Below are 127,099 nucleotides of genomic sequence, written 5' to 3'. Positions count from 1 at the left end.
CACAGACACAGGTCACGCACACACGGACACAGACGCGCGGATCACACGGGGATCTCTCGCACACATAATCACTCACAGACACGGATCACACACGCACACACGGATCACACGCGGGCGGATCACATGCAAATGCGTGTACACATACCCACATGGATCACACGGACACACCCACACACACGGATCGCACACACACACACACACACACACACACACACACACACACGACGCTGATTACGCACCACACACGGATCACACGGGGAGGATCACACACACAGAGCCACGCACACGGATCACTCACAGACACGGCTCACACACGCACGCACACGCGGATCACACAGACACACTCAGGCACACGTGTCACACGCGCGGCCGCATGGCACCGTGTGCGCCGGTCAGAGCCCTGCCCCACGCCCCGGCTCGCACCCACACGGGTGCAGGCGCCCGCCCGGCTCGCTCCCGCACATCCCCGGATCACACAGCCACGCGGGCAATCAGCACCCCCGCCACGCGCGGGACATGTCTTTCCCCAAGATCCGGCAACATTTCTCCGAGCTTTTCTCCCCCTCCGCGCACTGACTCTCTGCGCACCCTGCCCTGCTCTCCCCGCTCCGCCACTTTCTGCCTCGCTCCTTGTCCAGCCCAGCCCGGCCCGCCCGTGGGCTGCTGCTCCTGGCACGGAAACCCAGCCGGGCTGCAGCTTTTCCTGCCGCCTCTTGTGGGGGGTTTCAGCCCCCTTGTAGCCCTGGTAAGAAGCAGCCCGGAAACTTGCACGTGAGGAAATAAATCCTTTATTTCCCTGACTTCCCCCAACCCCTGGCTGAGACCCCTGGCAGCATTTTCTCTTTGTTCAGTGCCCACATTTCCCTGCCTCAAGGGTGAGATGTGTTTGACATGTGCTTTGAGAAAAAGTGGTGGGACTGCTTTGGGAAAGTTCAGGTTCTTCCCTGTGGGCTGGTTTGCAAAAGACTTAAAAAATCAAATCAAATCAAATCAAATCAGAGCTGCAGAAAGTCAGGGCTCTAGCATCTCCCTGACAAAGTTGTGGACTGCCTTCAAATGACATTTCTAGCTCTTTTTAAATCCTTCAGTACAGAGTACAATTGTTTGACTGGCATGTCTGTATCTCCTCTTGACATCCCTGGGAATAATGAAGTGATCATTAAGCTAGGACATTCATCCCTCCAGCCAGGCAAGACTAGCCATCATGAAAGAGGATTGAATTAATACTGGAAATAGGCCATGGAGGTTGTCTGCCATCAACTCCTTGCTTCAGAGTCCTGTTGAGAGATGCATGTGAAAGGGGGGAGGGATGAGCTTCCAGCAGCTGGTAGCTTATCCTGCACATTTGTACTACTGCTTTTTCATCTAAATGACGTTGGTGAGTCTGTGAGAAAAGATGGGACCAAATCAGTGTAAGCAGGTTAGAGCACTGACCCATGCCTCAAGCTCTGGGGGAGTTTGGACCAGATTCAGTTTGAATTCCCCCAGTCTGGCATAACTCCAAAAATGCACTAACTTGGAACATGACATTTGACCAGCTTGAGCTCTGTCAGAGTTTGAGCCCAAATCCATATTTCACAGTTTGGTATCACCCAGGACACACACATCTTTCACAGTACAGCAGTTGGATACCACATACATTATATTCATGCTTCCCTGGTCTTGGGCAGATAAGAGCAAATTAAATTTCATACTAATCTACCGGAGATTGTGGGCATTCCATTAAATGTTATTGAATTGAGATAAATAGGGCTAAAATATGTTAGTGCTAGGGCTGCTTGATAGGCATTAGCAGTGTTTGGTTTTGAAGCCAACTGGGACTGAATTACTTCTCCTGATCCTTGCAGGTTGCAGGGATGCAAAGATGAGGCTGGAGTTATCTTGACTGACTGTTCGGACAGATCTGTCCATTGACTGACTGACACAGGACCTAGGTTTTCTCATAGCTCCTACTGGTTCATCTCTTCCGAAAGTAGCAGCAAGGGAATGCTAGAGTAGGCAAAGTACCGGTGGCCAATAGTGTTAAAAAAAACTATTTTTTTTATCCCTCAGTATGTAAAAGCCAGGTACCTAAGTTACCATGAGACCAACAGAACAGAGGGAGCCAAAACCCTCTACAGTGGCTTTCTGTGTCTAAAAATGCTCATATCTATGAACTTTCCAGAACTCAATAGTCCACTGGGAAGCAAGGAATCTCTCCTTTCCAACAGGCAAGAGGGAGCCCTTGTTCCTGTCCTACAAGGTTGTGAGAAAAATATCTTAAATTGCATGTGGTGTGCCCTGGGCTCTGTGCAAGGTTAACAATAAGTGAAAGATCCACCTTAGTGGGGAAACACTTCTCAGGGTAGTTGATTTTTTTTTAAATGGCAACTGTGTGAAGCTTCTGGGAGGCTTGAAATGTTAGGTAATCTCTGGGATTGGCAGGCACTACAGGAAGAAGAAGAAGAAGAACCTAGGTATGGCAAGGTCATCCAAGGTGTATGATAAGTTTATATATCGCATAGTTCTGCAATTTATCATGTGAATCACATCTTCACATGTGTTTGGGGTCTAGCTCGCTACCTAGCTAAATAGAGAAATACTCCTATACATAAATAACCTCAATAAAGGCACCCAAGGGCATTGTAATCAATGGGAATTACACAAGTGCTTAAGCAGATATTTACAGTAAATGTTTTTCCTGAATCAGGGACATCATTTGACAGTGTTGATCTACATACTTTTAAAGAGATCTTCACTATTGCCTATTACTTTTATATGCAATATGTTTAGCTACTACAGTGACGTGGTGGCAGGATAAAACCCCAAGGTAGGCAGACAGAATATACTTCAAGTGAAGTATTTTTTTTTCTTTGCTTTAGGCAACCCTTTTATCCATGGGAGTCGTTTTTGCCGATTGCAAACTTTTAGTTGTGAGAGGGAGCATACAGCTATACCAAACATGTTCAGCAAGATAGGAAAGACATCATTTCTGTCTCAGTCAGTCCTTAAGATTGACTTAGCCAGATCTGAGTCCATTTGTTCCTAAGGACTGACAGAGAAATTAGAAGGTAGTATCAGAGCTAGATACCGATCTGCTTAGGTCAGTTCAGTTCTCTCTCTCTCTCTCTCTCTCTCTCTCTTGCAATGCTGGAGAACAGAAATCCTTTCACAAACCCAGAAATGTGGAAACCAGGCTGTATGCATGAAGATACCCATGGGAAACCTCCCAGAGTCAAGACAAAAGGAGGCAAAAGACTTGTCACACCATTTCTATTTCTACATTTTATTAATTTTCTCTGAACCTCTGCCAATTGAAACTCAACTCATGGCTTACTGTATGGAAACTCAGATAAAATGAGTACTGTCAGTTCGAAAAGAAGCCAGAGGTGTGAAATACTAGAAGAAAATGGGGTCAAATAGTAAATATTAGACTATCAGAAAAAAGTTCATAACCTGGCAGAATTATAGCACCGTGGCTGTGGTATTACACTTACTCTCATGGAGGCATTTTCATCCTAAAATTCTTATTTTCAGGCACACACAACTTGTCTCCCTTAAAAAAATATTCTTTTGGCGCTGACATTTTTTAATTCTTGTTTTTTGCCCCTAAACAAAGTTTTTAGGGCACATTTAGTAAACTTCTGTTTGGATAATTTGAAGAGACCTGAGTATGAAAAAAAGAGGATTTTCCCACAAGTTAGAAAATGTTTCAACACTTTATATTCTTGCACTCTGACAAAAATTAAATCTACAAGAGAGTTCTAGGAACTGGACTGCCATCCGTGGCCTGATGTCTATAGAAATGAGTGTCAAACCAGTTAAAACAAAGGATGTGCTTTAAAATAATCACTATATGGGGGTTATTTAAAATAACTTACTACATTTTTGTTGATTCAACCTCCATTTCTATGGATACCAGAATAAAAACAGTAATCAGCACCAGAGAACTCTCTCCTTTATATGTCAGCTGTAGATCCGTTTCCTGAATGCCACAAGTTCTATTTATCATGTGGTGCTATCACTTTCAGGACCAAACAGTCTCTTCAGGGATTTGGTAGTTTGACTTTGCAGACAATAGGCCAAATCCTGCATGCTCTGCTCAGGAAACATTCTCATTGAGTTCAGTGGGAGTTTTGAATGAGTAGGGAATGCAGAACTTGGCACAGCATGTTTAAAGAGGGGAAATTTCGTCTTACTATTCTTTTCTTCTCTCCTCCCCCGCATTGATTTGACTTGTGATTGAGGACAAAGTTAGCAAACAAGTTCTCAGCTCTGTGGTTAAAGCAGCTTCCTGATCAGTCAGCTTCTTGCCCATCATAACTTCATAATGACCATGCCCATTGCACAGGGGAGCAATAAAACATGACAAGGTGTGCTTTCATCAGTTACTAAAATCACCTTATGCTTGGTTCCCTCTAGAGTTCAACTTCACTTCTTCCTTGCAAGCAGCAGAAAATTCACTCCCTTCCCATTGCTTGTGATGCTGCCAATATTATTGGCAGCTCTCCTGTAATCAGATTATTTTTTCTAGTAGTGCCCACAGCACAGTAAGTACTGTACAACACAAAGAAAGGCACATTCCCTGGCCCCAAGAGCTTATATTTGAAAAGGACAAAACAAAACATAAGGATGAGGGAACAGAATATAACACACAAATGAAGAGGTGTCTGCTTTCTTTGTCTGTGTCCTCACCATGCAGTTTTGGTAGTATTTATTATCTCCAATTGCTGCTTTGTCTAGGTGTTGCTAGTCAATTTATATAATGCCTCTCATTAGAATTGGGTCTTCAGGAGGGATCAGAATTTAGACCAGCTCAAGAAGCTGATGGGTGCCTAGCATGCTTAAAAATCAGTCTTCTTACTTATTAAGGTGCTTAACTGTGGACTTAGGAGCTTAGCTTTTCGCTGGTATTACTCCCCTCCCCCTATCTATATCTATATATCTATATCTGTGTGTGTGTGTGTGTGTGTATGTATGTATGGAGAGAGAGAGAGAGAGAGACTAATTTTTTTTCAGAGAGTTTTGGGTGCCCAATTCAAGATGTGTTTTGCAGGAACCTAATTTTCAGAAAGTGGCTGATACTATAAATGGATTATGGAGCAGAAGACATAATCAAGAGTTTGTGGACTTTCACAAAAGGTCTTGAGCAAAAAGAGCACATAGAGAATTACATGTGTGGGACATATCCCAAGTATCAATGAGAAAAGACATGTGACACAGATTTTGGAAGCTGAGGTAGAGGGTATTGGACCTTGAAGTAGACCAGTGCAATGATGGGATGATAATATAAAAACAGATCTGGAAGGGACAGGCAAAGATGTGACAAGGTGTGGAAGGAGATTGCACACAATAAGAGGAGATGGAAGTTTGACATTTGCCATCTTTCAAACTTTTTATAAAAGTTTAAATAAACACATTTTATTTAAAAACATTCTAAAAGGTCTCATATAAGCAAAAGCAAAACTGCATAATGTAATGTCATGCTCTTTCATGTTTGATTTTGCTGATGCTAACATTTAAGCTAGATATCAGGAGGCACTACTTCACAGGGTCTGGAACCAACTTCCAAGGGAAGTGGTGCTTGCTCCTACCCTAGGGGTCTTCAAAAGGAAGCTAGATAGACACCTTGCCAGGGTCGTTTGACCGCAGCATTCTTTCCTGCCTATGGCAGGGGGTTGGACTTGATGATCTGCTCAGGTCCCTTCCAACCCTACCAACTATGAAACTATGAAACTATCCCCATGGAAGTCAGTTGCAAAAATCAGACTGGCTTCACTATTGCAGGAACAAAATTGGAGTGCTAAGCAACCATTGGCTGAAATAGAAGTTACTTCAAGGGATTTCTAGGGGGGCCTCCAAATCTTGAGTTATGGAGAATAACTAATCATTGTTGAAAATCTTAGCTTTTGTTGAACTGGTCGGAAATGGGTGCTCATCACTTCTGAGTGCCGGACCCAAATCATCACTAACTAGGTATCCAAGTATCTAAAACTATCTCAAATAAATTAGCATTTTTTAAATCAATGAGCCTATTTTATTGCTATTGCTTGGGCAGACATTGATCCTGTTTTCCTGTGGATGCAAAGTTTTTAGGAGATATTCAGTTTATACGATTAAGCTTGCTAAGACAGAATGGTAATTAAGTATTATTCCACTAACAGAAAGTACGAAGGATTGTAGTTATTATGTAAACTGTTGTCTCTCCTGTTCAGTAACTGAACCATGCTGCTGAAGGTGAAACTCTGCTTAGTGGAAAGAGGGGTTCATTCAGATACCCTATTTACCCAAATCCAAGACAACTTTGAATTCAAGATGACCCCCTAATAATTACATTCTGTACATGGAAAATGTATGTTTGTTATAATTGTCCATATATAGAATCTAAGTATTGGAGTGTCCTCATACACGTGACCCTCCACTGGTATAACAAGACAAGCAGTGGCAGGGTAGGGTCGGCAGAGAGTGAGGCTGACCATGTGGTGGGGAAGTCAAGTGGCCTGACCCGCACCTAAGAGGAAACAAATCCCTCATTTTGGATTCAAGCAAATACAGTAATTATGAGTGATTACAATGGATTATAGCTTGTGCTCCTCAAGTTCATCCTGGTCTGCTCATTTTGCTCCCTGCTGTTCTGTCATCTTCCTCTCCTCTACTGTCCTGATTTTTCCAAGTCTGTGCTTTCTGGGCAAGCAGCCCAACTTCCAAACCACTCTGAGTCCTGGCTTGAAACCCTAGTGTTAATGCATGTCTGCTGCTGCTGACACCACAGCCAAGTTGGGTCCTTTGATATTGATATGGCTCAAGTGTAGCAGTAAACAAGATAAACCACCATTAGTCATATTTTAAAATGGCAGTTCTTAAGCTATTTAGAAAAGTGCTCCTCCATTTGAAACAGCTCAAAACTTCTTTTGCTTGTTTGTTTGCTTTTTTAAGGACAAAACAAGAGGTAGTTTCTCTTAGTTGCAGTAGCTGCTATTTCTCATTGATAGCAGAGGGCCCAGCCTGGCTGCACTGGTGCAGCAATGCACACCCACTTAGACTGCAGTCTTAGTCTTCCACACCCAAAAGATGACATTTCACTACAGTTGCAAGACCTGCACAAGATCTTATGCACCACTTACGTCTCAACTCAAGGCCAACATTTTCAAAAGTGGCTTCTAATTTGAGGCTGCAGAGAGCAGCTTCATTCATGGAAATCCTCACTGAGACACTTTGAATTATGATTTGCAGAAGTACTGCATACCCACAGTTCTTCATGGAACCATTGTAAATTGTCAATGCTCAGTACTAGTATCCAGTAACTCACTGATGCTGAATGTCCAAATGTTTAGTTTTTGGACACTTGAAAATTTGATCTTTCTATGGGGCTTACATATGCCCATATGTGGGGCGTCTTCAGATGAGGATTTTCACCTACCTTTTTTTAGGATCTGGAGGGCTGTAGAAAAATGTGAGTGGGAAAATGAATAAAGGGTGTGACTGGGGGAAGAAGACCAGGACAGAGGAACAAAAGAATAGTAAAACAGGAGGAGATAGGAGCTAAAAACAAGATTTACTATGAACAGGACCTGCCTTGTTACCCTTTGTCAATACCTGTAGGTGTAGTGTCTGCTCAGGTACTTAGGGAAAAGATGAGTTGATATAGGTTATTTATGTGAAGAACTGTCTGTAGTATTATATGATTGACATTTTTAGTAGTAGCCGTTACATGGAATGTTGCACTAATAGTGCTGGGAGGTGAGTAGGCTTTCTAGGCCTGTCAAAGCTGAGAGATGCTATAATTACTCCAGTTTTCTGCCCTTCTAACAGTTACATTATAGTTTTTCAACTTTATCATCCCATCCAAAAAAGTTTGAGAGAACGTTGTTTTTTCCTCTATATCACATACTTCTAAATCTTTTTTTTTAGTTATTTTTTTAAATATATACTTTAAATTCATATACAAGAAATATTTTAAAGTTTTACTGAAAGAATAGATCATCTACTTTTGAGTAAATATCTGCTTAGCTGTTATGAATCCTGAATAAAACTTGTGTTTCATACAACAGAATATTATAGAAAAACAGGCCGGTAGGCACCCAGAGCTGTAATCTGGAGGTTTCTGGTAACATTATAAAGGATTATTAGAGTTAAAATGGAGAATTAAGTAACTAGAAGCCAAAGAATTCCATTTTAGCCTTGTTTTTGTTAATTCCTTTTTTAATAATGAATGGAGTGAACAATTTTACATGTTTATTCCTTTGACATTTCCCTTACTTTTACCTTCCCAACCCTTTCTTTTTCTCCTCCACTTTCTCTCGTTTTCTTTTCTCATTCCACTTTGTTCCTTCATATTTTTCTTCACCAATCATTCTTTAAAATGCTGCTGGAATTCTTTCTTATTGAAATTACTCTATGTCAGTCTCTGAGAGTCACATTTTACTAAGATAGATGTTAATATTGCCCTCTTCTGGACTAAATATTTATTTTTTACAGAAGTAGCAAAGGTTGATAAAACTCATTCAAATATTAAATACTATCATTGGGTTTGCATTTAGTTACTTTTACATATGAGAAAAAAATCTATCTTGGACCAAAAACTTGATTTTATTTTCTGTTACAATGTGAATATAATCTCATATCATCCATCCTACCCCATTTCAGCACTCAGTGTTTTACATATACAATATACAGAAATAGGACTTTCTGTAAGATGGGAGAATAATAACAAATGCTCTCTTAGCAGAAGCAACAGCAGCTGAGAGAGTATGATAAATAGAAATGTGTCCCTACATGCGTTATGCTGAAAAATTATACATGGCAATATTAACAAGAAAGTTAAAAATTATCTAAGAATAGATCTATTTCAGTAAAAAGACCAGAGATGCAGTTACCTGCATGCACAAGCAGATACCCCCTACTTCCACACACAGGTCTCAACTACACGTGCAGCAGATTGTGCAGTTGGTACTGCGCAGTCATTTAGTACTTGCATAAGCTGGCATTACTGTGCAGTACCACCGTCACACAGTTTTTGCTGGACACTACTGCACATTAGAAACAAACTCCCGTGCAACAGCTCATTACTGCTGCGCAGTACCATCGCCACATGGTTAATGCTACAGAGCTCATTGCTACTGCACTGTAGTGCCTTGTGTAGACGCACCCACAGTGTACTACACTTCATTTGAAAGCAGTTTTAATCCCTGCTCACTTCATTTACTCAGGCTATCCCCCTAAAAGTTCATGCTACCTCTTGACTAGACAGGACAAATAGGATTTAGTGCTATCTCTATTAAATATTATGTTACTCTGGCATTTACTAAGGAGATCATCATGAATTATATCATTTTTCCTACATGGCAAACTCTTATGGTTTCCACCTTAAGAACGATTAAATAAGAAGCAATTTCCCACAGTTATTTTAAGTTGGTTTAATGAAAGGATCGGGGGCTATTCTACTTTGTTCCCTTCTTCTGAACTCCAGGATCAGTAATAAATCTTTGGGGCCTGCTGGGTAAGTCATAACTCCTATTGACTACAGCACTGAGCTTCCACAGAAACATGTGCTTTCCTTCAAGTACTTGAAATTAACTGGACTAGCCACATGAGTGAAGTTATGAATTAGTGTTCACAAGGCAGGGCCTTTAGTGGGAGTTTTGATTGGCTAAAATACCGCAGAATCAGCACTCCAGAGGACCAAGGGACTAGACTTTACAATTATGTTAGTCATAATCACGGTCCCTTTAACAGTCATGTAGAGACAGCATTCTTCATCTGGTGTAAATTGTCATAGTTTCACTGAAGCCCAGTTGAGTTACAACCAGTTGGGTATCTGCCCTACATTCACTGAGGTCAGTGGGACTTCAGTGGATCTAAGGGGGAGCAAGTTTGGCTCTAGCTGGCAAAGAGAAATAAAGGGAAGTTGTTAGCCATGTTAGTTGGAAGTCAAGCAGATTGTAGGGTAGATTTGCACCTTATAGACTAGCTAAATCAGAAATGCATAAGCTTTTGTAAAAAGCAGCTTACTTCATCAGATGCTATGAGGGGACTGTAAAACACTGTCATTTGGGTAAAAACATTTATCTGCTGGAGGATGGGAAAGATGAGTGGAAGCAAAGAGTGAACAAATATTTTACATATAAACCCATGGATAGCTTTTACATTGTAACCTATGGCATAGAAAACATAAACAAAGCCTCCCTTTGAAGTGGATCTAATAATGTATCATCCTTAAGACAGTTAAGGTATAGAGGTAGCCATTTGGTCTGAAGTTCAGCAGAAGGCATGGCAGTGTGGCACTTTATAGATTAACTTGTTTAGGGAGGCATGAGCTTTCATAGGCTACAGTTTACATCATCAGAAGCTATAAATGGACTTGCCGAGAGCAGGGGTACTAAATAGAGAGGAATAAAGTTACCTAAATACAAATCAGAGGGAAAGGAGGAAGCATTGCTAAGAGAGAAGGTGAGTCAAAGGGATTAACAAAGCAGTTGACCAATTTGGGGACATAATAGAGATTATAAAACCTAGTCCAGGTAACAGGATAAGAATCCATAGTCTCTTGAGACTATACTTAACACAATCCAGTCCGTGGATGAAAGTAAATGTTATTGCTATTAGAGAGATCAAAAAGCTATCTTTGATGTAATCCTTGGAGTCATTGGTTTAATTGGGTTTTGGTCTGGTTGACATACTATGGAAGGATTTATAAAAGGTCTGCCCTGAAGATCGGGGCATCCTCAACTGTCCTTTCCATAACAACATATCCATAAAGTACTTTGAAAAAAAAAAAGATAGCAGAGATCTGATGTGCTTCCATGACATTATGAGCCTAACATGCATTGTGTAGATGAGAATACAATCTTTACATAATTTAATAATAATGTATTAGAAGCATCTCTACCAAGTACAGCCTGCCCATTTTCATGATTAGCTATAGAAGAAAAATAATGAAAGGGATGTTCCTATTTCATTCACATTGGGTGTGTCTATAAATTCATTAATGTTCCTTTGCTTTACTTTAAGTTTAGTAACTCTAATATGAGGTACTACATAAAGGTACATTGACCTGTGGTAATGTGCAGTAGCAAAGGTGAACATTTTTTTGATGCTTAATGCACAGTAGATGAATTCTACTGTGCATTAGCTCATTACCATTTTTTTTCCATGATGTGTTAATGCAAGTAGAATAGGCTACTGTACATTATGGAGTTTCGTGTAGATGTGTCCACAGTGAATCGATCAAATAGTCCTTCACAAACTTTTCAGGGTTATAAAATAATAAATAAAATAACTTTTAGCAAAAGTTTCCACAAGTGGGTGCAGTAGGTTTTAGTGTGGTATAGTGGCTATTGTTTAAGCAATAAGGCTGATTGCAAATGTTAAAAAAAATAAGTGCTTTTCCGGAAGAAGCAGTGCGTTACTTTAACCCAGCTCTGCAGCAGCTGTAAAGATCAAGTGCTTCAGCATGGCCTTTTGATGCTTTTAGCTAAAGCTGATTCAATCAGCACTTAGATAAAAGCGCCGAAAAAGCCCCACTAAAGTGCCTGATCTTTACAGACGTCGAGCAAGTTGGGTTGAAGTAATGCACTGTCTCTCCTGGGAGTGCGAGGAGCTTGGTGTGGGAACATGCCAAGTTTAGAGCAAAGCACCATTATTTTTTATGTCTGTAAGCATCCTAAGTTCTTATGGCAGTGTGGTGGGAAGTGTGTAGTTCTCCCAGTGGTAGTGCTTTTATAAAATATTTAGAACACATTTGGTAAAAATGTTTCTTTTTTAGTCTGGCTCTGAATTATTAAAAATAGATCATGAAATTCTAGAACAGTTCCTGCAAATTCCAACAAGATTTTCCTTCACAAGGCACTAGTATATCTTTACAGTCATAACTTTTAAATTTCTTGATTCTGGACATATGAGGCTCCTATACACGTGGAGGATGTTTAATTGAATCTGCTGGAGCATGGTAATTACTGTGCTCCAGCAGACTTCACAGCACCATGGGAAAAACAGATAGTAAAGATCTGATGTGCATTCATGAAATTATGAACCTTAATGTTTGTAAATTTAAAGTTACAAAGTTCAATTATTTTTGTCAACAGCACTTACTCTGTGGGAGCATCTATATGACACGCTATATTGCCACAGTGATGAGCTATGGCAATGTAGCTCATTGCTATGGTGACATAGTGCTGGCGGGCACAAACCATGATGCCACCGCTGCTGTGCAGTAAGGTTGGAAATGACTGGTGTGGTGCTGGGACTGCGCAGTACCAGCGGTTACTGTGCAGTGAACTGTGCAGTCAGGCACACGTGTAGATACACCCTGCATGTATGAACCTGACAGGAAAGTATTTTTGGAGAAACTGAATCTGTATACTGTTAACTTCACTTATCCTTAACTTAACCTTGTGATTTTTGTTTTACTGAACTGTTGTGACACTTGTTGGATAAACTTTTGAGCACAAAGTGTCCTTCCTCAGGTCACCCTGGTTTCCTATAAAGAAAAGAAGTGCAAGTATCTTATATTTTTCTTGAAAAAATATTATTCAAGGGCCTCAGCTATAAATTAATTCCTCCAGACTATATTGCTTCCTCTTTGGATAAACAGAGGTCCTATTATACAAATGAAAGCCAGACAAAACCCTGTTTTTCACATAGTTATAGGAAATTGAGAACACGGGCCTGAATAAAGTGTTTTACAGTTCACAGGTTCTAAGATAATGCATTATAACATTTTACATTGTAGTAATTAGCATTTATGTTGACACCCAGACAGGTCTGTTTGTGCTTTACAAACACTAATAAATTGATATGCATATTACACAAAAAGATCATTGCTACTAGCACTGAAAAATGCTACTTGTACTGAATGTGATGGCTGACTGACAGAAAGCAGTAACTCTATGTGCAACAATTCAGAACAAAAAGATATATTACTGTACTGCAAGAATGGTTAGTAATAGGACAAACTGGACAGTAATGTCACCAAAGGGAATATCTGCCAGGGAACTGGGAGAGAACTCTATCATGGGGGAATTCCAGAGGTGGGTAAATTCAAGAGTCAAGGAAAAGGGAGCTGCATGAATTGAAGAAGAGATAGGGTAAAGGATGTAGGGCAGTGGATGTTAAGAGATCCCAGGAAGAGGCAGAACTCACTGGAAACCACAAAGTAAGGGAAGGAAATCCAAGGCAGGAGAGAGACTAGTAAAAATGTAAGCTAAGCAGAGAGCAATTTTTTTTTAGTAAGGAACATGTTTCGTGTCCAAAGCCAAATGAATTCCAAATCTGTGAGTCATTTAAGAGCCATATGCGGCCCTGCCACTGGCAAGCATCCTCTACCTCTGCCTCAGGCTTCAGATGCTTCCAAATCCTTTGGTGGGCATCCTACATGCAGGCCCAAGCCCAGGGGCTTGGGGTTTGGATACCCCTGAGTTTTGCTTGCCCTTAGCCATATGGCTTCAGGAGCAAGCTAGGGAGAAGTCTCCCATTTCCATAAAGTCAGCGTATAGGTGAGAAGTGGAAGTGGGAGGCTATCTCTACATTACCTGCCAAGAAAATGGTTTTCCCCTGCAAGTAGGAAAACCTCCTTTGTGGTTGTGGTATTTCCCTTGCCAGGTAAGCAGAGAGCAATTGCTTTGGGATAAACAGCTCAAGTATGGAACTGCCTTAAAACGCTTTCTACCGTGCACTAGGGTGCACAGGCTACACCCTAGGGTTTAGGGTGGCTGATTGGTGCTATAGTGTTTGCCTAATACCTAGTGTGTGTCTTTGGGGTTTTGTTTTCATTTTCCCCCGTGGTATGTGTTTGCTTCTCTTCTCTTCTATTCTCCCACCTTCTAGAGTGAGTGACAGAGCTTGCTCTGTTTGGGGCTGGTTTAGGTAATTGAGGGGTGGAGCTAGGCTAGGCAGCTTTATAAAAAGGCAGCCCCCAGCAAACTGTGGAAGCAGTAAATAGAGGGCAGCAATCAGAGATGAGTTTGCTTAGGGAATTTGCCTAAGGTGGGAGCCAGGAAAAAGGAGATCCTATGTGTGTGTGTGAGTGTGCATGTGTGCGTGTGTGCACATGCTCACACACACAAAGGTCCTAGTTTGTGGTATGTTTTTTTTTCCCCTCTCCTTACAGCATAGGTTGTCTCCAGAGAGCAAAAGTGTCACAAACGGAGTCAGCTGCTGTGACCTGCATGGGATGTGCCATGTTCATGTTCCTCGGAGAGGATCAGGAGCACATCATCTACACCAAATGTAAGCCAGTGTCTGCCCTGGAGAAGATTCAAAGATTGGAAGCACAGATATCTATGCCACATTGCATCCGTGACCAGGAACATTACTTGGACAAGAGTTACAAGAGGCTGGTACCACAGAGGCCAAAGGGTAATGAGAAGTGGCATATATGGCGAATCGAAGAAGGAGGGCCCCCACAATTGAAGAGCAGCAGATTGAAGTCAGCAACCAGATTCAAATTGATTTGGACTTGAATTGGCTAATTTGACCTGGGGGACAAAAAAATTTCCTTAAAAAAATGAAAATAACCAAAATTAAAAGGATGTAGAGAAGTTAGGGTCCAGAGGTAGGCAACAAAGATGATCAAGGGCTTGGAAGTTAAGCAATATGAGGGGAGGATGAAGGAGCTAGGTGTGTTCAGCTTGTGGAAAAAATGCTTGAGGGGACAGCAGTCTTCAAATACTTGAAGGGCTGCCATAAAGAAGAGGGAAAACACTTTTTCTTTCTCACTGCAGAGAGGAGGACACAGACAAATGCCTTGAAGTTGCAGCAAAGTAAGATTAGGTTGGATATCCAGAGGAAATTCTTCACTGTTAAAATAGCGAGACAGTGGAATAGACTGCCTAGCAACACGGGAGACTGGTGCCACCTTAGTCAGGTGGGCATGTGCTCCCCCAGTGACCAATCAGTGATGGGGGTAGGTCCCCCCAAAGCCAATCTCATCAACTGGGAGGGTCCCCCCGCAGCCAATCTCACTGATGGGGGGGAGGAGGAGGAGGAGGTCCGCCACAGCTGATCACAAAGGGGCTATGGCACTCCTGGAAGTAGTCGCAATGCTCCTGGAAGTGGCCACAACGCTCCCACTCCCAGGCCAGCGCCTGCAGGGGGAGCACTAGTGCTCCTGCCTGCCCCCCCTGCTCATCACCTAAGCGGTGAGCGCAGCCTGTCAGGGAGTACACTGGAGCTCTTAGGGGGTACACATGCACCCGCATGTACCCCCATGAGTTGACTCGCCGTCACTGGAGGTGTCCAAGAAGAGGTTGGCTGGGGGTGATCTAGGCATAGTTATGTTTGTGTTCTGCTCTAAGTATTTCCTGTGCTTCTGGGCTTTGCTGGTTGCCCCTGCCCCTGCCACCCTATCCTGCCCCCCTTTTTCTGCTACGTGTGTCAGGGTGTTTTTAAGCCTTTCCAGAGGCTTTAGGTGTTAGCTACAGCTAAACCTGGGGACTTTGCCTGGGGTGTGCCAATGCTCCTGCTGAAACCAAAGCCAGAGGTTCCAAGGTTAGAAGGTCTTGCCCCTCTGCTCAGGGTCAACTGATCACCAAATTTGGAGGAAAGAAGAAATTTTACTCCATGATCCGAGTGGTACAGAATGTGGGGGTTTTTGCCTTCCCCTGTTTTTGCCAACCCAAAATCTCTTGAGCATATATTGACATTTCATAGAAGCAGGACATCAACTGCTATGGTTCCCCTGCTTTACCTGTGGCAGGCTAGGGTGCTAGGTCTGTGTTGTATCATATTTAGGTTATGGTTTGTATGGGATGGTTTGGATAGGGATGATCCTGCCTCAGGCAGGGGGTTGGACTAGATGACCTCTGCAGCCCTCCCTTCCAGCCCTACTTCTCTATGATTCTGTGAAAAATGCAACTACAACTAATAATTGAGAAGATGGGGAATGAAAGTGGCAGAGTCCTGTAGGTCTCTTTAGAGACTTGCATGCTACAGTCATCATCAGCAGCAATCCCTTGCAGTTGAGGACGATTGTCTTTCATAATTGTCTTATCTGTGGGTCTGAAGATGGTTGACAAAGCCAATTTGCCGAATGAGCTTCTGATGAAGTGAGCATCTGTACAGGAAAGCCTAGGTGTATCTGTATATCTTATAAGTTATACAATATATATCAAATAAGATATAATATATAGCGTGTGTGTGTGTATGTGTGAGAGAGATATAAGCTTAGAGGGGATGTAGAGACATAGTCAGCTGCCAGGTTAGTCTGAAGTCACATAGAAAGCAGGCTACATTGCTGGATTGGCACCTTAGAAACCAAAGTAGATAGATACATAGATGGCTAGAAATAGATGCTTAGACACATAGATAAATACAGACATTCTTCTATGTAGATAAGCTTTTATATAGAAGCTGTATCTATCTATGTAGCTTATCTTTTATATATCAAGTATCTATATCTATATAGACAAAGATACATAAAAGCTATATCTGTTATACATATATAGATGTGTGTGTATATATATATATATATAGAGAGAGAGAGAGAGAGAGAGAGGTATCTATATGTATCTTTTATAGATATCTATATATGTAGATATATAAAAAGTATATCTACTATAAAACATAGAAAATGAGGTTTGAAAGGGACCTTAGGAGATCATCTATTCTAATCCCCTGATCAAAAGTGGTCCATCCCCAACTAGATCATCCCAACCAAGGCTTTGTCTACCTAAGTCTTAAAAACCTCTAAGGATGGAGAGGTGTCTATGTATCTTATCTAGCTTTTCTATAGAAAAGCTATGCATCTATAGCTCGCTCTCTCTCTCTCTCTCTCTAGATATATGTAGCGCTCTCTCTCTATATGTACATATGTATATAAAGCTAGATCACCCCCAGCCAGTGGCTGAACAACTTCTTCTTGGACACCTCCAGTGACGGCGAGTCGACTCATAGGGGGTACATGCAGGTGCATGTGCACCCCCTGAGAGCGCCAGTGTACCCCCTGACAGGCTGTGCTCACCGCTTAGGCGATGAGCAGGGAGCCTCAGCCTCCCCAGCTCTCCTGTAATTCAAACCCTGGTCCCAGCCCCAGGTCCGCCCGGACCCCAAGACCAGCCCCAGCCTCAGGCTCACCCCTGGGTGCGGCCTGTGGGTCCTGCAGCGCGGCCTTGAACTATGTATCTTATCTAGCTTTTCCATAGAAAAAGCTATGCATATATAGCTAGCTAGATATATGTATATAAAGCTCTAGCTATGTATCATATCTAGCTTTTATATCTAAAAGCTGTGCATAGGTATGTACATCTAGATATAAATATATAAAAGCTATATATTTGATATAGCTTTATGTAAAAGCTAGGGCTTTTACATAAAGCTATAGAAGATAGGTGTGTGTATATAGATACAGATCCAGAGACATGAAGGCTATATTGGCGTGTCTTATTTAGCTCTTCTATATAGCAGCTGTGTGTGCATACCCCTATACACACAGATCCAGAGACATAAGCGCTACATCTATGTCCACGCATCTCTCCGTAGCCCCCACTGCATCCACGCCCCGCGGGCAGGACGGTGCGGATCCCCGCTACAGGACTGCGGGCTCCCCTGACAGGGCTGACTGCGTCCCTGGCCGCTCTGAGCCGGGGCAGAGCCCCCCTCGCTGGCGGCACAGGGCAGCGGCGGGGCCGGTGCCAGGAGGCAGATGCCGGGCGTGCGGGACCCGCGGGGCTGGCCTTGCCCCGGGCTTCGCTGGGGAGCCACAGTTTCCCGCCGGGCCTGTCGGCGCCGGACCGCTTCCGGGGGCTGGGCTGCCACGTGCGTCTGCTCGCTGCACCGCGCCGCACAGCGCCGCGCCTCACCCATGGGCGCCAAGCGGGGCAGCCCCGCGCCCGGGCCTGGGCCTGGGCCGGGGCCGGCGGCGGCGCCTCGAGCCAAGCGAGCGCGGGGCGCCGAGCCCGAGTTCACGGGCGCCCAGCTCAAGGCCGCGCTGCGGGACCCGCACGCCGCACCCAGGGGTGAGCCTGAGGCTGGGGCTGGTCTTGGGGTCGGGGCTGGGACCAGGGTTTGAATTACAGGGGAGCTGGGGAGGCTGAGACCCCCCTCCAAGAGATGAGAACCCAAGGTTTGAAAATCGTAACCTGAGGAGGGGGTCTCCGATGGGATTGCTCCCTCCAGTGACCCGGTTTAATTTTTTTTGCAGACACCCCCAAGAGTCAAAGTGTCATTCAGATCCCAGTTTGGGGCTGGGCTGACAAGCACTCCTTGGGGTCCGGTGTCGGGCACAGACCCACATCCTCATACCCCTGTGCAGCTCTGCCCACTGCATTCCCCCTGGCTGGCCCAGGCTGTCAAGTGCTTCTGCCTTCTCTGCTAGCGCCTGGAGCAGGCCAGGACTCCTTTTTCCTGGTGGCATCTTTAGGAGAGGCTAAGATCAAGTGTGAGGGCATCTGAGTCCCAAGACTTCTGGGCTTGGGCTTGCACGTAGGTTGCCTACCGATAGATTTGGGAGCATCTGAAGTCCCAGGGTGACCAGTCTGGGATGGAGGATACTCACCGGTTGTAGCGCCACACCTGGTGTTTGGAACAATTGAGTTCTGCCTGCTCAACTGATACAAATTTTTGGAATGATTAAGTTCTGCTCAATTAATATGACTTGGAACTGATTTGACCTGGAACACGAAATATATTTAATATAAAAAATCTGCAGGAGATGCTGCAGACAGGCACCCATTACTGTTGCTTTTGCACAGAGCACAAATGCTTGGCGGCCCCTCTTTACAGCATCAGGGTTGCCCTGGGTTTGGGGTGCAGTGGTGTAGTTGGATTAGGCTGGCAGCATTTGTTTGGCTCATGCCAAAGGAAAGGGGTGAAAACCTTTGCATGTCATGCAGGTGGATGAGCTGAAAATGATATGAAGTAAAAGCGTGTGGGGAGTAGATGTACTTGCAGGCAGCTTCTGTCCTCTGTCCAGATGTCTTCTGTAGAGAACAAGTTGTTTGTATTGTCTGTTTGTAGCTTTCCTTATTTTATTATTGTAGACTAGAAATCCTGTGCATAACATGAGAGATGAATTTAAAGCAAGAAAGAAAAAAATTTTAATAGTTCTAGGATATAAGTCTAAGGTGCTTTGGATGTTGAGTTTCCCATGCTGCATTAAAAAGGCTTCTCCTATGGGCTGTGACCTATAATATTGAAACTGTGATAAGAGTAGCATCTAATTTATGGAGAGTATATTTCTGATAAAGCTTTCTGTTTCAGGTCTGGAAACTTTCATTTCCATAGCTAAAACGCTACCTTCTGCTGATGTATATGATGTTGTGGAGGGATACATAAAAATTTCTGTGGAGTGTGCTGAAATTTTCAAACTTCTAGATGGCGAAAGAAAGCCTGAAAGCGAAGTAAGTTGTCAATGTGGATCATAGTTGTAATGGATAGTAAAGTGTGCAGGGATGCTTAATTTATAAATAAATTAATACAAGTGTAAATAGAGACTAAAAAAGTCCTTTTGAAATCTGATTAGCTGACAAGTTAGTTTACTGGGCAGTGTCCTTTTAACTTTGCTGCAAAATTAAAGGTATCTGGCAAAAGCTTATGTGTGGTTAACTTCATGTACTATGAATAGTTATAGTGAAGTCCCACTCTTCAGGATCTTTATGTCAAAATAAGTATTTATAAAACGGGCCAGTTAAAGTGTTTGCTTAAATAAAAAACATCCAATGTAAAGTGAATTTTTTAGATACTGTTAAGTATTCAGTATGTGCACCTTGTAGTGCTAAGACCCAGAAATTAAAATCTAACATTAGTTTTACACTGAGCTGAGAGGTAAATAAACAGTGACCCACGGATTAATTTTTAAAATTCTCCTGCTGCTAATTATTTAACATACTAATTTAAGTAAAGTTTGCTTTAAGTTGAAAGTTCTTTTTAGTTTCAGGTATACATTGTCTTAACTATACAGTAGCAAAACTGTTTCTACAATGGTTCTTGACCTAGCAAAGGCATGCTGAGTGGATATTCTCCTACTTTTTGATGTTACTGAGATTGGCATGTGTATACCACCCCCTTAATGCAGTACGGTTGTTTGCGGGCACAGAGTTTAATCTGTGCAGAACTCTGTGCAGGATGGGAAGTGTGCAACTAACTCAGATGGCTGCTTCCCTTTTACTTCACTGTGGACTTAGCAGCACTGAATTGCTTAATTTTAGCATCTAGGAGTAAGTAGAGGTGTTGCCCTTATGTGACATGCAGAGAGGTGATGGCTGGTTGCTAGTTACCTCTACAGTGTTGAATAGGGTCCTTCCTTTTAGCACGTTATATCAGTGTTAAGAACCTGGCGGAGAAACTTTTATTTTCATGTTTGGAAGCTTTTCCTCTTGTTGCACAGCTTGTCTTTTATGATACCACATGTTTTAATCTTCTCTGCTGTATTTGCCTGTACAGGGATACCTGGGAAAGTAATTAAAACAATGTTTCAAAATATTTCTGAACTTTGCAGATGCTGTTAATCTTTCAAGCATTGGAAGCCATCTTATTGAGAACAGCAAGCGACCTCTCCCATTTTTCTGTCGTGGGGGTGAACATAGTAAAGAAGTTGATTAATAGCTATATGAGATTAATCTATGATGCTTTATATTCTGAAAGTCACAGGTGAGTCTGCTGCATATTGGAGAAATAATCTTGGGTGATGGAAAGACCGTTATACATACATACTCAGTTTGATCTGCTTTGAGAAGTCCTCCTGATTTTAAAGGGGTTACTTAGATCGTGTAATTTTAAGCACAAGGGGAATAGTCTTTTCAGGGTGTAATGTTGCACTTGATTTTAGCCAAGGTTGTAATTTTCCTTTCCTTGGTTTTATGTGCTGTGGGGATCCCAGCTACATGATTTGTGATCTGAAGCCCAGTTTAGGTGCCAGGGATAGGCAGAGATCTTTTTATTACTCCCAGAAGCTGAGTAGAATGGTATGGTAATGACAAAAAATGTTGTGTTTGATTGCTCCTTTCCCTCTTCTTTTCAGGAAATATTTCACATTTATAATAGAATTTTCCACCAGCCCAACTTTTCTTCAGCACTATTTCCTGCCTCTTAAAAGTGGAGATTTGTTTGATTGGGTTTATTTCTAACCCGGGCCCTGTTTCTCATGCTTTCTCCCTGCCCAGTTGTTGAGGTTGGGCGGGTGGTTATTGCTCTACATCCCGGATGCCATTCAGATTTAGAACTTGCCGGTTCAGGGACCCTGTTGGTGGCAGTCAGGCCCTGAGGATGTCTGTGAGAGTCCACATTTATAACAAGTCCTTGAAGTAATTTCATTATCTATTTTGTCCTTTCACTTTCTTCCACCATTTTTTTATTATCTGTAAATTCACAATTCCAAATATCATCTGATTAGGGATTACGCTAGGTGTTGCCCAAATCCAATAGTGAAACCCTGACTATGTATGTCTCTGAGCCTATAGCTAAGTAGAGGAGAGAGAGAGAAAGGTAGGAAGGAAAGCAAAGCACAGAAAGGACAAGCAATTTGCTTCAGGCTATTGAACTGCTGCAGAATTAGTTAGAGTGCAAGTCGTGGTGATGCTCAGGCCTGTGGACCATGCTGTCTTTTTGCCTTCATTTGCACCATTGGGTTAGCATTATTTGTTATTTACTTTGCATAAGCAATCTAGATAACCCATGATAGGTAGGTTAAATAAAATCAAATGAGTAAACCTTTTGATTTCACAGAGTTGTCTACTTAAAAATGACACCAAAGTGTAGTTCTTGGGGTAATCTTTCCAGATTGTGTAGAGGAAGCTGCCTTATTAATTTCAAGGAGGGTATTTTTACTTTCAGGAGCAAAATTGGACACATTGCTAATACATGTTTCATGATTGCCACATCCTTGGACCTTTCCTATGGCCTTTTCAGTAGAGGGATATGGAATGTAATGATTACAGAATAATTTGCTGCTGAATATCATGATTACAGAATAATTTGCTGCTGGGTATTTAGGATGTCTGTCTCAAGCTTAAAGGGCTCATTGTATCATTGGAGTATTCGGTCAGGATCTCTGCCATGGCTGCATCGTCTCCTGAGGTGTATTTTATGAATGATAGCATCCTAATGTTGCAGCTTCAGAGCTTGATCCTGCAGCCCATAAATACAGCATTGCTCACTTGAGGATTGGGATTGGGCCCCCATGGTCCTTATCTTGCTCCCACTGGAATATGTGGTTGTAGGACTGGGATCTTCATTCTTAGCACACAATCTTTTGATCTCATTCTGGAAAACTGGTGACTGGCCCCTTGGTATGTTTGTGCATAAGGACTGTGCTCAGTGTGTAAGGCTTGAGAATAAAACATGAATGAAAACTAAGCAAGGGCCTAAGGACTTGATTCAGGGACAAGAACACAACTCTCTTCCTGCAGTCAGATACAATAGCAATAAGATGAAAAGCTCGTATTAAATAGGAACAAATTAAGGCCTGAATCCTGCAGACATTTATATATGTACTTGACCTTCTCATCCCCAATGTTGTTAACTCTTAAAGTGATGATAACAACATTAAATGGGTGCAAGTGTTTGCGAAACTGAGACCCTAAATGAGAGAGAGCTTATTTGAAAGTAAAACTGGCTACAGTTCTATATGAATAGTGAAGTCATGTGCTTTTCACTTAAGCTAGTGTCAGGAGGGTTTAGTTTTTAAAGATGCTAGATCCTACATTTGTTCAGCCAAAGATGCAGTAGGACTGGAGTTCGGGTTTGATGTGGTTGTAGCTTTCCTGACTTTGCCTGCTTGTTTACGTTGGAATTGACCCTTTTGGAGTTGGTGGAGTTTGTAGGTGGATCAGATTAACATCTGTTAGTGACATGTTAGTTCTCCTCTTACAGTTTTTGCAAAGGTCATTGTTCACAGAGTAACAATTTTTTCCAACTTATTTATGTAGGTTGACTCGAGTATGCTTCACCTTATTATCAGCGATGGTGGCCCAAGGCCCAGATTCAGCAAGGGACGTCTATAGTCATTTTGATTTTAATAATAAATTCTTGCCTGGATTAGTGAAAAAAAGAGACAAGAAGGTAAAGTAAGCAAAGTATCTGTCAGAGTCAAGTGAGCTGCCATGGAATGCCTTTTATTTTACCTTCAGTTCGCTTTTTGTGAGTTTTAAACTAAGCTGTTGGTAAAATCCTTCTGGTGTGTTTTCATCCAGTTACTTGTCCCTGTCTCTTTCTTTCTTTAAACTTATAGTCTCAAACTAAAGCATCTGTGATTCTTTGTAATTGGCACACATGCTGATCTATGTTATTAGGTTTTCCCATTTTTGCTTGAAGGGGAAGCATCAGAGGATCTTTCAAAGTGAATGTTTCTACAGTGGAAATAACAATTTACTCAATATTTCTGAAGGGTTTACGTTACTGCCTTGTAAAACAGAATCAATGGTTTAAAGCACCTTGTTGGAAGAGCTTCTTAGGGTCAGAGGGAGGGAGGGCCAAGAGTGGAAACAGTGTTTTCTTTTCTCCGGAGTGGAATTTTACTCTGTTTTCCCCCTGAACATAAGCAAGGGCAAATAGAGCCAGTATTGAAAAAGAAGAGCATATATTATGCTAAATATAACAGTGCACATTATCTATACTGTTGTTTTATGTACTGGTGCATTTTATTTCTTAGCCTCATTATGAATAAGTTAGGTGTCAGTTGTGTTCCAGGTTCAATAACACGAGAGAGAAGAGTTAATAAACTCAGTTATTTAAAAGTGCCCTGCAAATAGACTTTTTCCTTAAAAATGGGTTTGTGCTATTTATGGTGTTAAGGGAAAGTGGTTTCAGAAGAAAACATTCTTATATCTCTCTTCTGTCTTGCCACTTGTTTTGTATGTTAAATATGTTAGGAATGTCAAGTCTGGTGTTCCTTGGTTTTGTTTCAGGCCCAACCTTTGTTAACTTTTATACTTTAATTGAAGGGCTTGGGTGTTACTCAAAAGATTCTTTTGACCATGTGATGTGAGAGTAGAGAGTATTATTAACAAAATGAGTTTGAAACAATGACTGAAGTTTCTTCCCCTTCTCAGTTGTTTATCACTTGTGATGATGTTCTTTCATTAACCAACTTTAGGTTTTAGTGTAAAAATCATGTGAGAAACAAACTGGTGTTTTCTGATACAAGCTTTCAGTCTCTGCCTACCATTTATTTCTTCTCCCTCCCTTTTTTGTGCGTCACCTTTCACAAGGAAAGCTGTTTCACAATTCTCCATAGGGAACACTTTATTTTAGAGATTTTGAAATACATCTTTCTGTTCTGGGTGGAATTAAGCAATTGAGTTTCAGAATCACAATTCAGATTGGTCCGATTCTGTGGTTGGTCAAGGGGTTTGGCTCTTCCCATTTTGACCAGCAGCATCTTTCTAATTTCAGTCATTAGTTCATTTCATGGAGCAGGGAGGTGTCTCAAGTACCACTTTGGTAGTTCAGTGATATACAGCGAACAGAACAGGATGAGACCACCAAAGAGGTTATCTCTAGCTTAGTCCACTCATTCATAATCAATAAATTAGCAAACCAGCCAATCTTCCATGGCATAGTCAAGCTTAAAAGCCTGTGTTCTGGCTACCTTGTGAAGTTTTTCAAACAATGGCTTTGTTAATAGAAAAACTAATATATATGTTTATATATAGAAATGTGTCTCTACAATTTCTTTACTGCATATTTTATAAAGATAACTTGTTTCTGCTTTACTTACTTTGCATTTCTGTGGAATATTTATGCTAAATATGTTTTTTAATTTTCTTTAAGGGGAGATATGATGTCCGAATGGCCTATATTCAATTTGCTCTCTCCTTTTTAATTACTGGTGACAACACGATTCTAGTACAAGTGCTTGAGTTAAAAGGTACTTCACAGTTATTGTCTTTCTTAACAAAACTGCTTTTAAAGATGATGATTAAAAATGTGATCCAGTTAAGCTGCATTAACAAGCAGACAGGACATTTAAAAAAAATAATTTTGATTACAAAAGTGGATTTTCCAAACATCGTAACACTTTTGGCTGTTCTGGCTAAAAATAATGTTGATCATATTGGTTATGCTGACTTCAAAGAGATTAAAGAATTAATAGGAAGCACTGGATGGCTCAGGGTAAATAAGCATATAGTATCTTCAAAGTCACAAAAATCAGAGGATGTAGGAGATTGCATGGTTTTAAAACTTGTTCTTAATAGAGCAATATTGGATGTTCTGCCTATTTTTTAAGTAATATATTTAAAAATTTGTAAGATCCAGTCTTGGGATGTAGTGAAGTTTATCTCTCTGCAGAAGGTGTGTGCGCCCTTTGACTGCAGTTTCCCTAGTTCAGAGGGCTGTTGGAAGTTCTTTGCATCTTGTCAAGCTTTTACTGAGGTGCTGTAGAGAGAAAAGGGTGTCCACACTGCCCCGGCATACAATAATTGATAGAGGAGAATCCAGGACTTCCAGATCATGAAAAACTTATGCATACGCTTGACATTACACACTATAGTCTTGATCCAGTGTCCATTGAAATTAAGGGGAAGACTCTCTTGACTTTCAGTGGGTTTTGGATCAGGTCCCATAATAGTCTCATGAAATTCATCATTTGGAAATCCTTCAGGAGTGGCATTGTTATTTACTACAGTGACAGTGCCCAGCACAGTAGGACCTCAGCTTAGTAGAAGTCTCTCAGTGCTAATGTCAATATTAAATAAAAACAGAGTCAAATAATCAGCTTATTAGTCTCATAGTAGGTATTGCACATTAGCTGCATCTACATTACCTGTTCATCACTGAAGCAATACATTTATTGTTCAAGCTATTACTGACGTTGTTGTTTACCTTGAAATCCAGGAAAGATGAGTAGCATAACATTGAAGACAGGCAAATGGAAATTTCCAGAAATTACTGTCAGATTAAAATGCTGCGTATCTTCAGGAAATTACTTTTAACATTTGAAATATGTTCTTAGATTTCATTCCAGATATTTTTCGTACTGGACTGAAGGAAGATAAAGTTTCTACAATCAGTCTTTTAGTTTCCACATTGAGAACCAAGGTATGGCATACCTTCGCAATGGCTTTGACCCTTACTGTCTACTTCTTTGCAGTGCCTTCTTAAAAATGAAAATACACCTATTTATTGCTTTGGCATTGAGCTCTGGTTAAAGGTTTGCCAGCAGTTGTATTAGTGCAGGGGTTTTCAACCTTTTTAAAGGTTTTCAACCTTTTGAGGGTGTGGGGGGGTGGCGGTAGCCAGACATGATGAGGGGGAGGGGGCTTGCACGGGGTGGTGGATGGCGGCAGCAGCAGCTGCATGCAAGCTTCTCCTGCCCCCCCATGTCTGGCCAGCTAGGTGGTGCCTGTGTAGCCCACAGAGGGGAGCTGCTGCCTTCACCACCCCCAGCCCTGCTCCTGGGAGGCGATGGAGCGGGGTGGTGGGTGGCGCTGCTTCATCCCTGCCGGCACATACCCCCTAGCCCCTTTCTAAGTACCCCTGGGGTATGCGTATTCTCGGTTGGCAACCCCTGTACTAGTGAATGGTTTATCATATCTTTATACTTTAACTCCAGAGGTATCTCAAGCTTGTCATGTTGTATCTTTTTATGTAGAATTCTGAAAGAAATGAGAAGAGTTGTGGAGTTTTTAAAGCTATTTACTGATCTTTTATAACAACCATTGTGTATACTGCGTATCTCATTTACCTCTTGGATAGGTTGGAGCTGTCTTGGTGTCCAGTCCTCATTAGTTTTGGACTAATCTTGTTTCGTTGGAGGTGAACTGGACTTTTGCCATTGTTCCCAGTGGGAGTAGTGTTTTAATTTGTATATAGCACACTGCACTGAGGTGCTCTGCCCTCAGTAAATCTGATGAATTATTACTCATACATTTGAAAATCTAGCTAAAGAACACACTGTTGCATTTTGGAGCAGCAGTTTAGCAAAGCTTAGGGGCTCTGGGGAAAAACCAGGGTCCAGGTAGCTGTTTTTCTGCTCAGCGTTATGTCATTGCAATAAGTCCCCAAGTAAAGACAGAGGCTTGGTAGGGTTCCATAAGATCCCACATTGTTTCCTGGTTAGAGCAAACTTTTGTGGGACTGACCTGCTTATATTTGGGACTGTGGCATGGTCTTCTGCTTTTGGGCATCTCTAAGATGAAACTAGTTCATGCGGGACAGGACTTGTAGTGTACACCCACTCGGTGTTTCTAGCACCACTTTATCTTCAGAATGTATCACTAGTGAACTCCATCAGCTGCTTTAACAGAACTGTTAGTTTCTATTTCACAATAATTTACAAATAATAAATAAAATTACTAAGTTTCACAATAATTTACAATAAACTCTTTTCCATTTTTTTTCAGGTGGTTCAAAATAGAGTTATCACTAAGACTCAGAAGGTGCGTTTTTTTACTGCTGAAGTGTTGAATCACATCGCTACTCTTTATCGCTGGAATGGGATAACCGATGTCAGCACTGAGGATGTACAGGTTTGGTAACTTCTCTCACAGGCTCTTCTTCATAACACCCTAATCCTTTACCAGTGGCAACGGGTAGGGGGGTTGCGTGTACACCCCCTGATGGGCTGCGCTTCCCGCTCAGGTAACAGGCAGGGGGGCAGGTGGGAGCTCTTGTGCCCCCACTGCAGGCGCCGGCCAGGGAGTGGGAAGTGCCACAGCCACTTCTGGGCTGCAGCGGCTGCTTCCTGGCCAGTGCAATAGGCTGCAAGGGACACCCCCCACCCCCCCCCAGTTGCTGACTAGTTGCTGGGAGGGGTATGTGTCCTCTCTGACTAAGGTGGCACCAGTCGCCCATGTCCTTTACCTTTTCCCACAGTCACAAACTGCTAGTATAGCCTCCTGGGACTATAGCCTCATGCTAGTCCTCAAGAGGAGGAAGGGCTCTCTGCCTGAGACTTCTTCCCAGAAAGCAAACTATAAGCCAGGAAACCTCCAAACTGCCAGAAACTTCCAGGGCTTCAATTCTGGAAGAAGTGGTAGCAGGGTAGCCGCTCCTTTATATTTGGCTGAAAGGTGTGGATGGGGACCTACTTCCCTGTTGCTTGCTGGGCACTCTTTTCTGCACCCGAGTTGTGGAAATTCCAGAGCAGATCTATTGCTCACAGAGAAGCAACATTCAACAAGGGCAAGTGCAAAGTCTTGCACTTAAGACAGATCAGTCCCATACACCAGTACAGGCTGGGGACTGACTGGCTGGGCAGCAGCTGTGCAGAAATGGGCCTGGGGGTTACAGTGGACGATCAGCTGAATATGAACCAGCAGTGTGTCCTTGTTGCCAAAAAGACTAATGGTGTACTGGGCTGCATTGGTAGGTGTGTTGCCAGTAGGTCAAGGGAAGTGATTATTCCCCTCTCTTCAGCACTGGTGAGGCCACATCTGGAGTACTGGGTTCAGTTTTAGGCCCCCCACTACAAAAAAGATGTGGACAACTTGGAGGGAGTCTATTAGAGGGTGACAAAAGGGCCATGACTTATGAGAAGAGGTTGAGGGAACTGGATTTATTTAGTCTAGAGAAGAGGAGACTGAGAGGAGACTTAATAGCAGTCTTCAACTACTTGAAGTGGGGTTTGAAAAAATATGGAGCTAGGCTATTCTCAGTGGTGGCAGATGACAGAACAAAGAGCAGCCATCTGAAGTTGTAGCAAGGGAAGTTTAGGTTAGATATCGGGAAGAATTTTCTCACTAGGAGGGTAATAAAACACTGGAACAGGTTACCCAGAGAGGTGGTGGAACCTCCATCCTTGGGGGTTTTCAAAATCTGGCTAGACAAAGCTTTGGCTGGGATGATTTAGTTGGGGCTGGTCCTGCTTTTAGTGGGGGGTAGATGACCTTCTTCCGGCTCTGGCTGACACGTGAAGCTGCCCCAGTTCCCAGGCAAATTGAACCGGGGGCTGGGGAATTGAACCAGTTTGATTCTCCAGCCCCTGGTTCAATTCACCTGGGAGTTGGAGCAGCTTGACATGTCACCTGGAGCCTGGCAGTGCTCAGCCTCAGTGGTCCCAGCTCCCAGACAGCGCACAGCGCCCTGCTGAGCCACACTGCACCTGTGCCATGGGGCAGCTGCCACGTGGGTGCCAGGAGGGGGTGAGTGGGCGATCCCCGTTGCCCTGCGCTGCACGGAGAGGCTCTACCACCAGCGCCCAGAGGCCCTGATCACTGCTTCTGCAGCTGGGGAGTGCGGGGCTTTTTTTAAAGTGCTGGGTGGCTGGGACTGGGCAGGGGATGGGGCTAAGCAGGGCAGGCATGGGGGCTTCTTCCACGGCTCCCCTCTCCCCAGAGGATCCAAGTCACTGAGTCTCTCCGAATCAGCACTGAATCTTCCAAAGCTTATTCGGCCAAATTGATTTGGAACAGTGATCCGAATCTCTGAATCGAATCGCTGTTCTCCGAATCGGTCAAATCCAAATCGAATACTTCCCTATTCACACAGGCCTAGTTCCCAGTCTTTTTAGATCACGGACTGGAAGTGACTGGACCGGCATGCTGCAGAGCAGCAGCAGCCAAACTTTTTTTATACTTAGTCACTTCCAGGCTGCTGGCTGCTACTGGACTTCTGGTCCGGCAGCCAACCCTCCTGCGGACCGGCAGCCAACCCTTCCTGGGCTCTCTTTCCGTTTCAGATCCCCAGCCCCTGGCTCAGGTAGTGCCGGGCTGTCTTTCCATTTTTTTGCTGCATCTGTAATGGAAATCATACATTTTTTCCTCCCTGCAGAGGTGTTATGTTTAGCACAATGCTAACTATTTGTCTTTCATGTGCTGTATTGAAAATGGTCTATATTCTTGCCAGTGTTTTGCTCAAGAAACCTTCTATCTTTGTTTCCTCTTGATAGGTCCTCTGATTCCTTGTTACTTTTCCTGCAGTGAATCTTAGCTATTAGGCTGAAAAGTGGACATTTCAGATTCATTTTTATGTCTTCATTTTTAATTAAGGATGATATTTGCCAGTATAATCCCTTTGAAGATATCCAGCTTTATAAATTACAGATAACAATGAATTAAGCTGACAATTAAAATAATCAATTTTTACAATCCTATGTACTTTATAGGGTACACAAGATCCTGAAGAGGCTGGAAAGGTCATGATAAGAGAACTGGTTCATAATTTCTTAATGGACCTCTGCTGTTCTCTGAAATATGGCATAAATTTCTATGATCCAAGCCTTGGTACATCTGGCAGGTAAGGGATCAAGATGATGTATTTTTTATAATTCTTTTATTTATAATTATAATTATAATTTTAATTATAATTTTATAATTCTTTTTTACTGCTCTGCTGAGTTTCCAGCCTTGATGTGAGATTTCAAGTAGAGATTGTAGCACATCCTTAGGAGTCCCTTCCTATAAATAATTACTTTCATTGATTAAAAGGGCCTCTTATTTCCTCTTATTTTTTGAACCTTTACAGAGTCAACTTTCAGCCATTCAATCTCATTTTGTCTTGGTCTAATAGCTTATAGAGCCTTCCTAGCAATGAGTATTTTTTCTGTCCAAGGTGATGTTAACTTTTGTAGATGGTGATTTTTGTGTGTGTATGTATGTGTACACACTTGTATGCATATAAGTGTGTGTGTAGACATATACAGTATTTCAAATTATTTCTCTATTGGTTATAAACTGGTCATACATTTTAACACATGCACATTTTAATATACATGAACATGTATGTGTGTACACACATGCACCACCATATACCTGTGCGCACGCATGCATGCACGCACACAACTTATGTACCTGGTTTATGACCAATAGGGAATAATTTTAGTTCTTTTGTTTCCATGGAAAGGAGGAAGACTAAGGGCCAGTTTATGATTATGAAATTAGCTCAAACTGTCGTCATGCTTTGGCAGTAATTTTTTTTTGTTTGCATCTACAGTTTTTCACTTTGCTTAGGCACTTTAGTATAAGCCATTTGCAACTGCATTACAGAATAGATTTTAAAATTAAAACCAGATTTATAAAGAGGTTGTCTTTACATTGGAAAAATATTTTTCTGTGGTCTGCTTAGAATATGATGCTATAATTCTACGTTTTCATGTTTTAGACGGTGATTTGGAATATTTTTTGAACATCTCTGTGGTATTACATTGAGGGTTGCTTCTGTTTTGACTACTGTCTGTCACGCAGAAAACCGTGGGCTATATTGCATTATTAGTTATACCAGCAAAATTCAAGTAATACTGTTATGTCAATGGAGTCATCTTGGGTTTACACCAATAAAAGTTAAACTAGAAGATAGCTTGATCCCTTGTGTTACAATGTTGTTAATATTTGTGGTATAAAACTAGTGGTATACTTGGAATACTAAAGCATTCCCCCCCCCCAAATGTTTTCAACAGAGGAGGAAATTTGGTTCTTCTGCGCTTCCTGCTGGGTTTAAAAACTGCAACAGAGGATGAGATGGTTGCTGATCTTGTGGTGAACATTCTTAAAGTGTGCCCAGATTTACTGAACAGATACTTTAAGGAAACCCACTATTCTTTTGTTCCCAGGCAAAAGTCAGCTTGGTTAGAAAATATCAAATTACTAAGAAAGGTAAGGTGAACTGGAAAAACATGTAAATGACAGCACCATTGAATGCTTGTGACCCTACTAAAGGCCACCAAGAAATTCCATGCTGTGGTAGAAAGTTTACCTGTGGTAGAAAGTCTACCTGTACATACCGGGGGATGTTATGACAATTTCTAATGCTGTCACGTGTGTAAAATATTCTGCTTTTGGAATGTCATGCAGTACACAGACCCACTAGGTTGAATAAGATGCATTTTAGAATAACTTTGAATTGTAAATCTTAGTCCAGATCCTCAGCTGGCATACACTGACATTGATTTTTGGTAGATTTTGATTGATTTGTACCAGCTGAGGATATGAGAAATATGCACTCTTGTTTCTTGAAAGAAGCAATAGCTTCATTTCAGAAAAGAGAATGGTATAGTTGAAGCTTGTACAGATGTGATCTGTGTGTATAATGTCTGTTTACAGAGTTTATGGATGTCTCCACCAAAAGACAGCTAGGCACTGCATTTCAAGCAGTACTTTAACATAACAATCAAACTGGATCCAGAGACCCCGCCACAGGGAAATTAGATGGTCGTGATTTAAATGATCTAATCAGGAAGGACTTAATGGTTTTGAAATAACATCATTTACCATAGGTATGTTAGGAAAGAAGAGCCAGGATATTGTAAAATAAATGTTAAGGACACTAACGAGGAAAAAAAATAGCATCCTGTTTTTTGTGGATGCTGAGGAAAATTAGCTATGGCTCAGAGCCATGGCTGTTTGGAGAAGCATAGATGTAAAGGAAGAAGGTCATTTGGTAAAAGGCCACTGTTTGAGGAGGAGGCAGTATAAATATTTAGCTAAATTGGGAAAGATGGAATTGGCATTATAATCCGTGGGAAACATCCAAGCGAAGCTTTGGTTTTTAAGACCGAGCAACACGTGGTTAGGGAATCCTTTTGTCCTTTCTGTATACACCTCTGTCTTTGCTTTAGCATGAAATAGCCGAGTAGCTTATACTAACTATGCCATATAATGAATAGAAAAGGAATAATAGGCAACTTGTCTGCAGGTTTCCAGTGTCATGGAATAAAAAGCTGGTGCAGAACTCTGTAGGATTTACTACTATGCCTTTTTACAATGGGGATGAATAATGACTATGTTTTAAGCAGGTATCTTTTGTGTTAGGCCTTTTAAGTGCCCTTCCTTGTGTGTGCAGCCTGACTTTTAGTACTATCAGTATTGACCTCTGACAAACAATAGCTCCTGTGTAAGGTGATCTTAGAATTGGCCCCAGCCCCCATGACTATTTCAGTTTGGGATAATTTGTTATTTTCATTTCAGATCTACGAGGATCAACCTGAAATTTCCAACTCTTTCAAAACCACAGAGTTTATTCCACTTTCTAAATTGCTTTCAATGGTGATGGTAACAACTCTTCCTGTTGTGTGCAATAAAGCCATGTTCACCCAAGGATTAAATGTAAGAGCATTTAATTATCACAATGATTTCCCCCTCCCCCCCTGCCCCCGATAAACCTTGTTAGTGCCAAGTGTTTGCAACGTGACTGTCCAAGCAGCTTTTGAAACTGATTTATTGTAAGATTTATTGCTGAATGCCCTAATAGTGACCTTAATTCAGCTTGCTCTTAAACCTCACTCTCAGTTTCTTCTACGAACCCCTCAGAAATTTGAGGCCTGCAAAAGCTGGAGGGCTGGAATGTCTTTCTTCTAGATTCAGTGACACTGCACTTCCTTCTTAATATGCTGTTTTTTAACAAGTATCTTGATACTGATTTTAACTGCACTCTAAACTAGTTTTTGAATGTAATTGGTAGGGAAAGAAGTGTGGTAAGTTTATTGTGACTTTTTATTTAACTTCTCTTTCTTTTTAGTTACCCAACAAAATAGTGAAGCACACTGTCTTGTCCCTTATGTCAACTATTTTGAAAAGAGCTCTGAAAAACATTGAGCACTGTTTGAATGAGGACACATGGCAGAAGTCAGAAATCTACACCCCGTCAGTGATGCAGGAATTTGTACAGCTATACAGAGAAGCCCTCAGCAAGGTACAAAGTGAAATAAAATAGGTAGGGGATAGGATAACACATTATGCAGCAGACAACATCACCTTTCCTGGGAGCCAAGCAGATAAAAATTCTGAAGCATTTTTTAGGCACATTTATGAACAGTTAATAACCTGTGCAGTGTTAGAGCACATTATCTAATAAAACTGGTCAGTGGAAATGCTAATGAAATTTTGTCCTGAGAAGGATTCATATAATTGGTAGTTGGTGTGCTGGAAATGAAACTTAAAATTTCAGAGCAGCTTTGTAATGTTTTTCTGATCACAGTTTAAGTTAATTGTAAACAGTGGAGTTCAGCCTGATTTAAATTAAGGTAACTTTCTGTACAAAGTGCTCCTTGATTTAAAAATATGCATTCTTTTTACTACGCAGACAAAAAGCCAAGCCAAAGCCAAAACACTCAGCACTTGGTAACTTCTCATATCGGTTCTTTATGCAGTTTTTTCTTTCATATGTTTATGCTCTACAGAGCTGAGAATAACAGCTGATTTCAGTTTTTATTTAAATAGGCTTAATATGAACAATTACAAAACCTTTGCAGAACAGTGATTCTCTTTGTCAGTGGGTTAAGAATACTTTCAGCATTGTCTGGTAGAGAGGAGCTGTGATATCTTATTGTGGGGTTTTTTTTTTTCCTTTTAGCTTTTACCAGACATGACTAGTGTAGTGGCAGTCTGGCAGTCACTACTTAAGCAAGAGAAAGAACATCACGTTGGACAAGGAAAGGCAGGGGCAGACACTGTCTCCACCTCAGAGGAAATGACCGAGATCACAGAAACTGATGAGCAACATGGTAGGAAAATATGTTTAGACATCACATCCTATATGAATGTAAACAGCTGTGACATCCTGGTCCCAGGGAACTCATTGGGAGTTTTGCCACTGAAATCAGTAGGGCCCAGATCTTTGTCTTTGCATGTTGTCTCTGTATGCAAAGAACAATTATATAAATCTGCCCTAGATCACTGTCTTAGGAGGATTTTGCAAACCTTTTTTAAACAGAATCACCCGTTAGGAAAACTGGCTGCATGCTGTGCTGTTGACTGTGTTGTTAATGGCATATATGTCTTCATTTGTACGTTTCACCCTTTCCACAGCTATTGCTTTGCACTTTCCCAAAGCGATGTGCTCCATACTCTGGGGATCCCTGGGGTAAATCTTTCTGATACTGTATGGCATCTTTGTTTCTACATGAAATTAGTTAACTATTAGTTAACATTTTAATTAGAAAGTAGTTAACAATATTGGAATTTCTAGCATCATCATTTATGTCTCCTTGAGTAGCAACTGGAAAAAAAAACGAGGCAGCTTACATCTAAAGAGCTGCTGTTTCAGCTTAGTTTTAAGGGTTTTTTTACAACCATAAAGGGTGGGCAGCCCCGTGTGGGCTCATGCTCTCACTCCTACTGCTGCTTTGGCACCAGCCTCACTTGGCTGCAGAGAGTTTGTGTTTTTGTGTGTGTGCGCATGTGTATGTGTGGCCCTCAATAGCTCACCAAAACTCGTTAAGTGGCCCTCCAGTCCAAATAATTGCCCACAGTTGGCCTAGCTGATGGGGAAATACCAAATACCAAATGCTAAGTAAGGCCTTTGATACGGTATCCCACCCTATACTGGTGAACAAGTTAAGAGGCTGTGACTTGGATGACTACACAGTCCGGTGGGTGGCGAATTGGCTGGAGGGTCGCACCCAGAGAGTCGTGGTAGATGGGTCGATTTCGACCTGGAAGGGTGTGGGCAGTGGGGTCCCGCAGGGCTTGGTCCTTGGACCGATACTCTTTAATGTATTCATCAGTGACTTGGACAAGGGAGTGAAATGTACTCTGTCCAAGTTTGCAGATGACACAAAGCTATGGGGAGATGTGGACACGCCGGAGGGCAGGGAACAGCTGCAAGCAGACCTGGATAGGCTGGACAAGTGGGCAGAAAACAACAGGATGCAGTTCAACAAGGAGAAATGCAAAGTGCTGCACCTAGGGAGGAAAAATGTCCAGCACACCTACAGCCTAGGGAATGACCTGCTGGGTGGCACAGAGGTGGAAAGGGATCTTGGAGTCCTAGTGGACTCCAAGTTGAACATGAGCCGGCAGTGTGACGAAGCCATCAGAAAAGCCAATGGCACTTTATCGTGCATCAGCAGATGCATGACGAATAGGTCCAAGGAGGTGATACTTCCCCTCTATTGGGCGCTGGTCAGACCGCAGTTGGAGTACTGCGTGCAATTCTGGGCTCCACACTTCAAGAAGGATGCGGATAACCTGGAGAGGGGTCCAGAGAAGGGCCACTCGTATGGTTAAAGGCCTGCAGACCAAGCCCTACGAGGAGAGACTAGAGAAACTGGACCTTTTCAGCCTCCGCAAGAGAAGGTTGAGAGGCGACCTTGTGGCTGCCTATAAGTTAATCACGGGGGCACAGAAGGGAATTGGTGAGTATTTATTCACCAAGGCGCCCCGGGGGTTACAAGAAACAATGGCCACAAGCTAGCAGAGAGCAGATTTAGACTGGACATTAGGAAGAACTTCTTCACAGTTCGAGTGGCCAAGGTCTGGAACGGGCTCCCAAGGGAGGTGGTGCTCCCCCCTACCCTGGGGGTCTTCAAGAGGAGGTTAGATGAGTATCTAGTTGGGGTCATCTAGACCCAGCACTCTTTCCTGCTTATGCAGGGGGTCAGACTCAATGATCTATTGAGGTCCCTTCCGACCCTAACATCTATGAATCTATGAATTCACAATTGGGGTTAGGCAGGTGATAGGTTACAAGCTTCCTTTGTCTGAAAAAAAGAAACTGATTATGGGTCTTTGTTCTAAAATAAACTGATATTGGTTCTTTGTTTTGGCTCAGGTTCAGATGATGCAGAAACCACACTCCTGAAAGCTGTGTTACTTCAGGTCATCTGCCTTTATCAGAAGGTTGTTCCCCATACCGTAACGCAGAGCAACTTTGATTTCAGCAAACTGCTGAAAGGTACGTTGAGTGTATTTAAATTGTCTTCAAGTGACTAATGAAATCACTGACAAATCTCCAGCAGGAGTGGAGGTTTGCTTCTCTGTTTAGATGAAGGAAAAAACTATTCTCTAAAGCAGTGTTTCTTAACCTTTTTGTAGGGCTGTGTGAAATTTCACTGAGTGTTTCGTTTCAGTTGCTTTGACGCGTTTTGAGCTCGAAACAGTGAAATCAAAATGAAACTAAAAGCATCGAAACAGCTTCAAAATGAAATGAGGGCACTTGAAACGTTTCGAGTTTCGAAGCAGCCTGGTGGTGCAAGGCAGGGGGCCAGGGCTGCGCTCTGAGCAGCTCCGCAGCCCCATGTAGCTCAGCCCGGTGGGGAGTGCAGCCCTGGTTCTTCCGGCCTTCTGTTGCTGGGCTGCACTCTGTGGGGCTGGCGGAGCCGATCAGAACATAGCGCCGGCTCGCTGCGCTCTGATTAGCTCCACTAGCCCCACGGAGCGCAGCACTGGCTCTGCCTGCCTCCCGCCACCAGGCTGCGGAACCACTTGGAGCTCAGCCTGGTGGCGGGAGGCGGGCAGAACTGGTGCTGCACTCTGCCTTCCACCACTGGGCTGAGCTCCATGGGGCCCAAGTGGCATTGGCAGCCCCTCATCATCCGGCGCAGATCCGGGGGTCTGCATCCTCGGGAGGAATCTGGCACAGCTCCGCAGCCCTTCTGGGGGTGTGGGCCCCTGGATCTGCGCCCAGATGACAGGAGGCTGCCGCCGCTGCCTGGGACTAGCGGCAGCATCTGTCTTCCCTGGTGTTGGGTGCGGGCTGTGCCCAGCGCTGGTCCCAGGCAGCAGTGGCAGCCTCCTATCATCTGGCATTCATGGGGGGTTCTGAAGCCTGAGTTTTCAAATGTTCCTGAGGGAATTAGTGTCTAACTTCCATATGACTTTCAGTGGATAGAATTTGGGCCTACAACTCCCTTAGAACACTCTGACAATCCCAGCCTCATTTTTTTTTAAACTCTGTATATCTAAAATGATATTACCAGTCTTAACAGGAGAGAAGAATTCGAGGAAGGGTTTTTAAAAAAAATCTCTTAATAACATGGTTTATCTTCTCGAAAGTCTCAAATTAAAGTAGCTTTTCTTTCTGCCAATTTAAAAAAAACATATTTTAAATTATGCTGTCTATAGTACAAGGGAAGAGAATGGAATTGCCCATGGCATTACTTCTAATGGAATATCATAAGAGGAGAACTATTAGAAGTAACAGGAGATGGTGGTGTCAAAGTTTATCTCCTAATTAAGTTGGCCAGGGTGCATCTCTGTTCAGTGAGGCCAGAGAAGCGTGTAAAATTTCTGTACCACATGTAACTAGAATAATTGGCTGTATTTTGTGCTGTTCCTTAGTAAGATGCAGAGTTATAAAACTACATTAGATAAAAGTTTGTCAAGGCAAAAGGAGATCAAAAACTTCAAACAAACGGACTTTTTTTTCTTTTTTTGTCACAACCACTGCTCTTAGTTTGTTTATTCTGTGACCCTCCAGTTATATAACCCGTTTATCTCACTATTTCTTGCAACATAGTGGATTGACTCCCCTCCCCCCAACTCCCCCCAGAAAACACAAAAGGGGGACACACATCTCATTAGAACTGTTCATCTTCAGTGATGTGTTTAGTTACTGTATAACACAAACAGAATGTAGTGGAGAATAAAAACTAATGTCACAAGACTAATAAAAAGAGCCCGGATATTCATTTTTGACTAGAGAAGATATTATAAACATTGATGGTAGCAAAGTGCATTTGTCAATTAGTCACAAACTTTCCACTCTTCAGCAGTGTTGAAAGATCTTCCCCTCAGACCATAGACAAGCTATCTAAATGTAGTACATCTCTTTTTTCCAACCTCCCTCCTCGCCTTCTCTGCTGAACAGCTGGTACTGTTTTATTCTTTAGTCTTGCTATTGGTGGAACTCTTCCGTTTTGTTAGGTGTGATAGCTTTTTCAGCGTGCTATCTCCTATAAAAGTGTACTGTATAGACATTACATATTACTGGAAAAGAAAATGCTGAGATCATCCAATAAGAAATGTAATTTATAAAGTAAACACCAGAGTGGATATAAAATATAAAGTCTGTTCCATAGCACAGAGTACACTGTAACTATATATATATACTCAGAGAGTCAGGGGCAACAGGACTAATTCTGTGAATTATAGGTGTGTATTAATATAAAATGTCCCTCCTCAATCTATATTTTGTTTTACATAAAAAATAGTAGTTATTGCAAACCAGTGATAAAAAGAGACTTTGAGGATGATGCTTACTTTTAGTTCTCGTTAGCAAATCTTGCATTTCATAATACTTACAGACATTAGCTATCCTACTGTCTTTGATCTACCTAAATCAAGAAAGAAAAAAAACCTGTTTATTTGAAATTTTTGATCTCTTTTTACCCTGACAAAATTTTAACTTGGTCTTAAATGGTTAACATTTCTGATGCTCCTAGGTCAGGCGTGGCCAACCCACAGGGCACATGCCATGAGTGACATGGACAGTAACTGTGCGTGGCATGTGGCAGACTGGGGATGGAGATGGGAACACAGTGACAGATAGGAGCAGAAAGCAGAGCAACAGATCCAGCATGGAGCACAGGGCAGGGTGTGGGAAGCAGAGTAATGGACTGGGCAGGGGGTATTAAGCAAAGCAGGAGAGTAGGCAGGGAAGGGGTTTGGATTGGCCCTCAGGGAAAGCAAGGATTACCTTGTGATACACCTGCCAAAAAGGTTGGCCCATGCTGTCCTAGGTTTTTGATGGAAGTTCCTCTAGAGATAACTAAATAATGTTATTACTGCTTTATTTTCAAACTCCAGGTATTGTCACCGAAAAAGGCCTCCGAGAGGAGATTCCTCCTGTTCTACAGCACCACATACTGAAAGTGGCCCTGGAACTGCCTGCAAACAAATTTGCCTGGTTTAAAGTACAGGTAGGAGAGTGAAAGATGTCTTTATCCTTTTTCTTTTGCCAGTTTCCCTCCTGTCTTTGTGTTTGAGGCTGCACATCTTTGCAGTAGATCCAGTCCTTTTAATTTTAGCAAAACCCCCTCTTCACTGCCAGTAAGGATCATTGTCTTAACAACAGCTAAGAAGAATCACAACCAAAAGATGTTGTCTTTTGGAATAGAAACTTTACCCTGTCCTGGGAGTGATTGGGAAGCCTGCAAGTCCCAAGACAAGAGTAAGAACCTGCTGGGTATGGTAGGGGCATGTCTACATGAGACGTGTACTGCAGAGTTGATTTAATTAGCTCTAGTAAATGCCTTGCATCTACATGTGCGGCCCTATTAGGTTGCAGGAAACTAATTAACTTTGCACCCGAGTAGTTTTTCTACATACAAGTACTGTCCTGCTTCGGAGTTTTTTACTTCGCAGCGCTTCACGTGTAGATGCTGACGTGGCTAGCTGGGGAAGAGGATGCTTCAGTGCAGAGGCTGCCTGCCAGCTAGCCCCACACTGGAGCATCCTTGTGCCCCAGCCAGCACCTCTGCAGTATGTTGAGCTGTGTTGGAGCAGCCCCTGGCTGGCAGGCTCCCCCTCCACCCCTAGATCCTTTGCCAGCTGGGGCTATTCCACCCTGGCTCAGTGTGCTGTGGTCCCAGGCCCACGTGTAAACTTGGCACCTGGGAGCAATAAACTATGGTGCAATATACACCAGAATGTATTTCTTTGCCTTAATGGCATGTATAGATGTGCCCTGGGGGAGGAAAATTCTCCACTTGTCTATGTGCACACCCTAACTCTGCTTTCATTGAGAAGCACATTAACCCACATGTACTGTGGGTAGGAGAATGCACAGAAGCAGGTAACGTGGAGTAACTGCACTGAAAGTTTGCAACCTAGATCACTATGCACTAACTTGTTTGCTTAGTCTGAGGCTTTGAACCAAGAAAATGAGCTAATGGTGGTTCTTCTAACCACCGAATGGGGAAGACTTTATCTATTTGTTACCCTTAGTGTATCCCACAGCAACTGAAGGCTTGCATAAGATTCCCTTCTCTTCTCCTTTACCATAGGCCCATATAGGAACAGAACTGGTAAGAACCTCCTTCACCTGGCCTACCTTGTGAGACCTGGCGTGGGGGGCAAAAAAATTTAACGGCTACCTTAGTTGGGGACTTTCCACAATAGTACGTTCTCTTTCACATTCAGATTAACCTAAAGGACAGAGGAAGGAATTAAAAGGAAGCAGGGAAGATCTTTGAAGCTGGCAGAATTTGTACTGTTAGCCTGTTTCACCAGCTCTGTGGATTTATTTATTAATTTTTCATTTTTTGAAAATTCTAGTGTTCTCAAGCCTCGAGGGAGAAGAGTGAAGGCAGATGATGTAATACATTTGTTTAATACATTTGCTGCTGTTAAAAAAAAAAAAAAAATAAATAAATAAAAAAATGGGATAAGCAGTGCAGTAGTGTAGTTTAGAGTTATCTGGCATTCAGTGGATGGCTTGCACCAGTATTGTGTTCCTAAGCAAGTAACTTCAGCCCTTATATAGCTGGACATATCTCCCATTGAGATCAGCACTAGTAGTATGAAGTCAATATTCGGAGGGAGGGTAGTGTGAGTGTAAGTTAAAATGTGGGGTGAGAGAGTCCACTTTATCTTAGAACTTTCTATTATTTGGCATTGCTATAATGCATACCTCTTCCACTCTTTGGAGGTTATTATTCTTATCTTGCTTTCCCAGGAAACACAAAGTATGTGCAAATCACCCTAATCCCCATCAGTCTTAGTATTTCTGGGCAGATCTGCAAAACAGTTTTTGCTACCCAAATAATTCAGTGTAATTAATTTCTCTCTAGTGTTATCACACAAGGATGATTTGAACCTGTTGTTCTTTTTAGGATGTCTCGGAAGCAGAGAAAGTGTGTGGTGAAAGATCGGTGTTCTATTTACTGATGAAAATGTTTGTAACAAGTAATCATTCACAACTGAAAATATCAATGAAAAAATTAATCATCAAGGTAAGCTTCTTCATTGGTCTGAAATACCAGGGTTTTAAAATCTCAGCTCATCTAATCTTTTTCTGAATGCATTGGAAAGGAGTCTGGGTGGCTGGCAGTGGTTTTACTTCCACTTTCTATTATCGTTCTTGTGAACAAAATGAGTTATATGATAATCTTTGAAAATAAATTATGCTGAATAAATTCATTGACATATTCATGAGAGAACTTATTTTCAATATTTTACCCATCTCCTTCACTGGACTCATGCTTTGGGTCTTGAATACCATAGGAAGATATATTAGATGAATGATAACAAATTGACATAGTTTGCCCCTTCACTAGCCTATTCACATGGATCAGTTAAAATTATTATTTGTTACTTTTTATTTTTTAAGAGTCTCTAATTCAATTTGCCTTGTACTTTTTGCTCCCTTCCTTTCTGAAGCAGCATTCACAACCAGCCTGCTCTGCTCATATGAAATATTCCCATTGGCCATAATTTTATCTGGGAAATGATGTGGATTTTGTACTTTTTAAATCTACTTTTAACTGCCTTAACGGAAGAGGTCTGATTCTCAGGATTGCTGAGCACAAGCACAGATCCTCCTGCAGGAAACTGGCCCTTATGGAAATTAGGCCACTTTTAGTTTAATTTAGAAGCCTAAATTTAAAAATTCTGTCCTGTGTGTTCCTAAGCCCTGATCTCTGCAATCAGGTTGACGTGGGTGGATTGCTATATCTGTGCAGGCAGAGGCATTTGTCTGCAAAGGTCCAGTTGTAATATGGTTTTGAAACCAAAATTATGTGAATTAAAAAAAACACCTAAATCTGGCATGCGATTGCTGTTATTGGGTCCAGTTGCATGTTTCCAGCTTCCAAAATGCAATTGCTTTTACCGTGGAAATTGCCTCATGAGCTTGTTTTACATATAGGTCACACCAGTTAGTGAGATGCTGGTGATCTTGCCTGCAAGTATATTTCCCTTTCTACAAGTAAGTAACATCATTGTGGTCTTGCTATTGGATGCCATTGTCAGGAAGAGTGTGCCAGATTGCGGATGAATTTCCAAAGCGCTTAAGGCATGGTCCAGCAGCACCTGTTGAATACAATGGTAGTCCTTGTACTAAGTTCATTGGGCTTCTGGATCAGTGGTAAAGCCCAGGTCAGTGGGATTCAGTATAAAATGTTATGAAGGCTTAAAGACAGTGAACCTGAACGTTCTTTCACCAAGCTCCACATTTGAAATTTTCAGCCCTTGGTAGTGGCAGGGGCACTCCTCTTGTGTTTGTGGTAAAAAAGCATGTCTAAATTGCAAGAGCATATTTTTCCAGAATATCTTGATTCCACTGTGGAGTAGAGATTCGGTCTGCTTGACAGATTCCTGTTTCTTCTTCCTTTCAGTCTGTTCCATTTTCACTGAGGTGGAGACATTAGCAGCAAAGTCAGGATAGTAGACTTCTAATGAAGTCCAGCTTGTTAATAATTGTGTTTTTGCTTATTTTTCCAACATAAAGTATATTTTGAAGACTTGTTTTCAAATTTTACATTCTGTACCAGTCTGTTTTCATGGGGTCTACAAGTATATCCCTATTTTAGAATTTGGCAAAGACACCTAATTATTTAAAAGTGAATCATGTTTTTTGATGAATTGTTATGTCAGATTCATGGAAGCAGATACTTTTCTTTTTATGTCTGCTGGGGTCTTGCTTGGAGTGAACAATGAAGTCATGGAAAAGAGTATATTTCAATATAGTTTTCTAAAAGCCGTAGCTCTTTAAACAATTTGAGTTTTTACATGATTTTGTCGTCTTCCCGCCCCCCTTAGTTATTTTTATTTTATTTCTTTGTTTCTTGCCCACCTGTTGCATAAACAGTATGGTTTTGATTTTACTTAACACTGTTTTAACTTTTCTGTTTTTGGGGTTTTTTTTGATAGAGATAAAGCTTTTCTCTGCACAATTTATTGGCATGAGATTGGGAACAGGTTGTAGATTTGACAGTTCTATGAATCCTGGGTCTTACTAATGCTTTGGGACTTCAGTCACTTTAAATGTGAATAACTTTGCATATATAAATAATCATTTGTTCACCAGTATTATTTATGTGCATAAGATTAATCAGCTGTGTGGGACTGGGGTCTGAAATGCAGGACTGGGGTCTGAAATGGATAGATTTAACACAGCATGTGGGAGATTTGGGAACAAACTGGACGTGCCTTTGATTGGTGCTAATTAGTATGTATTTTAGGGAAGGTTTTGGAGGAGAAAAGGGCTGTTCTTGGCACAGTGGTAGCATGAATAGACACTGAGTCTGATTTTTACTTATCCCAAGGTTACCTTTCATAGTTCTGGAAGTGTCAAAGGACCTTAAAATCCTTGTAAATACTTACTTCCACTTTGAGGCCCTCTTTTTGCATGACCTTCTCTGAAGGGGAATCGGGCCCCTGGAGTTAAGTATGCAAGGATGTTTTCCTTGAACAAACTGTTCCTTCTCCTTTCTCGCAAAGAACAAAAATGAAAACTGCTGTGAAAAAAGTGTTTATTTTTATTTTTAACATACATTTGCTCTGGACAGGTTTTGTATGACAGTGGGGTATTTGAATACACATGGAAGGAACTTGTACTTTGGCTGGAACATTTGGATAATACAATAGAAGACAAGAAGGAAGCAGTGATTCAGTTTTTGGAAAGGGTAATGACTGTTTAAATAAGTTAGATAAACAACGCCAAGAATAGCATTAATGGAAACTTAATTGCTTTGTTGCTGTTGAGAAAAACCTTTCAAAGAATTGTGAATGAATTCTGTGTAAGGAATCACTGTCATTCTCAGAACTCACATCTGTTGTCTTTGAGGGAGAGGAGGAGGAGGAGAGAATGTATTCAGAAGTTTCGGGGAAAACTGAATTGCAGTAGGATATGTTCCTAGGGTCTGGTTGATATGAGGGGAGAAGACTGGTAATAAGGACTGAGATTTTCTAAAGAGTCTAAGTGTTAGACACTTCACCCTTTTAGGCTGAAAATCCTAGGGAAAAAAATTAACAAAATCTAGTCAAATGTGGTCTTTCAGAAAGCCCATTACCTTACCTACCTACCTTTTCCAGATGCTAAATATTACAACATTTCCCTTTGTTTCCATCAGCATTCCTCTTACAGCATTTTATGCACTGAATTTCAGTGAGCCATCTCCTCTATGGTACTATGACTGACTGACTTTTACCTTTTACCTTGGTTTGCAGATTTTACTGAAATTGGTGACAAATCCTTATCCATACACAGATAAAGCAGCAGACCTTGTCCAGGAAGCCGGTATGCTCCAAGTCAGCTTGTTTAAGCAAGACTCTGATAATGTCAGCATACCCATTTCCCACATTGATGGTAAGTGATGATTCTAAGGAGGTATTTATGTTAATGTATATTAAAAATATTTTGGACTTGGGACCAAATTTTGTAGTCCTTAATCAGGCAGACTTCCTACTGGCAACCACTGAAATCTTGCCCACATACAGACCTTCAGGATTGGGCTTTCTAATTGTACAGGCAGTCCTTGACTTAGTGTTTTGCACAACGTTTTGTACAATGTTTTGCACTTACAACGTTTATAAATTGACACCCAGTTTCAACTTTCTGACGTCAGTTTCGATTTACAACGCTTGATCTGATGCGATGCCACACCAGCAAACAAGTTCACTGCGTCGCTCATCTTCTTGGAGAACATCTGTCCAAACTTCCTTGGACACTTTGTTTAAGAAAGCAGACAAGAGTCCAGAAAAACCTGCAGCCAGGACTCCTGAGAAAACTCCAGCCAAGAACCCTTCAAAAAGTCCAGCCAAGAGCCTTTCAAAAAGTCCAGCAAAGTCACCTCAAAGAAGTCCTTCCAAATCAATAGGATTGCTATTTACAATCTGAATACATTAATGTAGCTATATTACTCATCTATAATTGATCGAATACAAAATTCTGGAGTATTTTTGGTGAAAATAGGGTATTGGGCCTTGGGTCAAGAACCAATCCCCCATTTACAACATTGTTTCTTATGAGAAAATTGGTTCCGAGTTACGACCTTTCGACTTAAGACACGGTTTTCAGGAACTAAGTGTTTCGTAAGTCCAAGGACTGCCTGTATTCATCCCTATATGTAGAGTCTAAATCAGCAAATTGGCTGCCCAAACCAGAATGTATTTTCTGACACAGCTGTAGAGTTTGAAAATTATATTTTATCTGAAGTTTTAAATCTTCTTTCCCTGGCCTGCAGTCTTGTTTTTTGATCAAAGTGAAACCCATTTACAGCTGTGCCCCTTCTTAAACTGCAGGGCCAGACCTGACTCCCTTTGCACTAATAAGCTAGAGGCTGGTATGGCACAATGATCCTTTGCCACTTCTGTGTACATACTGGGAGGGCATCTGTAGCCTGGGTGCTTCTGCTCCTCGGGAGAGGTTCTAATCCCAAGAAAATTTCAAAATTCTCATTTTTGTCTTAGCAGGACCAGGATCTGGTTGTGTGAACCTGAAGGTCTGGGTTCTTGACTCCCCTTTGGGAACTTGGGGCTCTGGAATGCTTGTGGTGTTGTATTGTTTTTAAAGGATGTGGCATCTGCTTGCATTGGTTCATGTTCCCCTTTCACCTCCAAAGGTGCTCGGAGTCCATAAATTCTGGTGTAATCATACCTTCATCTCTGCAGCTGGTACCACTTCCCCTTTCTCCACACTTAATTTGGCAACAGATTTGAAAGCTTCACACCACTGTGTACATGCTGAGGGCTGCTTATTTTACTATTACGTTTAGGAGACACTCATCCTTGATTCTCATCTTTTTTCTGATTTGTATTGATTCTGATTTGTATTGTTGATGTATATTCAGAAATACCCTTGTGTTTCCGGGATTGTTGTGCCCCAAACCTGTATTAAACCGTTCCCTTTCCCTTTCATATAGCATGGATATTTGATGTTTCCTTTGTTTTCTCCTCAAACTGCCCTGCCTGTCCAATATTTTCTTATTTCTAGTTTTAAACTGATGTTTCTATTTAAACTGCTTATGTTTTCCCTTCGTTAATAGATGTCTTGGATATGGTTGATGTCCTTGTGGAAGGCAGTGATGGCTTGGATGAAGAAATTGGATTTGCTTTGAATGAAGACATGATACTACACACGTTTCCATTCAGTGCTGTTGTCCCTGCTGCGTTAGAAGTCAGGAACAAGTTACTGCTTCAGGCTGAAAATGAAATGGGTACCAATTGTGTTTATATTTCAGTTCCCTTGAGTAGCTGAGAGATTCACAGTGTACATGGAAGGGGAAAGTTTTGTCATTCCTATGCAGTTTGTCATTCTTATCTCGGGGCCTTGTATATTAAAATCAGTGAACCATGTTGTACCATCTACTTTTGCAAGTGGAAGAAGCACAGATCAAAATGCTGAAGTGAGTGAAGGTACCTCTGTGCTCTTTCTGCACCTTAGGGAAACCCCTCCAGAGTGCTGTATGGGTTCACAATTGGAGTAAAGTGATCAATAAGTTAGCAATGACTGCTACTTGTGGCATTGTCCCTCCAGCTGTGGGGAACTTCCGTGGAAAAACTAAATTGGCTTTTTTCAGAATTCAGGAGCCCACTATTTTTCTTGATGTTATGAGACCCTGAGCTCTGGATGGGGAGAGATGTTACAGAGCCAAAGAGGGAGCCTGTATAAGCATAGCTCTGCTAGCAAAGGCTTGAGTACCAATGTAGAGACCCACTGCCTCAATAGAGAGAGCCTGGGCTTTGTGAAGCCCCCAGATTCTTTCAGAATAACTATTTTAGCCCTTGTTTCTCTTTCACGGTCTTATATGAAATAAAGCAGGATGGCTTACATGACTGGTTTAATGAATAGGGTGTTATCTTCCTGCTGAAGCCAGTGAGTAGGCCCTGAAGGAACCAAATGTTGGTTTTACCTCTCAAACACATTTCCCAAAGAAAGTTTTGACTTGAATCCTTGACCTCCATGGTGTTATCTTTTTGAGGTTACTTGGAGCACAAATGACAAAGCGGGCCAACCTCTGTTTACACTTGAGTGCAGTAGAGTTGCTCTGGGTATAACTTTAAGACAGAACTCCAGCCAGTATAGAGAGATTCTTTTGTTTGTTGAAACTTCAGAAAGAAGTGTTAGAGATGCCTTGCCACATACTTGAAAAAAGAAGTAGCCAGAATAAGGAGCTATAGGGCACAGTTGTTTTGCATAAATCTGGACGTTGTTCCTGCTGCCAACTTATAAATTTGCATATCTTCAAGTACATACTGCACAAGAGAAACCTTTGAGTAGCATCCGGACTAGGGCTTTTACAATTTGTGGGGCAAGGTCTATATATGACTCCTCTGATCTGCTTACTGCCCTTAAATGCTGTCCTCCATACAGGTTGTCTGCTTCCACAAGCAGCTGTGCTGGAGCCCATAGCCAGTCAATATAAATACAAATCAATCTTAGTTTAGTCTATTTTGGTGGTGTGGGTGGAGGGGAGTGGGAGATAGGGCAATGTGAGCTAGAAGCAGGTGGCTAGACCCCTGGCCCCCTGTGTACCCTTCCCACTGCCTGCTGTCCCCCCTACCTACTCTCCAGCTGCTGCTTACCCTGTGCAGTGGCTCCAGCCCCATCCCAGCCAGGTAGCAGCAGCAGTGGCAGCTCCACAGTCTGCCCTGCACTTCCTCCTGTTGCCGTGAGCTGGAGCTGTCACTGCAGCTGCTGCCTAGCTGGTCTGGGATACTTCATATGGCAGGGGAAAGTGTGTGGCAGCAGGGAGAGCACAGGGGAGACTGTGTAACCCAGCACCACCCCCACCGCCTGCTGTGCACCTCTCCCCTGCTGCACAAGTTCCCCCAGCCGGGTTGGCATTAGTGTGAGTGACAGATTGGCCTGGAGCCAGAGCTGCAGCTGCCGCCTGACTTGGGCCGGTATTTGATCCAAGATGAGGCTTTTTTCCCCTCATGTTGAATGGGGAAAATACATCTCGGATTCAAGTAAATATGGTATTTGCTGGAATGAACCTGCCTCCTAAACCTACATTTTTGTTTTGTAGGAGAGAGTATACTGGAGTATCTTGTTGCTGTTTTCACTGACCTCCTCCATTCGCAGAGAGATCCCTTGGCCCTTTGTCTGATGTTTCAGCTCTTTGATAAAGAGCTCCAGCCACCGTATACATCTCAGTATCCTCAGCTCTGTCAATTTAATCAGTACTATAATCTTTGGATACCACAGCAAGCTAAAGAAACCTTGGTAAGGCATGCACAGAATCATCTAGTCAAGGTCAAAGGTCCTCCCAAGTCTGGTGGCCTGTTGAGTTGGTGTGGTTAAGTCATTGTAGTTTCTGTAGAAAGCAGTACACAAGGGAATGTGGCTATTGTGTATAGATGCCTAGCCCCCTCCCCCTACTTCTGGCCAACCCAGCCTGAATAGACAAGTTCCCATTTGCAGCTGAGTGAACTGGAGGCCCCATTCAGTATAAGTCCTGAGCTGGGCTCAAACTCACAACTCGGAAGGCACTGTGAGATGCCTTAATCTTTTGCCACTGCACACCTGAACATCTTTTCACTAGCATTACTGAAAGGCCCCGTGTATTGTAGAGAGTTTTTTATTTCAATGGTAAAATACTTCCCGATTTCTCTCTCTTGCCTCTGTCTTCTGAACCTGAATGTTTGTCTGCCCTTAGTGCAATATAATATTACATACATGAACTAGTTTTAAACAAGCTAGCTTGGATACCAGAAGGATATAGAACCATGGAGCTCAGCACAGGATAAATTACCCTGTTGCTCGTCACTTCTTGATTGCAGCAGGATTGGCAGCAGAAACCGTTCTTTTTCCTGGCAGAGCTATGTTGCCTCTCCAACTGAAAGAAAGCTTCTGCTGCCATCTGCACATGCCTTCTTCCAGCTTCAGTGGGTCCATTTGCAGCTGGTGAATTCCTAGCATGCGCTGTGCACATGGTAGAGCTATGCAAAGCTTTCAGAACAATCTTCAGAACCAGAATGTGCTCTGGATATATGGTGGTGGCAGCTGTTGGTTGCCTACAGAAGTTATGTAGGCAGAGCTGTTTAAGCACAGGCAAAAGCCTCTGGTGAGAGGAGAGAGTCTGCAGTCCTCATAGCTATGTAGTGCTAGCCAGGAGTGCTGGGATCCTGCTAAAAGCATGTGTTTTGTACTTTTGAAGTAAGTTTTATTATTCACTTTTAAAATGTAAAGGAAATTTGAGTGGGCAGTAGTGGGTGTGTATACCCCTTTCCCAAGTGAAGAAGCAGGTGGATGAGAAGTGTCCCCACAAGGCCAAGGTGAAGAGGATCATAAATGGTGTTCCCCCTCCTCTCAGCTGGAGAAACTGATATGAGGAGGTAAAGTTTTGCAGGGCTGGGTATGAGTGGGTAAGGAGCACAGGCCATCCCTTGTAGGAGCTGCAGTGTTGATCTTTTTGCCAGCTGTTGACACAAGGTTCTCTGAAAAGGACTGTACAACAGGAAGGCAGAGATGGGGGGGTGTCAGAGTAGGATTGGGCCCAGATAGCATGACCTACTGCTGGGTTTTCTACATGAATGCACTCTTCCTTAATGCCATTGTAAATTACCTTCCCTTTGAAATGAATATTTTGATGTTTCTCACCTTAATGTTTTGTGTTGCTTCTGTTTTAAAAAGTTTAAAGAATCATTTAAGGAGCATGTCCTGCAGCCAGGTTCTTCATTTGCTTCCCTGCTAAAGCACGCTTATGAGAGAGGTGATGCCCTCCTCTTAGAAGACAGTGTTCAGACAAAGCTGAGAGACATGGCATCCCAGCTCCACGGTCCACAGCTTTTGCTAGAAGTCAAACATGTGCTGTTGTACCTAAAGTCTACAGTGGAGAACTTTGGCAGTGTAAGGAACATGGTCTGTTATCTTTGGTTCTTTAAATACAGTAAACTTAAATGACTTTGGAGTGCTGTTTGGCACATGCAGTCAACATTGAAGCTGTGGATCAGCTGTAGAACTGTTGTGTGTGTCTCTTGTTGCTGAAGTGGCTGGCTGACTTTGCAACAGACCCCTTCCCCCCCCCCCCCCCCCCCCCCCCCCCCAGTATACCTCAAGAGATTTGCCACTTCTATTCCCCCTCTTGAGGACTGGTAGGAAGAACAGCTACTTTTCTGAAAGAAGTACATTCAGCCTTGATGAAATTCTGTGGCTTGTCTCATTATGAAAGTTAGACTAGATGATCCGATGCTCCCTATGTTTTTAAAAATCCTGTGAAACATATCATCCTCAGAGATCCTTGCCTCTTTCTTAAAAATCTAAATACTTGGTAAGCTCCCACAGGCCATTCCTAGGATCAGGCTGCCCTTGGAGGAGGAGTTATGCATGGTCTCTGCCCCCAAAGAGTTTAATAGGTCAAGAGGCTCTTTGTTTATAGTCGGTGCTGTTTTCTTCCAAGTTCCTCCTTCTTCTCTCATTTTTCAATGTATTTGCTCTTCTTACAGTTCAGTAGGAGCTCTGGTCCTCTTCTTCTCAGTCTCTACGTAGACCTCCTAGGCAGTCTACTGTGGTGCTGTGACCAGGTGGAGCAGTGTAATCAACAGAATCAAGAAGGGTCCCAAGCTGAGTCAGATCTCTTTATGGATATGGAAGATGTGGTTGTGGTAGAGTCTGCAGATGACAAGGTAGAAATCACTCATCATGTTCCTATTATAGAGAATGAAGTACCTACCTCAGTTAAGATGTCCACCAGGAAATCTCACATCAGTTTTGCTGAACTGTTTAACAAGGCAAACAATATACATTAAGGGACATAGTTTTTAGGCATAGATTACATTGACTCATTATTGTTATTACTGATGATTGAAATACACAGTCAACGCGGAGCACAAAGTGATAGAGAACATAGGAAGAAATGGGTTTCTGTTGATGCTGCCCTTTGAGAAGAAACATGAAGGTCTCTGGTATTTAAGTATTAAGTCTAATATTAAGTCTTGCCACTCACCTTTTGAAGGCCTGTGCAAGATCCTTACACTGTAGCAGCATTGCTGGATTTTTTTTCTGGAGGGTGTTAGAAGGTAGGTCACCGCATGGGGAGGGAGTTTTGTGTGGCCTGTACCACACAGGGATCAGTACATCTGAGACAGACATGTCAATGCAGAGGGGTGTGGCGGTAGGACCTTTGGATCCATAAGTACACACATCCAAAAGCTGTCTAGGTTATTGCATATGAGGTGTGCCCAGGCAGCAGCCTCCAATCTCCTGGCCCAGGGCTGGAATAGTGGCCCTGGAAGGGCTGCACTGTAAGGGAATTGCAGACTGTAGTGCAATGCAGAGATACCCAACCTAGATGTAAATGGGCAAGCTTTGGTACCAGAACATAGTCTAGCTACAGCAGCCCAGAGCTTTGTGCATGCTAGTTAAGCCTCTGTATCTACACCAAAGGGGCACTGTCTTGATAGAGCATGCAAGAGAATTTTCTTCAGATCTTCATTCCTGAAAACAGTCTCTACCTCTTTCTTGTACTTTCAAGATACCAAAAACTCCTTTTAGGAGGGTGTCTGGTAGAAGGTGCAGAGAAGCAGAGTAAATTAGTCTGGCATAGCTACATTACTTCTGGTTCCAAACTCACTCATTTAAAGCTCTTTTGGGTCTCTCCACGCTGCCCTGCAGTCTTCAGCACAGTCATGCCCCAAGTACACAGCCTGCCTGTATATTGGAAGGGTGAATCGTATTTACCCAGTTGCTGAGAAAAACTTGGTTGTCCAAATTATGTGTTTGGGAGGTATGGATTTTGCCTAGAATATTAGTTTTATCTGATTCTTGCGCTCGCAGAGTTTTAAAATGCACCATTTTTCAGTTGATACACCCTAGGATATACTGGACTTATTGTCTGGAAATGTGTAGAGTAAAGTTATAAGTGTAAATAAGTGCAGTTGTGTCTTCCGTCTGACATGAATAATTCTGCCTTAACACTGTTAGTCTTAGAGATGCCTGGTAAAATTCTCTCAGATTTTTCAAGGTTTGGTTGCATTTGTATAAGTCAGTGGTGCTCAACCTTTTTCCCTAGTAAGCCAAATGGGCAGTGCCTGATCCAGCTGGTAGTCCCAGTTCCAAACCTGGTACAGCCATGATGGGCACCATCCTGTTTGCGCTGAGGGAGTTAGGGAGCAGCTTGACCCCAACCTGGCTGCACAGAGGGAGGGGGTAAGGCCTGGCCCCAACTGAACCCCATGGGTGGAGAGGGGCATGGGCTAGCCTCAACCTGACCCTCGGGTAGGGGGGGTGGGGGGGGACAGGCAGGGAGAGGATGCATGACTTGGCCCAGCCCAGCCCCATAGGGGGAAAGGGTACGTGGCTTGGCCTAAAACCAGTCCCGTGGGGCAGGGGGTGGGAAAGAAGGGGGTGTGGCTCAGCCCCAGCTAGCAGCATGGGGCACGGGGTTTGAGAATTTGGTAGCCACTGGTCACCTGCCACCGAATTTCCCGACTTGTGAGGAGCCCCATGGGCTAGTTGGAGTGTCTCCATGGGCCGTGTTTGGCCTGTGGGCTAGGGGTTGAGAACCTCTGATATAAGTGAACAAATGAAGAAAGTGATTTCCTTCTACTCCAGGAGGCTAGTGTTTTTTTTACACAGAGTAAAGGCTTTCCATAAACACTGAAAACATGTAATTGCTTTATGAAATATGTAATCTGTTTAATTTTTGTTGTTTTTTGGCCAGCTAATGGCTTATTATGTCCAGCAACTACATAAAACTGGGCATTGAAGGAGAAGCAAGCAAATGATTTCTCTAGACTGTAATTGCATATTTGGTACTGTCTTTATAACTGCGTACATTTGCAGGTGCTAGAAGAGGTGCTTACATTGATCTTCAAACATCCTACCATGGAGACCTGGTTCCTGGCTTTAGAACAGCAAGCTCTTCCCCAACACAGATTGAACCCTGTGACTGTGAAACTTCTGGCAGCTCAGCTAAATAATGGCATCCTTCGTTTGTTGAAAACAAGTGCCCCAATGTTGCAAAACATGAAACGCCTTGATGTGCTGTCTAACTATTTTGAAGCCATTGTAAAAAGCATCTTGACAGAGTTGCAAGCTGTGAGGAAAGAAAGAAACAAGGCATCTTTAAAAAAGTCACGGCAGTTGGAGGCTCTGCAGGATTTGCACATGTACATGGATGCAGCTCAGTTAAAAGAAGTCGTGCTAATCATGCTTCAGCTCCCTGAAGTGATCTTGACCACTCAGACACCTGAAAATTCTCCCAAGAAAAAGAAATGTTTGAGCTTGTATGGTCAGATGCTTGTGCAGCTCCTCACAGAAGGCTACAAAAGACAACCCCTAAAAGAAGAGCTGCTGTTATCCACAGAGCATATTAAGGGAATGGGGACCCTGCTGCCAGCGTCAGCCAATGAAGAGCTAGGGAAAGTTCTCCTACAAGCTCTGCAAAGAGAGCCTCTCTTGGCAGGAGCTGTTGGGGTAGATGTATCGATTTATTGCCTGAACCATGTGACTGAAACTTCTCTTGCCATTGTGGCTTTGTTGATCAAACACTGTCACACTCATCTGCTGCAGTTTGAGCTGTGGTGTCTGAATTGTGCAACTGCAAAGTTCCTGAGGAAAAATATGGATATCTTTCTTCCGCTCATTAATGTCTATTTACAGTGTAAGGAGCAGTGCAACTTTACACGGCTGTCAAGAGGTAGGATTAGCAACTGACCAGTATTAATAGTTAAATATTTTTTCTAGGGGATTTTTGCCATAGTGCTTCCCATGAAAATGATTGATCTATTCTGTACATTGTAATGATCAGTGGCAGGAAAACCGTATTGGGTTAATGATCTCAGCAGGTGCTGTTTCACTTGAGGGCTGGTGACATTTTAAAAATTCAGTACTTTCTGAATCCTTGCTGCTAAAAGCAGTCCTCTTTAATTGATGGAAGGCTGCAATTGAAACAGTAATAAAATCTTCCTTACCTCTGAGTATAGGTCAACACTTGTAAAAATTGCTATCTAATGTGAATTCTACTACTATGTTTTGCCTGTCATGTAAACACAACTATAAAATAATTTGACAATAAGCAGCCTTTGCCAGACTGTCATTACTTTGAGGGTGTATTAATATAAAGTTAATGGACCAGGTATTGTTTGACCATTATAATTGCTGTGCCCAGGTTCCTGCACTGAAGCAGCAGGTGGCTTTTCACTGCACTGCTGCCATTGAATCCAGAGGTTTGATTGGTGTGTCTGAACTCATGCAGAGCAAATAAAGCACTGATCAACAAGAGCAGCTCCCACCCTGGTCACAGTTAAGAGACATACTCAGATCTCATCCTGTGTAATTGGCTTAAATGACAACAGAGATTTAGGTTGCATATTAAGAACTTTCTAACTATGAAGGTAATTAAGCACTGGGACAGCTTACTTAGACTGGCTACAGAATCTCTATCATTGGAAATGTTTAAGTTCAGGATAGACAAATACTTAGTTGGGTGAGATGATCTAGCCTATGCAGGGGCTTAGACTAGATGACCTCCTAAGTTCCCCTATGGCTCTCTTTTTCTATGATCACCTATAGGGCATGGCAACATTTTTGTATAGAGTCATGCCATTTCATCATCATGTTTGCTTTGTTAATGCTATTTCTGTATGTAAGAAATGGAGTGCTCACTATAAGTGAGGAAATACAGTAGCAGCAGGTTCTGCCATTTTAAACGTCTGCTGAACAAAAGCAAAAGTAACTGCATGAGATCCAAGAAGGGTGAGCAGGCTCAACTTCCTAGCTGCTGATACTCAGTTATTACAAGGGAAGATTTTTTTTCTTCGTTCTGTCAGAAACAAGGTGTGTGTGTTATTCCAGGGTGTGTTCTACACAAGAAAATAAGGTATTTTTGTGTACCTGGTAATTTGAAATCTTTGATTTAGTAGACAGCTGATATATATTTCAAAAGCTTTTTAGAGTTGCTGCTGCACCATGTTGAATAATGCTTCCTTTTACTGAATTAGAAGGCCCTAGTATTTTATTCTCTTTAACATGTGAAGTAGTTTTGAGTTCTCAAAGCACTACTAGAAAGCTGACAATGACAACATGCGTGTTTGCTGTCTTTCTTCCAACAGTTTCCTCATCTGTTGTGTCTGTCTTGAGAGAAGCTTTTTGGAAACAACTCTCAAATGTAGTTCTAGATATGGAAGCATTACCAAGAACCACAGTGAAGTTGCAAGTGTTTTCTAAGCTGATACAAGCTTCAGAAATTGAAGCACTAAGTAATTTAATTGACAAGCTACCCACAACTCTTGAGAAAGCAGGAAATCATGAGAGGTAGGCAGGTCTTACTGCCAGGCTTTGCATTTTAATTTACTGGTATTAAATACACGGAATTACCATTTTGTTATTTATGTAAAACATTGTTCTAAGACAGTGGTTTTCAACTTGGGGTACACAGACCCCTGGGGGTCTGCAGACTATGTCTAAGGAGTCCACGAAAGATGACTGTGATTGATCAAAAGCATGGTGAATACTTACAGTTGAGAAGGGTCCACACCTCTGTTCGAAATTTTCAAAGGGGTCCGCACATGAAACAAGGTTGAAAACCACTGTTCCAGGTACATGCATGTGAACGGGGTTGGGAAATCGTTCCATAGGACTTTAAATAAAGCATCCCTCTTTTCATGAATATGTAAAGTGACTTGACAAAATTGAGGGCAAAGGACAAAGGGAGGGGAGGAACAGAGAAAGAGAAATCAGGCATACAAAGCCTCGCATTTTTTCCATTTGTTTTCACTGAAGTGAGGAGAGACTTGAAGTAGATGGGAAGTCTACAACAACCTCTTGGAACTTTCTGGGAGAAGGAACTACATCGCAGATATATGCATTAAGTTTAAATAAAACTTTGTGGAAGTTAGCACTCCACATTCAATAGTCTGTTGTACTAGGGTACAGTATTGTACTCGATTAAAATAAGTGTACAAAAAAATATTGTAATGACTTAAACTTCAAGAAACCAGTTGGATAGGACTGGTAAAAATATTTTCCAGACCATTGTGCTTTTGCAAGCTCTGTTTTTGGGCAAAGAACTAACACTTTCAGCCTATGTGTTAGACTAATGGGATCTGTATTTATAGTAGACTTTTAGTCTTCACTGTCCATGGGAGAATAAAATGGAAAGGCTGGCCGACTTTTGAAGTGACTAACCTTAAGCACAATTGTCAGGTGCTTAGAAGATGCTCTTTATTTTTTGGATCAGCAGGAATAGAAATGTTTCTGTCTGTGAAATCAAATAGCTAAAAATATGCAAGTAAAATGGTAAAATTAGACAATAAAACCATTATTTTAACATTCAAACTTTTCTGCAGTTGGATTGTGGCAGATTCCATCTCTAGAGTGCTTGAGAGCTCTGATAAGGACATGACCTCCTGGAGGAAAAGCCTCTTGTCAGCCTGTGAACAGTGGTTAATTGCAGCATACAACAATAATAAGGAAGAAGAAATCAACCATGAAGCAGAGACTTCAATGCTGCTGAGGCTAGAAGAGCTATTGGTAAGATTTTTTTTCATTTGCTTTACACGGTGCAAACTCAGCTCATTTGGATTGTAATTATTGTGTTAGAACATTTATTTTGTGCTTTCTCTATAATTCTGTATTAGGTAAGCATAGTTGGATTTTGTTTTGTTTAGTTTGGTAGCTTCTATATAACATTTAGCTCTGCAAGAGGCTACTACAAAGCAATCAGGGTCACCCCTTGAAAGTTGCTGGACACTTGCAAATCCCTTTGAAGTTGGGTTTCTGGGGGGAAGTTGTTTTTTTTTTTTTAGAGTCATACTCAGTAGCTTAAGCTCAGACCTTAGTAGAGTATGGGGGGCAAGGGGTTGGGGGTAAGGCTGCAGTCCCCCTCTGCATCCCCCCTACTACTATCTCCACCACCAAACGAGCCATTCTGGCTGGGGTAGGCAGTACTTGAATCCAAGGTGAAGCTTTTTTCCTGCCCCATGCTAACTGGGAGGCGGGAACCTTATAGTGCATTTGAGTAAATATGGTATATTTCCATCTGAGGCATTCATCCATCTGAGCTTTCTACAGACATCTCCAGATCTCTTGGGACTGGGCGGCAGACTTTTCCTTTTTTTAAACAAGCTGTTGAAGTCCTTTTACCTCACCAACCTTGTCTTGAAATCCTGCTCAGTCTTTTGAATACCTCTCTCCCTTGAACTGCTTATAGCCTCTTCTGTCTCATGGTTCTCAGCATAAGCAAAACAGAACTTGCAGCTTCATTAGAGACAAGTTGTAGCTTTCCCCATTGTCTTTTCTGTGTGTGTTGGGAAGTTTTATAAACTGGAAAGAATTGTCTTTGTTCTGGTGAAAGCCCTCCTTGAAATAGAGCAGTGTAGCCATAATATAAGCTTCCATGAACTGAATGTAGCTATAGAGTCCATTCCAGCGCCATATGCATCACAGGCACCACCTCAAGCTTTCTTCAGCTGAAGCAAACTCAAACACACTTAATATTTTTGTGGAATGAAACAGTTTGTTTAAATTAACTAAAGTTACCTCCTGCCTGATGCAAAATGAAGTTGGTGCTCTGCTTCAGTGTGCTACGCTTCCTTAGGCTCTCTTAAGAAGGAAGACTTACCACTATTTCATGTTAGCTATTGTGTTTTCAACTTAATGCTCCTTGTTTTTAGGGTTGACTGTCTCTGGGTGCAATCCTGGCAAGTGGATGCATTCAGATCCCACTGAAATTGTTGGGAAATGAGGATTTTTATCATCTCAGAGGGTTGGCCGTTTATTTTGAGTTTTGGTGAGAGGGAACTAATGTAAGGCTACAGTACTTGTGTGTTAATGAAGTAAGGAAATGCATAGTGTAATAGAGAAGGTGCAGTTAGTAGTTGAAAAACTTCGGACTGAAATTTCTTTGCAGCTTGAAATCTAAAATCCTATCATCTCTCCCTACACAGAAAATAGCATTGGTTTCCAAAAGAAACTGGCTGTCCCACTTTCATAGTTGAATTTGTGTATCAGCGCTCCAAACTGAAAGTGTAGGTCTTAATGTACAGAAGTTTTGCTGTACTTAATATTGAATATGAAACTTAATTTTTCATTTTTATTTACTCTTTGCACAGCACGTAGTTAATGAAGTGGGTCCAGCTGACTGGCACAGTCTTGTGAAAATGGGACTCAAGTAAGTAAACTTGTACTGCTCTTGGGTGATGGGAAAGATGTGGTATACACTACTGTAATGTCCATTGCATCTAATCCTGTTACTGATCAGAAACTAGTTACACACTGTCCTGCTTAGCTGAGTGTCTTCAGCTTCTACTGAAATTATTGGGATCTGCGGATGTTCATCATTTCTCAGAATTAGCTTTGTACACAGGCACAGTCCCCAGTGAATTCAGTGGTGGTTGCCCTGAATTAGTGTCTTCAATTAGTGTAATGAAGTATAGCAAATTACTGGAACTACTCCCACTTTTCTTTTTAAAGCAATTTTACACAAATGCAACTCCAGTAATTGTTGATTAAGGTATTACAAATTTACTCTGTTGTGAAATCAAAATCAGGTACTTGACCTTCACGTGAGTACTACTGAAAAAGAGAGATCACAGGAAATGAGTAGCTTGGAGAGGTTTAGCTTGCATGGAAACAGAAATGTTATTCTTGCAATCATCAAATATAGGATTTAACGTGTGAAAAAACTTATTATGTCTGTAAAGCCCAAATGCTGTTATGACTGAATATTCTTTTCCTCAGTAGTTTAAGATATGACTAGTTTCACAAACTGAATAAAATATTGGAATATGTTTTTGGGAGTAGGAGGGGATTTGTTTTATTTGCTTTCCATATACAATTTTGCTATTTAAACAACAAATTTGCCTGGGGTTGAAATCCAAGTGTCCTTTTATCCTTGTTTTTGAAGGTACCGCTATCGAGAACAAGTGTTTCTGGAAACTCTTAATTCTGCTATTCAGTCGTTGTACAGGGAAGACAGCTCACTTAGTAAGAGATTAGTCAAGCTTTCCACTCTTTACATGATGATCACACAGCACTCTTTATTTTTGTCAACCATGCTGAGCTCAAGAGAAGACGATGACACAAATGTCCAAACCAGAGGTATCTTTTTTTCCCCTTTCTTCAGTTTCTATATAGTACTCATGTCCTTTCAGTGCTCCTGTCAATCCATTCAATAACCTATTCAAGCTATTTGCAAAGCTACTGAAGTGCTCCCAGATATTAGCATTCCTTTAAATTTAAATTTAAGCATAGAGTTCTTTTTCTTTTAACCTGCAAATTTGCAAGTTTAGTAAAATCCTGTATTCACTAAAGCCACTGGGATTTTTAAGTGGGACTGGGATTTCACTCTTTGTGTAGGTGAAAAAAGTAGAAATATGACTCAGCTAAGTATTTATTTGCATAGATAGAGGTCCTGATCTTAAAACAGGTGTTTAGGCTAGGATTGCTCAATCCGTAGCCCACAAGGTTCCCCAAGGGTTATTATTGGCAGGGGGAGCAGTGGCAATTAATGCTACCACTTCTCTCCATGCATGAGGTTAGGGCCAAGCCTGGGGCTGTGAGCCCAACCCAGCACACTGTATGGCTGGGTGTAGGGTGGCAGGCTTGGCACACCTAGGGCTGGGGACTGGGCTGTGGGTGTGATAAGGCACTTGTGGCTCAGCCCTGCACCGCTCACCTGGCCCGTGGGACCAAAAGGTTGGGCAACAATGTTGTAGGCTGATGCAGATGGTGTATTATATTACTTTTTATTAGTTTTATTAAAAATATTAGGTTTTTTGGTGGAGGGAGGTGTGAGAGAGAACAGGCTCTTGCTATGAATCTAGTACAGGATTGAGTTGGGAAGTTTTGACTCTGCCACTGAGGTCCATGACCTTGGATAAATTACCAGCTCTGTACTTAAATCTCTCTCTGCAAAGCGCATTGAGATCTCGTGATACAAAGAGCAGTACTGGAGATAATAAAACTGTAATAAGTTGATACATTTTCTATTTGGTAACAAATGATAATGAGCAAGACTAGAGTAACTTGAAGATTTTTAAATCCCCTGACAAGACAAGAGATCCACTGAAAAGTAGGAGGATAGTTTGTTCTATTTTCCTTATAGAATATACACTCTTCAGTCCATGCATGTGTCAGTTGGATGGTATATCCATGGAGCAATGAGGCAAACTCTGTTAAAGAAGCTTACTTCAGTCATTCAGAAGTTTGCTGTCGAGAGTCCATTCATCCTTACCTGTGTCTTTCTACAGTGCTCAAAAATACTGTTGTCTCTTTTGCTTTGATGTAGCATATGGCAAGATGGCATTATGGTTCAGGTACACGACTGTGACAGAGTTTAATTCTCAGGAAATACTTTTTTACCACCTAGAAAAGTTTGTTCCAGTTGAAGTTTTACTTCATCAGATCTGTTCATAGCACCATTGAAGAAATGTTTTGCTGCTTTACAAATACAAATACTTGTCTTTTTATACAAATTACAGATTTGTTTTACAAATGCAAGCATTAATGCTAAATGTACTCTGTGTTTAGTTTTTGTATCTGTGTTGAATAATAAAAGTAAGTCTTTGAATTTGAATTTATTTCAGAGGCATTAGTGGATATATTGTACACTATAGTGAAACTGAGTCCTTCAGTCTGTGAGAGCAGTCACTTTGCTGTGTTGCTTGGAGCGTATGGTGCAACGCTGAGTGTCATTGGTAGGTATTGATCTATTAAAAATATACTTTTCAGTGGGCATATTTTTAAAATTTCTAAATAATGTTTTATATTTTTTAAGATCAGAAAATATTGCTGCTGCTTCAGTTGTATGAGAAAAATGATCTAAGCCTCATAAACTTTAGGTAAGTTGTTGTCTTCTTGATGTTGGGTAGTTATGTATTGTATAAAGAGTCTCAAAGATGACGTACACCTGACCATTTATTTTTGAGTTGACCAAAGTACCAAACAAGAATGTTGATGCTAGTCCTGAGTACTTGATAAATGGTACTGTTTACTTAGTACTATTTACAGCGCAGGTATAGGCCAGGCAGCAGAATTTTTAGCTCTGCCACTGAACACCTAGGAAGGACTACATCTGATATGAAAAGTTTGCTTGGTCCCCTGCTCCTCCACTCTCTGCTCTCTGTCTTCAGGCAGCCTGCGGGGGACACTTACTGATTGGTACTTATGACTCACCTGTGTCCTTCATTTTGCTATCTATTAGTTACATATTTTGCAAAATCACTTTTCTGTCCTTTATTATGCATATATGTATTGTTAACAGAGGGCTTTCAAAGTACAAATGAATCCAAAGTCCAACCCTTTTTCTAACTCATTTTTCTCACCCATTCTGACTCCCCTATCGGGGGAAATTCAGTGAGCTTTTTGCAGCTTGTGTAAAATGAAGTAAATTCAAACTGGGAAATCAGCATTAGAAGTTAATTCTAGATAAAGGACCATGTTGTAAGACCAGTCTTGCCTAAAATCTCATAGCTGTGATAGCTTAAGTGTTCTAGCTAATCTCATGTATTGGAGTATCTCTTGAGGTGAGATTGTCCTCTGAAGTAACTAAGACTCTAAGCTATTAGGTCTTTATAGATGTGTTAATAGAAGGCATTTGCTTAGCTGGACTTAAACCCAGCACTGAAAAACTTAAGATTCATAGATTTCATAGACATTAGGGCTGGAAGAGACCTTGTAAGATCATCAGGTCCAGACTCCTGTCCAAGGGGCAGGAAGGCAGCTAGGGTCAAAGGATCCCAGCAAGATAAGCGTCCAAATGTTTCTTGAAAGTGTCCAGAGTAGGTGCTTACACCACCTCTGGGGGAAGTCTGTTCCATGCCTTTGGGGCTCAGACAGTGAAGAAGTTTTTCCTTATGTCCAGCCTAAAATGGTCTTGCAGGAGTTTGTGACCGTTGGACCTTGTCATCCCCTGAGGTGCGCTGGTGAACAGGTGTTTCCCCCAGATCCTGATCCACACCCCTTACGTACTTATAGGCTGCCACCAAGTCACCCCTGAGCCTGCGCTTCTCCAGGCTGAAGAGTCCCATAGCTCACAGCCTGTCTTCATAAGGCCTGTTCTCTTCCCCTCTGATCATGCGCGTGGCTCTCCTCTGGATTCTTTCAAGCTTCTCCACGTCCTTCCTAAGGTGAATGAATATAGAACAAATCAAGGAAAATACTGGAGAATGTAAGCAGGCAACCATAGTAATTCATTGCAGGGAGCCTAGTTAGGTTGTAAACAATAAGTGTCATAGTCCTTCTGTTTTTGCTCCTTCATCAGGCACCCTACTCTTTGCTAGTACCATCCTAATGAAAAAGAGCAGTAATAACCCTAAGAAAAATAAGTGGTTTTTTAGGAGCAATTTAAAGAGGGAGATGGGGATTTTTTATGGGATGATGGGACTATTTTGACAGTGGCTTAAAATTTAATAAACTCCAAGGCATTCTTGGTTTTGCATAGTTTGATCAAGTTTCAGGTGCTGGTAACTAGCACATTCATTCTTGATCCTTCTGGTTTGAGTAAAAATAAGTAAATGAAAAACTGCACAGAATTAGCTTTGTAGGATAGGAAATGGCTAAAGGAACACCATCAGCCTGAATTAGAAAAGTTTTAGGATGAATGAGAAAGATGTTTCTGAGGGAAACAGCTTCTAGTGTAAGGTTTCTGGGATAATGAGCACAAGTGAAAGGAAAATTTAAATACTAATTTGTATCCTTTATAAATTGATCCAGCTTCTATAGTTGTTTTTGTTGCCATACTAGTGATCTGTTAACTAATGCCTTTACTTTTAATGGTATTTCAGGATCCTTTTATGGGGTCCAGCAGCTGTGGAACACCACAAGACTTGTAAGAGTCTAGGAAAGTCACTGTGGCAGCAGCCAAGCATGGAGGAAATTTTGTGTCTATTAGATCGAGAGATGATGATGAAGACTATTCTGCACTTCCCTCAGCATCGCCGTCTTCTGCCACCACAGGTACTTTGAACCAACTGTTAATTTATTCTTTTATGATGTGGAAACAGCCCTTTGGACCTCTTTATTACTGTCTTTACTCAAATCCAAGACAAGGTATTTTTTCCCTGTGCCCTCCCTCCCTCCTGCCTGCCCGTATGGGTGTAAAAAAAACACTTGTCTTGGATTCGAATACAAGGCAGGATAAGGGTGCCTGTTGGGGAGAGGTGCAGGTGGCCGCAGCAGTTCTGACTTCGACCCTAAATCTGGGGCTGGAGTTAGTCACAGCAGCTGCCTTCACCCTTCTGCCTCCCCCATGCCTGCTTCTGATGCTTCATGCCCTGCTGCTTACCCTCAGCTGCATATCAGGGTGGGAGCCTAAACTGTTGGTGTATGGCAAGGAAGGATGGGGGTGGGGGCTGGGTGTGTAGCTGCTTGCTTTTCTCCTAGTGTTTGCCCCGCTGTAGCGGGGGTGGGGATTTTAGAAAACCCTCCAATATTTAGATTCAGTACATAAAAGATTATAACAAATGCATAGATTTTCTACATATAGAATATGTTTATTGGGAGAGTTGTCTTGAATTCAAAGTTGTCTTCAATTTGGGTAAATGAGGTAATAGTTTTCTGAATGTAATATTTTTATATGTAGTTTGCTTTGAGAGAGACTTAACCAGACAGCTGGATTATTGAGCTGGCATCATTTCACAGATTATGGTTTTCCTATTCTATTCTGAGCAAAACATATTTTTTTAATTAATTGCAGTGTACATCACATTTCTCTTTCGATTTTCCTGTGCAGCACCACTGAATTCATTGAGGTTGCCATGGTATAACAGGGATCAAAATGTGACATCTAGATGACGATGTAAATTCACCTATAATTTGGTTCATTTGCACTGGATTTCCTAGACTAGTTTCCCTCTACCTTAGTTTGCTCATGCTATATGTGTTGGTCAAGGTAAACAATACTGGAAATCTGGCAGCAAAAGCCATATTTAAATACATTTTGGCTGGCAGCATTTTTTTTCTAATGTTGACAGGGTTTTAATATTGTGGTGGGGTTGTTGCGCTAGTTTGAACTTTAGCAGTCTTTATATTTTAGGTTTTGTTTCAGGAAGGACAAGTGCTGTTGTATAGGGATGAAAGTGTGAAGGATCTTAATGAGATCTACGATCCCTGTTTTTTGCTTCAGCTCTTCAGCGAATTGACCAGACCAGGTAGAGTAAATGTTCATTTCACATTTTAAGCCAGTCTCCCGGGAACTGTATCGTCATAACTAAGGCAAGAATCAGTATTACTGCAAAGAAAGAGTTTCCCTAGTATTTGAATTTGTTTTTTTAAAACTAGTCTGCAGTGTTATTTACTAACTTTTAGAGTAATTACAAATAACATTAAAAATCCCTCTTGCCAGTTAACAAATATTCTAAATAGTCAGTAGCTCCTATAGTGACTTGGGTTGGAATTTAGGTAGTTGGAGACAGTCATAGGAGCCATACACAAAACCTGTACTCAGTTCTAGTTTCTGGCTCTGACTCTGCCAGTTCCACCATGTGGTTTTAGACAGTTTATCAAAGGAGAAAAAGGGAATGAGGAAAATCATCACATCTAAGACGAAAATGGGAGGGGAGGGGAATTAATACCTGGCTGAGGGCTTGTTTGGGGAGGTTTTAAATTGCAAGCAGAAATAGCTTGGCAAAGAGATATAAGTCAGAGCAGACTTTATGTTTACTGATCACAGGGCCAGCTTCTCTGGCTTTCTCTGTTTAAAATAGTAAATTCTCTGATTTTTAAGAAAATTGTAAATTCTTTGATTTAAAAACTCCAACATTTGCGATTACAATGAAACACCATTACATATACACGTGTGTGTGTGTGTGTGTGTGTGTGTGTGTGTGTGTGTGTGTGTATGGATATGTATCAATTGAACACAATGTTTTATTGATATATTCACACTTTTAAAGAAATTTGGAACCCTACCAGTGCCTCAATCACTATAATAAAATACGTTCTAAATACCTATACATTTTGGTATTTGATTTGGGTTTTTTTATCATGGAAAATCAAAGCTCCCTCTGCCCCCTTCGCTCACCAGGTCACAGATCAAGGCCCCTCACTTCAAAGCCTCAGCCCCCCAGCCCTGCTGGTGCCCCTCATTCCCCACCTGCAGCCCCCTAGCCCTGCTGGAGGGGGTCCTTAGCTGCCAGGGCTACAGGGCCAGGGATCTGGGTCTGCAACCCCCTGCCCTCCACAGCTGCACCCAAGCCCTGGCTGCCTCCTACAGGAGGCGGTAGCTGCTGCAGTGGAGCAGAGTGCAGAGTCCAGCTCCCCCTCTCCCTGGGCAGCACAGCTAGAACAGAGCCTGGGGCAGGGGCAGGTGTGGGCTGCCTGCTGAGGGTTTGGGGCTCCCTGCCCTGCTGCCCTCTCCTCAGGACCTCTACAGCCCAGTGGGTGGGATCTGGCGCAGCAAGGGAGAGTGGGGCCGGGTGGGGAAGCTCCTTGCCACTGTGAGCTCCGCGTTGCCCTGGTGAAGCGTCCTCTGCCTGCCTGGCAGCAGCGAGAGCCGCAACCTGCTGGGCAGGCAGGGGGCATTTTGCCAGTGCGGTGTGGGGCTTGCAGCAGCAAGGAGCTCCCTTGTCCAGCCCTGCTCTGTCCTGCCGTGCCAGGTTCTGTGTGCTAGGCCATGGAGGCCCTGGGGAGAAGGCAGCTGAGCCGGGGAGCCTGAGCCTGCAGCGGGAAGCCTGCCCCCACCCTGCACACAAATCTGCAGGCATGTGCCCCCCTTCTCCACCAGCTCCTGCCCCCCAGACAAGCTGCCTGCAGCCTTTTCCTGCTCCCTGCTTGGGCTCTATGGCCATGCATTCCAGCCCTGGGCCCAGTGCCGGATTTAGGTTTAAGCTACTTAAGCTACATTTTAGGGCCTTACAATATGAGGGGCCTTTAAATAAGAAAAAAAAACTAGACATTTTCATCCTACTATGACAAAAATATACATATATATGGCTCCACAGTTATTATTCATATTGAATTCATAAACCTGTGCAAAGATAACAATAATTCACTTGAAAATGTCACGAAAATCCATTTTCGTGGATAATTTTTATCATATGGGGCCTCTTAAACTGGACATAATTTAGGGCCTCAGCATGTCATAATCTGACATTGTCTAGGCCCCATGCACTGCCCCAAGCTGGGGAGCAGGCCCATCCCCAGCCCTGCACAACTTCCTCTCTCCCTATGGGGGCCTCGTTCCTGCCCCCTCCCCTCCCCCCAACTTACCTGCGAAAGCTGCTCTCCAGGCTACTTGGCTGCCATGTGCATGTGTACATGCGCACATAGACATAGTGTCCCCTGCCTGAACACCCTTCCCTCGCTTCCCCCAGCCCCATGCAGGCTGGAACTCTTTCAGCCTGCAGAGAGCTCTTTGCAAAAGTGGGAAATCTGTGTGTTTCTCTGTTAAAATGAGAAATCCATGTTTTTCTCAGTTAAAAGAGACAATGCACATTTTTTTCCATTTTTCCTTGGGAAACGGTAAACCCAGATCCTTGCTGATAATGTAAGTGTCTGGGGTCCCAAGAGCCCAACGTTGGGGAAAAAGTGTCAGGCTGATGGCGCACTCCCCAGTGCAGCTAGGAATGGGGGAGGCCCTCTATCCCCCACTGCACACACTGGCTATAAAAGAGTGTCTAGCCATGAACAGCAGGGCATGGGAAAGCTCCCCCATCCCCAGCTGCACACTGTGCATTTTCTAGGGATAGAGAAGGAGGCAGCTGGGTTCAGGACTTGGAATTGCTTCCAGTCTGATTCTGCCAATTGAGCAAATGAAGGCTTTGTCCCAGGCCCCAGGGCTGCCTAGCACCAGACCTCAATACTCAGCTGAGCATCAGGATTTGACAATAGTCAGCCCAAGTCCTGGTCTGGAGCTGAGATGTCCTCTGTCCAGTCTTCAAGATCAGTTGGGAGAGCTGTGTCTCAGACCCCAGAGCTACCCCGTGCCCTGAGGCTGATCAGGGCCCACCACCTTAAAGATCAGGGGCTGCAGGGCAAAGTTCTTTGAAGTGCCAGGCCATATCCTTATGCTGACAGTCAGCTTATTGTCCACATCAAGATGATGGGGCATGGCACATGTTCAGTTTACAGCATGCTGTTACACAGCTACAAACATGTTACACATTTTTCTGAGTAATATTTTTGTGGCTGGTTTGCCATTTCATGGCACCATAATTTTGATGAATGCATGGCATATTGCTGTTTATGTCATAATTAGCATGTTAATCACACCTGAAATATAATGTGTGCCAGGGACCCCAGATTATTAAAAAAGTGGAGCTATTTAAACTCATGATGCTTCTTTGTGTTACAATTGGAAAAGTGTTAGATGGCTTGCTTATGGGTGGTAGTTTTGCCTGTTGTTGACTAGGGTGCCAAAGTGATTTAGGAGCCCAAGTTGTAGCGTGCATGAGTTGTTTTTTGAAAATCCATTCTTTGGTCTGTAAGTGCTGTTCAGCATCATGTGCACAGGGATTTTAAACTAATAAATATATATTTATAAATATATGTGTGGTTAAAGCATTCTGGATAGAGGCCATGACCTATGTGAGTAGCTAGCTCTGTCCAACTTTAGATCTGATAATCATCTCTAAAAAGTTTCTTTTTTTAAAACTGTGGCTTCCAAGGTTCTTTAAACTATGTTGAGCATAAATTTATTTTTTTCCTCAAATAGCTTGGTATTTCATGAGAGTAATTGATTGCATTTTTCAAGGTCAGAGTGAGAATGTTTCCATGATGTGCATTCAGTAAAAGAGGGCTCTCCAGATGTGACCTCCTATGACCTTCCCTGGTCTTTCACCCTGAAAATAAGGAAATAAGATTTTGTTCTCTGCTGCAGACAAAGTAAATGATTTCTTTCTTACTGTATGATAGTTGTGTTACAGAGACCTCAAGGGTCATTTAGTCCCATCCCCCATGCAAATGCAGGAACATTGCTCCTAAATCATCCCTAACCAAGGCATATCCAGTTTTCTCTTGAAAATCTCCAGTAAAGTAGATTCCTTAACTTCCCTAGGTGCACTGCTTACTGTTCTAACAGTAAAAAAAGCTTCTTCCTGGGCTGTCTCCAAAATCAGTTTTGCTTTAGTTTTAAACCATTGCTGCTTATCCTGCCCTCTGTGCCATGGGAGAACAGATATCCATCCTCTTCTTCCTGGTAGCCTTTCAGATATTTGAAAACTACTATCGTGTCTGTCCACTCCCTCCTCCTCCCCACCGCTGTCCCCTGCCTCTGTCCCTCAGTCTTCTTTTCTTCATTGCAAATGAGGGCCCTATTGGGAAGGTCTCAGGAGCTTGGATTGTCACCTAGTCTCTCCTCCTTTTTTGGTTCAGAGGGGAAGGAAGTGGTTTCAGCCCTTTTCTGCTAGTCCCATTTGCACTGGTATTTCTGCCTTGCACAGTGCCCTGAAGGAGAGGGAGCCATTGCAAAGACTTGACCAACTCCCTGTACATCTGTGCAACAGTGACTTAGCAGCAGCTGTTGTTTCTGCCCTGCACAGGCTCTTGGGATGTGGGTGTCCCGTGTGAAGGAGTTAGGGGCTCTTCTGCACCCAGGGGGGGCACGAGGAGGGAGAAGAGCATTCAGACTCATTAGGAGAAAGATGGAAGTGTTTTATGTCAAGTTCAAAGGCCTGCCCATCTTACCAGCTGATCAGTCTTATATGTTATGGCCCACCAGTTTCTGTAGCCAGTGGCACATCAGGGGAGAGGTGGCTAGCAGGTTCAGCTCTCTTTGACTTCCCATTCCAAACAAGACACCCATTTCTAGCTGGGCTGACTTGGAGTGCCTTCAGTGAAAGTCCAAAGCAAGGCTCAGACTCATGTTTCTGGAGCTCTAGCAAGACTCCTCAACATTTCTTTGCACATCTTTGTTGTTTGAGGCACATTGCATCATATTTAACTGAGGCACTACTCAACACTCATGCCCCAGCCCTTGAGTAGTGCCAGTTAAATATGATGTGATGAACCTCAGCCAACAAGCTAATGGGGGAAATGTGCAGTAATTGTTAGTGCTGAAAAGAGCTGTCAAATCTCTTCAGCAGACGGAAGTCTACCTTGAGGATGCACAAGAGGCAAAGGGTTCTTTGACTCTAACTCCTATTGCACAGGACAAGATTGTGATTTTTAAATGCTGTTTCAGTGCGGCTTTCTCATAGTGGTCATTTTGTCATGTGAGATTGGCCAGGTTAGAGTGCGGCATGGGGAAGTAAAGGTACTGTCTAGTATCCCACCTCTAGCAGAGCCATGTCTGAAGCTACCAGGCAAAAGGCCAAAATAGGTGTTCTTTTGGTATCTGAGTCGGGAATGGAAATGGTACAGCTGTGGGAGAGGACTCATCAATCTGTCATTTTGATGAGGGAGAAACACTGAGCCACGTGTACATATAAGGGAATCTTGGCTTAGGAGGAACAGAACTTACAAACTTTCACTGGACCATTAATAGATGTTTAAAACACATGTAGATCCAGGGGGTGCAGTGGTGCTGTCAACGTTGCCTCCCTTAATTTCTGCTCCACCCAAAGTTTAAAACCAAGTGCCTGACAGTGACAGCAGCATTTCTGTTCAGGTAGCAGTGAGGGAGTCCATTGATTACATGGCTCGTTATTATTTGTCGGATTCCTTCTAAACTCTTCATTCCCCAGATGTTAACAGCCCTCTCTGCCATTTAATGGTGTTAAAGTTTCTTCTGCAGTTCTGCTACCTTTTAGCTGCTTCTGGTAATGCAGCTCCTATTTCACAGCCCTGTAAATTGGCCTAAAACATTAAATCAGATGTGGAAACATTAACTCAGGTGTAGAAATAACTTTCAGTGAAATATTGGATGCCCTATCAAGACACTCAAGAAGGCTAGATTTTAGAATCATAGGGCTGGAAGGGACCCCGAAGGATCATTGGGTCCAGCCCCCTGCATGAGCAGGAAAGACATCTGGGGTCAGATGACCCCAGCCAGGTGACCGTCCAGTCTTCTCTTGAAGACCTCTAGGGTAGATGATTGCACCACCTCTGGGGGGAGCTTGTTCCATAGTCTGGATACCCTAGTTGTAAAGAAGTTTTTCCTAATGTTCAGCCTGAAACTATCTTCTGGGAGTTTGTGGCCATTGTTTCTAGTTTTCCCCCATGGTGCCCTGGCGAACAGTTGTTCATCATGCCCCTGAGGCACGCCTCTGATATAGCGGTAAGCCACAATCAGGTCCCCTCTCAGCCTTCTTTTCTTTAGGCTGAAGAGTCTGAGATCCCTCAGCCTCTCCTCATATGGCTTGCCATGCAAGTCCCTGATCATATGGGTGGCCCTTCTCTGGACCCTCTCGAGTTTTAGCACATCCTTGTTGAAGTATGGCACCCAGAACTGGACGCAGTACTCCACCTGTGGCTGCACCAATGTTGAGTAAAGTGGAAGAATCGTTTCTTTGGATTTACTGGAGATGCATCAATTGATGTATGCCAAAGTTTTATTGGCCCTGTGTTGCATTGCTGGCTCATATTCGTGCTGGGGTCTATTGTTACCTCCAGATAGATCCCTTTCATTTGTAGTACTGGTCAGGTTAGCGGTGCCCAGCCTTTAGGTGTGCTGGGGGTTCTTCCTTCCCAGATGCAACACTTTGCATTTCTCTACGTTGAACCTCATCTGGTTCTGTTCTGCCCAACGTGCCAGCCTGTCTAGGTCTGCTTGTATCTGCAGCCTATCTGCGGGTGTGTCCACACAACCTCATATCTTGGTGTTGTCCGTGAACTTGGCCAATGGGCTTTTCACCCATTTTGTTTTATGAATCTGAAAAATACGTATATTTAATTTCTTGTGACGATAGAACTAATGAAACAACATCTTTTGATAATTTTTTGATTAGTTGGTTGTGTTGTTTATATAGATAATGTATGATATAGCAAATTAATATATAGTTCAATAAAGTTACATGTTTTTGCTTAGCTCTTAAACTGAATAATATAGTCTTGGACCCCTAGCACATTAGTAAACCTTCTAGTATCTTTTTTAACTTGAGAAAAATGCATTGTGTTTATATGTGATGATGTACCACACCATCTGCACCCCTCTTCAAAATCCTAGATCCGCTCACGTGAGTTGCCCCAAAGTTTTTAAAAAAATAGTAGTTGTGATTCAGGTGATAAAACCAATCCTATGCTTCCAGTGTTTTTTGAGAGCTAGAACAGAGAACAACCTCAGGCATTTAGCTCACCTTGGCTTTAGTTGAGAATGGATAGGAGTGCTACCGCTTCCTTAAACTCTTCATACTGCTGTGATTAAGCTCAAAATTCTTTAAAAAAAATCAACCCTGGATGAGAAAAGGACTAGGATTACATGGTTTTATGCACAACAGCTTTATTCAGTTAGAAAGAAGATGCAGATTGAACTTCAACATGCAAGGCACTTTCTACCTCAGTAAATAAAACTAATGAAGTGGGTTCTGTTATACTGGCTAACGTCTAGTAAGGCACGATCTGTTGGCCTTGGAATCTATGAATACAAAAAAATCAGAGGTGCAAAAATTCATGTGGGTACTTTTCTTGGGACCCCTTTCACCAGAAAGATTCTTATTTCTGCTGAGGTACTTTGACTTACTACTTCCTATATAAATGAGCATTAGATCCTCTTTCCTGTTGCAATCTTGCCTTGTGCAACAGGGGCCAGAGGCAAGGAGCCCTTGCTGCTTTTGCATCCTCAAAAGAAGATGTAGAGTTCATGTTGCTGGAATATAGGAACTGCTCCCTCTATATGTCCTTTCACATCTTTGATGCCCAAAATCAGGTTGAGGGCATGGCCTTCCGCAAACCAAACGCACAAATGCGACAGCTGAGGTGGGGAGGGTTCTGTTGTACTCCGATGCAGAATTCCTCTTGAAGTTCCCCCCTGGAGCAATGCAGCTCAGTGCTAACCTAAGAGAGTGGTGTCTCAAGGGCACAGCTGAACTCATAACATTTATCCAGAAGTACAGTGTCCCTAGAGTGATAAATCTGCAGACTGGATTGCAAGGAAAATCAGTGGCACAACAAAAGGTAGTAATAGACTGCCACTTTTTGTAGCAGACGTCTCGTAGCTCTGTTGCAGGAGAGTATGACCAGCTTGAGCTGCTCGTGCTCTTCAGCCACCCTGGGAAGGTGCTTTAGCAGCTAAAGGGCCCCTCAAGCCCCCTGAGCACCTTCCTGGTTTTCCCTGCTTACAGAGACGCACCCCAGGGAATTTTGGGGTGCTTCTTCATAAGTGGGGAAGTTGGAGTTCCCCACTCACCCAGACCTATCCCCAGTGATCCCAGGGGCAAATCTGGGGGAGCAGGGAAAGCAATACTTTCCTTGTTTACTCAGACCCCTCCCTGGAGGTCTCAGGAGTGAGTCTGAGATCAGGGAAACGCTCTGCTTGCAGATGCACCCTCCATGTTGCACAGCAGTTTCCTGGTGCATATTAGCAAGTGAGGAGGAGGGAACAATACCTTGGACCTAACAGTAGCAGCATTTAGAGCTATGATGCTAATATGAGAGCAGCTCCATACTGTGTCCTGGGTCCCTTTCACTCTCACTTGGAAGGGGAACGTATTACAGCATAGCTGACTGTGCTCCGCAGAAGATGTATGTTTCTAGCTTGAAACTATAATGCTTCTTGATTGGGGTGGGCAATTCTTTGGGCTCAAGGGCATGTAGAGCGTTTTGATGAACTGTTGTGGGCTGGGTCAGCTGCTTCTCTGCCCCCTTCCCGTGCAACGACTCACCAAAACTTGCTTTGGGGCTGTGGGTGGGTGGGGAGCAGTGTTCAGGAGTGGGAGGGGCATGGGGCTGGAATGTGGGGCAGTGACAGCTCCGGGACCACTCCCCACATGCCCCTGTCCTCAGGGGGAGGGGATATGTGCATGTGTTTGTGGAGGTGGGGCTGCCTGGGCGCTAGGTCTTGAGAGCCTGCTGTGGTGCGGGGCCACTTCCAGCAGAGCTCACCCAGGCGCTGCAGTCCATGCTGTCTCTGATGCATTCCCCATGGGGCCAAGCTTCTCTCACTTGTGCTGGTGCCCGTGACCACAACCCAGCTAGGTAGCGCTCTGTTCCCCCTGCCTATAGTGGGGGCTCCTGATCTTGCTCCTGATCCTGTCCCTGCCATGCTGCACTGGGTGGATGGACAGGCAGCTCCTGCTCCAGTGCACAGGGCTCTGACTTCAGCTCCCAAGAGGATAGCCTGAAGCTGGAGCCCCGTGCACTGGGGTAGGAGCTGCCCAGCTGAAGCTGCTCACCCGCTTTTCTGGAACAGCACGGCATAGCAGGGGCAGGAGCAGCTTCCAGTGGGCTGTTCCCAGTTCAGCTGCAGCCAGCTGGGTGCTGCTTTGTGCCCCCTGCCTCCAGCAGCAGCTCCTCCTCCTGCTTCTGCCCCTGCCTCAGCTCAGTGCACCACACAGTGTCACTCCCAATGAGTATGCGGGGCTCCAGCTTCAGCTCTCAGCAGCTTTCCAATGGAAGATGACTGGGAGCTGGAGCTAGAGTCCCGTGTACTGGGGCAGGAGCCACTTGGTTGAAGCTGCTCACCTGGCATGGTGTGGCAGGGTGTGGTAGGTACAGGAGCTGCTGTTGAAGGTGGGGGATGTAGAGCAACATTTGCCTGTAGCTGCACAGGGATCAGCCCACTGGAAGCTGTGCATGCTGGCTGAAGCCAGGCTGTGGGCACTGGTGGGAGCCTGGCACAGGGTGCTCCAGCGCAAGTAGGCAGGGCTTGGCCCCATGTGGAGCACTGCAGGGGCAGCTGCTGGCTGGATCCAGTCACCTGGCGGGCCAGATTTGCCCATCCCTGTTCTTGAAAGTGGAGGAGCCTCTATGAGCACCTAGGTTTTAAACATGGGAAGACTCTTTACCTGCAGGACTCTCCATATCTGGAACGCACAAAGCTTCATTTTCCCTTTACAGTGTTTCAGGTCCCAGTCCTAGACCTGCTGAGTTGCACTGAGCCCTTTTAGTTGCGTGGTTCTCACAGAAGAGAACAGGCGGCAATGGATGAGGGTGGGAGATTGCTGGACAGAAGTCAGTTTATTACTTAAATTGCACATCTTTTAATTATTCTTTTAGAGTTACTGCAATTTGTCTTGACAACAGCTGCAAGGAAGAATGTGGCTGAAGGAAACATTTATGTGCCAGCCTTGTGTCAACCCCTTAGAAGGGTTTTTTTTGTGAAGTGCATGGGTAATGAGTTATTAGTGGCTGCACTTAGCACTTGTGATGCTGTATGAGAGCAGCTGCATCCTATGTCCTGGACTCCTTTTGCTCTCACCTAGAAGGGGCTTGTTTTCTGAGAAAGCATAGCAGAAGCTGGCAAGCATTATTTTAGGGCAACTGTGAATGTGCTGTTTTAGCTCTTTTGTGGACTGCCTCTGTTAGCTGTAGTTGGAGTACTTGGCACCACTGTACTGTTTATAGGTATAGATTATCTTCTAGGAATTCATTTTCTAAACAAAAGGTAATATAAGGCCTCATATTGTCATATCTCTTCCCTAATTTGAACATTTAGAAATGTTTTTTTTTCTTTTCCACAGAGTATGTAGTGGCATGTCATAAATTTGTAGAGGTGAATGCCTTGGGCCTAACTGTAGCGGCACTTAGCAGCTATGATGCGAATATGAGAGCAGCTGCATATTATGTCCTGGGCTCCTTTCGCTCTCACCTGGAAGGGGCTCATTTTCGAGAACAGAGACAGGTAAGACTGTTCACAGCTTAATTTAGCTGCAATATAGAAGCTGCATTGGTAGGCACAGGAGGCCATATTCAAAGGTAGTTTCTTACTCATCTGCTCAAAATTTTGATTGGTAGTTGGTGTGTGGGCATGTAGGTTTTCCAAGCCCTGACTCAGGATTACTATTATTATTAGTGCATCATTAAGGTGGTGATTTTTGCTTCTCGCACACCTCCACTGATCCTCAAGTCAGCAGTTCCTGACTACAGAAACATGTACTTATGTGTTTATTGAATTTATATGTAGGTTTTCAAAAAAAGCTTTTATTCTTCTTTCCATTATTTTCTTTTTTCTTTCACTGTTATGGCTATAATCAGTGTGCTGTAAGAAACAATTACCCATTTGAAATTCTTAGAACAGTCATTCCACTGGAAGTGGTGTTTGATTTGTTGCTTGTAAAATACAATTAAGTCTTATTTCCTACATAAGTTCTGCTCTATTGTCTAATAATGAGTAATACTGACACTCTTTTTTTTCTTGTTCTTATGCTGCAGTTGCTCTATCTTATGGATGTTGTACAAAATGGAATCCGACAACCAAACCTCAGGTTCACCTTCTCCTTGACCATCTACATTGCTCGAGTGGCACAGCAAATGCTGAAGCCAGGTATTGTGGATTACCTTGCATGTTTCGTGGTTTAACTTCTGCAGTTAAAGCAAAGAAAACAATGAGGCATGGAATGATATGGGAGGATCAAAGTGCGTTGCCAGATATAGCAATCTAGCAGATGCTCCTTAAAGTAATTTGGGGAGAACCTTCATCAAAGTCTTATTGCAGGGGTAGAATGTGTCAGGCTTTGTATGAAGTTCAAAACTGTCTGATTCATTGCAGAAATGAATATTTTTAATCTGGGAACTTTATATGGGAGTATGTTGGGTGAAACTGCCTGTTTTGTTGAGCAGGTCAAACTAGATGAAGTTACAGTTTCTACTGGCCTTAGAATCTATAAACCAATGAAAATCTTGGGTGTAACAGTGTATGTAGGTTCTTAGTCAAGAAAATAATCCATAATATGCACAACCCTCTTAGGATAGTTACACATTTAAATATGAATGTGTCCAGATGAAAATGTGGCCATAATATAGAAGTGCAATAACACTGGTCCGTGGAGAGGTGGCAAATCAAGTGAAGCAGGCAAAAATATATGAAACTGCTTTCCTTATAATTTTCTGTTTCATTAGTTCCTCTTGTTGCCATTGGGGTGTTTTCTGATCCAGAGAGAGAGAAGAGGTAGTTTATAGTATTGAATGGGACTGGATGAGGTAGTCATTATTGTAGTGTGGTTCATGCAGTGGGATATACTGGAGAACCTCACCCCTAAATAATATATGTATCAAGTTATATAATGTGATAGGATTTCCTAGTATATCAGCAATGTGTTTCTTTGGTACCGATATTTTTTTCCTGAAAGTTATAAATTACCTTGAAGTTGTCCATTATTCTGCATTTGTTTTTCCTGTTACTTTGTTTATCATCCTGTTCTTTTTCATAAGATCCCTGTCCCATCTGGGAATACTACTGAGGGATTTGCTTTTAACTCTGTTGTAGATTTTTTCTTCTTGAATAAAGAAGGGTAACTTGGATATATTGAGAGGTATCCAGAGTTAAATGTTCACATAAGTGTATGCTCATTGTATTTTTTGTCTTAAGGGAAAATGAGGACTGATCAGCAATACATTTGCTCTTACAGTAAACAATGTATATGTTCCACAAAGCAAATTTCTGACACCTAGTGAAACAGTAAAAAACAGTGCAGACCTATCATTGTGATTTCTTTTTTTTTAATGTGTACACTAATTACACCTGTCAACAATAACCGATCACATTTGTTCACAGAGCAGCACATGTACCCAAAGATAAATACATTTCTTCTGTCACACCAGTATTTGGACTTGAAGAAAGTACCAGGCTTTTATCAGTTTTTCTACAGCTTTGATTTCGAGGTAATGCAAGTTCCATGGGGGTTTTTATATATACATATCTATTTTGATCTGAAATATTTGTTATTTATAACTTCTATTGCAATAGTGTTTAGGGGGCCAGCAAAGGACCAGCTCCCCATTGTGCAAGGTGCTGTATAAACAGAATGACTGAGTGGTCCTTGAGCTAAAGAAGTTTAACCTAGTTATTAAATCTGCATTCAGTTAAAATGTTAGAAACTTTCAGCATCTGATCGTATTGGCACCTTCAGGTCATTCCTGAGGAATATTCTCTGTGGATGACTATATTTTACAGTGGTGAAGAATTAAGGGCCATTCAGGAAAAAGTTCTTGTATGTTATACTGCCATGTGATCGTGCATATACATTCACCCACATGTTTTACTTTGAAATTGCCAATAATGGTAACTTTTCTTTCCAGCACAAAACAGAACGCGAGTGGATTCTTAGACTGCTTGGAGAAGGACTGCGGGATAAGCACTGCTATCAGCTGTATGACTACCAAAGGATTTTCCATGTCATACTGTCATTTTTTAACAGTCCCCTGTGTGATGAAACTTCTGAGGTAATTGGAAAAAAAAAGTTTGATTCCATACAAAGTGTAAAGCACTGTAGACCTTCTTCTTTCCCTACTTCTCTAAATCTGCCCTCATTCAACTGTATGGGAAAAAAAATCTATACTTGCATTTAGTGGAAGACAATGCAGGTACACTGACTTAATGGAGCTACATCATTTTTTACCAGCTGTGACAGTATAGCTCTCTAGGCCCGTATACAAACAGAAGCTTATGTTCAAAATTGTAATTTTTGGGTTGATTCACAAGGCAGTGTGCCAGTTTTGCCATACCCTAAGCAGCAATGAAAATAAGTTCAACGTCTTAATACTCAAAGCTTTTATTAATTATAGCTGAAATGCAGCTAATTTGTCACCTTGTTAGAAACAAAAATTGCCATCCTGTAGACTTCTGAGTGTACCCTTCCTCCCTGATGCAGAGCAACCGCTGAAAACACTCTTAAGTACCTTAATTTCCCTCATATAATTCTTGGGGCACATATAGAGAGACCAGCTGACACTGAACTAATGCACCAATTTTATAGGTCAGCAGTTTCAAAATGTAGTGTGGTCAGTCTAATTCAATAATTTTCAACCAGGGTGCTCTGGAGTATACAACACAAGGGTATCACTATTAGAGGTGCAAAACAACAATAGTATTAAAGCCATTCTGCCCTCTTGTGGTCTGAGTTCTTTGCAACAGAAGAATTGCTCTATTTTTTTTCTTTTGTAGTCAAAAAGCAAGGGACAATTAAGAGCTGGCATTTTCCTAGGGGTGCCTTGAGCCTACTGAGTGTGCATTGAGTCTAAGAAAGTTGAGAATCACTGGTCTAATTCCTTCCTTAAATGTCCTTATCTTCCCACACAGGCATTGCTTCTTAACCATGAATCTAATTTATACATATAAAAACAATAACAATTATATGTAGAGAGCACATACCCATTTGTCTATTGTATTGTGTTGTTACAACTGTTACCTACTACTTTTACCTTTTGTGATTCAATCCCGGGAACCATTTTTCTTTATATTTAAGAGAGTTTTATATACTTTTATATTGACTTATTTGTTTATGGTTAGGTATTTGAATACTTGTCTGTTTGCTAGTCCTCAGCTGTTTGTTTGTTTGGTTTTTCTTGGTAAAGTAACTCACAAAAGAGTTGAGTCAAATTGGTAATCCAAAAATTGGTAGAGGAATATCACAGTTGATAGAAATTATTTTATTTTTTTACTATTATTGCTATAACCCTTCAGTGATGAAACTACAAAACTTAAAGCATTGTGCCTCACAATTTCTGTGTGACTGAGGCAAGTATTTTTATAGACATTTCTTAGTTGAGGGAAATGCTGGACTTAAGTAGCTTGTCTGCGAGTATGTGGCAAAGTCAAACATAAACTTTAGTCTCCTGACTTTCAATCCTGTGCATCAAGTTTTAACATACTTGTTATCTAGAGCTGTCTTCAGCAAAATACAGAGTGCTGTTGACTCTTGTACCTTGGGGTAGGAATGTTTTTCTGTACATTGCTAGATTGGGGCCAGTATCTGTGCAGTGTATTATCAGAATGAAGATGCATTGAGTGGTATCCAGGGCACCTCTACACGTGCCTGGCACCTGCTCTGACACATAATTGGAGCTTGTTGGAGCAGAGTCGATTATCGAGTTGAACGAGCTTTAGTTAAAGTGCCCCCACTGCCGTTTTGAAGTTCAGGGTGCTGAATACATGAGATGCCGTGGGTGCTTAAATTAAAGTGCCACCCCCAACTCTTATTAAAGCGCCACCTCAACCCCATCCTGGAGCACATGTAAAGATGCCCCAGGTGAAGAGAGGCATGGGGCAGTTTGAACATTTCTCCCTGTTCCTGCTGTAAATCTCTGTTATGAATCATGTTTCCATTTGAATGAAAATGTAGTAACTAATTTGAAACAAGGAGCTTGCTAATTATATCATCCCTAAATGTTATAACAGCAAACTAGACTATGTTTATATTCTAATTTAGGGAAAAATAAGTTTTGTCTTTTTCTTTCAGAATCACATTCTGGAGATACTGCAGAATGCTGCTTATATCACAAAAGCTGCCTATGAACTGATAAGAGACCACAGCCTTCTCACCTGGATATTGGGTATCCTTGAGAAAAAGTATGTCAAAGAGGAATGTTGGTTTAATTAGAAGCAATTATAGTATGTATAAAAAAGGAGTATTTGTGCAATTGCAAATAATGTTAAGGTATTATTCGCCCATCACTGTGTTTATGGGTGACTTACCCAGAGATCTCCAATTAACGCTTACAACAGTTTTGCATGAGTGTTGTCCTCTTGGTGAAATAACTTGTTGACCCCTAAAATGTTTCCAAATATTATTAAAATACTTATGGGTTGTGCATTAAGCTTCCTACAGAGATAGTATGATGACATCACATTAGGCTGGTACTCTAGCTTCTCATTTCTAAAACACTTAATTCAAATTTTGCCTTAGGCCCCCAAATCTGCAGGGACCTTGGCGTCACTCTGATTTGATCCAGTATCCTGAACTGACTGTGGTATCTCTCGCATAATGCACACGCTCTTCTGCCCAGGTTATACCTACTATATGCACAGTAGGAGTTGGGATCATCATGCTTAAACCAGACTGAATACATTCCCAGCCTGTACCTCTAGAGTGAAACTACCCAGTGTAAACTTAGTAGGGTTTTCAAGAGCTCACTAAGGCACAACTTTAGCACACTTCTTTTTCTGCTAGTTTGAAAGAGGAGGCCTAGATTTGGCTTGGTGTGCCCAGCACTCATTTTGTGATTAGATTTATGCAGAACATTTCCTCTTTTTTGTGAGATGTGGCGAGTGATCATTTTTCTTTTTGTTAGGATAATGAATTATTCTTGGCTACTGGTACTATACTACTAGGCAAATGTTATAATTAAGTAAGCCTTAGCATCATCAAAAATCCTTAGTCTAAACTATAAGAGAAATTCTTATCTTAAAAAATAATTGGTCTAAAAGAAGTAGTGGCAATACTTGCAAACATTGTCTTGTTTGCAATTCTCTCAATTAGTTATTCATGTTTAATAAAAGAAGAGTAAAGAGTTTGCTAATTCCATGTGTGAGCCTTTACCAGAATACTCCCTCAGTTTCCCATAGAGATCAGGTTTATGTTAGATGGTATCCACTAGATTCTGGGCACTCTCCATATACGGGAGAAGCCTGGTCACTCAGGACTGGTAGCCTGGCACCACGTGGGTATATTCCTGTGCTGCATAAAACACAGTGAATCCAGGACCTGTTTGCCTGGATCTCACTGCAGGTTCAGAGTCCCAAATGTTAACATCTATGGCTCCTGTAGGGGATGGGTTGGTTGTATCATGACAAGCTCAGCTTCTGCCTTCCATAAAGGCATTTTTGTTTGTCTGTCTTTCAGGTTTTTGGAAAACAAGGTGCTAACCAGTGTCATCTCCTTAGTCCACACACTATGGGTAACAAATTTAGGAGACAAAGGAAGGATGATGTCAACTGAAACTCCAAACGAAAAAGAGCTACAGGCCCAGAAGATCCAAAAGTTTCTTCCTCTTCAGCTTATAAATGAATTTCTGTATGTTCTGATTGTGCTAGTTAAACACATTCGGTAAGCACCTTCTAATCAAGTTTGCAGGTCTTTGTGAAGATTACATTTCTGTTCAACCTGAAATATACCAAGGCCAGCATAAACTCTGTGTCTGATGAATTCAACTCTTTCCTCTCAGCTTTTAAGCCCAGATAAATGAGCCCTAATGGGAGATTTGGCTTTTAAATATATTAGTCATGGAGTGTTGTTGCCCCATTGTGACGAATACATTTTATTTTTCTCTTCACGCTGAGTTTTGAAGAGTCATCCAAAATAAACGTTGTTAGATAAAACACCAGAGCATTTCATATATCATCACATGCTGTCTTCCTTTTATACTTGCCTTTTAAAAGCTTCAGAGCAGAAAGTCTTGTGGATTTTTTTTGCCTGTTTCTTCAACTAATGGAGAGAAGCACCAGGATGCTGAAATTAGGCCTCCCTTGCCTCCTGAGACACTAAACTTAAAATTCAGAGACTGAATAAAATGTTAACCACCCTTTTGGCTTTTCTTTTTCTCAAGTAATAAACATTAAGAAACATTCCCTTTTTAATTTCCTTTTTTTCTTTTTCTACATAGGACCAACTTAGATTTAGCCAATCTGACTCAGTTTTTCAGTACATTCAGCTCTGTGCTTGGATACCGTGCTACCATTATTGAGGCCTTCAGAAAAATGAACAGATTTACTGTGAATGAGAGCATCCTTTCAAACAAAGATATCCTTATGCTCTTACATAAGTGGAGCATCATTGAAAAGAACCTGCAGCTCCAAGATGATGTGCAAATGGTTATTCAAAAGCATCAAGTCAAAGAGTTGCTTAGTAAGTATTAAATAATTTGTTTTATAAGTTGTTTAAACAAGGAGGACTTTGGGGAGACTTCAGGAATCCAGCTTTCCAAAGGAATCAACTTTTAAAATAAACCAATATAAATGATGTATCGAACAGGTTTTAAACAATTAATTTTTATATCTTCAAATGAAAACAGACGCATATTTTTAATCAGGATGCTTTGCCAACCACTTGCCATAGTAAAAATAAGCATTTAAAGTATTTTGTTGGCATTAAATGCACTAAATGTGATGGTCCTAGATAGCACGGATAACTTCATTGACAGCCCGTTTATTGACTGTACGCTCCATTACTGAATATAAGGCTTGCAACAGCAATATCTGATTGTGGACCCCGTCAGTTGGATTAATGAAATTCTAACCTGAACAGATTTTGGCAAGGTAGGCCAGTCATGAAAGTTGTTCCATTTCATGAGTCAACTACTTGATAGATTTATTTCAGACATCTTGGGTCTGAATCAATAATGTCACTATTAAATTATCTTTACAGTATTAGAAAGACACAAATCCCAAAACTGGAGTTTTTCGTCTGTTTGTTTTTAAAGTGGGGTATTTAGAGAATTACAAATAGTTGGGTTATGTATTTATTAAAAAAGTTATTATCACTTCATTTTTTAAGATGCACTACCAGTTAAAGATTTTCCAAAATGCATGAAATATAACAATATACTTTATCAGAAACAAAGCTAGCCCACACACTTCCATGACTGAGAACAGTACCTAAATATACATTTCCTGCCACCAAAGCCTTGAATTTTTCCGGGAGTTCATGGCACTCTAGAAATGGAATTAGGTGACAGAAATGAAATATTAGTTTTATTTCATTGATTATGAAATATTAGTCTTATTTCTTATTCATTGATGCCTCCTCTACACATTACAGGTATTGCAAAATTAACTGGTAAATTGTGCAGTTACCTAGAGACCAGCTACACATGCATAGTAGCTTTTCACACAATAAAAAGCTCCAACCAGCTATAAAGTTGGTCCTTAAAAGTGTGTACTAACCTTATAGATGTTGCTATTGAGCTTTAATTTGCATGCGTAGCAGGGTCTCCCCTGCTGCTGGGAGTCCTGTCAGCTGACAGAACTCCCAGCCGCGGGGATGCACTATGCCCAGCGAAAACCCCCTGAGGCATAGGGATTGTGGCAGCCACAGTCCCCTTGGCACAGGGGGTTTCACACACCCTTGTAGCAGGGGGATTGCCTCTGTGGTTGAGAGCCCCTCAACTGGCATGTGGTGGGAGTCCCTGCTGCGGGAGCCAGCTTCTCGCCAGTGCAGGAGGAGCCCAGAACCGGGTTCCCCTTGCACCGGCAATACGGTGTGAATGGGACCTAATACACAATACCACAATCATGCATTAGATTCCATCATGCCTTCACCCGTACAGGGGGGGCGGGGGGCACCCTGTAAGATACAAAAAGCAATCAATAGCAAAAAAGTGAAAAGCAAATTCAGACGTTTTGCAGATTTTGTTTCATTTTAATTTATCTGAATTGTTACTAACACACAAAGAATTTGCAGTGGGTTAAATTTTCCTTTTTTATTAAGATAGTGTAACATTCATGCAAAATGGTGAATATACCAAAAATGGCTGTATTATAGTTTTTACAGGTTTTGGTATATATTATCAGAGTACGTACAAAATAATAAAGCATTATCAAGTTTTAAAAGCTATATAGAGATTTCTTTTAGAACTTTTGTAAGATTTCTGAATGTTTGTCTATATCGTAACAATTTTAATGTAGTAAATCAGTGGTGCCACTTGTTACTATGTTACTATTTACCTTTTTGGTAATTAAAGAGCTGCGATTATTCCCTAGCAAATTGCATTAAATGACAGTCGCAAAAATTTGCACTCGGAGAAGAGGATTTCTCTCTCTTTTTCCACCCCATGCAATTGTTGTTATACTTCCTTTTTTTTCATTTTCCAGAACTGAAATGGGTTCAAGTCTACTTGCAGAAGTGTAACATGATTGAAACTTCTGATGATTTTCCAAAGATTTATCAAAAATAGAATGCCTCTTACTGCCCTGTTTATGTAATAAGATCGGTTATTTGGCAGTATTGCAAAGCTTCCCTGTCCTGGCAACACCCCTAACATTAAACTGTAAGAGACTTTTCTGTGAGGTCTCAAAATAATCACCAGTAACGCTGCATTTTGTGGGCCTGCTTCTCTGCCCAGTGAAATCCAGAGGGAGAACATATTTCCACTGATGAAGTTAGCTTTGGTCCAGGGCTTTGTGAAGGCTTTGTATCTGTTGAAGTTAGAGGATTCCATTCAGCAAGGTGCATTTACTCTGTCATCTTTCCTGGATCTATGATTAACACATGTTGGCATCTCCCAGCTTCATTGCTTAATAGTGTCAAAAGAGATTTGGAAGACTTGACATTTTTTTTCCCTTACAGAAAATATTAAAGAAAAGAACAAAGCCCAAGTTCCATTTCGGTCTTCATCTCGCCGTGTTCGGAAAAAGAACGAATTAGAAAGAGAGGAAGAAAGTGACTCAGAGCGGAAATTCTCCAACTTAGAGAAATGCAGAGACCATTTGACTTCCATATTAATCCAGTGGGAGCCAGTTCTTCCAACCCGGTCTACTAAACTTCCAGAGGAGCCCCTGGAGTCTTCTGCTCCTGAGAATGAAACTGCCAGCCTTACACATGAAATTGCTTATATAGTAACCAGATGGCTAGTGAAGTGTATGGTGGATCATAGCCTCAAGAAGCCAAATGTGTTTCTGATTCTCGAGTGGCTAAAAACCAGGATTTTGCCACACCCTGTAGTAGTGAAGAAGATGCTTAGGGATGCCACACTGCGTAGTGATATCTTTAGGCTTTACAGCAGAATCAGTGAAGCCAGTGAAGGGATGTCATCCCATCTTAAAGATTCTTGTTTGTTTAGCACAATCATGCTTCAGCTTCTGGATGCTCAGGGCCTGACAAACAGCAGTTTTCATGAGCCTGTGAAAATGCTGTGCCTAGGAGCAGTGAATGAGGAGGACGAGATCAAAAAAGGTAATGTCTTTTTTTTTACACTGGGTAATGAGGCAGAGGATAATGCATAATGGCTGTTATGCAGTTAAATTACTTTCATTCATCAAGGCTTGACCTTTGGATCATTGTCACTTCAGAAGGATAAACTATTCCCTAGAAAATATCAGCCCATTGACTGTTATAATAAGTATGTTCTATACCAGGGGTGCTTAGACCCTGGCCCCAGGCCAGATCCAGTCCATGGAGTTATGTCATTCAGCCTGTGGGGCTTCTTAAGGTCCGAAAACTTGGCAGTGGGAAAGTGGTAGTAGCTAATTGCTGCTCCCCTGCTGCCAAATTTCTGGATCCATGGGGAGTCCCATAGGATGGATAGCATGGCCCCAGACCCTAGATTGGGCATGTGGGGCCTGATCCAGCCACAAATTGGAGCTCTACTACACAAAGAATATTTGATACAACAGGCCCCTTCTCCTCCCCCCCCCCCCCAAAAAAAAAAACAACAACAAAACCCAACCCAAAAAACCCCCAAAACAAAAACAACTTCTTATGGGGCTAAGTTTGATTGGATAAAGAATACAAGTTGCTGTGTGTAAGTTGCACTATACATGCCTGCTCCTGTGCTGACTGTTTTGCTGTATATTAGCAAAAGCTTAGAAGCTAACTAAAAAGAGGATTCTTTTTTAGAGATGTAGAGTTGGGATGTTAGGAAGCTTTTGTTTCTAAAATACAGTTTTGGAACAACATCAGTGTTTTCATATTTTTTCATATTGCTCTGTGAAATAAAAGAACATCTATTTTTATTCTTTTTCTTTTTTTCTGTTTTCTGTAGGAGTCTGTGTATTCCTGGCTTCTGTTTACATTGGGGACATTTGGCTTGGAGCTGAGGAACCAGATACATTAATAACCCATGTCAAATTGATCTGCGGTAGTACAGATGGTAAATTAAATGCTGATGACAGGAAACACCACAAAAAAGCAGATGAATCCATTGTGTCACTTTGCAAAGAACTTAATTCAGCTGTGCTGGGACATTAATTCTCTGTAATGACTCTTAATCTTAAATGTCAGATGCTTACATCATCATTGCTGGTAACGCTGAAATCTTCTTGGAGATGCACTATGTACAAATTTAAATTATTTTTCAGTGAAAAACAAAAATTGACTATGAAGCGCAAGTTCTGAAAGAGACTTAAAAGAATTCTGTGCAAAATGAACCTTGCATTGAAAAATTCAAGCAGGATTTGTTCAGATATGGACAGTGCGGGACCCTGAAACTTCTGTGTCGGTTATATTACAGACATTATTTTACTTTCTAAAATAGAGGGGGAGAGGAGGAAAGACTGATTACTGTAGTGCCTCAGAACTCCAGTTCAATCCCTCATCTAGTTCAGGTCCGTCAAATTGTGTGCGTCCGTCAGGTGTGTCAAATTGAGGAGTGAAAAGCAATTACTGTCTCTTACCAGAATCCAAAGTTAACGCAAAGAATAAGTGTTTATATGATTAGTCATTACGATTTAGTATTCATTCCAAATGGCAGCTACTCCTTATGGAATATAAAGTCCAAGCCAGCATAAGGAAATGCAACAAACTATGGAACCATGACATTCTGCATCTTTCGAAAATGAAATTACTTTTTAAAAGCTGTATAAAGTTCTGGTTTTGTTGTTTGCCAGAGAACGCAAGTCTTGGCTGCTGTAACAAAGAGGGCAAGCCTATCTTCTCCCATAATGGAATAGGTGAACAATGACTTGTGTTCTTATCTGTGCCGTACCCTACCCTATGCTTTTCCTGCTCTGGGGTGAGTATCCTTCCATCACATCCAACTCCTACAGCAGAGTGAAAGGGAAAATGAACTTGGATCTCTTGTGTGGAGGTAACTAGCATCATGGTCTTTCTGACAGCTGTGACCCTTTCTGATAACCTGACCCTTCTGCCTGCTTTCTCAGTAAAACTACAATGGTTTGGTACTGTTCATACATGTGAAATTGAAGAGGATGCTCTCCTTTTCAGCTGAAGACCAAAAATATTAAACTGGCCTAAGGAAGGAGCAAAATAATTGTCCCTGTGTGATTACATAAGTTTTTCATTGTATATGTTCCATGAAATCTAATAAATATTTCTTGAACAAGACATCAGAGGGCAGTTTGACACACCATTTCAGATGCAGAGCCTTGCAGGTGCTGTATTTGAAATTTTACAATCTAAACCAGGATTCTTAAATTTATTCTCAAATATGTGCTCTGCATTGGCACTTTGTACAGATTTCATACTGGAAGTACATTTATAAACATGGTGTTACAGTCTATGTGAATATATTTTGGAGTAAAACTCATAGTTTTTATTTGCAGTTTCATAGATTTTATTTGAATCAGTCTATTTGAAATATGATTTAAAAAACTACAGAACAAGTTTGTAATTAAAATTATGTGATTAAACAAAGAACCCATCAATAAGCCATACTTGATATATGATTGAGACCTAAGACTTAACACCACTTAGAATATTCCCTGATATGTCATTTTAAAGTGGTCAATGCATCTTTTTTCTTAAAAAAAGAAAATTGACTGCCACCTTATTGCCCAAGGCTAGAATCTGAAAGCAGAGTGGTGTGACATAACATTAGCCATGGCTAGAAATTATGAGCAGATATAATTCCTCAGCCTTTACAGGCCACTAACATCCTGCTGTTGCTTATGCTTATGCAAAGGCGGAATGAAGAAGAAAGGCAGGCTGTCATCTCCTTCATTCAAGTGGAAAGGAAAATATTAATGACAAATAAGGGAAAGCAATAGGGTTCAACTGTCTTAAAAGGTTGTTATACACAATGGTGAATTTAGGAAAGACTTGGTTGTAGAAAAAGATGTGATTGACAGCACCAAAAAAGGTATATTTTTGAAGGATTATGTGGAGTGTTGAAGAGTACTTTTTTCATTCGGGTGTTTCAGTCCCTGTTTAGTGACTTCCCTTTTTTAGCTTACCACGTAGTTTCAAGTGACGGCAACAACAAGGCTTCTACATGGATGCATTTGAACTGGAGTCATGATGGAGAAAAAGACCTAGGGGGTCTGGTTTGTTTTAATGATCAGAAACAATTGTATACGTGGGCTTATAATGAGGCACCTACTGAATTTACGATTTCACATTTTTCATGGACACTGCGAATTGGGATGGTCCCCACGAAAAAATATGGGGATTGTGAAAAAGCACAAAATGAGCAGCAAGGTGGGGTGGGAAGAGCTTCAAAAACTGAAAAAGTGGAAAGCCCTGGCATCCTGAAGTGATGGGGGAGAGATTTTCGTGGCAAAGTGCAGTGGCTCCCTCACACCTCTGGCTGAGGGGCCCCAGAAATCCCACCCCTCCCTGGAGAGATCTTCTGGGGCTCCTCAACTAATCTGTGGTGTGGGGGGCCTGCTGCCCTCCACTACAAAAATGGCACCCAGCGCTGCACTTGGACCACAAAATTTGGGGCAGCTGATCTGAATTTGGCAGGTCCCTAGTTATAATCTTAAACTGGAAGGGCTTCCAGCCTAGAAGAATCAGTCTTGAGGAATATTGTCAGCACTGCCTCATGAGTTTCATGTGGGCATACTACAGTGACACACGCATTAAAGAGTATCCGTACACACTGATAAAATGGATTGATCACGCTTGCTGGTTACGTACATTGGTTTGAACCCTTTGATTGAAAGGTGCTATAGAGGTTCAAAGTAATAGTAGGTGACCAGTTCTGAAACTTTATTGTCCTTCCCTTTGTCTTGGAGCCTGTTTTCCTGTGTAATGTTTACAGGCTATTGGCAATACACACTGATCTGTACATTATTGGAAGGCCAGAGTAATTCCATCGAAATCAGCCCCCAAGGTGTCATCCTTACACTCTGGTTTTGCTGATTAAGTTAGGTATTCAGAAATGCCCAGCCATCCATCACTTTTTCCCCCCTGTTTTTTACTGTTTGCTGTAATTTCCAGACTTACCATTACTGAAACAGAAGGCTGGGCAGAGTTGCAATTTGCTGTCTAACTAATTTAGATTATATTAATTCAAATTGATTAATTATAAACTAATTAGCCTATAAGGAGCAACTCTTGCCCTGCCATCTGCCTAACTTCAGATTAACGTGGCTAACTACTTCTCTCTGCTCATTATTGAAACCTTCCAGGAGCAGGGAAATGTATTTGCATACATTTCTTTTATTTCTCTCTTATAAAAGCAAGAGTTTACAATAGCATTAAAGAGAAGAAGAAAACTAATTTAAGCAGATGACAAGTTAAAATTATTGGAGTGTGTCATAGGACAGGCATGCAATTGACATGGGTTGATCAGCGGGAAGTATGCAAATCTGCATTAGGGAATGTTTAAAAATAAGGATTGGTCTCTTACTGCCTCAGTGAGCTGCAATCTGTTCCATTAATGTGATAATTAGGTTCTTTTAAAAATGCAGATGAATTGGTGGAGGAGATCTTCAAAAGTTCCAATGACCTTTTGAACTAGAATGATTGTCTTTATTACTGTCAACATGGTAAACATGCTTTAAAAAAAACTAGACAGGTAGGCATTTAATTAAACATTTTGTTTTAAAAAAAATACTTTTTCTTAATAAAGACATAGCAGCAGCAGAGTCCATAGGAAAAGTGAATGCAATAAATGTGCCCAAGAAAATGAGTCTTCATTTTCAAACCAAGGAACCGCAATGTTTAGAATAAAAAAAGAAAAGTTACAAAGTTTGGTCCTGGTCCTGCAATGAGAAACATGTGCATGATCTGCCATTGAAGCCACTGGGATGCTGCCTGCGTGCAGAGGTCAGCCAGTCCATGCAGCTTGCTATCTAGAGTCTAGGCCTCTTTAATGATCTCTTTCTCACAGCTCACAAGAGGATCATTGCCGTCATTGAAAAGACTCCCTAATTTTATATGGGTTTGCAGAGGTCTCAGACGTACATGGAAGTTTCCATTGTGTATGAGTAATGCCAAAAAGCAATTGGTGTTTCTCAGGACTGGAAATGGTGGTTCCACAGCAAGGAGTGGCAACTGGCTGGATCCAATCTGGACCATTGGATCCAGTCTGCAAACTGGAAGGCGGGCCTTCAGCAATGTTCGACAACACCAGGAGCTTCATCCATGCGTAGCCAGGCAGCAGGGAGAAGTGACAGTGGCTAGGTCCTAGCGCTGGCCCACCTCAGACCCAAGCCAGGTCATTCCAACCTGCCGACACAAAAATGGTTTCCGGCTGTCCTATCACAGGGCTGGAGCACTGTAGTTACATGGAAGACCTGCTTGAAGCTTCAACAAAATAAACAATTCAGGGCTGCTTGGATAGCTGGTTCTAGGAGGATGATTTTGTCTTTTTTGGGAGGCATTTAGATGGGAGACTTCCAAAAGAACCTCGTAGGCTGCTCTTGGTCTCAGTGCTGAAGTTTGCAGTGTCTAGTGGCAGTACTATTCCCACAGCTTGTGACTCCTGGCTAATCATAGAGCAAAGGTTTAGTTATCTAGACAAAGATACTGACTGGAGGGATTGGTGACTCCAAGACACCCATAAATGGTTATGGTTGGAAATGTCATGAGAAGGCAAACAGTTATTCTTCCCCACAGTTTAGTTTTTCAAAGGGGAGGGGTGAGGTTGCATTTTTGTATGTTTTATACTACCTTTAAGTGTTTGTAGATTGGGCTTCTGTGTGATATTGGGGTTCTTTTTAAGTAGATTTTAAAACATTTTATTTCCTCTCTCTTGATTTCAATACCACAATGAACAGCTTTAAACAGAATGTGGAAAGAAGGCAAATATCTTCAGTGGATGTGCATGATATAGACAAACATTCAGAAATCTTACAAAAGTTCTAAAAGACATTTCTATATAGCTTTTAAAACCTGATAATGCTTTATTATTTTGTATGTACTCTGATAATATATACCAAAACCTGTAAAAACTATAATACAGCCATTTTTGTGAATCGTGTTGCATTTTACCTAATAAAAGAAGACCAGCAAGAGGAAGAGCAATAACACATTTCAGAAATCCCCTTGAACTGTATGGCAGGGGTGTCAAACTCTCCACTGCCCTCGGCTGGATCCAGACTTGGATGCAGCAGGAGAGCAAGCAGTGCTATCATCTACACAGCTGTCACTGACTCCCCTGCTGCTGAAAGCCATCCCCACAGGCCCTGTAGCCCTAAATTCTGTAACAGATCCCACCTTCTGCCCCCAAATTCCTGGGCCGATGAGGAGCCTTGAGGGCCGAATAAGAAAACTGATGCATTGATCTTTATTTGTCACTAACAAAAACATCAAGGATAAAATTATCATCCTGCTGAAGAAAAATGGGAGTTTTGCCACTTCCTTAAACATGGCCAGGATTCCCCCCCAAGTTTTTTTTTAATACACCATCTAGGAACACTGCCAAGACAGCACTTGTCAAATTAGCACATTTCAGAAAGAGGGGAAGACTGATGCCACCATCTCCATGGCCCACCTGAAGACTTATGTGGTTTGACAGTTCCCTGCTAACAATCTGCCTTGAATTTCCAGTCTTCTTTTTTAAACTGGGTCTGTGACTCTGTCTCACTCAAGATCCTTAAAGTCATTTCTGGGCCAACCAGTGATAACAGTCACCTTGCTTTTAAAAAAGGAAGCTGCAGCACTGTCTTTCCAGAAGTTAATCATGAGACTTGCTTTGAAAAACGTATATATTAATGGTTTTGATTTTTTTTAACTCTTCTGCCCACCCACTACTGTTGGCTTTGAATTTTTTTTTTTAACACTCCTGCCCACCCACCTGGAGTGTGTGCGTGCATGTGTGTTGCCCATAGTCTGAAAGATAATGCATAAGATTATTCTGGCCTTCATTGGAGGAGCTCTTATTAACTGTCTCATGGTGTGGAGCATCCAGCTTCCCTCGAGATCCTGACATTCCAATTACCATATTTCACAGTGTATAAATTGAGTTTTGAAGTCAAATTTTAAGCTCTTAAAATTCAACCTTGACTTATACACCATGCCCTGTGAGCAGTGCTGCCTTGGACCCCCTTGGGAGCTCCCTGGGAGCTCGGGTAGCATACAGCTCACTGGCAGCCCGCCCACCCAGCTGGTCCCAGAAGGTGCCACTGTGGCAAAGGGAAGGACTGCCCCCTCCAGCCCCTGCTCGACCTGCAGGTAGCTTACCCACTGGCCCTGTGGCAGTCAGGATGGCTCTGCAACAGGAAGGATTGGGCCCCTTGCCACTTCTGCTTGAAAGCAGGCTCTTGCAGCCAGCAGGACATCTGGTGCTGCCCAGGAAAGGGCTGGCTTGCCCCATGTGCAGTGTGGGGTATCATGCAGGGGTGGAAGGAGGCTATGTATGTCAGGCAGGGCCAGCCTTCCCCTCAGCCCATCACCCCGTGCTGCACCAGGGGCAAGCCAGCCCCTTCCTGGGCAGCGCCAGGTGTCCTGCTGGCCGCAGGAGCCTGCTGAAGTCAGAAGTGGCGAGGGGCCTGATTCTGCTTTTGGCAGGGTATCCCTGCATGCCCCGCAGCTGGGGGGTGAGTTGGGGGGCAGTCCTTCCCTCTGTGATAGTGGCACCCCCCCAGGGCCAGCCAGGTGGGCTGCCAGTTCCCAAGCTCCTAGGGGCTCAATTCAACTTCCCAGGAGCCTGCCAGCACACCACCTTTCCTACCAGCTCACCTGGGCTTCCAGCGCCGTGCACACTGAGGCAGGGTCAACTTACACAACAGAGTTACAAAAATTCTAACTTTTTTGTACAGAAATATGTGTTTGACTTACACACTGTGTCGACCTATACACAGAAAATATGGTAAAGGTGTGTTTTCACTCTCTTCCACAAAGAAATCTGCACCCCCGTATCAGTTCTGCTCTCCTCAGCCTCCTCTCTGTTTCCCCACAGTATTTAAGATCTTCATTCTGTGTCCCAGGCCTAGAAGAAGGTTTTCAACAGGGTCATCTTTCGCCTCTCAAGCCTAGTGGCAGGGGTAGCTGCTGCTCAAATGCATTTTTACCTATTTGTCTTGTTTTCATGGATGGGAGAAGGAGAAGCAGACTGACCCATGATTCACGGGAGGGTCAAAGGGAGTGATGCCACCCTGACCTTTTCCTTCCTACTGTTTTTCCCTCCTCTTCTCTATCTAGGCATGTCTCAGGCACCTGATGAAGATGGACAGCTTGGCTTACCTCTTGCAGCTGATCCAATTGGTTTCTCTTTCTCCAAAAGGTAGGAAAGTGGGGATAGCAACTGATGAGGGGAGGGTTCTCCCAAATAGTTGTGAAGTTCAGCAGAAGGCTTGAATTCCCATTGTTCTTACAAGACTGACTCCACTGCCTGCTAAAATCTTCAACTTGTGAAGAATCACAAGGGTTGCCAACATGGTGTTGACACTACCCTCTCTTTTTCACTCTGTAGTGATAGACTAAAACTCAATTTTGCTTTAATAGCCATAGCAATCAGATACAAATTCCTAGTTGCCATGCAGAATTTTATTATTTCATAGATTTTCATAGATTTCATAGACATTAGGGCTGGAAGGGACCTCGGAAGATCATCGAGTCCAGCCCCCCGCCCAAAGGGCAGGACGTCAGCTGGGGTCATAGGATCCCAGCAAGATAAGCATCCAGTTTCATCTTGAAGGTGTTCAATGTAGGCGCTTGAACCACCTCTGGTGGCAGGCTGTTCCAGACCTTGGGGGCTTGGACAGTAAAGAAATTCTCCCTTATGTCCAGCCTGAAACGATCTTGTAGCAGTATAGTATTTAGTATTTTCCTTATAATTACTTCAGAATTAAAACAGAAGTTAAATAAACTAGTAGGACACCAGGACAACATTTGAGTATAAAGATAAGCACAACCCACTGTTTTACAGGATGTGAGGTCTAATTTCATGTTTCTATATGATCTTGTGGAGGAAGTCATCATGGTCTCAGCCCTGCCACAGATTTATCTGCCATGTGACTGAAAGCAGAAGCTAGCCTTGGTATTTTTTAAAGTAATTTTACAATGGTCATTGTTCTCAAGATCTAAGGTGGCTTTAAACTTCTTAGAATCAGGCAGTTTAGCTGGGTGTCTAGCTTTATAAGTCTCATTTAGGCCTAACGCCTATTCCAGGGAAAATCCTGGAAAAATTCATTAAGGAGTCTATGTGCAATAGAGTTGCAGAAGGTAAGATTCTGAATGACAGCCAATATGGCTTCATCATGGGCAGGTCTTGTCTTACCAACCTCATCTCCTTTTATGAGCAGGTGACTTACCACCTGGATAAGAGAGAGGAGGTTCACATTATATACCTAGACTTCCAAACAGCTTTCGATCTGGTATCCCATGATATTCTCATGAGAAAATTGGAAGACTGTGGGCTTGACTGCGAGATAGTCAGGTGAGTAGGAGACTGGCTGCAGGGCAGGACCCAGAGAGTTCTAATAAATGGATCTGTCTCATCTTGGCGGGAAGTGGCCAGTGGTGTCCTGCAGGGGTTGGTGCTTGGTCCAGAGCTATTCAACATCTCCATCAATGATTTGGATGTGGGGGTGAAGAGCTCACTGGCCAAGTTCATGGATGACACCAAGTTATGGGGAAGCGTGGTCATGCTTGAAGATAGGCTGCAGATACAGGCGGACCTAGATAGGCTTGCAAGTTGGACTGACCGGAACCAGATGAAGTCCAACGTTGAGAAATATAAAGTGCTCCACCTGGGGATGAACAATCCCCTGCAAACCTACAGGCTTGTCAAAGCCAACATGACCAGCACTAGGAATGAAAGGGACCTGGGGGTAATAACTGATCATAGTATGAACATGAGCTGGCAGTGCACTGCTGTAGCCAGCAGGGCTAACAACACCCTGGCATGCATCAATCAATACATCTCTAGCAAAACCAAAGAAGTGATTCTCCCACTACTTGCCATTGGTGAGACAGCAGCTGGAGTACTGTGTCCAGTTCTGGACACCACACTTTAACAAGAATGTGGTAAAGCTTGAGAAAGTCCAGAGAAGAGCCACCTGTATGATCAGAGATGTGCACGGAAAGCCATATGAGGAAAGGCTGAAGGATCTGGGACTCTTCAGCCTGAAAAAGAGAAGGCTGAGAGGGGACTTGGTAGCAGCTTACCACTACATCAGAGGCGTACGTCAAGGACTCGGTGAACAACTGTTCACCAGGGCACCCTTGGGGAAAACTAGGAGTAATGGTCACAAACTCCTGGAAGACCGTTTCAGGCTCAACATTAGGAAAAACTAGTTCACAACTCAAGTTTCCAGACTGAAATAAGCTCCTTCCAGAGGTGGTATAATCACCTACCCTGGATATCTTCAAGAGGAAACTGGACAGTCACCTTGCTGGGGTCACCTGACCCCAGTTGTCTTTCCTGCTTGGTGCAGGGGGCTGGACCCAATGATCTTCTGAGGTCCCTTCCAGCCCCTTACAGTCTATGAATATATGTATAAGGTTTGAAAAAAAATGAAAAAACAACTGTGAACTATTTGGGGCCCTGTTTGGTGATGTTTGGCAGACATTTAAGGCTGGTGAAGAAACAGGAATTGTTGGAAATGGGAAAGAAAGGTGCAGCTCACCTGTGAGAGTGAAGAGGAAGTCAAAATGTATTCAGTACTATTCAATGTAATGGCTCGCCATGAACGAAAAGAGTCAGCGCTGAGGGGGAACTGTGCTTAATAGGCACTAAGGTATATTCTATTCAGATGGGTTGCTAGTAGGGGAGGTACCATGATGATGGTTTTGTCCCAGGTGGTTTTACTGATCTGGCATGGGAGTTACCCTTGTTGGCCTTGAATGACTCCGTGCAGTTGAGGGCGAATGTCTGTCCCTTGCACTGAGGGCAGGCTGACCCCTGTTAGAGTCTACTAACACCTACCAATGGGAGGATCTTGGGTATACAATTTATGGTGATAGGATATTGCTCTCAGGCTTCTAGCTTGTTCCTTGAGCCTTTTACCTAGGGGGTATTTGAACTCCGAGGCCTCCGGGCTTGGGGTTTGAACATAGGATGCCTACCATGGATTTGGGAATATCTGAAACCCCAGGATGAAGAATCTGGGAAGTAGGATACTTGCCAGTGGTAACACCACACAAACTTGAACGATTGAGCTCTGCTCAGTTGATCGAATTTGGAACTGATTTGGCTGATTCACCTCAAGGCATGAAATTTAAAAAATAATTGATAGGCATCTCAGCTTTTTTGGCTAAGATCTTATGCTAAGATGCAGCATTTTTGGCACCAGAGGGAGGGTGTTGTGGGGCTGGCTCTGGCCCTCCCAGTGCCAGTCTAGTATTGCAGTACCCCCAGGCCTGATGCCAGTTCCCTGTGGCAGCAGCACCAACCCATTTTTTTTAAGGACCAAAATAAAATAAAAGGTTCTCATTAGTATGGTTGCCCAATATGGGTCCTAGGTTTTATAGCCATATGCAGTACTGGCTTCATTTAATCAGCTTCATAGTTGGTTTCCATTACTAAGCACATGCTGCTTCTGGCAGCAGTTTGGTGATAGTCAATGTTTTAAATCAGGTTTCCTTGTAAGAATGTAAGATGAGGAGCTGTTTTTCCCCATGCTGATTGGTGGGGGGATGACCTCATTTCGTATTTGAGTAAATAGGGTAATTTCATTTTATCTATATGCAATAATATCCAAAGTACTGATTTTTTAAATTCCTGTTACAAGACCATGCTGCTTTGTTTTTGTGGAATCTGTTTCCAGTTCTAGCTCAGGCTGAGGTACTTCCATGCATATCCGTTTCATCTGAGAGAGAAGGATGTGTTTCAGAAGGGATCAAATCTGAGTCTGTCTGGCTGAGATCTTCTATGTGAAACAGTCACCGTTGGAGCTGTTTTCTTCTTCCCGGTTATTTATAGCCACCTGTCTGTAATGTGTAGAAAGAGTAACTGTGATGTTTTGGGACACTTTAGTTTGGAAGACATACCATAGATTTCATGCAGATCTCACCTCTAACACAAATCATACCTAGCACAGGGGAAACTTTGTTTTGGATCTCATTATTATGGATAAAGATATATAATAGTACTAGAGGAAGCAGCTGGTCATTGAATAGACCAGGGCTGCTCAACCCCTGGCTCATGGGCCAGTTTTGGCCCATGGTGCCATGTTGTCAGCCTGTAAGGCTCCCCATGGGTCCAAAAATTTGGCAGAATGCAAGTGGTGCCACTGCTTCCTTGCTGTCAAATTTCCAGACCTGTGAGGAGACCTGCAGGCTGGAGATTTGGGCCCTGTGTATGGAGGAGGTGCAGGGCCCTGGGAGATGTTCCCGGCATGAGGCCCTGATCCCCAGATTCTAGTACAGAGGACCAGGCAGGGACAGTACAGACTCCCAGGACCAATCACAGCATGTGGCACCAGGTGGGCTGATGTGGGGCCAATCCTGGTGCAAGGGGGCAGTACAGGGCCTTGGGACTTGATCTTGGCATGCAGGAGTGGTACCAGGCCCCAGAGCCCAATCCTAGCACGCAGAGAAATCTCAATTACATAGTATACAATGCATCAAAAAGAGCTAGTTTACAAAGCTCAGAAAAATTTGTGACCAAAATTGACAGGGAGGCAAAACTTAGAGAATGAATGATAATTGGGACTTCTTTAAGAAGGCAAAAAGCCTATTATCACATTAAATAGAGGGGACAACTTTGACTAAAGGCCATTGATGAGAGTGGCAAAATAAGGCAACAACTAGAAGAGTTGATGCATAAAAGTGGAACCATTCTAACTTATGTTGCTTGCTTGCTTAGGAAAATGAAAGACAGGGAAGAATCCATGGCTGGCAGAGCTAAGGGCAATAAGGATAGCAAAAGTGGAGGAACAGCAACTTCTTGCAATGGCATAGGCCCATTCCTAGATAGAGATGGGAATTTTTGTTACAATGCAAATAGAATCAATAATTATTCCTTTTCTCTATTTGGAAAGAGGCATGGTGATGTACTGTTTACCACTTGAGGCTCTTTAAGCATAGTCTGGTGTATTAATAACTGAACAGGGTATTAACGTCTACGAGGAAGCAGTAGTATTTTTAAAATAGTTGCTCTGGCTAACTTGCACCCAAAAGTCCTTAAAATTGGTTGAGGAGTTCCCTGCCCTGTAGATGTTAATTTTAATTAACCTTGGAATACCAGGGCCAGCCTAGAAGACTGAACGAGTGCTAATGTATGTATTTATTTGATTTATATCCTACTCAATCCAAAAGGCACACTGCTGGGATGACATTACAAAAGACAAGTGGGTTGACCTGGTTCACTGCAAGTAAGTGATTAAGATATCAACTGCAGGCGAAAATAACAGAAAACCTAATGTGGAATAATATCAAAACAGAATTAAAGGATAGGAATTTAATTAATGCCAATCAATACAGTTTCATGGAAAACAGGTTTTGTTAAACAAACCTAATTTAATTCCATGAGGAGTTGATGAATTTGAGTAATAAAGGGTAGTGCAAATGTGTAAAGTACTTGGATTTTTGCAAGGCATTTGATTTAGCACTGCAAGGCAGTTTGATTAAAAATTAGCATTCCACAATGAAGCACACATTAAATTGATTAAGCACTGGCTAATTGACATCTCAAAGAATAACTGTCAGTGGCTAATGATCATCAAGTGGCATATGTTTCCCGTGAGATTTCCCAGGGGCCTGAAGCTTCTGAACATTTTTGTCAATTATCTCAAAGTGAACATATAATCATGAATGATACATTTTGCAGCTGGAACAGAGCTTGGTGGAATGGCAAGGAATACATAGGTCCAGGATGCAAGTGGGTCACTTATACCACTTCCTGATACAGGGGAGTTGGCGCTCACCCCCAGTCAGTTTATTTTACACAGAGTGACAGCAAGCAAGCCAGCCAGCTAGCAAGCAAGCAAGACGGCTGTTTTCCTTCAGAACTTGAGAGTAACGCTGGCTCTCTGCATCTCTTAGCACCACAACCTCCTTGCCTTCTGCTTCAGGAGCTCCTAACCCTCTTTGTAGCTCCACCTTCATTACTTGGTCATCAGTTTCAGCTGGTTCCCAGGTTTCAAACCAGGCAGATTATTAGCTGCTGATCACCTCTAGCTGGTTTCAAGCCCCTGAAGGCTAAACATCTCCTTCCAGGGGAGTTGTATCTTGGTAAGTTGGGCCCATTCAAACAGAATGCATTTTAATGTAGTCAGAGTTATATATCCAAGAACAAGGAATTCAGGCCATACTTGCTAAATGGGGGACTGTGTCATGGAAGACAATGACTGATTTAGAGGTCATGTTGGACAAACAAGTGAACATGAGCTTGCGGTATAATCTTGTGGCAAAAAGGGCTTATGTGATCCTTGGATGGATAAAGAAAGGAGCAGGGAGGTGATTGTACCTCTATACACAGTGGGCACATATACAGGGCTGGCTGTACTAATTAGGGGTGTAAACGATTAATTAAATACCGGTTTAAACTCTCCTAATGTTATGGGTTAAACAATTAACAAATAACATGCATCTACCAGGGACCTGCCTGTAGTTACTCATTCTCCAGGCAGTAGCAGTGGTCTGGGAAAGCTGCTTACTCCCTGCTGCTGCCTGTGGCTTTATGAGGCTGTAGCAGGGCTCATTGCTGCTGTTGCTGCCTGCAGCCAGCCCTGGCCCCCAGGAGTCCTATATCTGTAGCATTGGGTTGGAAAAGTCCCTTGCCTATTGCTGCTGCCAATGCAGGGCTGCCTGGGGGCCAGGGCTGGCTTCAGGCAGCAGCAGGAAGCCCCATCACAGTCCCTGTGAAGGCACGGAAAGCCCCTCCACCCACTGCTGCTGCTGGCACGTGGCTGCCCAGAGGCCAGGGCTGCAAGCAGCTGCACCAAGGCCCACGGAGCCAGTGGCAAGTGCAGCCGCACCTCTTGGTGGATGGTGGGGGAGCCGCAAGAGGCCTAGTCCTTCTTGTGGCAGTACAGCCCCTGCCTCTTCCCCACCATCCACCCTGAGGTGTGTGTGCAACTGCTGCTAGCAATGAGCTGGGTTGGGCTCCCTGTTGTAGCTTCTTGCAGCCTCCTCACCACCTGCTGCTAGCAGTCTGGGTGCTCTGGCTGGCAGCAGGGGCCTGCGTAGGACCCAGGCTGGCCACCGCAGGCAGCAGAGAGGCTACAAGCAACTGCATTGGTCTGTGAAGCCCCAGCCTGGCTCACTGCTAGTGGCAGGTGCAAATAGTGTGTGGGGGGGGAGTAGGGGGCAGGTGGCAAGGGGCAGGCAGCTTGGAGATGGTGGGACAGGTAGTGAGAGAGGCAGGCAGCTTGCCCCCTGCTGCCTGCTCCCCCTGCCCCCCGTGTACCTCCCCTCCCCACCGCCTCAGGCTGCCCCGATTCCCCTTTCCCTGCCTCCCTTTTTCTCCCTCCATGCCACTTCTGCCCTCTGCAGCCTCAGGTCCCTGCCCACCTTCGTCTCATCTCCCCCTCCTGACCATCATAATATATATGACTATCACCATTACATGGTCAATAATATGACTGTAATATATGGGCATATTACTGACTATGACTCATATTATCTGACCATATATATATTACAATGCTTACCTCCTTGTAGGGGGCTGGTCAGGCGGGGTGGGGGAGGCAGCAGCAGGCCTGAGCCTATTTATCCCCTTTGTGTTTTTTTACATACTTAGTTTTCTGCTTATCCCCTCACACCACCATGGGAAGACTAGCACTACAGAACAGGTAAGAAACAAGAAGGTAAGAAACAATGGGCCCCTTGGGACTCGGAGCGGGGGGGCAGCAAAGGCACCAGTCGCAGGGCTCAAGTGCCTATATACTAATGCTAGGAGCATGGGGAACAAGCAGGATGAACTAGCGCTCCTGCTTGCACTAAACACCTATGACTTAGTGGGGCTAACAGAAACCTGGTGGGATTCATCCCACGACTGGGCGGTACATATTGAGGGCTATAGATTGTATAGAAAGGACAGGTCGGGGAAGAAAGGGGGGGGGGGGCTTGCACTTTATGTCAGGGAGCAATATACATCAACCCTCATCAAGACAGAATCCAAGGTTGAGGAAGTAGAAGTATTGTGCGTTAGGCTACATGGGGGGCAAGGAGAAAGGGATTTGGTGGTAGGGGTCTGCTATAGACTCCCACACCAAGGGGAAGAAATAGATGCGGGGCTCCTGAGGCAACTCTCGGAGACCATAAAAGCTAACGAGGCGGTAGTCATGGGGAACCTAAACTGCCTGGACATCTGCTGGGAGATGCAGACAGCAAGGTCCCATCGCTCACGCAGGTTTCTAACCTGTGTACAGGACCTCCACCTGACACAGGAGGTACACGGTCCCACTAGGGGGAATGCCATACTGGACCTGGTATTGGCAACAGCGGATGACATGATAGGGGACCTCCAGATCGGTAGCCATTTGGGAGACAGTGATCACCTAATAAGAGAATTCAACATAAGACGTCGAGTGGGTAAGGTAACTAGTAGGGTGACAGTGCTAGACTTTAGGAAAGCTGATCTCAATGCACTCAGGCGATTAGTCAAGGACGCACTGCAGAGTAGGAGTTTTGAAGGGATGGGAGCCCAAGAAGGGTGGCTGTGCCTTAAGGAAACGATCCTTCGGGCACAAAGCAAGACGATCCCCGAGCGAGGCAAAAAAGGGAAAGGGGCCAGGAGGCTTCCATGGCTGACCAGAGAAATCCAGGGCAGCCTAAGGGCCAAAAGGGGAGCACATAAAAAGTGGAAACAGGGTGAGATCACTAAAGATGAATATACCTCCTCTGCTCGTGCTTGTAGGGAGGCAGTTAGACGGGCCAAAGCTACCATGGAGCTGAGGATGGCAACCCAAGTAAAAGACAACAAGAAATTGTTTTTTAGATATATTGGGAGTAAAAGGAAGGCCCAGGGAGGAATAGGACCCCTGCTAAATGGGCAGAAACAATTGGTGACGGACAGGGGAGACAAGGCTGAACTCCTCAACGAGTTCTTTGCCTCAGTGTTCCTAAGCGAGGGGCACGACAAGTCTCTCACTGGGATTGTAGAGAGGCAGCAGCAAGGCGCCAGACTTCCATGCGTAGATCCTGAGGTGGTGCAGAGTCACTTGGAAGAACTGGATGCCTTTAAGTTGGCAGGCCCAGATGGGCTCCATCCGAGGGTGCTGAAGGCACTGGCCGACATCATTGCAGAGCCACTGGCGGGAATATTCGAATGCTCGTGGCGCACGGGCCAAGTCCTGGAGGACTGGAAAAGGGCTAACGTGGTCCCCATTTTCAAAAAGGGGAGGAAGGAGGACCCGGGCAACTATAGGCCAGTCAGTCTCACCTCCATCCTTGGTAAAGCCTTTGAAAAAATTATCAAGGCTCACATTTGTGAGAGCCCGGCAGGACAAATTATGTTGAGGGGAAACCAGCATGGGTTTGTGGCGGGCAGATCGTGCCTGACCAATCTAGTCTCTTTCTATGACCAGGTTACGAAACGCCTGGACACAGGAGGAGGGGTGGATGTCGTATACTTAGACTTCAGGAAGGCCTTCAATACGGTATCCCACCCCATACTGGTGAACAAGTTAAGAGGCTGTGATGTAGATGACTACACAGTCCGGTGGGTGGCGAATTGGCTAGAGGGCCGCACCCAGAGAGTCGTGGTGGATGGGTCGGCTTCGACCTGGAAGGGTGTGGGCAGTGGGGTCCCACAGGGCTCGGTCCTGGGACTGATACTCTTTAATGTCTTCATCAGCGACTTGGACGAGGGAGTGAAATGTACTCTGTCCAAGTTTGCAGATGACACAAAGCTATGGGGAGAAGTGGAAACGCTGGAGGGCAGGGAACAGCTGCAGGCAGATCTGGATAGGTTGGACAAGTGGGCAGAAAACAACAGGATGCAGTTCAACAAGGAGAAATGCAAAGTGCTGCACCTAGGGAGGAAAAATGTCCAGCACACCTACAGCCTAGGGAATGACCTGCTGGGTGGCACGGAGGTGGAAAGGGATCTTGGAGTCCTAGTGGACTCCAAGATGAACATGAGCCGGCAGTGTGACGAAGCCATCAGGAAAGCCAATGGCACTTTATCGTGCATCAGCAGATGCATGACAAATAGGTCCAAGGAGGTGATACTTCCCCTCTATCGGGCGCTGGTCAGACCGCAGTTGGAGTACTGCGTGCAATTCTGGGCGCCACACTTCAAGCAGGATGTGGATAACCTGGAGAGGGTCCAGAGAAGGGCAACTCGTATGGTCAAGGGCCTGCAGACCAAGCCCTATGAGGAGAGACTAGAGAAACTGGACCTTTTCAGCCTCCATAAGAGAAGGTTGAGAGGCGACCTTGTGGCTGCCTATAAGTTCATCACGGGGGCACAGAAGGGAATTGGTGAGGTTTTATTCACCAAGGTGCCCCCGGGGAGTCACAAGAAACAATGGCCACAAGCTAGCAGAGAGCAGATTTAGACTGGACATTAGGAAGAACTTCTTCACAGTTCGAGTGGCCAAGGTCTGGAACGGGCTCCCAAGGGAGGTGGTGCTTTCCCCTACCCTGGGGGTCTTCAAGAGGAGGTTAGATGAGTATCTAGCTGGGGTCATCTAGACCCAGCACTCTTTCCTGCTTATGCAGGGGGTCGGACTCGATGATCTATTGAGGTCCCTTCCCACCCTAACATCTATGAATCTATGAATCAAGGAATGCGGCAGTGCCAGATCCTAGGGCCTGATCCTGGCACACAGAGTTCAATACAGTCCATGGACCCTCTCCCCTCCTCCCCTCATTTGGCCCATGGGCCCAAAAGGTTGAACACTGATCTAGATCCATGTATTAGTTATCTGCTTTCTGGAGCAGGAGTAACTAACCCCTCTTCATGCCCCATACCAGTACAGTCAATATGATCTGAACCAAACAGACACAGAAACAATAAGTTCATCCTCTAGGACTTTCATAAATTAATCCAAATGAGTATAACATTAAATTTCAGTCCCGCTGCTTTCACACATGGCACTGGGGTATACATTTAAAAAATATATTGAAAATCTGGAGCAGAAAAGAGCTGTGTATTTGAAGGCCAGAGAAAATGCTGCATAGCGAGAGATTAACAGTTCAATTGATTTAGTTTATTATAGAGGACTGAGAGAGAATTTGATGACAGTGTGTAAATACATGATTACAGTGTGTAAGTAAGTGGAGAAGACACTGGGTACAAAAGAAGAGAAAGTATAAAAAGAAGCAATGGCTGGTTACTGGACTCAGTACAGTGTTAAATGGCTGAAATGTAATGCCCAGGGATCTATACAGAGGGATATATTAATTAACTGACTAATAGTCTAAACAGACTAATCTAATAGTGGATTCTGGCCATGAAATCTCAGAACCTGTGAATCCTGGACTGGCATGATTGGTTAATGTCATTTTGGGTCTCACAGATATAGAACTGTATTTTTTTTTGCTTTATTCCAAATAACATTTTTCTTCTGGTTGCCAGTCTGGTGGACACATTACATGGAAAATTAAGATGGGGATCTGTACTCAGGGCATGTTTCTATCCAAAAGAATAATCATTTGTCAGTTACCAATATACTCAAGCTTTAAAAGATGGAAGGCAAAGGACTGAACACAATTCAACATTCTTTTCACTTATTGACTTCTACATCTTGGAGAAAACATCAGTAGAATTTAATTGATCACAACTCTTTTAATGGTTTATATGCAATACACTGTTGCACTTGAGATTACCCTGGCAACATTTACAACATTACAGTGTTACACACTGTGACATTTAATTCCTTCCTTCCTTCTTTCCTTCCATACAAAATACTATATTTTAATGCATACAAGTCATTCCTCCCAAATCAGCCCACTAAAATTGGGGTGCATATATTGAGGTGGGAAATTATTGTCTTCACTGGAAATGAAGCAAGCTGGGGACACTGTACATGTCATACAGCAGCCAAGATGGCTACCACTTCCACCTGGCTCAGCAAGCTGAAAAGGCAGATTCCTGTGTTAAACTTCTCACAGCCATAGCTATTGTTCAAGCATTGTAACTTGTGCCTGAAGCAGCAAGTGAGTTGCTGGTCGTATCTTGATGAGGCTTCTGGTATGGAAACAACATTTTGGCTAGGGACAGACATTCAAAAAGCCTGAGCCTGAATTGATTCAATCTCTGCAGGTTAGTCTAACTTGCCTAAGATGAATCAGTTTGTATACATACAGACATCCCCTCTGAACTGGAAAAAAAATGCAGGCACATGCCTGCAGTGGCTTAGGCTAGAAACTGGGGGACAGCTACAGCAGTCCTCTCTTCCTTTGCATAGTGCTGAGCTGGGGGGGGGGGGGGAGGGGGGATGGCCAGGTCCCAGCAGGATGGCTCTGATTAGGGAGGGGTCCCCCCCCCCCCCCCCCACTGACCAGCAAGGGAGTCACAGGGATTTTACACAGCATTTACTTACACAGCAGGGAGTTACATGGGGACCATTTATTACCGCATCCGAAAAACAAAAGGATCTCTCATTAGTTCAAGGTCTTCTTAAACAATTTTTCCCAAGGAGGGACCTTACCAGCAACCTGTTTATTAGCTCCAAAGAGCCCTAAGCAGACACTGCCTTGTCTGCCCTTGTCCTGTCTCCTACAGCATAGACCGTAGCCAGTATGTGGTATGCTAGCTAATGCTGAGAGGTGTTTGTGTAAGGCAGAGGGGAGGGGTGAATCCCTGCTGAAGCAGGGAGTGGGCGGGGGGAGAGCAGGAGGAAGCCAGTTAGATGCCGTGTACCTTCTGCCTCTGCTGGAGTGGCAGCCAGAGAGCAGAAGGGAGGAGCCAGCGCTGCTGGGCTGGAGCAGAGAGCAGAGCCCTGCCCAGGGTTGCAAAGCATCTGGGATGCTGGGGGATTCTGATTTAACTTAAATCAGAAAGAGGTCTGGGACAGGCATTGCATAAACTGGTTTGAGCCAAATCAGTTAAGTCTGATACTACAGTCAACCAGGTTTATCTCAAACTGGTTTCAGCCATTTTCAAACCGGTTTATGTGTAATGTCTGTCCCTCTCCCCTATGAACAGGAAGTTATATAAATAACTATTTGCAGTAAAGAACTAACAGTCTTGTTACTGCCCTTCCAAGGGTTGACTCTAGGACCTAACCTTGTATGACATATTGGAAGCACAAGAAGAATGACAGGAAACATAAGTGACTGCACAAGGAGCTTCTAAGATGTCTCCTCTATGCTTAAGGAAAGCATAGAGGAAATGGGAAAGATGAGCAGGTCACCAAGGAATTGTACCAGGAAATAGCAAGAACATGCCAAGACAAAATTGGGAAAGCAGAAATGAAGAATGAGCTGTTTCTGTTAAGGACAAGAAGAGGTTCTACCAATACCATATTTATCTGAATACAAGACAGCTCTGAATTTTAGATGATGCCCCCATTAGATTATATACTTGGAAATTTATAATGTAAGGAATGTATCAGATTCCATGTATGGAATCTAATTATGGGAGGAGTATCTTAACTGTGTATCCTCCAGTACTGCAGGCAGTAGGGGGAGAGGTGATGAGAGGGGGTAGTAATGGGGCAGGGGGTGGGGGAACGTAAGGAAGAGTGTGGCAGATGGGGAGAGAGAGGGAGAAGCAATGCAGTGGGGGAATGAGGGTTGTGGGAGAGAAGGGGAAGGTGATTACTATAGCTGTGGCCCAGGTTGGGGCTGGAGTTGCAGCAGCTGCCTACTCCTTGCTGCCTCATACTCAATTGTAAAGTGAGGGGCTTTTTTCCCCATGTTAAATAGGGAAAAAAAACCCCTCATCTTCTAATTGAGTAGATATACAGTATGTTCACCAGGAAAGAAAGACCAAAGAAGTTGTGAGTCCAGTGTTACATGGCCAGAGTGAACTCTTAATAGAAAATGCAAAGAAAGTGGAACACTCAACAACTACTTTGCCTTACTTTTCACAAAAAAAATAGGCTGCAACCAGACAGCTAACAGGGATTATTTAGATAAAGAAGGAGATGGACTGAGGGATGAACTGATGAAAGAACCAGTCAGAGAGCTTTTGATGGGCCTGAATGAACCCAAGTCAGCAAGGCCTGATGAACTTCATCCCAGGATACTGATGAAACTGGTAGAGGAGATCTCAGAGCCATTGGCAATAATATTTACAAACTTACGGGAGATGAGAGAGGTTCAAGAAGACTGGAAAAGAGCCAACATAGCATCCCCTCCCTGTTAAAAAAATGAAAAGGAAGATCCAAGAAACTAAAAACTGGTTAGCCTCACCTCAATACCCAGGAAGTTACTAGAGCATATTAGGAAGGAAGTCCATTTGCAAGCATCTGTAGAAAGAAAGGCTGATCACGAGCAGCCAGCATGGATGTACAAATCATAGTTGTTTCATAGTTGGTAGGGTCGGAAGGGACCTGAGCAGATCATTAAGTCCGACCCCCTGCCATGGGCAGGAAAGGATGCTGGGGTCAAATGACCCTGACTAGGTGATTATCTAGCCTCCTTTTGAAGACCCCCAGGGTAGGAGCTAGCACCATAGATTCATAGATTCATAGATGTTAGGGTCGGAAGGGACCTCAATAGATCATCGAGTCCGACCCCCTGCATAAGCAGGAAAGAGTGCTGGGTCTAGATGATCCCAGCTAGATACTCGTCTAACCTCCTCTTGAAGACCCCCAGGGTAGGGGAGAGCACCACCTCCCTTGGGAGCCCGTTCCAGACCTTGGCCACTCGAACGGTGAAGAAGTTTTTCCTAATGTCCAGTCTAAATCTGCTCTCTGCTAGCTTGTGGCCATTGTTTCTTGTAACCCCCGGGGGCGCCTTGGTGAATAAATCCTCACCAATTCCCTTCTGTGCCCCCGTGATGAACTTATAGGCAGCCACAAGGTCGCCTCTCAACCTTCTCTTGCGGAGGCTGAAAAGGTCCAGTTTCACTAGTCTCTCCTCGTAGGGCTTGGTCTGCAGGCCCTTGACCATACGAGTTTCCCTTCTCTGGACCCTCTCCAGGTTATCCGCGTCCTTCTTGAAGTGTGGCACCCAGAATTGCACGCAGTACTCCAACTGCGGTCTGACCAACGCCCTATAGAGGGGAGGTATTACCTCCCTGGACCTATTCGTCATGCATCTGCTGATGCACGATAAAGTGCCATTGGCTTTTCTGATGGCTTCATCACACTGCCAGCTCACGTTCATCTTGGAGTCCGCTAGGACTCCAAGATCCCTTTCCACCTCTGTGCCACCCAGCAGGTCATTCCCTAGGCTGTAGGTGTGCTGGACATTTTTCCTCCCTAGGTGCAGCACTTTGCATTTCTCCTTGTTGAACTGCATCCTGTTATTTTCTGCCCACTTGTGCAACCTATCCAGGTCTGCCTGCAGCTGTTCCCTGCCCTCCGGCATGTCCACTTCTCCCCATAGCTTTGTGTCATCTGCAAACTTGGACAGAGTACATTTCACTCCCTCGTCCAAGTCACTGATGAAGACATTAAAGCATATCGGTCCAAGGACCGAACCCTGCGGGACCCCACTGCTACACCCTTCCAGGTCGAGACCGACCCATCTACCACGACTCTTTGGGTGCAACCCTCTAGCCAATTCGCCACCCACCGGACTGTGCAGTCATCCACATCACAGCCTCTTAACTTGTTCACCAGTATGGGGTGGGATACCGTATCGAAGGCCTTCCTGAAGTCTAAGTATACGACATCCACCCCTCCTCCTGTGTCCAGGCGTTTCGTAACCTGGTCACAGAAAGAGACTAGGTTGGTCAGGCATGATCTGCCCGCCACAAACCCATGCTGGTTTCCCCTCAGCATAATTTGCCCTGCCGGGCTCTCACAAATGTGAGCCTTGATAATTTTTTCAAAGGCTTTACCAAGGATGGAGGTGAGACTGACCGGCCTATAGTTGCCCGGGTCCTCCTTCCTCCCCTTTTTGAAAATGGGGACCACGTTAGCCCTTTTCCAGTCCTCCGGGACTTGACCCGTGCGCCACAAGCGTTCGAATATTCCCGCCAGTGGCTCTGCAATGATGTCGGCCAGTGCCTTCAGCACCCTCGGATGGAGCCCATCCGGGCCTGCCGACTTAAAGGCATCCAGTTCTTCCAAGTGACTCTGCACCACCTCAGGATCTACGCATGGAAGTCTGGCGCCTTGCTGCTGCCTCTCTACAATCCCAGTGAGAGACTTGTCGTGCCCCTCACTTAGGAACACTGAGGCAAAGAACTCGTTGAGGAGTTCAGCCTTGTCCCCCCTGTCTGTCACCAATTGTTTCTGCCCATTTAGCAGGGGTCCTATTCCTCCCTGGGCCTTCCTTTTACTCCCAATATATCTAAAAAACAATTTCTTGTTGTCTTTTACTTGGGTTGCCATCCTCAGCTCCATGGTAGCTTTGGCCCGCCTAACTGCCTCCCTACAAGCACGAGCAGAGGAGGTATATTCATCTTTAGTGATCTCACCCTGTTTCCACTTTTTATGTGCTCCCCTTTTGGCCCTTAGGCTGCCCTGGATTTCTCTGGTCAGCCATGGAAGCCTCCTGGCCCCTTTCCCTCTTTTGCCTCGCTCGGGGATCGTCTTGCTTTGTGCCCGAAGGATCGTTTCCTTTAGGCACAGCCACCCTTCTTGGGCTCCCATCCCATCAAAACTCCTACTCTGCAGTGTTTCCTTGACTAATCGCCTGAGTGCATTGAGATCAGCTTTCCTAAAGTCTAGCACTTTCACCCTACTAGTTACCTTACCCACTCGCTGTCTTATGTTGAATTCTATTATAAGGTGATCACTGTCTCCCAAATGGCTACCGATCTGGAGGTGCCCTTTCATGTCATCTCCCGTTGCCAATACCAGATCCAGTATGGCATTCCCCCTAGTGGGACCATGCACCTCCTGTGTCAGGTGGAGGTCCTGTACACAGCTTAGAAACCTGCGTGAGCGATGGGACCTGGCTGTCTGCGTCTCCCAGCAGATGTCTGGGTATTTTAGGTCCCCTATGACTACCGCCTCTTTAGCTTTTATGGTCTCCGAGAGTTGCCTCAGGAGCCCCGCATCTATTTCTTCCCCTTGGAAGTTGGTTCCAGGTCCTAACCACCCTGATTGTGAAGTAGAGCCTCCTGATGTCTAGCCTGAACCTACTCTCTGTCAACTTGTGGTCATTATTCCTAGTTACTCCTGGTAGTGCTTGGGGGAAAAGGGACTCTCCCGTTCCCTGCTGGTCCCCCCTGGTAAGTTTATAGATGGCCACCAGATCCCCTCTCAGCCTTCTTTTGTGGAGGCTGAACAGGTTCAGGTCCTGTAGCCTCCCCTCATAAGGCCTGCCCTGCTGCCCCCTGACCATGCAAGTGGCCCTCCTCTGGACCCTCTCAATGCTGTCCACATCCCTCCTGAAGTGCAGCGCCCAGATCTGGATGCAGTACTCCAACTGCGGCCTGACCAGTGCCGCATAGAGGGGGAGGATCACCTCCTTGGACCTGCTTACGATGCACCTGTGGATGCATGACAAGGTGCAGTTAGCCTTACTGACTGTGTCCTCACATTAGCTGCCCATGTTCATCTTGGAATCAATAATGACTCCAAGATCCTTTTCTGCCTCTGTGCTGACAAGAAGAGAGTTACCCAGCCTATAGGTATGCTGCTGGTTCTTCCTCCCCAGGTGCAGTACCTTGCACTTGTCACTATTGAATCCCATTCTATTCTCATCTGCCCACCCCTGTAACCTGTCCAGATCTAGCTGCAGTCTGTCCCTCTCTTCTAGCGTGCCCACTTCTCCCCACATCTTAGTGTCATCTGCAAATTTGAACAAGGTGCTTTTCAACCCCTTGACCAAGTCGCTGATGATGTTAAACAGTGCGGGCCTGAGGAGCAATCCCTGGGGGACCCCACTGCCCACATCCCTCCAGGTCAAAAATGACCCATCCCCCACCACTCTCTGGGTGCGACCCTCCAGCCAATTTGCAACTCATCTGACTGTGTAGGCATTGATGCCACAGTTGCCTAATTTTTTTATGAGTGTGGTGAGAGAGAGTGTCGAAGGCCTTCCTAAAGTCCAGAAAGACTACGTCCACTGCGACACTGCATCTAAAGATTTTGTGACTTGGTCATAGAAGGCAACCAGGTTGGTCTGACAGGACCTGCCCCTAATGAACCCATGTTGGTTGACCCTAAGTATAATCTCTCCTGCTGGTCCCCCGCAGATGTGCTCCTGGATAATTTTCTCAAAGAGCTTCCCTGAGACTGAGATAAGACTAATGGGTCTATAGTTTCCTGGGTCCTCCTTCCTCCCTTTTTTGAAAATGGGGACATTAACCCTTTTCCACTCCACTGTCACCTGGCCAGAGTACCACGAGTGCTTGTAATCGTGTCAAACAAACACAGCTCAAATCCAAGATGAGGTTTTTGCCCATTCAATATGTGGGGCAGGTGGATGTCTTGTTTTGGATTCGAGTCCCAGCCCAGAGCAGGTGGTTGCTGTTGCCCTGACCCCAGCCTGAATCTGAATCCAGGGCTGGAGCTAGAACCATGGCCACCACCTGCCCTGGGCCAGGCTGGAGCTGGAGCTGTTGTTGTCTTTGCTGCCTGGCTGTGGCTCCTTGTGCAATGGGGTAGCCTCTGTGATGGGAGAGGGGGACATACATTAGGGGCAGTTCAGGGGAGACCACACAGTGTGGGCTGGGAGACATGTGTGGGAGAAAATGCAGTGTTGGGGGGAGAGGGGAGGATGGGGGAGAGTGCTGAAGGATGAGCTTCCAATCATTAGATTCAAATTTATAATTTTCCTTGTATAGAATCTAATTATTGGCAGGGGGTCATCTTAAATTCAAAGTCATCTTGGAGTTGGGTAAATGCATTTGTTACATGGATAAAGGGAATGTTGTGGATATAGTGTATTTGGATTTCAACAAACCTTTTGACAAAGTGCCACACAACATTCCCATAAATTGGAGAAATGTGGGCTTGACAAATTTACTATAAGGTGGATAAACAACTGGCTCAATAGCCACAAGCAAAGGGTAATTATAAATGGATCCATGTCAGAATGGCAGGAGGCTACAAGTGGAGTCCCACAGGGGTCTGTCCTGGGCCTAGTGTAATTTAACATGTTTATTAATGATGTAGAGGCTGGAACAGAGAGCTTCTTGAGCAAATTTTCAGATGATATAAAATTGGGAGCCAGCAGAATGAAGTTCATTGCTGACACATGCAAGGAGCTGCACCTTGGGAAGAAGAGTCAAAACCACAAATACAAGATGGGTGATATGTGGCTGGATGACAGCTGTAATGGGGAAAGAACTTGAAGTCTTGGTGAATCATAGCTTCAGTGTGAGTTTGTAGTGTGACACACCACACAAAAGGCAAATGAGGTTTTGGGCTGCATCAATAGAAGCATTAGGTGCAAGACGCAAGAGGTGATAGTGCCTCTACTTGGCACTGATTAGACCTCATCTAGACCAGTGTGGGGACAACCTTTCTGGCTGGAGTGCGCCACACTCTCCCCAAGTGCCAGTCCAATCCCTTCCCTGGCCCAATCTGCTGTTCTGCTTTCTGCTCCCAGCCGTCATGTGGCAGGAAGTTTCTGCTGCCTCACCCAGACTATCTCCTGGGATGCCATGCTTCCAGAACATTATGTGGTCCCAGGGGGACTTACTCTGTCACACAGTCAGCCATTATTCTGGAAAAATCTTGTTTTCTGTATCCTGCCTTCCAAAAACAAGATTTTACTTGGGGGGCATGCTGTATGCAGTAAAATATTGGTATTTGTTCTCTCTCAACAACACCATATAAAAGTGAAGCTCAGCTAAAGTCCTGCAATTACTCTGCATTCGTGATGAAGAATCTTTCTCTCCTGTGAGACTTCCTTACATGCAAGCTTCTCTTGCCAGTTCTTTAGGCTCTCCAAATGAACGGGAGCTTGCCTTGGTTACCATGTAATTTTATGTCGATTTCCACATTTGTCTATATTGTTTGCGTTTTGTTTGGAAATCAGTTTGCTTCCTACCTCTCAGTTTAATTGGGCAAGCTGCCTTTTTTCATTCTTACTATTACCTTTTGTTAATGTACCAAGGGCCATAGGGTGCCAATAAATTAGACTAATAGGGCTCCCTTTTACTATTCTGTTATGCTATTGTTTATCCATGCTTCTTTGTGATCTAATTTTGAACCTCCACCTAATTGCTGAGTTGAATTTTTTGCCTCCTGATCAAGTAGTGAGCAGAAGGGGTCAGAGTCCCAAACTCCATGTTGCATAAACCTGTTTCCCAAAGAAGCCAGCAACAAACAAAATAAATTAACGTGGAAAGGCTCAAGTCTGTACTTAGGCAAAGTTCAAAATTTCTGTCACTCTTAGATCTGTAAACCTACTAGGCAAACTGGTGTGCTTTGTCAATCTGGGTTGTGTACTTTGTGTCAGACCCTGTCACTAGAACTGTCCAAGGTTACTGATAAATGTACTTTTAAAACATGTTAAATGTGGGGGTGGGGAGAAGACTGCCCAGGAGCATATTTGAACAGTTATGCCATAACAGTTATATCTGCATGGTCCTATAGCAATCCAAGTTAACTATGTCACCCTAACGCAGGATGATAAAAACATGCGTTCATCTAGTCCAGCCCCCTGCTCAGACCAGGATCACTCCTGACTAAACCATCCCAGTCAAGTGTCTATTTAAACTGCTCTTAAATTTCCAGGGATGGAGATTGCATGGCTTGTCTTGGTAGCCTGTTCCAAAACTTGACCATTCTCATAGACAAAAAGTTCTTCCTAATCTCCAACCTAAATTCCTTTTGCAGCAGTTTGAGGCCATTGCTTCTAGTTCTGTCCACTGCAGCCACAGAGAAATTGCTAGCTCCATTCTCTTTATAATCTCCCTTCAGGTTGAAGACTGTTATCAAGTCCCACTTTGGTCTTCTCTTCTCCAGACTAACCAACCCTAATTCTTTCAGCTTTTCTTCCTAAGCCATATTTTCTAGTCCTGCAATCATTTTTGTTGCCTACAATCATTTTTGGACTCTTTCTAATCTGTCTACATCTCTCTCAAAGTGTAGGCCCAAAACAGGACACAGTACTTCAGGCGAGGCTTCATCAGTGCCAAATTGAACAGAAGAATCACGTCCCTTGATTTGCAAGTGACACTCCTGTTAATGCAACCCAGTATGTTTTTAGAGTTTTTTTGCAATGCCGTTGCATACTTGTCCCCAGGCCACCAAACCAACCACTGTATCCCCAGGTCCTTCTTGGCTGGGCTACAGCCTACCCAATTATTTCCCAGTTTGTATTTGTGCATGCAATTATTCCACCCCAAGTGCAGGACTTTTCCTTTGTCCTTGATGAATTTCATCTAATTATATTAAATAAAAATACATGGTTTTATAGATTTTTATATTTTCATTATATTAACTTAAAGATGTAATTATTTTATTATATCTATTTAATAATGTTAAAATCATTTAAAATAAAGTAATGTATTTATTTCTATGTAGTACTCCTGCTGTCTGCAAGCCCATCATGGCACTGGATGAAATAAACATTAGAACATAAGACGTGCCATACTGCGTCAGACCAATAGTCCATCTAGCCCGGTATCCTGCCTCCCACAGTGGCAGGAGTGAATGCTTTAGGGAGAGAGCATCGAAAGAGGTATATCTAGAGTGCTCTATCCCTTCTGCATTACCCTCCATGGCATTCACCACCATTGGTTTAGAGACACTAGAAAAAACATCTCCAACCATTCTGTTTAATAGTTATTAATAGGTTGATCATCCATGAATTTGTCTAGTCCCTTTTTGAACCTGCCTATTTGAACCTTTTTTGAACCTCTACCACCTCCTGTGACAATGAATTCCACAAGTTAACCACCTACCACATAACAAGGTACTTTCTTTTGTTAGTTTTAAATCTGTCTAATAATTTCAGTGGGTACTCCCTACTTCTAGAAGTCTGGCACTTGATGAACACAAACTCCCTGTTCACTTGGTCCCCCTTCATGATTTTATAGACTTCTATCATCTATCCCCCATCAACCTTCTCCTTTCCAAACTGAACGGTTTTCAGTCTCTCCTGGTATGGCAACTGCTCCATAGCCCTGATCAGTTTGGTTGCCCTTCCCTGGACCATTTCTAATTCTACTGCATCCTTTGGAGATGCAGGGACCAGATGTGCACACAGTATTCAAGATGTGGATTTGTATAATGGCATGATGATGCTATCTGTTTTGTTTTCTATTCCCTTCTTAATGATGCTCAATATTTTATTGGCTTTTTTGGTTGCCACTGAACACTGAGCTGACATTTTTAGACCGCTTTGAATAATGACTCCAAGGTCTCTTTCTGGGGTTGTAAAAACTAGTTCAGAAACCAGAAATAGGCTGTCACCTACAACAGCTCATGCTTCTTTGAGTTAGTTTCTAAGGTGCCACTCTACCCTTCTTAATACCTGGGGAGATTTAGGTGCCTAAGAATACATAAAAGCTGGGATACATAAAAGCTAGCAGAGCAGACTGAGAGGCTAATGACCTATACTAGTATTCTGACAGTGTCAAGACCTGAGTGGTTGTGTGCATGCCTAGTGCCATAAATGGAGGCACTTAGGGAGCTTTATAGATGGAAACTGAAGGACCAAGAAAGTTGGCAGCAACAGCCCCCTGTAGTCTGGAGAGTGGCAATTCTGAAGCGCTCCAACTGGGGAGAGCTATAGGGCCAGTAGTTGGGTTCAGCTGTTCATAATGATACTTTTAAAAATGTTTCCAAGCCTTTTACACTAGGAATTGTTTCAGTTGTTTACTTCTGTCCACACCCACAGGCCATAGAATTTCACCCAGTAATTAAGCCAAATAATCTGAGGTTGAACTAGAACATGTATTTGTTTTTTTTGGAAAGAATTCCAACCTTGGTATAAAGACATTATTTCAGTGATTAACTTCACTCACTCAAAATCATGCACTATTTCCTTTGCCTAGCTTCAACCTTGAGACATTAGATATTGTTATGAAATTTGCCCTTGACTGGTGCAGAAAAACTTTCAATAAATCATACATCTTCTTGCTATGTACATGCTTATTATAAACCATCAAGTCATTTTTCCTTGATAAGGAAGATGGAATTCTTCTAAAACATGTTTTCTATAAACCTTGTATCAGGCCTGTTGCTCTCTTGTGAACCTCTTCCAATTTTGCAATATCCTTTTTAAAGTGTACATGTGAAAATGGGCACTTTTTATTGATGGTCTAAACAATGTCATGATATAACCTTCCTATTCTGATTAAACACCCCCTTTTCTCTATACATTCAAAGATTTCATATTTTCACTGGCTGCTTGTGTTCAATTGCTTGTCCACCATGACTCCAAGATCCTTTTCAGTGTTTTTGAGGGTATAGTTGCAAAACCCTGTCTACCTGAGATGCATTCTTTGTTCCTGTAACATGTGACTGTGTGACTGGCTTTATTATAACATAATATTGCTTGACTGCACCCACCTTACCAAGCAATCCAGTTTACTCAATACAGATGGCCTGCTTATTCTCTCTCCTATTTACCATTTCTCCAGTCTTTTTTCATCTGTAAACCTTTTCAGTAATGATTTTATATTTTCATTTAGATCTTGAAAAAAGAATATAGAATAGTATTTGGTTGAGAAATAATCCTTTACATAGACCAGATGACCAACAATATATTCTACTTTATGAATGGCAATAAACAATTAATGCTATGATAATTCTATTGCTTCAGGAAGGTTAATCTCTATTGGATGCTGCTGATGGCATTAAACTTGTTAGTCTATAGCTTATTTGTAGTAAAAGAGCCTTACATACTTTACTGGTGTGGATCCAGATCTGGACATGTAGAGCAAAATGAGGAAGAGAAACATCAAGAATGCAGCAAGTCCAACCCAAAAGGCTATGACAATTGAATCTGTTAAATGAAACACAACATGCTGTATCACTGATCATGAATCAAAAAATGAAAAATAAAGCAAACACATTGTATGATCCCAGAGTATGTTATACTATTTAATTAATTAGAAGGTCACAATTATAGTCATAAGAAAGAGTCTATTGTAGATGGAGAACAGAGGCAGAAATGAGTTATGTCTTATACAAAATTTCATAGCAGGCCAGTCCATAGTATAGTTAGGAATAAAACAAAGGAATCTAATCCTGGATCTATGCTCTAACCACTAGGAAGGTCAGCACTAAGTATATTTTTGGGCAAGCAATATGTTGCACTGAGGAGGATTTTGAGAATTTTAGCAATTTGCATATTGCAGAATTCAGTTCCACATAGTCACAAGACAAAAACAGCCAGTTTAAAAGGAAACCATTCCCATGCTGCTTAGCTTTATGGACTGAGCAAAATTCTATTCTCTGCTAAGTGAGGACAACACCTGTTAAACTCCAAGGGAACTCTGAATCCATTTAAAGGATGGAATTTGCCATGAAAAACTTTTGTAACTAGGCACGTAAATATTGGCCTTCTAGACTCTCAGGATAGAGAAGACAGCTTGTTGAAAACTGATGTCAGTTGTGATTCTAGTGGCATGTTAGTCTAATGGAAGAGACTGTGAAGTAGCTCTGACATCTGTAGCAGTTGTTCTTCATCTGTGCTTTAATATTTAGTTGTAGTAGTTTTATAGTGTCATAACAAGGACTGGATGGTCTCTTGTAGCCAAAGTGTTCTAGTAATGGTCTCAGCAATGTTTTCCACTGGGGTCAGTGCAGTGGGTGCCTCTATATGTGCAATTGTGACACATGAATAAACTGCAGAGCTTATTGTTCTGTAGTTTATAGCTCCTGGGTGCACCATTTGAATGTGCACCTGAAAGCAATTAACTCTGGCACAATAAGCTCCGCAGTTTATTCATGTGCAGCATGTGGAGCCTGGGCAGAGCATCCCTGGCTGGCAGGGGGCACCAGGGGGTTAGCCTGCTAGCCCATGGCTGCTCCCCCTGGCTTGGTGTGCTGTAAAGGGGCTGGTTATGGCACGAGGGAGCTTCAGCATAGGCTAGCCAGCAGGTAGCCCCCATACTGAAACACCCTCATGCCCTAGTCAGCCCTTCCAGTGTCTACATATGAGCTGCTGTGGAGTTTTTTACTCTGTAGCAGGATAGGACTTGTATTTAGTATTACAAGTATTTACAAGTACTATTCTGCCACAGAGGAAATTAGTTTACTCCAGCCTAATAGGAGCACATGTGTAAATGCTGAGATGTTTACTGCAGAGCTAATTAGTCTACTACTGCACAATAAATGTCTCATGTAGACATGCCTTAATACTGTTGGGTTCCAAGAGCAGATCACTGGCTGTCCTGTACGCACTTTTGCTTCTGGTGAGGAAAAAGCAGGGGTCACTGGCTCACAAGACAAATATTGACTAAGATAAAGTAAATCTTTACCTCACAGGACAAAAAACATTGATGTTCTTTGAATTAAACTGAATATGTAAGATCTTATGCTTGCATTCATAACATTCAGAATGTGTTGCTGTTAGAGCTACTGATTTGTTATGGAGACTATTTTATTAACTTTACTAACAATTTAAAGTTAGAGCTCACCTGTAAAGAGTCTTCTTAAGAAGAGGACTCTGTAAAACAATTGTGAGAAGGTCCCAAGATATTAGAGTAAAAGCAATAGTCAATCTAAATGTAAAGAGGAGCCTATAAACTGGGGTTTTAAGACTCCCTCAAGATCCGTTCAAAGACATGAGAGAGAGCCTGGCTCTACCATACAGCCCCCCTGGACACTAAATGTGAGGAGGCAACCCTTTACAGCATCTCTGAAGTCCACAAAAATGTGAGACAGAAGCCAGATAGTGCCCCAGAAATATTAGAGAAATGGAAAATGGGAGTTAGAGTACCAGGCTCTTAGAGTACCCCAAATCTGTAAAGTAGGAGCTAGGGAGTTCTTGTGAAAAAGAGTGTATTTGCACTCTATGCAAAGGCCTGAAATGCTGAAAACCTCTGTAAACAGAGCCTGGCCACTTAGATTCATGCAAACCAAAGCAGGTTTGTTTCTTAGTAATAATTTTGTTCATGGCATTCACTTTAGCTAACCTAGAAAAAACTATTTACATTAGTGATTCAGGAGGATAGCAGAACTGCTACAGACTTGGGGGGGGGGAGGGCACTGATCTCTTCAAGAAGAAACTGAAATTCCCAGAGTGTTTTTAGTCTCTCAAAACTGGGATTTTTCCCTTGTTTGCAATAATGGTTTTCAACTGTTTCATTATAAGACACTTTTGTATTACTATATTTTACAGTTATCATTAATGTTGTCTTTTACAACCAAACAGATTAAAGGGTAACCTAGGTAGTTTGGTTTTTTAAAAATTGTTTTAGTGAAAAATGAGTACAACCAATTAATACTATTAGTAGAAGGGAAAAAAAAAATCTTGCCTTCATATCTGGATTCAGGTTCATCCATAGTAAAAGTATATTAGTTCCATGGCATTTAAGGGCAGACAATTTAAAAAGAGGAGGAGGAAAACATAAAGATTTAGACAAGAGTTTTATATTTAAATAAAAATCAGGTACCATTTGAAATATGTAGCTCTAATTCCATTTCAGGGATTCTGCCCACTATGTAAATCATTTGGGGCCTGATTTGACAAAGCACTTAAGTACTTGCTAAATCAGTCACCAGAATGCCTCAATAATTTGATCAGTTATGTTGATTCAGACTACATTTAAAACTCAATATTTGGGGAAAACAAAGATTATTAGTCTCCAGGTTACATTAATATACTTGGATTTGGTGCATGACACTTAGTTTACCATCAACTAAAAATAAATATCTAAAAGGTACAGGGATCTAGTTCCCCTGCTGTGCAGTATTTTAAATACAGGATTCATAGTTCAACTTGCTTTTAAGTTTTCATAGCACTATGATAGCTGTTATAATGCATTATGAAATGATAGAGATCACGATGATGAGCTAAAGAGGAATGCCAGATTAAAGAAATAAGGAAATAAGTAGCAAATGTGTATTCAATTTGTGGCTCTTCCTAACTGATCAAAATACAGCTTCTTTTTCAATAATATATAAAAATGCACAAAAATTTCAGTGCAAACCTTGTATTTCAAGAAGGAAAGATAACTGGCAAATCTGTAAGCATATTAATCTATTGTTATTCTACTGTACAAAATAGCCAGGAATATGTCAAACCATTTATCTGCATTTCAGAACAATTTCCAGTTAATAAAGAGTTCAATAAGCTGTCTTTCCAATTAGGAGTTAATACCAAAATATTTCTAGAATATACATTCTTTATACTAAATAAAATAATATTGTACCATTAGCATCAGCTGGTATTAGAACCCAATCAGCATATATTGCCCAATATATGTATTCCAGTATGGTCTATATTACAAAGTGAAAACACATGTAAAAGAAACTAGTCATCCTATTCTGTTTTCTAATGCTTCCCATAGTAGATTAGCTGCTACATGTAGTACTTACATTTATGAACCTTCAACATCCTTCCATCTACTGGAAATGGATCAAAATAGTCCCAATAATATTCATAAGACCAGTAATACTCAGATGAGTTTGTTTTGTTAGCCATTTCAGTAGTATATTTCAATCAGCTCTGCTCTGATCTGATACTTTGTTTCATTGTACTTTGGAGTTCTCAAAAAGACACTGAGTACCTGATGCCTATGTAAATCATTCTGGAAGACCTCACATCCTGCAGCTCAAGGACTGCTCAGATACTAAAAAAACTTAGCAGAAATTAATATCAGCCTGTGACAGACATTTAATACTAAACTTATACACAGAGGGGGTTAGCCTTGTTAGTCTGAAGTCAGGCAGAAGCAGTGGCATACCAAAGGGAGTGAGGCATGGGGAGGCCATGCCCCTGGGTGCCGGACTGGTGGGGCAGGGGTACTCAGTCCCCTGGTGGCACTTCCAGTTTTGCCACTGGTGATTCCTGGCTTGGCAATTGGCCGCCGGGCCCTGCTCCCACTTAGCGTCTGGCTGTTGGGGGGACCCTCCCTCCCCACTTAGCGATCGGCCGTGGATTGGGGGGGTGCAAATGGAAGATCCATGGTACACCACTGGGCAGAAGGCAGGGAAGGGTGGCACCTGAGGGTGCCTGTACATGAGCTGGGAGGCTGCTCCAGTACACTGTAATTACAGCACATCGGAGCAGACTTGATACCAGCTGAAGCATGCTAATTAGTGTGCTCCAGCCAGCCTCCACGTCTCATGTATCAATGTCCTCGCACTACAAAATGATGGCGGGGACACTTTAACTAAAACTTGTTCAACAAGCTTTAGATAAAGCACCCCTGCCACTATTTTGAAGCATGGGGATGCTAATACATGAGATGCTCTGGGTGCTTTAATTAGAGCAGCTCTCAGAGCCCTCTCCCTCACCCCCGAACCATGTGAAAATGTCCTGAGAGACTAACTAGTTCAGAGCAGCATGAACATTTGTAGGCAACAAACTACTTTGTCAGATGCGTACCTTCTACCAAATTTATACGTGTCATCTACTGTTTAGGTAGAGAAATATGTACTACTTCCCATACTGTTTTATATTGATACAGATGCAAGGTAGACAGTAAAAGAATGAACAAAACCCAAGCTAAATTATAACTCGTCACAATGAGTGCCTAGCAACAACGAAAGAGATATTCTTGACCGGCCAAATATAAAATATACTAAAAACAATACTGAATATGTCATATACAGACCCCTAAAGGACCTCATGAAACACTTCATAAACATAAGGAAGTATTGAAGCAACTATACATTATGTATGAAATATTAAAAATGTTTGTGTTTTAACACCCCTTTGGTTCTGCCAAAAAACAACATAAAAATAGAGCCCCGCCCCATCAGCCTAGAAGCAAAATAGATTCATTTGTGTGCTAATAAATTAGATTGAGCATGTATGTTTATGTTTGTGAAGGCACTTCAAAGGTTGCCAAAAGTAACCTTTGAAGTGCCTACACTAATATAAACATACATGCTCAATCTAATTTATTAGCACAGAAATGACTAACATTAACAGAGAAACAGACCCTCTATTAGTTTTTAATTCTATCCCTAAGGACTATGAGATGCACCATGGCTTTTCAAATCAGAGATGGCAATTTATTCAGATGCAGGTCCTGGAAAACTTCATTCTCAAAGGAGACAGTCTGGTAATAGGTTTAGTCACTATAAAGCATCTGTCTAAACAATGCCACATTTTTTTTTTGCTCTGGAGCAAAGGAAATACAGTGGAAGTAGAATCTCTGCTAGCATTTCCAAAACAAACAAACTGTAAAGGAGCACTAAGGGGTAACGCATAGCATGTGCACGTGGGTGCATGTGCACCCCGTGAGCATGGCAGTGCGCCCCCTGCAAAAAGGGGGTGCAGTCCCTGCCACACCGCCGCCAGCCCATGATCACCCCTGGTCGCGGGTGGTCACTGACCTCTGGTCAGCACTCGTCACCCCTCCCCTGGCTGCCGACAGTGCCGGTGGCATCTGTGGGAGCTCCCCACTCACTGCTGCCAGGCTCCTGCTGCTGCCAGCGCAGCCGTGCCCCCCCCAGCTGCTGGGGACACGCGCTGTTCACGGGAGCACTTATTTTTAATGCGGGCTGGAAATTAGAAATAGAGCAGTTGGCATCAGGTTAGTTAAAATTAACTCTAGTCAAGATCAAAATATGCATCGATCTCTCTATCTTAGATCCTTCTGTGATCCACTTCGCAGCGAAGTATCTGAGCACCTTGCACTCTTCGACACACACATTTTCAGAACACTCCCTGCAAAGTAGAGAAGTAGTGTTTGCATTTGGTTGTTTGAAAACTGAGAAGTAAAGACTTCCACACAGACCCTACACTGTAACTGGATGTCTGAAGTCCACTGATTTCAGCAGGAGTTGGGTACAACCCTTTGAGGATCTGGGCCTCAGTGACTGGTCCAGGGTCACCAAAGAAATCTGTGGCAAAACAGAAATGGAACCCCGCAGATCAGGATAGTTCTTGGTCCATTCTTCCTTCCAGTATTTTGGGGGTTTACAAGCATACCGTTCTCTTCTTAAGAGAACATAGTGTTCTCCCCTTGGCTTTGTGAAATGCCTGTATAAACCAGGGAGACGAATGAATTGTAAAGAAGCTGTGGTAAGACTGACTCTGAATAAATGGGTATGGCATATACAAAGTAGGAAACAGAAACCAGGGAGGGAAGTAATTGTTCTCCCTTTGTCCTTCTGCTAGCCAGGCATCTTCAGGTGTTGGGAGGATGCCTGGCTAGCAGAAGGATGGCGGCATCACCCACATGTGCCACAGCTTGGGCTGCCCCCATGCCTGGGCCAGGCGGTCCCGCTGTGGGCTGCACACAAACAAAATGCCTTAGTAGACCGGATCTTGCCCACCCCCAGTCTATGAAAATGCCTGGCAGCGCTGATGGGGTGTCTGCCCTGCAAACATGTGGAAGGTAGGACTTTTATTTGTGGGTGTGGGTACTTGTTATTGGGCCAAACAGTGTCACCGACTCTCGTGATTTTTAGCGTTGTTCTTAACTTTGGGAATTTTTAAAAAGTAGCTCTCTCTCATATATAATGTTATACATAGTGTGTGTGTGTATATATTATATAAAATGTTATATTATACAGTGTGTGTGTGTGTGTGTGTGTGTATATATATACACACACACTATGTATAACATTTTATATAATATATATATAAAAGAAAAAGCTACGCTTTTCACGTTCCCGAAGTGTGGCCTTTAACAACGACTGCCCAAAATCATGAGAGTTGGCAATGCTGAAAGGCGGGCGAAGTCTTTGGGTGGAGGCAATATCTTTTATTAGACCAAATAAATAAATAAAACTCAATGTTACTGGATCAACGCCCAGTCCAGCCCCTCGGGCATGCGCATACCAGCCGTTCCCTTGCACTGACGCCCGAAACCCCTTATGGCCCGAACTGCAAGGGCGCCGGTCACGTGACGGGCAGAAAAGGGGCGGGGCGTACTCCTGTCCACTTCCGGAAGGGGAGGCGGGGCTGTGCCGTGGGGTTGAGGCTGCGGGTGCGTTGCTTCCGCTGCCGGCGCTCGCTGATTGGCTGGGGAGTGCCAGCGGCCGTTGGCCGGGTGGTTGGCTATGGCGGGCGGGCCGTTTGTACCGCCGGGCGTGGCGCTGGACTCGCAGCTGTCCGTGCTGGGGCTAGACAGCAGCTGCGGGCCCGAGGCGGCGGCGGCGGGGCGGAACGGTGGGGGGGAAGTGGAGGAGGAGGGGCAGGAGCTGCCTATGGTGTTTCTCTGCGCCGGCTGCAAGCGGCCGGTGGGCGACACGCTGAGCTGGGAGGCCAACGACGAGGAGGGGTCCTGTGTCATGCTGCGCAGTGAGTCCTGCCCTGCATCAACCCCGTCCCCCTCATCCCTGTCTGCCCGACCGTTGGGGGGCGGTTGGTGACGGTTGGCTTTCCCTTGCAGATGTCACTTCCAACGTGCTGGTGGATAAGGAGCAGAAGCTGTCCAGCCGGCCCGGCGAGTACGGCTGGTGAGTGACCCCTGCGGGGGCCGGCTCAGGGGATGGCTACCGTAGGGGGCAGAGCCAGTTGGATACATTTGAGACCTCTTAGCTGTGCTCTCTGTTTGTATAAGATGTCCGCAGTGGGGGTGGATGCGGGAAGGCCAGAAGTGGGTATTTGACTAATCTTGGTCATCCTAAAAATTCTTCTCGACGTCTGCTAATTTAGTGATAAGTATTTTGCTTGTAGCATGATTGAAACGCTGCTCTGCTCTGGGTGCTCAGTGAATCTTGGGACCATCTACAGATGCACCCCCAAACACCTGGACTATAAGAGAGATTTATTCTGTTTCAGCGTTGACGCTATTGAAAGGTAAGACCATAGTTCAGGGACTGGCAAAGTCTGGCCTGCAAGCCGGGTCCAGTCGGCTGTGGACTCCAGCTCCCAGCCGCCCCTGCCTGCATGGCTTGAGCCGGTCTCCATGGTGACCCCAGCCGCACCTGCACAGGAAAGCTCAGGCTAGGGTTGTCATGCAGACCAGCCTGAGCCATGTTGGCAGCATGTGTGACAGAGCTCTTGGGATCTTGTGATGGGGGCAGTTTGCTCCAGAGCTAGGGCAGAGCCATGATCTGTAGCCTGCACACTCTGAGCAGGGGATTGTGGCTGTGCCCTGGCTCCAGAACAGGCTGTCGCTGCTTCTAAGAGCTGGGCCTGAGCCACAATCCCCTGCCTGCACGCCTCTGCCTGGAGTGTGCAGGCTGCAGATCACGGCTCTCCTGGCTCTGGAGCAAGCTGCCCCCATCCCGTGTTCCCAGCAGCTCTGGAGCAGCCCCCTGCGCTGCTCTGCCACACATGCTGTTGGTGCGGCTCAGGCTGGTCTCCATGACAACAACCCCAGCCTGCCCTTCTACAGGGGCTGGGGTCTCCATGGAGAACCGCCCTAGCCATGAGGGCAGGGGCTGCTGGGAAATGGAGTCTGGCTGCTGGCGTGGTCATTTTGCCCACCCCTGCCACAGTTCCTCTTGTCAGGTAAGCGTGCAAGTGTTTTTGCCTTTTAATTTGATTGCTTCACTGTCAGAAATGGAGGATGTTTCTCTATTCAGGAGTTTACAACACTCGTGAAAGGGTAGGGATGGTTACTGGTTGCTTCTCTGTACTCCTTTAGTTTAAGAAATGTATTTTCTGTTTTTGCTGTCTATGTTGGAATGCTCGATATATGGAAAGATTCTGCATTTGATGTGGGGTAATCCCTGATAGTTTCATAACTTAGGTGTTCATTCATGAAATAGTTCAAATACATCGAGTGTCATTACATACACAAGACTGGAATACGGTGTCTTGGCTGCAATCCTACCCAGAAGTCTGTGTATGTAAAGACCAAGTATCAAGGTATCAAATTAGACCTAGGTGAAGACAAGCCTTTAGATATGTGGTTCTCAACCTAGGTGCCATGTGATCCTTTTAAAGGTGCTGTGGGGCACTGCAGTGCTAGCAAAGTTAAGTGCACAAACACCCACACATTTCACAAAATAAACCCAGAGATTTAAAATAGGAATCCAGTGTCAAAAACCTTCTGACCTGGTGTGATCTTTCTGTGTGTGTTGCAACAGAAGAATTGCTCTTTCAGTCATTTTTCTCTAGTTAAAAACTGACTGATATTCATTTTTTAAATAGGGTACCACTTGATTCAGGTTATGAAGGGATGTTTCGAGTCTTAAAAATGTTGAGAACTACTGCTTTGGAGGAAATGCGTCTTAACTACCCGTCTAAGGACAAAGTTAGCATGCTGAAAACTGGGTGAAGAAATACACCTTTTGGCTTCCTTGGGCTTAAATCTGGAAGGTCAGGATTGATATACCTACAGCATTAAAACCTGGCTTTCTGTAGTGTTATTAAACAGAAGGTTTTAAAATATTTTTCAGTAATTAAATCTTGGATCAATTATGTTAGCTCTTTGAATGATGTTGCTCTTTGTTCCTGTTCTCATTAACTTAGGGATTGGTTGGTTAGGTGACACTTCCGATTCAGAAGTTTGAATAGCGTCATCCACTTTTTTTGTTTTTACATGTTTTTATTCCCCCTGCGCTATGTTATCCCTGTAGTTCATTCTCTTTCTTCATGTTAATTTGTATCGGTGACAATAGGGAATTCTTGTATGCTTGTTGTATAATAGGTCTACAAAACTACATTTTCTTCTTGGCTTACAGATTGACAAACTAGCACCATCCTCTATTTCATCTAATTGCATTGACTGGTGTTATAAAAATGCCAGGTATGTGTGGTTATTTCTCATTTTGACTGAATATTACATAATTAAATATTTTATATCAGTTACATCCTAGGATCATCAGAAAAGCAAGCTGTAACTGAGGAGGAGCCTTTAACTCTTCAAAGTCGAGGTAGCTTGGAAGAGGCACTAGAAAGGGTAAGATTTAGTTTTTAAGCTGGTAAAAGTTCATTACAACTGTGAAAACATCCATACAGTGTCTCTACATAACTGCTTCTAATTTCAGCCAGTTTCAGAAAGTTAGATGTTCAGAAAACTTTCCTCCCAAGAACAGTTCTGACAAAAACAAAAGTTGCTAATTAAATGCATCTCTGGATTTCTGGCCACCTTTCTTTATAACGAGGAAGAGCACTTGTCTCCAGAGGTTCTGGTCCCTAAGTTTTCCATGCCTTAAGAATTCACGTTCATATGTAAACCAACTTTAAAATCTTCTGATATACAGAATTACAAAATAGAA

At 43.0% G+C, this 127,099-nt stretch overlaps 3 protein-coding genes across 8 annotated transcripts in view; 2 read left to right on the top strand and 1 right to left on the bottom strand.

Moving 5' to 3' along the window:
• The first annotated feature begins 17,761 nt into the window (after positions 1 to 17,761).
• On the top strand, positions 17,762 to 90,961 carry URB1 (URB1 ribosome biogenesis homolog). 2 transcript variants are annotated; one of them, XM_019476055.2, is made up of 39 exons: positions 17,762 to 17,930; positions 19,174 to 19,313; positions 20,411 to 20,562; positions 22,839 to 22,971; positions 24,682 to 24,778; positions 25,865 to 25,950; positions 27,255 to 27,380; positions 29,957 to 30,087; positions 31,247 to 31,442; positions 32,754 to 32,891; positions 33,304 to 33,477; positions 34,138 to 34,288; positions 36,337 to 36,459; positions 39,312 to 39,424; positions 41,339 to 41,458; positions 44,015 to 44,131; positions 44,676 to 44,814; positions 46,493 to 46,663; positions 48,479 to 48,675; positions 50,086 to 50,301; positions 50,898 to 51,077; positions 53,236 to 54,091; positions 55,506 to 55,707; positions 56,742 to 56,925; positions 58,506 to 58,564; positions 59,300 to 59,493; positions 60,981 to 61,091; positions 61,172 to 61,235; positions 63,180 to 63,351; positions 64,442 to 64,544; positions 74,889 to 75,049; positions 75,580 to 75,691; positions 76,922 to 77,028; positions 77,446 to 77,589; positions 79,605 to 79,714; positions 80,988 to 81,191; positions 81,748 to 81,989; positions 84,429 to 85,034; positions 85,843 to 90,961. In XM_019476055.2, the coding sequence occupies exons 1-39, from the start codon at positions 17,777 to 17,779 to the stop codon at positions 86,046 to 86,048; spliced, it is 6,891 nt and encodes a 2,296-aa protein (XP_019331600.2). In that variant the 5' UTR covers positions 17,762 to 17,776; the 3' UTR covers positions 86,049 to 90,961. The 2 variants fall into 2 exon arrangements, with proteins under 2 accessions (XP_019331600.2, XP_059576667.1); XM_059720684.1 differs by lacking the exon at positions 44,015 to 44,131.
• On the bottom strand, positions 62,220 to 120,653 carry MRAP (melanocortin 2 receptor accessory protein). 3 transcript variants are annotated; one of them, XR_009459073.1, is made up of 4 exons: positions 120,344 to 120,653; positions 116,702 to 116,801; positions 116,366 to 116,489; positions 96,368 to 96,860 (listed from the first exon to the last, which is right to left on the bottom strand). XR_009459073.1 is itself a non-coding variant. In XM_059720685.1 (3 exons), exons 1-3 carry the CDS (start codon positions 120,447 to 120,449, stop codon positions 62,427 to 62,429), a joined length of 297 nt encoding a protein of 98 aa, XP_059576668.1. In that variant the 5' UTR covers positions 120,450 to 120,648; the 3' UTR covers positions 62,220 to 62,426. The 3 variants fall into 3 exon arrangements, 2 of the variants coding, with proteins under 2 accessions (XP_059576668.1, XP_014454516.1); XM_059720685.1 differs by lacking the exons at positions 96,368 to 96,860; positions 116,366 to 116,489 and adding an exon at positions 62,220 to 62,517 and having other exon boundaries at positions 120,344 to 120,648; XM_014599030.3 differs by lacking the exon at positions 116,366 to 116,489 and having other exon boundaries at positions 120,344 to 120,632.
• Positions 120,654 to 123,900: 3,247 nt separating this feature from the next.
• The window catches only part of MIS18A (MIS18 kinetochore protein A), a 6,676-nt gene continuing 3,477 nt past the window's right edge, over positions 123,901 to 127,099 (top strand). Inside the window, exons 1-5 of one of the 3 annotated variants that reach the window (XM_059720683.1) lie at positions 123,901 to 124,226; positions 124,318 to 124,384; positions 124,605 to 124,727; positions 126,030 to 126,197; positions 126,687 to 126,772. In XM_059720683.1, coding sequence (XP_059576666.1) covers positions 123,986 to 124,226; positions 124,318 to 124,384; positions 124,605 to 124,727; positions 126,030 to 126,156 — 558 coding nt within the window. In that variant the 5' untranslated portion in view covers positions 123,901 to 123,985 and the 3' untranslated portion in view covers positions 126,157 to 126,197; positions 126,687 to 126,772. Of the gene's footprint in view, positions 124,227 to 124,317; positions 124,385 to 124,604; positions 124,728 to 126,029; positions 126,198 to 126,686; positions 126,781 to 127,099 lie in introns of those variants that run through there. The other 2 variants (XM_006278298.4, XM_019476527.2) reach the window with 2 other exon arrangements.

The sequence above is a fragment of the Alligator mississippiensis genome, chromosome 1, assembly GCF_030867095.1.
Source record: "Alligator mississippiensis isolate rAllMis1 chromosome 1, rAllMis1, whole genome shotgun sequence".
NCBI classification, from domain to species: Eukaryota; Metazoa; Chordata; order Crocodylia; family Alligatoridae; genus Alligator; species Alligator mississippiensis.
This window is presented reverse-complemented; position numbering and strand designations above follow the sequence as displayed.

Excerpts from the sequence above, each read along its gene's own strand:
- URB1 (XM_019476055.2), top strand. The coding sequence starts at position 17,777 with ATGGGCGCCAAGCGGGGCAGCCCCGCGCCCGGGCCTGGGCCTGGGCCG. Across the intron at positions 25,951-27,254 it reads TTTCCACATTGAGAACCAAG|GTGGTTCAAAATAGAGTTAT; the intron begins GTATGGCATACC and ends ATTTTTTTTCAG. Across the intron at positions 75,692-76,921 it reads ACAGCAAATGCTGAAGCCAG|AGCAGCACATGTACCCAAAG; the intron begins GTATTGTGGATT and ends ATTTGTTCACAG.
- MRAP (XM_059720685.1), bottom strand. The coding sequence starts at position 120,449 with ATGGCTAACAAAACAAACTCATCTGAGTATTACTGGTCTTATGAATAT. Across the intron at positions 116,802-120,343 it reads GATGTTGAAGGTTCATAAAT|ATTCAATTGTCATAGCCTTT; the intron begins GTAAGTACTACA and ends TTCATTTAACAG. Across the intron at positions 62,518-116,701 it reads TCTGGATCCACACCAGTAAA|GAAGGACGTGGAGAAGCTTG; the intron begins GTATGTAAGGCT and ends CATTCACCTTAG.